This window comes from Mercenaria mercenaria, chromosome 12 (genome assembly GCF_021730395.1).
Source record: "Mercenaria mercenaria strain notata chromosome 12, MADL_Memer_1, whole genome shotgun sequence".
Lineage (NCBI taxonomy): Eukaryota > Metazoa > Mollusca > Bivalvia > Venerida > Veneridae > Mercenaria > Mercenaria mercenaria.
This window is the reverse complement of record NC_069372.1, coordinates 57177232-57321410: the sequence shown is the minus strand read 5'-3', so window position 1 is coordinate 57321410 and position 144179 is coordinate 57177232. Positions and strand designations below refer to the sequence as shown.

Below are 144179 nucleotides of genomic sequence, written 5' to 3'. Positions count from 1 at the left end.
CTAACTTGCTTCGTTTTGCCCTTAATGGTTTTTCTCTCGATACTCTAGCTTTACAATGTGTAACTGATAATGGATTCACCTGGCAGGGAGTACTTTTATTTGCACTGCTTCATTTGGGCTTAAAGTGTGAGCTTAAACTCGCTGGTTGTGGTTTTGCCAATGAACATTTCAAGGCGATTATCCTCCTGTGTTCCTTTATGTGTGTTTGTTACATCTGTTTTTATTATTGCATTCATTTGACGTGTTTATGTATTCATTATGCTCAATCGATGAACATGAGCATACATTTAAACGTACTCCTATTTCGCTGTGACATGATGTGTGGATGTCTACGTTCTTCGAATGTGTTATATGTAACACATGTAAAAGTAGAACACGTTTTCTATAGTCTACAAGTTTAATTCTTTTTTGTCCTTAACAATAGTCTTCCTAGCTAAATTCTTCTTTCCTGACTAAAATAAATCGTCACAATGTCTTTACCAGTTCCTTAAAGCTAATTATCAATACTTCTAATATTACAATTATAATGGCGAAAAAAATAAGAGTTCCAAATTTAAACGTTCTTATATAATAGCTTTTTAGCTTAATATGACAAAGGAGATAACCGAGTCAAAGCTAAAAGTTATTCCGTCTTATCTAGATTTAAGCAATCCAGCCCTCTTGTATTCCCTTTTTAACATGATTTATCCTAGAAAAGAAAATTGACAGGTCCTGAGGTAGCCTGTTCAACCATTAGTCTTTAAAAGAACAGAACAGAACAGTAATTTATTGAATTAACCTGAACATGTACATTTCGTCGTTATAAGAACAAAATATATACTTAAACATGCATAGCAATGTGAGAATGAACAAACCAAAAGAATTTTTAGTTGAAATTCAATCAACATTTGTTACAATGTGAAATGACGTGAGATTCAAAGACACATACGTAATGTTAAAGTTAGTTCACAAATGTGTACGTCTAATTATTGAGTAAAAATAGTCTAATAAACCTTACCTCAAGAAAATGCAAGATTATCTTAGATGCGCAATACTGGTTGACACGAACAATCCTATATCACTATAAACATTGCCGAAAAGAAACACAAGGTTGAGTTCTGCTCAACCCGGGGCTAGAGGGCGTGGACGGTAGCATGCACTTTAACTACCGTCCATGAACAGGCTCAATGAAACCGAGCCTGCAACATTTTTGTTTTTGTTGTGTTGAGCGACCTGTGGAGTTTATCTTAAGATTTGAACATGCCGAAAAGCGTTCACTAAAAAGAGCATTTTTGCGTATACCTTTTAAAGTTGAATTTATTAAAATACTCAAAAGTATACCGTAACTGGCACAACGTTCTTATTATATGTATATTTTGGACAATATTTAAATTCATTATGCTCAAATTCTCACGGCTGGTCACATATTATAGCATTTAACATAAAGTAGTTTCATTGTAATACAAGGTTAAGTTGCATTATTCAACAATTCAAGCCTGTGTTTAAAAGCATGTTTACAATAAATAATTCTTTTCCGCTTGTAGAATTTAATAGTTTTACAACTTTATACATGCTTGGTCGTAATAAATCGTAATAAAATTTAGATATATACTTACGCCTCATAGTATTATAGGTTTCACATATCAATACAAAGTGGTTTTCGTCTTCAATGTCATTTTTTGTGCATAAAGTACATTTTTCATCTATTCTTGTGATGTTTTGATATCTTCCTGTTTTAATGTTTAAGTTGTGTGACGATAATCTAACTTTGGCTATCATGCTTCTAAGTTTATAACATTTTATCTTTGTAAGGTACCCTGATATTTCAAAGTTGTCCGTAGTTTTTCATACTTCTTAGTGCTATATCATTTCTCTATTTACCATTATACCAACAAGTCTGTTTTTAAATATAGGAATAAACATATTAATATTTACAGATTCTGGAAATAACCATACATTATATCATATCATTTAATAGATCAGAAGACTTTTTTTACTGATCTTTCTATGGTAAAAGCGTAGTATTTCTCTCCGTGACCTTTATGTTGGATACGCCACAAACTTCAATTATTAAACAAAGTAATTATCCCAGTTACAAAATTCCATATGACTGTCCTTAAGGCAATTCTTCATATTAAAGATAATTGCAAATAGTTGTCAATTCTTGACAAACAATAAAGGTTAAAAAACAATAGTAGCCTAATGGCTGTCTTATCAATTAGCCCTTTGTTTAGAATCTCGTAACTGATGGAAGGGAGTGTCCAAATTTGAAAATGTCCATTAGTGAAATTACTCAGAACCACAAGGTATTGTCAATGTAATAAGAATAGTAATTTATAGCATAATTATATACATGTAGATCTTGTAACAAGTAAACGGAGTGGGCGTCTCCATGTATTAAGGTATTACCCACGAAATTATTTTATAAGATATAAATGCGTGCCAGAATGTGTCAAGACTTTTGTCCTTGTATTTTAAGTAAGTAGTTTATATTTTGGTAAGAAAAACATGGTAAAGTTCTTAAAGTATGCGTGGCCCGGCCTCCACATACTTCAAACAAGCTCATATATTTATACCCAAATATAAACTTCTAAATTTTGATTTAGTTCTTTATATACACTGGCAATACAAAACACTGATTTCCCGAAAAGAATTTGAAAAGCAGACAGGCTGTTAAATAAATTGTGGATAAAATACGACATACCAAAAAACCTGTTACAGAAGGTTTTTGGTTGTCGGCATTTTCAGATGATCGCATACTTATAAAGTGCTGGTATAACATAAAAGTGGTAAGAATCCTTGTGCTAGAAAAGTCTCAGAAGTATACTGCTGACATTTCTTAGCGATCCTGTGTTAAAACAGACAGCACTGCGAGAGCTTATGTTGCAAATATATAATTAGTTGTATGCTATTAATTTACACCGAGCGATTTGTTTTATTCCTGTTATTCTTGAAATCATTATATAAATCATAATGAGTACAATTTAAAACTCGTTATAACACAAAGAAGACAAATTCTGAGGATATGATATTTTTGAGATATTACACTCTCATACGTTGTTTAGTTAAACATAGAGAAAGTAAAAAAAAAGGGCATATTTACTATTAGAATAGCCACTTTAAAAGAAAGTTCCCCCACTCCCCTAAAACCAAGCAGTACAGCAGTGTATGTATGGATTTACAAATTACTGACAATTACGCAAAAATACATAGACAAGACCAACAAATGATATCACGAGAAAGACAGCCTTGGAACCCTTAAAGGTTAAAGCTCACTCTTAATACCCGTCATCTAGCAAAAGTTACTGGAGAGTGTAAACAAAAATGAATCCCTGACATATTGGTAACGAAAATTCTAGTTTAGATAATAAATAAATAAATAAATAAACAAATAAATGTAATCAAACAAACCTTATATGCATCTGCTGGTTGCCTTTGCAGATGGCAGAACTATCACCATTACAGGCCAAACAAAAAAGCCCCTAAGATACGTATCAAAGAAACTCCACTTATAAGTAGGATCCATGTTATTGCTTAAGACAGAAGGGCTTAGGCACATTCCTTCGTTCACATTTTCTTTAAATTTGTAAACAAATATGTCAACCAAACTTCACAAGACTGTTCTTTGGGTGGGTTGGTCCCTTTTCAAATCCAGGAAATCCATGCTGAATTCTGGCGGAGCAATGGCAACCGAAAGAATAAACTTAAAGACAAATTTCTTGACAAAAACTGCTGGCCTAACTTTGAATTAATTTCATAGAAATGTTTCATTGGTGACATTGTACCAAACAAAAAGAAACAACAATCATTGCCGCCAAAAGGTAGGCTAATTTTTCCTATATAGCTACACGGGAGACTTTCAAAGCATTTTTCTCTTTAACTGCTGGCTCCATTTGAAAATTGATTCATAGAAATGATTCTTGGGTGACTTGTACTAAATTTTTTAAAATCAGCCTGTTTTGTCAAAAGTAACCGTCAGCCTAGTGGAGTTAGTTTTCCTTATGTAGTTTTTCTGGAAAATTTTGAAAATTTTCTTTAAAACTGGTGGCCTAATTTCAAAATATTTTCACAGCAATGTACCTTAAGTGACCTCAAACAATTCTTTTTCAAATATTTCATTTTTCATTACAAACGTTATACATCTACGCTACATCCTTCTACATCTTCATTTACGTATTTAATTATTTTATATTTTGTACGGTAGATTATGGAAAATCATTTTAATATATCACATAAATAAATTTAGTGGGTTAAAAACTATATAAATTGTTTTTCGAAATTTGTCATATCTGATTAAATTTGCACGAATTAATATATAAAAATTTATGTTAATTCCACCCACTGTACAATTTAAGGCACACCATTAGAGCTTAAGGCCTTGCCTTTTTACAGTTGCACATTTACAGAGGGTACTTTCTCATGCCATAATCTGACACTGAAATACCATATCCTCATATATTCTTGAAAAATTTTATTGATCTCTTTATTTGAATATAATGTTAATGCAGACTACTAGGAAAATGTCACGTTTCAGTTAAAGTCCACAAACACAAGTATGCTAATATTTGATCCACCTTACACCAGATGAGAAAAAAAACGATGAACTTGAGACAGTAAGTACACGATGTTACAATAGTTAAAGTCGAGCACACAATGGGATAATTTGAAGCGTCAACTTTCAAAGTACATGTAAACATAAAAATAATATGCAACTGTCAATTTAATAAATGTTATGTCATCTACACGTGTAGTTCGTATCGATGAAGTGTCTATGAAAGAGAAAGATACGTTCACTGATTTATTCTCTTATAGATTCTAATACGATGGGTTCCTTGTACTTCTAGAAATTCCAAGGAATCGATCATCCTATCGAATTGCATTCTCGAATACCAGAGGTCTACCATGGTTCCCCGGATTTTGAAGAACCTCTGATTAATGAGAATGATCGAATTGCGGAAAGGATAACAACCTGCCACGGCAGTTTACAGAAAAGATTTCATTTTGTGTTCGGACAGAAATACTTGAGGTACGTGAATGTAAATGTTATTAAACAGACATTTGGATTCTGTACCAGTAATAACCTGTTCTCCACAAGTAACCGTCAAGTTTTCCAAATGAATCAGGTGTTGGAATCAAATGAGTTCAGAAACAATGTCTTTTATCAAATCATCACGGAGAACAAGTGCCTCGCCAGGGGTTGGCGACAGGTGTCAGAATTGTAACAAAGGGGCAAAATTATATCCGATATACAAATGGTATAAAGATATGAGTGGCAGATACTGGATTTTTGGTTGAGACAAGGAACAAATGTAAATTTTATCTCAAGTAATTGGTGGGTCTATATGTACAGACATCGTAAACCCGGTCAATGGAAACAACCGGTTTATAAAGTAAACACCGTTTGTCACCCGTAATATTACATATGTTATTTCTGTGCAGTTGAAAAATAATCTATGTTACCTGCTATACAGAATATCACGGTCATACATCTGACAGTCGTTACATTGTTTTCTTTAACTTCCTCATATTCATAAATAGTTGTTCCGTACTTTGGCAAATGTATGCAGGCAGCAGTGATTGTATTCTTTCCATTAGTAGCTTTATTAATATATTTCACTCTCTGAAATCATGTGCGTTTCAAGTTTTAAATCGTCTTTTTGTTGATACCTTCCCCATGGAATTTCTTGATTTGATCTGTATATATTTTTCTTTTGCTTTGCTCAAATTGATCTGTACCAATTATTCTGCCATGAGGTAAATATTTCAGTGTGCGGGCTGGTAACATAAGATTACAACAAATACATTAAAGAAGCGAGAAAAGAGAACAGTTATTGAAATTGAAAAAATGTTGTACTGAATTGAATTGAATACTATTGCTAGACCTTTCGTTATTACTTCAATAAAATTAGATCGATCATGCACCATCTTTTAAGTAAAAGAGGAATCGCCCAATACGTTTCCTTTGCTTTAATAATATTTTACAATATCTAGTAAGTTTATCACAGGATTGCCAATGCCTCAGAACTTTTAAATATTTGACTCATTTAATATTGGATTATCTGTTAGGAAGTTTGAGGCAATCATGGGGCTACTGATAACGACATGAACTGATACAAAATTCTTACGTTGATTAAGCTGCTATGTATAGAGACATGATACGTTTTCTCTTTGTGTATATCTTAAAATGTCTTTGTTATTTATTAATTTTTTTTCGTTGAACGTCGCACCGACACAATGAAACCTTCCGTAAAGACAGCTGGACAGCTTTTTCACACGAAGAATACCATGCCGCGAATCAGGCTTGAACCCATATCACTGAGGGGCAAGTGATTTGAAGATATTATAACTGGAGTCATCTTACTAAAATATTAATTTACTATTAAAATTGATGAAGATTCTTATAGAACTGATAATGAGAAAAAGGGAGGATTTTTATCCGACCATGAATTTTCATATGTCTGGATATATAAACAAAAATCATTGATACTCTACTCAAAACTACCACAGTCATACAGTATTTTAGAAAAATTAATTTGTTTAGCTTTAATTTTGAAAAAAATACATACGTACATCTGAGTTAACTTATTTATATACCTCTGTAATATTTCGAAATAAGTTTCATACCAAAACCATTTTCTAAGAGCGATAAGTTAACAAATAAACAAAGTAAATGCTTAAAATTATTCAGCTATAGCACAATATAGAAAAAAAATCAATTTCTGCTCATGAACCGCGAGATGGATCTTCATCAAACTTGGTTAGTAACATCACTGTAAGGTCTCCTCCTTGACTGATTCAAATACTTATAAACCGCGAGAAACTAACGTTCATTAAACTCTTTCTTAATTCATACTTTAAATCTTCTTTTTTGCGGCTTATATATTTCAAATACAGTGTGGGAATTTTCGATCAGGATCTTAAGTGTGAGCGATGTCATTTCCGAAAAGTACCCCTTTGCAAGATATGCTGTAAAAGTTAAATATAAAACATTGGTTCAGAACTATACTAGCCGCTGATAACAATAAAGAATTGAATGTTAATTTTTGTGCGTTATACGAATCAATGAAAACGAAACAACATTCCATATTTATATTTACGTTTTAACAGTAGCTTCATTGATACAAAACATGGAGTTTCTTTCCAGAAAATAAAAGAAAACCATTAGAAAATCTTTGACCATCGATCTTTACATTACATATAATTATAGAAAAATAAAAAAGACCCACCACGTAAAATTCTAATACGCATTCAAATGAAAATATGGTTCCTTATTTTAGATTAAAAAGTCCCTTAATCCTAGAAACCATCGCAAAGGTGTTTATTTGATTTACCGTAAAACGAAACCATTTTGCAAACAACGACGGACTCGCTAAAAAGGATCGCCAATTACATGTATATAAATACACCAATGCTGTATCGTATTTCTTTACAACATGAATAGTGAATGGTTTTATTTAGTAATGTTCACGAAAATAGCTCCGAAACATTTAATTTATCTTAAGTGTGGAGGTGTTATATTTCGAACTCGACATTTATGTTTTGCTAGAATAGTATACGGTTAATATTTTCAGTTCGAACATTTCGAGGTTCCAAAACTTCCGCTTTCATACCTTTAGGTATTGTTTAATCACCCCTTAAATATGATGCCTGCATTTTAATTTTATCTTTTGACAGGTTCTTTGATATGCGGGCTGGAGATCCCTTCTCTGAATTCCAGTTTATTTAGTTATGTTCATTTTTTCTCGTTTAGAACCAATTATTTGAACTGTTGACCATATGCCCCTTTTTATGGACTTGCAATCTGTGTATGATTCAAGGTTTCACTTGCATCACAGAATGAATACATCTGCAGGTGTTTCTGAATTATATTCTGATACTTATAGCATGGTAAATGTTGAGTTCTGCCTAGCCCGAGGCCTCAAGGCGTGCATAGTAGCTTGCATTTTCACTACCGTCAATGAAAATGCTCAATCAATCCGAGCCTGCAACAATTTCGTTGATATCGTGTTGAGCGGTATGTAGTTTTCAACTTTTTCTGTTTCACGTTATTTTTTGTCAACTGATTACGAGAAAAAACTAATCTATAATAATGTATCACAAAAAAGCACAATCACTAATTTTTTAGTATGATACTGTTCTTTTTCTTCTCTGTGGATATCTGTAATGTTACAATTTTCAAGACTTTTCTTACCTGGCTCGCTGTTATATAGTTTGGTGCCGATGGCTTATTTTTGTACGTTTTAATGACGTTGATTCCTTTCTATTCCTAAAGCGAGAGCGCCAATGGACAAACTCGAACAATGGCTCGAATAACTTTCTTACCCAAGGGAAAGTTTGTACAAACTTATTCTACATTATAAACGAAAAAAAATGCCTAAAATGGTATTAAAAATGTGTCATATGACCGTTTCATTTGCTTCATTTGATTTGATTTATATGAAAATGAAAACAATTTTACTAAATTGTTTTAGAGCTTTCAACTTTAAACATCAAATATTACACCATACTTCTCAAAGGATTTTGTTGGTAAAAGTCAGTCCTGTGGGATTAAGTGTGGCTGCTTTGAATTGAGCATTATTTTGATTAAGTTCACTACTACAAATATATAACTTTTTGTTGTCTTTACTTTGTTAAAGGTTTGCTTAAGGGCTAATTCGATTTCTACAAAGATTTTGATGTTTTCTGTTCTTCTTGAAAGGTGATTTCAAGATAGTTAAAACAATTCTGTTGAAGTCTGGCTATAATATTAAACAGTAGCTTGAAGACAAATTTTAAATTATATAAAAATGAAGTCGTTATAAAAGAAATAATAGTTTGTTAACGCAGAGCACACTAAATATATCGAAAGGTTATTTTTTCTTTGCGATAAATACTGAAGAACGTAGAGGTAACTGACCTACTAAAACTAATATTTCAGAGCATTTTCAGGAACAAGGTGCACATTTATTGATGAGCTTATGTATAGCTTTTAGGACTTTTGGTGTTTACGTCAAAATGGAATTGATGTGTTCAGCCAGCACAAATTGTTAATATTATTAATTGTAATCGGGACATTCACTGAACAAACATGGGCGGAATTGTACAATATAGCCGAAATATTATCACCAGACATATACATACAGGATTCTGTTTAGGACTTTGGTGTTTACGTCAAAATGGAATTGATGTGTTCCTTTCTATTCCTAAAGCGAGAGCGCCAATGGACAAACTCGAACAATGGCCCGAATAACTTTCTTACCGAAGGGAAAGTTTGTACAAAGACATAGTTTTTGTGTCGACCAAAGATGGTGTCTTAATTTTCAAGAATAGCGAAGGCGAAAGATGTCACAATGTAACAGATATTATCTGGTAAATCTGTCTTTTATTTTTTCATTTAGATATTCAAGAGATACCAAAATATTACAAAATGTAAATAAATATAGACTACAACTGCAGAATTCATCAAGAAATTTTAGATTTGGAAATTAGGTTTGGAAATTATTAAGAAATTAATTCAAAAGTGACCAACTTCAAAAAGTAATATCCATGTAGACTGTGGATTTTGTATGGAATTTACTACACCATGAGCTCCGCGTGCACAGAGGCAATGATCGCGCTTCATTTGTCACAAAAACAACACAAATGACTTTTATTTGAAGACTGACAATTAATTAGAAAGTCGGAAAGCTTACCTGCAAGATACAGTCATTTTAAAGCGTACGTGTGTCATATGTTTCAACATGTCTTTAAAAACCTATTGTTAATTTCAGGTGGACATTGTCTGTTACAACTTGTAGACATGATTTGTTTAAATTGGGACTTTCTGGTAGTAAAATGATGGCGTATGTCATGGAAAGCTGCAATCTTTATTCCGAACCCCCAGCTGGCGTTAACATGTCACTTTGTACGCCTAAGACAGATGTTATTTCAGAGTGTTCTTTGGAATGGGACATAAGTGATCTTGGTATTGTGGAATTATGTGAAATATTTCCTGGTAAGTACTTTCATGTTTACATAAAGTTTGTTAAGGGGTCTTGCATTAAAGCAGTTGTATCTGATTGCTGAAGTGCTGGCTATATGAGCATAATCTTATTTATGCAGGTAGAACATACCTTGTGTAGTTCCGGTTACTGTCTCTTTTATACAATTATTGCTCATACATCTTAATATGGATGGAGACAACTAATGTTGTGTTTTGAGAGTTGGCATATTCACTGTTAGTATATGATGTTGGAATAGTTATATCAAATCGATCGTTAATTCATTTTGTAGGAAATCAATATTTCTAAAACATTCAGTACCTATTTTTCACCATTCTATCGTTTTTCCTTAGAACAACAGAAGTCACAAAACGGGAACCTTTTATACCGAATAGTGAAACAAAGTTCAAAGATACTGGATACACCGTAGTTTTCATATATTTGCATATGAAGCTGAAATTGAACAACACTGATTCATAAAAGCATGTGTTATTTCTTACTGATTGAACTTCTGAAATTAATGTTACTGTGGATTTAGATTTAAGATGATTATAATAATGAAATTTTTAAATTCCTTTAAATATGCAAACAATGTATATATTATTTATTATGGGCGTATGCGATCCTTACACATGATATCCACAAATATTTTTTCTCCTCGTTTACAGTGACATATACATTATATCAAACATGGCAAAAGACATATTGAAATTTATGTATGTACATAATGTACACGAGGAAAACACATTTGTTTTCAAAATAGACATGAAACTTTAAATAAATGAATAACTTGCAGATAAAAAATCTGACTAGCATTATGTAATTAATGCAATAACAACATTCAGTCATAATTCGACCAATCTTACAATGCTGTTACAGTCTTTTTCTTCAAAAGCCTGTCTGAAATCGACTTGAAAACAGCAGGAAACAATTGATTTCATAGATTTTTCAAGTCATATTCAAAGCTTTACTTGTTTGCAAGATATGTACATTTAAGGGTAATTTAGTTACGTTTAGAAGTGTGTATTGAAAGCAAATCTTACCTGTACGAAAGGTTTGTTTAGCATCTGCATTAAATGGACTTTTAATATAAAGTTTCATGAGATAAATTATATGAGCTAAAACGATCGGATATGATAGATGACAACACTGGGCGAGGTGAAGTGTGACTTCCATATGATACCTATTCGAACTGTTTTAGGTCATACAGTGTCGCAGAGGTTGACAAGTTTGACAAAGAATGTGGTCTACTTCAATGTATTTTATCTACTTTGCAATAGCCCAAGAAATCACACGTTCCAAGACAGAAGTCGTTCTTTTTCTGGTGGACCAATTACTACAGACTTCAGTTACATCTTGAATCTGAATCTGTTTCACAAAGATCAGGAAACATATGTTTCAAACCTTGGAGGTATTGATACTAGGTGCCTAGAAAGTGAAGTTATGGATCCGTACTTAGTAAGTAGATACACAAATAGATATGCTAGTATACCAGGTGCCGAGAAAGTGACGTTATGGGTCCGTACTTAGTAAGCATATATACAGATAGATACGCTATAATACCAGATACACAGAAAGTGAAATTATGCATGAGAATATAATAGCTTTACGTGCAGATAAATATGTTAATCTGCATCTCTGCTTGAAAATAACAAATTCTCAGTTACGTAATTTTCTATTCGGTGCTGGTGTAGCACCAATCTTAAATAATTTCAACAGAAAATATACTAACTGTTCTACCTACCGTTTGCCTACATTTAATGCGTAGTATATACGGAAGTTTGGCTTTGATCCAATACCAGGTTATACCAAAGGCATGATTAAACCACTATGCCGGATGGTATGGATTAAGAGATTGAAAAGCCCATGAAACTAGCAGGCCAATTATGCTGTCCTTTGATGGAATATTCCAATGTTCATGTGGCGGGATATTCTAATGAGGCCGCAACTAACATTGAGCATTGTCCTCACTGCTACAAGTAGTAATATAAGTATAAAATTGGTTTAAAGGAAGCTTATTGTTAATACATTCATCTTTGGTTTCGTATTTATAAACAGTGCAAGATCCTAAAACTATCTAATTATCTGAGATTGCATGAACAGCAGCGTGCAAGTAGTTATATATTTTTCATGATTTATAAAGTTTACCATAAGTACAGTTACCATGAGTACACTCATATTTGTTTATAAACAGTGAAGAATTTTTAATTTAGATTGCATGAATAGCAGCGGGTAAGTTGTTATATAAATGTAAGATTGGTTTATAAGACGCTAGCCATTTTGCTTAGTGTTTATAAACAATGCATAAGTATCAAACTGTCTGGTTAACTTATAGTGCGATCAATTCGTAACAGAAAATGCCAAATACTTCAGAAAATGGGAAAAGCACCAAAATTGGCACAGCTATTTATTAAAGCATTAAAAACATTTTTTTCATGGGACCCATTTGATATCTGTCAAGATGGCCGATATGGCGGCCATTTTCCAAAATGGCCACCAAAACTCAATATTTACCTTAGGAGATTCTAATGAAAGGTCATTATATTTACATTCATCCCCAAAATGCACTAAATATAAATGTATATAATAAAATAAATCCTAAATTTGCATCAAATGCAAAAATAACAATTCAAATGATGTTAGTTTCTTTCTGTTTCCATGGTAACGGCTAAAATCTAACCTTTAAAACTTACTTTAATATTATCATTGTGTAGTTTTCATATTTTAAAGGATATTTTGTTTTACTATATGTAATTTATATTATTTCACTTGCATTCCCTCCACAGCAGCATTTTGAAATATTGATGTTATTCCCTTACCAGTATTTAGCCAGAGGGGCTTATGGGTTGCCCCTGTATGCATGTCAATACGTCAGCCATGCAGAGTGGGATACTGCAATAACTTTAAAACTACAGCAGATTTTTTCATGATATGTGGTACATGGATAGATGGCAATATAGAAAATGCCAATGTCATTTAAATTTGTTCCTTGGCAACAAATGTTGTTGCTATGGCAACAAATAGTGCACGAATATGACAAAAAGTGTCATCCTGCATTTCTTCAAAGCAAGGAGAGATTGTTTCTTGAGAAATTTTACATAGACAGAGGGACAAATTGAAAACATGCTTGTTATCTTATTTTCTCCTTTTGTATATCATTTTGTCCGTCTGTATGTCGGTCCATCATTTGCAAATGGCGGATTCTTCAATAACTTCAAAATTGCAAATTCTAAAGACTTCTTTATGAAACCTTGTTTATAGATGGTATGTAATATGGAAAATGTGAAGGTCAATTAACTTAGTTTCTATATAAAATTGTAGTTCCTATGACACCAAGTACGACAACTACCCCTTTCAGTTTGGGACTTCGAAATGCAAGAATAGATTATAGCGACGGGCTAGTAGGATCAAATGAAACAATGTTCCTTATTATGCACCCGCAGTCACAATGTCTGCGTAATAAATTGCTAACTGTGTAACAAAGAAGAGTAAGGCTGAAAATATAAAAGTTGCTTTCATGGACAACACTTAGTAACTATTCTGTGAAATATATTACTCTGAATAGTGAGCTGAAATCTGAAATAAGGTACATGTCAGATACTCTTGTCAGTACACACAAGCACGAGATTGTCGACAACTTTAGTTAACTTGCATAAGGCAGTTCAGAGCATTTCAGCACGTTTGACAAATTACGTCTTCCTCGACAGACTTTATCGAGGTTGCAAATGCACTTGAGGAGCTATTGGTACGAGACTCGGGTACTTGAGACAAAAACTATTGGAAAGGTTCCAATATATCAAAGATCTCTCTGGTCAGCCTTATTTATCTTGACTTGGAATTTTAGGAAAGTGATGGAACACCTGACCCCCATATGTGCCCGACCTAATGGGCAGCCTTTTTTAGTATGTTCAAGAGGTGTAGCAGACGATGCAGGAATGCACATTATAGCCCTAATCTATATGTGAACAGATGGTTGATCAGCTACTTGACATGTTTTGCTGTAAAGAAGAGTATCGAAAGCCTCCATTTATACCACAGAAATATAGTACGAACAGTTTGTTTGTAGGAAGGTGTAGAAAATGCATTTAAAAGCTTGATTCACCGGTAAGCGCGAGCTGTACTGGTTAGTTTTGTTTGACAAGACAGTGTTATTCTTACATTGTACTGCTCAACTGGTAGTGGCATAGCCTTACAAATGGTAAATAGATATTATTTGTTGTCTTAAAACTAGTAATTTAAATTGGTATTAAAATTGTGTTTCGAATGTACATGTGCTCATTCGAAAAATCCTCAAGTACTCACATTTAATTTAATTTTAATTTCAGTAAAATGTCCAGAAATAGATATTAGAGCACATTTTTTTTGTAGAAATGATAGATTCTGCTCTTAATTTATACCCCCGTTACACTCAGCCACGTTCCCGCTACGTCGTAAAAACTAGCAGGACGCAGTAAGAACTTGTACAATGTAGAAGAAATACAGTAGACACCGATAAGAACATGATAATTATGGTCTCCGTGAGTGTAGATAACGCGGTGGAACTTTGGACATGTTCAAAACAAATGTAGTGAGGACGCGGTCTAATCAGGAAGCAGGAAGAACTGAATAAGGACGTAGTAATGATGTTACTAAAACCTAGTAGGACATAGTACAAGCGTGGTGCGGACGGGAAAGACTGCATGGCGTGCTCACTGCGCTGTCATTGGGTTATCATTGCGTTCTTGCTACATCAATGGAGTTCTCACTACAACTTATATACGCTTGTGTGCTATGACCATGCTACGTGCATGCCACGTTGTAGAATACCGCATAAGGTTATCAATACGTTCTTTCGGTGCTTAACACATCTATGTCACGTTTGCAGCAGGTTCTCACCATGATTGGTTCAGATTCTGAAAATTGAGTATGAATACTGGATCCAGTTCCCAACCACTTCGTTTTCAATCGGCAATGTGTATCAAACATCATCAGGAATTGCCACATAATCATGGACCCAGCAGCACTGGTATCTTGTAGTGGACTTTTGGACCTTTGTATATCCTTCACGCTGCTTTTGCTTATTCCACCGAGGTCTCTCTATAATACTGCTCTTTTTTCTTCGTTGGGGTGGGTGGGGGGGGGGGGGGGCTCGTCGTTTATTGTAATTTATGATTGTTGAGTGTAGATGCGGACACAGTATAACTTGCAGAAGGAATGAAAAAGAGGCGCATGGCGTAGTATTTATAAGTAGCCGACGAATGCAGTGAGAAGGTAATAAGCGCATGGTTAAAGCATGGTAAGCGAGAGGTGCAATCTGACTGATCGTTCTAAGAATGTAGTAAGAACACACTGGACGTGAAGATGCGCGTGGTAAGAAAATTAGAGTGAACGTGTTAGACGCAGTGAGAACCTGGCAAGGATGTTGAAAGCGCGCAGTATGAACTTTAGAACTGCACATTTGCAAAAGTTTGATCCCCGTCCCCACCGCGTCAAAATTTTCAGGACGCAGTGTGGTCTGCATGGTCTTTGTCTGAGAGTGATCAGGGCATTAGTGACTGTACATTATATGCTTATGACATTAAACTATAAAACCATTGTTATGGCACATTGTGCTACAATTTGACAAAAACAGAATATTACAGGAACATGCAAATGTAAATTTGATTACGCTGATCAACCGGCAATGACTTTTTCCCAAAGAAATCATGATGATCTGACAGGCCAGGGATGTTCACATGGTCTATCACACTAACATAGTTAATGAATTATATAGTTTTATTAAGTGTCATTAGTTCTCTTAGTGTAAATAAATTGAAATGAATACAGCAACACTTACAAATTCTGAGTCATGAAAACTAATGACAAAGTGAAACACATGTCCTTTATTCACTAATACACATTACAGACAAACTTCGTTTGCTCAAACTCTGATAATTCGAACACCATTCTTCAATTGAACCTATCGTCAGGTCCAAACCAAATTCCTTTATAATATATTTTTCGATCACTCAAACTACCGATAATTCGAATAAATTTTGTCGGTCCTGATGGGTTCCAGTTACTGAAGTTCGAATGTATTTATAATAATTTACAATTGTTGTAAAGTTCTGCACAGGACTGTTGCCATTTTAAACATTCTTGATATGCCAGTTACCATTATAAACTTAATTTTGATTCATATAAATGCATTATGACTTTTCTTCTGCTTAATAGCACATTTTATCCAAGGGAGACAACTTTTTTCATTTTTGTTGGAAGAGCGGTATTTTTGTTAATATAATATGTTTGAATTTATTCGGACAGGGATTTAAGCTTATTATACTGATGACTGTAAGTGTCTATAGAAGTTTTATATATAATATTAGTACGTATTTTTGAAAATACATACATACATGGCGGCCATCTTGGATTTTTCGGCCATATTGGATTTTTCGGAGTGGGTCTCATGCTCATTTTTAGTATTTTGCCCTAAAGTAGTTATGTATCAAGTTTTATGCTTTTCCCATTTTCTGAAGTATTTTTACACCATTGTACTGGACTATTAGATTACATGAACAGATTGCATACAAATGTTTATATAACGATGAAATTGGTTTATAAGACGCTTACTGCAAGCGCACTTATAATTCTTATATTTCGCTTTGTGTTTATATACAGTGCAAACTGTCTAGTCTAGTTATCTAAGATTACATGTATTGCAACGGGCAAATTAAGTTCAAGGTTGTTCAAGGGTGTTTTCTAAGAAGTTGACAAAAGATTGACGTTCAGCATAAATGTATCAGAGAGTTTGCAGTATGTTGCCAGAAAATGATCTTACATTGGCGGTCAATTCTGATAAACATGGAATTATGATCAAAGTCCTACAAACATATAGTCTACTTTCAGACTAAGGGCAGTGGCTAATGTTTATTATCCCTTTTTTATTAGAAGTACAGTCATACATATCTTACAAACAAACATGGTTTGTAATCTTTACTCAGACGAAGGGCAGTAAATTATGTTTTATGAAACTATCTTAATTTATTTTCAGACGAAGTGCAGACCACTGACGTGCCCATTTCCAACAACTCCAAAGTATGGTACTTGTATGCAACCGCCTTTTATTGTCAAAGATCCCATTTTGTTTCTGTCATTTATTATAGCTATACATGAAGATGTCATTACATTTGTAAGCTGGAGGAACACAATGAATAATGAAGACATAAAAGTATTTTTACGTTTATCAAACATCACATCATGCGTTTATGCTAAGTATTATATGTTACCAATAATTATATCCAAAAGTTGACTGGTTTCTTAAAATATATTCACCTTAAAATGCACTTGCCTCAGACTCCCCTTTGTGGCAAAAGCATATTGGAATACATTTTCTATGACCATGTATACGCTGCAAAGGAAATTTGTATTTGTCCATTAATGGACAAAGAATACACAATTATACAGTGGAACCCTTTATTCCATTTACTTATGGCAATGATTCCACTTATAACTTTGCACCAAAGATCAAATCATATGATATTAAAATGTTCACCACCAATTCATCAACCGCTTATATGTACCATTATGGGCCTGTAGAAGGACTGTGAAGTTTCCACTTTTCTCTATTCCTCGTCCGTAATTATTTTTGAATGCAGGTGACTTCCTTTCTCTTTCCTCAACACCTAAACACTATTTTAGGCATTTCGACTGGTCAAAAATAGTCGATCGTTTTGTTTCTAGAAAGTATTATTCAAGTAGAGAGAGAAAGTATATGTATTTTATTTGTCTTCAGTGTTACATGCCTTCAAACATATTGCTTTCGAGGAAAGAAAGTGATATAAATAAAGGAATAGTAACGCTAGTTTTTGCAATTTCCTCCATGGTGTGTATAATCGTTTGCATTGTTGTATTTTCCATAAAGGGAAACAAGCGATCTTTTCCTAGTAAGGTATTTCAGATGGCATTATATAATCTCTTTCTTGCACAAGGTTTCTTTCAGTTTGGTGTTGAAAGAATTAACCTTCCATATCCGTGCTGTCTTGTCATAGGAATGTTTGTACATTATTTCTGGCTATCCGCCGTAATGTCGTTGAACGCATTCTGTGTTTTAGTTGCAACAAAACTCTCAGCTTTCAATGACGAAAGACGAGTTAAGATATATGCTATGATAAAAGTATTGTTCTACATTTATCTATTACCTGGTTTGTTTGTAGGAGTAAATATTACATACTCCATGTTAGTTAATGGTAAAATAGGATATGGAGAGAAGCTATGCTACATTGATGAAGCTGTCATGCGGGGACTAATGTTTGCTCTGCCTATATTTATCATTGTATGTTTTGTTTAATTCTATATCGTCTACAAAGCAAGGGCAATTTCTATAATGGCGGGTAGGAGATCACGGGATATGAAATACGCCACGGTGTATTTTAGATTATAATTGCTAACTGGAGTTTCAAGGGCATTTGGATTTCTTAATGAAATATTTTCGTATGATGTTTTGCAATATTGTTTCATCGTAACAATTGCAGGCCAAGCTATTTTTTTTTTGTTGCATTCTACATTGGTCAGATATGGTCCGCATTTGAAAAACGCACGGCGCAAGTGACTGGGAGAACTGAAACAGTAGGGGAGATCAACTGACACAAGATTAACTGATTGTAATGTATGTAAGAAACTCACAAACAATTTAACCTATTTAAAAGATAGAATTGCTTATATAAAAGTCTAATGTATGACGTTTAGATTAATTTGCGTTATACGATAATTATAAACGTAACATATATATACTTTTCGTTTGAAGCTAAGATAGAAGATGAAGATTTAGACGTAGAATTAACAGAACAAGAGATGAGCGACGCGGTATATTGTCAAAATAATAATAAATCTCCAGTGAAATATTTTATTCAACTTATGATACTATTTTATTATAATTTTACTAAAAATAATATGAAAGATTGTTTAATAACGGCGAATAGCCGCTCACCTGGTGAAAGGTATAATATACTTATGCTTATCAATATTCTTGCACAGATTTATCCGTAAATTTCTGTTAAATAAACATAAAAAATGGTCAGTAAAGAATGCAAAGTAATGAAAAAATCAGTTTGGTTTCGAGAAAGTTATTTGTATATTCATTTTTTTACAAAGTTGTATCAAAACTACTTGATTCGGGGAAGAAACTCACCACTTTTTCTCGACGGATACATATATATATTCAGAAAAAGTTGTCTCCCTTTGAAAATGAATGCCATTTGTACTTAAAATATTTGGAAAATGTTGACTCCCTTTGAAAATGAATGCCATTTGTAAAGAAATAAAGATAAACAATTACTGAAAACTGTGTTCCACCTTCTTATGTGAAATTTCACCACTCGCACGCTATTGCAAATGCATCAAAACGACCAGTTCTTTGAAAATGGTGAGTTTTTAAAGGCGTTCGACTGTCCGGAAGTGGGGCCCGTTTAGGCAGCCCTTTTCCGGAATTGAATGTTTATATCAGTACACTGAAACTTGTTTCGTAAAGCAATATACATGTTTTACATGCTGTTCAATTTTCGTGTTTAACAACTCTTTCTTTCTATGATTTGGTGTTGTTTGATGTTTGTTTCTCAAAACGTAATTCTATTAAAGCCTTAATATCAGAAACGTAAATTGTAAGATTTTTAGTACGGTCCATTTTAAATTTTACCTCGGAAATATGGGGGATACACGAGGCCACAGATATAGAATTAATACACACCAAGTTTCTACAAAGAATTTAAGAGTAATAAAATCCAAAAACCTAGCAGCACTTTTTTAATATGGCGAATTAGATTATGTTCCCCCTTCGTATTTTCCGCAAAGCCAATATGCTTAGATATTGGACAAATACACTTATCACAATTTTAACTTATTTGTTAAACAGTCTTACTCACTTCTCAAATCTTACGTAGATACTGATCGCACTTACTGTAACAAAAATTGGGCATTTTCTATAAAGGACATTTTGTCAAGTCATAGTTTTATGTACATCTGGGATAAGTTAAGAATTGAAATATCTCTTGATATTACAAAAAAAAAATAACAGACTTTTATACTCAGGTTAATAACTCGGCGGCTTGATTACAGACTTATTGTATATTTTAATATAATTAATATAATTATGATAATTAATAATGGTTTAGATTTAGTACAAGATAAAAAATATAATTGAGCCGCGCCATGAGAAAACCAACACAGCATCCGTGCAGTCTGGTCAGGATCCCTGCTGTTCGTTTTCAAAGTCTATTGCAATTAGAGAAACTGTTAGTGAACAGCATGGATCCTGACCACACTGCGCGGATGCGCAGGCTGGTCTGGATCCATGCTGGTCGCAAACCCACTATGTTGGTTTTCTCATGGCACAGCTCGTATAATTCTTTTAGCTAGATTTAGAACATCTCAGCATAGTTTTTATATTGAAACAGGGAGGAACAACAGTATACCTTGCAAACAGAGTTTATGAAAATCATGTAATATTAAACAAATCGAAACTGAATACCACTTTCTTCTTGCTTGTCCGCATTTCAGAGATCTGAGAATGAAATATTTCAATTCGTATTTCATGTATGTCATTGACCGAATGTGTCTAGACCGGACTCTTTTTGTTTCGCCGAAGTTCCAGAGAACTGTTTGCAAACTTTGTAAATTTTTGTATCTTGCAAATAAGAAACGTATGACTTGAGAAAAGATATTAAATTTTGTTGAAAATGATCTCTAACTGTAATGTTCCAGTTGACTAATGTACTCTTCAGAAAATGTTAAATAGTATGTCATTTCCCCATTGTATTGTGTAGTTATATTGGCTATAATCATTGTAATATGCGTAATAAAATTCGTATTTGTATTCGTATTCGTATTTGAATATAGTTTTTGTTTTCATAAATGATGGCCGTCTTTACTAAACCATTATATGAAAATTACAACACTTGAATTAAGTAATCAAATTGACAATACTAACCTTTTCAGGTTGAATACGTAGAATCTATAACACATCATGTTTGCTTGTGAAAAATATCTCTAACTAATGTCTTTCAAATCATTATGAACATTTCTAACTAATGCCATCCAATTAGCATGAAAGTTGCGAAAATTTCTTTCATCAGTTGCGAATAATGCACAGAAAACCTAATAAACCCAGTTTAGCTCTCCGAGATGTGAAATATGTACATTTACATTTGTGCGCCAATATTTGCCTGATATAACAAGGATTTTATAAAGCTCTCAACGCTCTAATTTTATTGGAGCCAGAACATCTTTTACGCAAAATTGACGCGACGTCATAAGTTGGAGTTAAAAAGCGTAACGTTTTCTTACATTTGACGCTTGGAAATAACTCAAGCATTTACTTGTTCTAAAAATCATATAACGTTTTTATTACATACTCGTTTCTATTCCCCGTTAAGTTACACTGCTACCGGAAACGTCAATATTTTCCATATACTGACGCCTGGCTTTCATATCGGGTGCGTGACGTAATTTAGTGTGTGTTGTTGCACTATTGTTTTTTTTACTTATTTCAGTATTGCCAATCATTTTCAGGCTATTGAATTAATTAATGATAGGAACACTATATTTATACTTGTAGATGCGTATGTAATAAAAAGGTTATTATCTTTGCATCGGAAAATATGCACTCGTTCTTTAGCGGAAGAATATTGCGCTCCTAAAGTCGCGCAATATTTCCGCTAAAGAACTCGTGCATATTTCCCGATACAAAGCTAATAACCTATAAATATTACATGTATTCTGTTTTCCATGAAAGTTTTTATATAAACGACAAAAAAACATAAATCTTTCTTATTTCATTTCTAATTTTTCATATTTTTACACTAAAATATTTTCCGAGCTTATAAGTTTATAAATTGTTCCTAAATACATATCATAACATCATGTATGTATGTCAACGAGTACAAATATTTCTAAAACAAAATATACATGTACAGTATTTTTGTAGATCTAATGACATGATCAATATAATTCTGAAAATATCTTTACAATTCAAGTTTCTTAAGTATTTCTAAAATTTTATGATGCATCTTCGGAAATATTTAACAATACGTGCGTTTTTTGAAGAAGTTTCAATTGTAAAGCCTACGTACGACGAAGGCATGAGCGCAAAATGTTCTTTGATTAATTTGTATTTTAGCTGAAGTGCTGGAGTTCTCATAGTATTTGCTCTTGATAACATTTGTTCTGGACTTCCAGTTTGCTCTCCAAGCGTCTGTTTCGTTATTTTCTAGCACGTAGGATCCGGTCTTCTTGGAATTCTGGCATTTCATGAACTTAATATATTCATTAACATGTATCTGGAATACATTTTATAAGTTGTATTTATGTGATTTCTTATTAAAGTAAAGTGATTTCGACAGAATTCTGCCCTTTCGCAAAATAAAAGAGACGGTTTGTCAACAGCGCCTTTAGAGAAACTATCTTAACGTCAGCGTAAACAAACGTAAGCTATGGGACATTTTACTTGGACACGGAAAAGACGTAATAACTTTGGGAAACATTGGATGAATTTTTTAAAACATACAGCTTTCAATAGCTGGAAAAATAATGTTTTAATTCTGTTTACAAAAACAACAACTGTCTGTAAATTAAACCAAGTTGGAACTTTAAGTTTGTTTCAATTACACTCTTTACAAGTAACGTGGGACATTTGTACTAGAAATGAAAAAAAAATATATGTACATTTCTGACATTGAAATAAAATGTCAGATATATACATATTCCGAATAAGTACAAAAATAATATTTTCTGTGTGAAATAATTTTGATTTTTTTTTAAAAAAAACGAGTTAAGTAAGAATTAAAAACTTTTCTTAAATCCACAAGTCCTATTTTTCTGAACTTCTACACATCCATGTCTGAACTTTTTAAGTGTATCTGACGTGTTTCTGATTACGTTGTTTTGTTTTACGTGTATGACGTCAGTAGCTTACGGCAGACGATCATTTCACGGAAACTTTATGAGCGTCAGACATCTTTTTTTTTCATCTATCTGTTTTATCGTAGATGCATGGAATTTCCCGTTACATCTCTACAGCAGAATTTCTTTGTGTTAGGTCTTTTTAGGCCCACAAAAATCGCGGTAAGAGCTTATTTAGATTAACTAAAAGCTATAAAATGAAATAGAGCTTGGTTTCTAGTTTCAGAACATATATTACATAATATATATATTGTATCATAAATAGCGATAGTGAAACTTCTTTAATAGAAAATATAGCCAAAAATGACTTAGCTCCAACTTATAACATTTCAATAGTTATATAATAATAAACTTTCGTTCTAAGGTAAAATATACTAACAAAACAAAAATGAAATGACAAGATGTATGTCTTCCGAACACTTGTCCACCACTTGCTGCCCCTGTACAGTCATTATGATACTTATTAATGATACAGGGTTTAATAAATTTTCATAATAAAGTTGGTGTGGCGGTCAAAGGAGTAATGACGACTGGGGATACGAGAACTACAAAATGTCATCAAAGCATTTAGTTATTTCTGTTTATTTATAAAGTCCTGTTTGTTTATTTATATTTTCAAGGAGAGAGAAAAGGGGCTGGATAGGGAGGAGTAGGGTTAAGGAAATGGGGTAGTGAATCCCATTAGATACCTCAAGTGCATAACTTCGCATATTGATAAATACATTCAGTTGAACAACATAACTATAAAGTTTCACTTTTTCGAATTCGAGCTATATGTGACGAAACCATTTAGGTTTTTGGCTATGTCAGAGGCAAAACTCTGGTATTGTGGAATGAAACAAAGTAAAAAAAATAACTTTAGTTTCACAAATTCCTACGCTGAATAATATACCTCTACGAATTCATGACTCTACGACAAGTTTTACAAAAACTTTTTGGCACTTTATGGATGGATACGTTTTACTAAGTAAAGAAATATAACTCTTGTTTTTCTGATCGGAATTCCAATCAAACCCAAGGCATCCAACTTCACAAGCAAAATAACAAACCTGTGATGTGTGATGACTCTAGATCAAGTAAAGCTTTAGAACGTGTATGATACATTTTTGGACGCACGGACTGAGAAGCTAGTTTAGCACAGCAAATATAACAAAAGCAACACACCACAATATAGGCCACTGTGTGTTGAAAGGTATAACAGACGTCTTTCTTTACTCACCATCAAGAACATTTTTATTATATAAAATATATCAGGATAAAGAGAGAGCAGAGAAGTGGAATGAAAATTATGGATATAAAACAGAATTAGGATGAAAGGAAGTAGCACCGTCATTAAAAATGTCATTACATAAAGAAAAACATGTGTTTATGCAGATAATAGGGCACCGTCTTCGTAAAACGGTCAGTAACCTATAGAAAACAAGTGACCGAGTATTGAAGTAGCAATACAGAAGTCCCCTACCGGTGGAAAACTTTGTTATTGATTGTTCCTTTAGGTAGTTGGCAATAGACACTGTCTCAGTAATTGAAAGATCAAGACTTGCAGACGGACATGTGGACGGACGAAAAGACAGATGGCATTTCTACAGTCCCCTCCGGTGTTCCATCGGTGGGGGACTAAATGCTTCAAGGCATTTAGGAGCTTAGAAACAAAACCTATTTGTACTTAAATATCAATAATGACCTTGACCTACAAACATATACATATACTTGACAAATTGTCTCATCATGGAGAACATGTGTGTGCAGTACATGTACTAAAATAATCAACCAACGCACATAAAAGTTAATGAGAGGAAACAAACTTTATTTGATCTCCGAAATTAATCTTGACATCTGACCGACAACCATATGTCTTATGTGCGACACATAGTCAAATCACGGGGAACAGTTCTGTGTAGTAATAAATAATCCTTAAATGCAGTTAAACGTTATAGAGCTAAAAGCTTCATACTGTACGTTTATCTCTGATTGATAGGCATTGGTCATGCAAGCTACAAAAGCAACACATCATCAGGTTAATATGTGGAACATGTGTGTAAGTGTATATTAAAGTGCTCAGAGGAAACTAAGGAACAGTTTTTTTTTTTCATGTCAATACTGACATTAACCTTTGATCACTAAGCTTGGATCATTTAAGTGACACATTCTCTGACCACAAGGAACGATTTAGTCTAGCACTAAGATAATTCATCTGTGCATATAAAAATTATGGAAAGGAAACAATGTTGCTTAACCTTCAAGTCTGACCTTGACATATGATCTACAAACATAAGTTGTGTAGTGTATTTGCATAATTTATGAACCCAGCTTAAACAATTCATGAGTATTTGCAGGATCCAGATTTGTGGAGGGACAGATGGACATATAGACAGTCGGATAGAGAGCATTTGTATAGTTCGCTCCGGTGTTTCACCAGTAGGGGACTAATTGAATTTGGCGTTGGGATGTAAACGCGTTTGAGAATCACATAAGAAGAGCCAATCATAGAAGTACACCAAAATACTCAATAAAATGTCTGAAGCAAGACCACCAAGAGTTTCTAGATATCATTAACTAAGACAAGCTTACGATATATTATAATTCGGCGCATATGCAGTGTATGGTGCAGGTTTGTTGCTATACTACTGGGCAACTGTGTAAAAATGGTCAACTTGTTTAGTTAAAGTTTAATGTGGTAATTGATAGCTTTATTTCACAATCACTTACAAAACTATGAGATAAATATTTTGTTGCTGTAAATCACTTTATATTCGCAGGATTTTTAATTCGCGAATTCCCCCACTTTGAATTATTCCGCGGATTTAATATCATTTCACAATCATTTAAAACAGTTTGGGATGATTTTATTTTACTAGTCTGTTACTGCATATTTTTGCTTTTAATTTGCTTAGTTGCATTTTAGCCTTTTCAAAGATCTTCTTACACATTGTATCACCTATCGTAACAATAATATCAAAGGTCGTATAATCTCCTCGTGCATTGATTCTGTGTTGTAATATTTGCTAATTCTTTAGGAACTTGGAGGCCATACAATACTTGTGTAATACAGTTCCGCTTAAGCAAGGGAGCATAATGGGTGTAGCACGTTCCATAACCTCTTAGCAACGGACTCGGTCAAACGCAGTCTGCTATCATTTATCATTGCTGAACTCTATGCTTGTGTCGGTGCGACGTTAAATCCCCCCAAAAAAATAATTATGATATTTGTTTTTTCTAGTTCATACATTTCTGGACATTGAGTCTTGAGTAAATGATCAGCTGTCATTTTAGTGATGATACCAAAAGTATGAATAGACTTTCCACTTAGAACACGAGGGAAATACATATATTAAAGACTTACAATAAACTCTTTATACACATGAATCGCTTAGCTCAGTAGGAAGAGCTTTGGTCTACGGATCGCTTGATCGTAAGTTAAATCCGAGGGAGGCACATATTTTCTTCGTGACAACGTGTCTGAACTCATTTGTCCTCCACTTCTGATCATGAGGAGAAGTTGGCAGTCACTTGCGGAAAACAGGTTTGTACTGTTACAGAATCCAAGAACACTGGTTAGGTTGACTGCCCGCCGTTACATGACTGAAATACTGTTGAAGAACGGCGTTACACCAAAAACAGACAAAAACTGATCAGAACAGAAAGAAATCAGTTCGTTTATTGACTGAATACGGTATATTGAATGAACACCGTTTTCAATCCTATCCATGTTATATCGGTACAGTGTAAAGGTAATCTCTCTATGTTACCTGCTATACAGGATAACAAAGTCATGTTACTAACAGTCATGAACTTTTTTTCGACAATTTTCTCATATTTCTTAATATTTCCCCTTACTTTCAAGCATATATATATTTAGCAGGGATTCACTTTCCAGCTTCTTTCTCAACAAAATATACCTTGTGATATTTTTTTTCACAGTCAACATGTCAAACATTCCCAAGGTCATTTCTTGTCTTAATCTTTTCATATTTTACTTTTCATTACACTGACCACTTTAGTAATTATGCATGCTTTGTTCATGCCTACAGGTAAATTGTGGCTGGTTTTCAGGAGATAATAGACGGTTCACTTTAATCATGGTCAAATATCTCAGAAATAAGCTTACGGACCTATTAATTTTATTTCACTTAATTATAGGCCATATGTTTATTTACAACTGTAAGAAGTTTTATCAAAACCTACATTGTAGGAAAATTTCTATTCTCTAAAATGTTTTAAAAGTTATGATTTTCCCATAGACTTCCATTATGAAAAGATGCGTGAGATCCAATTGTTTCAAATCAATCTAGCGAAAATTCAAGCATACGACCCTATCCTTTTTATTTGCTGAAGTTTCTATGTATCATCTGAATTTTTGAAAAATCAGAGTTTTATCAAATTCTACATTACAGAAAAAAGTTCAATCCAGACGTGCAGAACTACATTAATTCGTAAGTATAATGAAAACATAAATTGACACACACTTGCCGGCGACTTCATACTATTGTGACTAGGCTAGACGATCCGTAGACATGTACTAGGGGGTAGTGTGAATAATTAAATTGCGTTTTAAACATTAATTGTCGAAAATCCATAAAAGAAACACGCAATATGCCGTTTTTTGTTTATTTTTCAAACATGATATCATTTATGTTTACATTTTCTGGTCAGTACATTAACGCCTTTTATTTACTAGATTTTGCAGTGGTTGTCATAAGGTTTACTATATAAACACTTTCCATCGAAGTCACTTCTTTAAGGCTAGACCAGTTTTGATAGCCTGAAATGTTATCGAGATGTTATGCAATGTGATGTTTTTTATATATCTTGTTTTCAATTTTACATCTTGAACAGATTTAAAAATTAGCTGTTTGTGGCCTTGAATTGTTTAGAGATATGAAATTCACATGAAGCTATCTTTAAAACACAAACAGTTTATTGTTTTCAAACAAAAATTAACAATAATAGAAGTCATGCAATTTTAACTTACAAATTTAACGAACTATGCTGAATGGTCAGTTTAGTTTCAAGGTGACAGGAATTTACCTTTAGCTTGAAAATTTCTTGAGGACCAATTTTGACACCTAACGGATCAAAAGCAGACACTCTCAGTGCAAGTGTTAACACTAAGTCTTGCCAGGTGGACCCACATTCCAAAACCCCATCGCCATCTTCGTCCGGAAGAGAAGGTGCTCTATTTACCATGCACTGGACCCATTGCGAGACTTTCCTGAGAATACAGTAAAAGATGATACATAACTGCCATAGAATAATATGTCAGAGTGAATACGCTCTGAAATTAATTAATTGAAACCAGTGAGAGATTTTACTGAGAATATAGTGAAGTTCATTCTTGTACAATTGTTTAATAGACATCATAATTCAATAAATATTTCAAAATAACAGAAAAGAATATTGTTCAACTATATAATTTAATTAAATCACTCTGAATTTTACATTAAATAGATTAAAACAATTAATTTATTGAGTCTTTGAATTGTAAATTATTGTATCCGTGACCTCTGTATAATACGATGATTGTATCGTAATTGTAAGTAATAAGATTTTTATTTTAACTATTTTCTACACTTGAAATCATATTCATTTTCTTTGAAGTAGCTAGACTAGTAAAGGCGAGACTAATTTAAGGGTCAGCAATTTTAGATAAAGTATGAGAAATGCCACAGTATTCGGTATGCGGACATTTATCACAGTGTCTATTATAAGATGTTACTGTATAGTTTTCCTTAAATATACCTTGTTAAAATATATTATATACTCTTTCCACTAAAATGGTATGAGAAATTGTCAGCAGCTGACACATCATACTTTACGGAATTGCTATATAATAACCCTGGTCTCTGTGACAAAGCTTAGTAGGTAGGATGGGAGAGCACCTTAGCTAGGCAGCACTTTTGCTGCAGAGCGCCTCAGCTTTCGGATAGAGCTGTAAGATGATGGGTGTCTCTCAGTTTTGGCATATTAAGATTCTGAATTATTGTTAATAAATTTCATTTTTCTTTGAAAGACTATTTCTGACCTATGGATAAATTAACTTAAGGTAGAATTATTAATTTTAAATGTCCATCTAGAGAGATATTTTATGTATTAATTATTTCATGATAATTTCGGGCTTTGGAATGAATAAATCATATTTAAAGAACTTTGTACCTTATGTTTTTATGTACTAAATAAAATCCACTATACGATCAACTAATGAACTCATAAAGCGGCTGATAGGGGTCCATCTGTATCACAGAGTTAATAGTAAATACAGCACATTCTAACACGATCCATAGCAGTTATTATATAAACATCTAACGAAAACGCCTACACAAGAACCTACGATAAAGTCAAGTTCACTCAAAATGACCTCTTTTTTGAAAGACCCTGATAAAATATAGATGTTCCATTCCACCCTACGATTGTAACATGACTGTGAGATTCTACACTGATTTCGTTACTGTATATGCAGACTAAATACTTTACTTTTTCAGTGCTAAGTAGGTAAGTGGTAATAAAAAGTACATCAAATTTTCTGATAAAAACAATTTCTAAATGATGAATTTATATGTTTATATTTTACCGTAAGAAAATATTTCAACCCGGTAAGTTTTCAACTTAAATATCGGTGCATCTAGATCAATATCTGGTCGTGTGCGTAGTTTACAAATTCTGCTTTGTAGGCACCACAAATGTCAACTAGATTTTACCGTAAGTTGACAGTAAATAAATTAAAATTCATGTTCCAATCTTCCAGTCTCAAGTGTTTACGTGTTTATATGCCACAATGTTCTGGCGTGTATATTTCAGTGTCATCATGTAGACGACGTGTACTATTCTTAGAAACTGCATATATAAATTTTGAATGAAGTATTTTCTTCTGATTTCTATATCCGACCTTAAATGTTACTTATTACTGTTATTAAGAATTTACTGAATATCGAAACATTCCGTATTATGCAACGTTTTCCATTCGTGGCGAGGTTTTTATAATAGCGTATAGCCAGCCGAATGACATACCCAGCTTAAAGTTGTGCTGTAAAATGCGAAGAATTTGCGCGGTTAGAATCGAAATAATAAATATGTTCCAATAATTTTATCTGTTAATAAAATATGGGCAGTTTTTTGGATGCGAATATTATATCACTTGTGTTACGCGCTCGTTATTTAACCATTACGCATCCGAACTCCTGTCCATATTTTATTAACTGATAAAATATAGGGGCATATTTATTATTTCTTATATATGACACTGAAATAAGCCCATTGATCACAAAGGGAAAGATATAAGAAATAACACATGGGGATTTCCAACAATCATCTTTTCAATACTACAATGATTCATAATTATTTTTGACAAAATTATATTCAATATTGTAATATATCTAAAAAAATCGAGCAATATGATTCTTATATGTTCATCGTATTTTTTTACCTACCCCACCTTCTGTATGGATCTGTTTGAATAAATTACTATTTTTATTATTTCTCACGTATACATGGGAATCCCACTGCGTGTGGTTCAATATTACTGATTTTGAATCACTTGCCCCTCAGTGATATGGGTTTGATACCTCACAGGGGGTGTAGATTTCTTCATTTGAAGAAGCCATTAACAGGCTTTTGAAAAGCACTTGAGTGGCACATAGGATCTTCCTCCACCAACAAAAGATAAAAATTTCGCCATACATTTAAATTATGTCGATTTGACCTTTACCCCGACAAACCCAACTCCCCGTAAAAACTCAATTATGCGCTGTAGTATCATTTCAGGCGACAAAAATTAAAACGACCAAAACTTGAAACAGAGAAATACATCCACTGGCGGAAACAAGGAGTTAAAAACAAACGTGCGTAAAACAGAAGATATATGAATATTATACGATTTCACAGAAGTGACATGCACTACTCTGTTTTTGTAATTGCCTTTTTGTGTTTATGTCGTTCCCGCCAGATGCTAACTCCAGGGAACGACTTAGTATGTCGTGGTAACGAGTTACTGAGTCTTCGGGAAAAAAACAAACACATTATTGCATTGAAATAAAAATAATAGAGCAATAAAAAGATTAGTGAAATAAAAAAAGAATAGTACAATAAAAAAAGAGTAGTGCATGCTAGCTATGTCGAGGGAATGACTTATAATTTCCTTCCCAATTGAAAAAAAGAGTAATTTCCTCTGTGTCATCGTAATATTATAATCCTCTTGGTATAGTTTTAAAATCACAAATTGCAGAAATTAAAATGGTACAATAAAACTGTATTTAAATATTATGAAAAACATATGTGCGTTGTCGTTTGTATGCCCAACATCACACAAAAGCTGTAAGATAGCACGACATACACGAACAACAAAACATGTCGTCTCTCAGTGATATTTTTCGGAGATGTTCCGTGTAACAGATAATTCCCAAGCTTTAAATACCAAGTCTATTTGTATGTATTTGTTTATTATTGTCAAAAAGTTGAAGCAAACAAATAAAATAAACTTTCGTCATTTTTTCTATAACGTAAATAGCAATAAAATCTAAAAGATCCTTATGGCAGCATAAAACGCAACCAAGCAAAACTAATAGCAGATTTGGTTCGATTGAGTCTGTTCAGGAGAGGTAAAAAAAGTGTGATATCCCTCACATCCCTTAGCACCGGCTTAAGTGAAAATCTAATATCCAGTTACGTTGAAATGACTCCACGGACCAGATAATATAGCAACACTGAGTCAAAGTAAGAGGAGACTTTATAGTACAGCCGCCACACAGCTCTTAAAGACAAGCCATACCTCTGGATAGCTAAAAAGGCGGAGATGACTGTCATGTTTGAAAAGTTGTACGGAAAGTCGGCGTCATCCAAACACTGTCGTGCCACTCCGATCATACCAATTCCATCTCCATAACGGATGCATTGGTTAGTATACTTGTATTCATTCTGCAAAACTAACGACAATGGTAAATTACATTTAACAGTTTACATCTGCACTTAATGGCATGTTTACCGTGAATCCTCCGAAATATGATATTTCTTGCAGGTTAATTATCTTATCAGTATGTATTATTTGACACGCTTAACTATTGTATCATAAGATCCATTTCTTAAGGTTATTTTATGGGGTTTCAAACAACGGTGATTGTCATATATGAATAATTGTACATGTTAAACTGAAAATGAAAAATGAGACCTATATCAACAACTGAAATGATGAATTAATAAAGCAAAGTAATTATGTTATGAAAATTTCCAGTAAATGTCTGTTCACAATAACACTTACATTAATCATCTGTCAATAGTAGTGGCCTTGCATCTTTTGAAAACAAAAATTTACTGACAATATAGGATAGAATATCTATCCTTAACGCGGCATTGATTTTGAAAACTATAATATTAATTTGTGATAAAGAAGAAACATATTCATGTGAGATGCGATCTAAATATTTCAATATTCTAAATGAAATAAAACTTATATTAGAAAAAATGGTTTACACTCGACATTATGAGGACAATAAAATAGTAACCAGAAACTACACTCAATTTTGACACTTTTGCGATTTTCTTATGGAGTCTCATATACAAATATGATAAGGCTGCTTACATGCAAACTTGCCACTAACCATTGTGACTTCATACACGCCCAAGGAGTGATTAGTACTTTACAGAGAGATTGTTATTCAGCTTGCCTGAATTATCAATGGTATTGAGAGATTTTCAAAGGAACAAATTATTGAGTATCTATTTCTATTGGTTCTGCAAAATCGACGTACGATCTACAATTGCATCCACATGTTAAATAGAAATAATTACCAGTGCTGAGCCATTCAGATGGAGCTCCGTTTTCACAAAAGACTGCTACGTCTTCGTTTACAGTGTTGGCTACAACAAAGGCAAGCTGGGGACAGTCAGCGGTGCTTCTGTCAGCACACATTGTATAACTGTCAATGACGGATTCATTGCTGCAAGAAATTAGATGCACGGTGCCTTTAAGTCTTAATAATATAATCTAAGAACATCATCATTAAATATAGAGCAAGAGCTGTCACAGGAGACTGTGCGCTCGACTATTCTGACGATGGATAGTGAAAAAGAGCACATCTAAGGAAGCTGGAGCTATGGCTGGAGTGTTTAACGACTCCAATGTGGATAGTGACATTGGTCAACAGTTTTGTTGAAATGTTGAAATATTTCTTCAAGAGTAATGCATCATCTGTTATATCATGTGGCCAATAGTATGCTAAGATTGAATAAATTCCATCTAATGATAACTGAGACAGATAAGAAGCGCATCACAACTTTAACCTGAAATTCTAAATAAATATTGGTCCAAGTAAGGAATTCATTGATGAATAGAATGGAATAGAATAGAATAGAATAGTTTTATTATGCAATAAACCTGACAAGATTCATGAGCATAGCATCATATACAATTCATAATCTAAAACATGGTATGGCAAGATGTCACCTGATATTGTCATACAAAAGAACAATGCATGACGGAAACATGTAGTGCACATACTGCGAGTATGGTGTATTTGTTTCTGTTGTATAGGCTCAGAGATAGGTATGGATCTCACAGCAATATTTTTCTTATATGAGATTTAAAAGTGTTTATGCAATTACATGGAAAATCGGAATACCCATATTGCACTGTAATAGTGAGTTTTAAGATATGTATGTGAGACACATTGTTTCGGTGTGCTCTTGTGCTCGCCTTATAATTTGTAATCTCAGGATTTATATTTCCGAAGATTTTGCTACGTAGCTAAGAAAATATGCTGTTTATATGCGGTGAGTTTATTATATAATAGTTTAATTATGATCCTGTATTTTAGTAAACCATAAATAAACTGTATTGTTTATATATACACTTACCTGCAAAGTGATGTAAGTTTGTTCAAAAATTGTTCTTCATTAACCTCTGCGCTATTCAATATCTCTTGCAAAAGCTCGTCTAAATTGTTACCATCCGTTTGGTTCCGTAGGCAGTCCGAAAACATGGTTGTAATATCAAAATACAGACAACCAGTGTTTGCTGCAACAGAGGACTGAGCTTCTGTAGTAAAGAGTATAGCAAGGGATGCAACGGCCACTGAAACACATACGTATAATTACGACATCTTTTGTTCGAATATATATCTTAAAAACATGTTTAAAGACATTCAATCTCATATCCACTTTTTCAATACGATACCGCTTGCTCTCGGAACCATAGATTTCTTTTTCAGAAAATAAAACGTAGAATATATGTTTTAGACGGAAATTTTTATGACCACCCGGAAAAAATGCCAATTTAGGCACTTTTCTGCTAATTCCGTTGCTGTTAAAACAATTTAAAACTAGTACAGATTTAGTTGGGGAAAACGTCTTCTTTCATTGATCAACATGATCAGGAGTTTTTCCTAAACTAAAGCAAATAACTATCACTACAAACTTTTCCAAATTGAAACTTGGTACAAATTGTCAAACATGCATGTTTATACGTATATCAAACATATGAGCACCGGTTAAAGTAAAAGAGAAAAAAAACACGTATTTAACGTACCGGAGAACATTGTCATCACTACTGAATTCTTGAGTACCTGTCACAAAATCCCTGAAAAGTTACTTGTACAACAGAATGAGGTTTTAAAATGAGACGGGGTTTATATTTGCATTTATTTATCTGAGAAAATGGCGTTTGTGTCATTGCAAATAATTATATTTTTCAAACGATCATATTTTTCATTGAAACAAAACAACATAATGGTAGATATATAATCGTAGTATATAAATGTCATAACTATTTTACTAAAACACTTGATAATGATAAGACTCGAATTTGTCTATAAAGAGCGTCATTTTAAATTGTTTGATAAACAGTGACAGCAAAATATTAGGCCTATACCGTGGACGGGATTTATTATTCAAACTTACGGACATATTTTGTTCACTATTTGTAGAAAAATATTTTTGAAGTGAATTTGGCATAAAGTCATTGATACCTTATTCAAAGTAAATGTTCATAGTACGAGCCAAATTTAAGGTCAAAACAAATAGAGAGACAAAATAGACGAAAGAATATAGTTGTCTTTCCACTTAATAATTTAACTTAATTGCAAGTACAATTTTTAGTGTTCGGGACATTTGAATGTATTATTGAAAAGTTTACATCACTTCTACGGGCCGTGTGCAATAAATTCCTAGACTGTCTCTGCAACTTTGTTCCAGTAATGTGCAATTTAGAATAACTGGTACTGTAATAAGCAGTGATATATCCGCTAGAAACTTTACTTACTAAAATAGAATGAAACTGTACAAAATTAGAAGTTATTTAATGACCACATTAACGCACTAGGGGCCCAGTCAATATCTTGACATCTTTTAAAATATTATCAATAACTTCAAATAAAATAGAATCTGTTTCCGCAATAGAAAATCATTTCAATGTGCATTTAAGTTAAGCCAATAAAATTTAGAGTCAATTAGTCATGCGAGTCTGAAATAAATAAGGTTTTGTCTAGGGCAGTCATACGAGGCTTGACATAGAAATGACGCCACTAGAACATCTTCGAAAAAAAATGTCAGTATACCATTAAATATTGCAAGCACTCGAGGAAAACACAGGCAGAAACTTCTGCATCACTGTAGAAAACAAGAGTTCTAGCTGACCTATCTCGAAAGATAGCCCAATCATCAATAAGTAAATAATTTTAATTACTTGATAAAGCATAATACACCTTTAAATGAATTGTTTTATTTATGATGTCCAGACAAAAATATCTAATATCTACACAACTCAGTTAAATGTACTTTTTACGTTAATAAATATTGATTGATATCTTCTTGAAAATATTTATTCTTATTCTTCAAGTAATACACTGATTTTAAATAAGAAAAATTGTGCGATACACTTTTATAGATTAAAATTAATCATCAAATTGGTTGTAAAAAATATCGTAAACAAAGTTGACGTTATAAAGACGTCGCTGACGTGGACTGGTTTACGTACGTCTTTCTTTGTAGGCTAGAAGTTATGACGTCAATCTACGCATTTCGCGATCAATCCTTGGTCAATGGACTTGTTGAAACTAGTAAAATCCAAATACTGCGCTAAAGTCAATTATATTTTTGCACTTATTTAATTAAACGGGAAATGCACTGTGTAAAAGACCCTCGACAAAGCTTCTATATCATTTAAAGCAATGCGTTTTATAAGAATTATTGCTAAAATACAGAAACTATTGTTTTTCCAAATTTCGAAAATATGCATTCTAACGGTATAAAGAGAAGTAAATGACATTTTACTTTCCTGTAACGTTGATGCAAATGTCAATATATAACATTTAAAAATATCAAATTTACCAGATTTTCATTTCAGAAGAGCGAACACCGAAGTTAGCTGAAAAGGCGAGCAATTTATTTCAATTATCTTCTTTCGTGATTGAGGCTATTAATAAAAATATTGCATTTAGGATGTTACATTTCTACCGACTTTCTACCAAAATTTAAAAAATAATAGTTATATGACAGGAAAAGCGAAGTGCCTAATTTATATAAGTGCTTTGGAATTGCGGGAAAATACAAAATAAAACTCCATTTAACGAAATGAAAAATTTGAAGATGTTATATGATAAAATATCAGATAACGACTGCCACAAGAATAAAGATCATATCATAGCTGTGATCTATAAGCACATTCCTAAAACGGTCATAATACAGTTTGATCGAGAACAATATTACATTTAAAAGAGCAGAATAAAAAACAATGCTGTAATTCCTGCATTTAATAGGCATTTCTAATAACTGAAACTGACCAAAAGATGTTCGTGCTTCGCGGCTAAGGTGGAATAGCATTTAAGACTGTAATAAATTTTAAGGTCTCAGGTTCGAGTGCTATCCGGAAACATCTTGTATATACATTTTAATATTTAATTGTCTTCTATTTTTGCTTTGAAAACTGTAAATTGGTTGAATCATTAACTTCAATGTGCTACGTTTCGTTTGAGAGTGACACCAACATAACATAGTTCATACAAGTTTTCACATTTTAATGGTGGTGGAGGACATCAGGTGTCATTTTGGGCATTGTGAAAGGGATAGTCTGGCACCTGGCTAGAATTACCGACCGTCAGTAAGTCAGCTGGATGCTTTCCTCATATGACGGTTGAGGCTGTGTTGAAAATAAGATACTTGATCTTATATGGTGTTATTCCTTGTCAGATTCCATGTCGGCTTTATTTTCTATGTCATTTACTATTCCATACAGCTTGGTTATTCCCATTAAATTTTATTTTTTTGTACCCTGGTTTGTTTATTTATTTATTTTGTTGGGCTTAACGTCGCACCGACACAATCATTGGCCATATGGCGACTACCAGCTTTGATGGTGGAGGAAGACCAGTACCCTAGCTTGGTACTTGGGCTATGAGATTAGTTTACAGTATGCAGACTGTGAAACAAACTGGTGTTCCGGATCTCTGATGTCAGCAGGATGTTTGCTGAGAAAGGTTTTGTAGAGAATGACTTGATCCTTTTCACTGACAGGACTGGTACAGACTTGAGCTTTAGCTTACCTAAAACGAAATATATGTTGTTTTAAATGTATATAGTTTTAGATCAATTCCAGAGGAATTTATTTGTGGCTAATAGACATTTGGGAAAATATTTATAAATGTTTAGACAACAAAGAACGATGAATCAAAACTTTTGCAAATATACCTGTATCACATTCGTTAATACCAATTCATGAAAATAATGTGATGCATAAACAAGTAAAGCATAGAACTTAACACATACTTTTTATCAGAAATTAAAGAAGAAATAATAGGGGAGAAATATCCTAAAATAACTTGTTGAAACTGTCTTAACTCCTATACACCCTATCTATACGAGTACATCTTTCATAAATAATAAAATATAACCCGAGGACGTAAAATCGTTTGACACGGTTCTAAGCTCCCTGGTGACCGTGACTTTACCATTTCTGGAGTGATTTATTCAACTGTTGATACGTACACGAATACCAACATAATTATGTTGCACAATTTATGTTGGGGTTGACATGAATATAGAATTGATCCGTCGTTTATCATTCCAAATCTAAAATGGTCAACACTTTGAAGAATTTACCTGCCCTATGTTATACACACTGCTCGCGGAACGAGATAACGGGAGAACCATGAAGGAACCTTTCTTTTGCAAGCATTTAAGTATATCAGAATTTCAAACTTTTAACAACCTTGGAAGCCTAGAGATAAAGCATCCATTTCATTAGTTTAAATTGTCAGTCTTTTGATTTAAAGTCCAATTTTAATATTTAAATCATATCTAAAATATAGCGATTTCGGCGTGGGTTTTAAAACTATGTGCACGTAATATTTTCAACCAGATTCTATCATTATTTTGATTATCTGCATCATGGTATTATTTTAGGTTGAATTTACTTCCAGGATCGAGTACAATCTGTTATGGTATCTGGTTTAAAGAAAATCCTTGTCCTGTCAAGAAATAATTCTATAAGAACAAATGAGTATCTAGTGAATGCGCCAGCTTAGAACATAAATTCCTAATTAAATGGCATGATTTAAAACACATTTTCTGTATGAATTGACGAACACGATCCAAACTTTGTAAACAATATGTGTGACTGATGTGGGAAAAGCAGTACTTAACATTTACTTTTATCTAAGTGAATTGTCTGATAAAAACCTTTGAAAATAGTTCTGATAGAAACATATGTTCTTATAATTATAAATAATCCTCAAATAAGCTTGTATTACGATATCATTTGGAAATATATTTCACGTGCAATTGTTTCTAGTACAAATGCACTACATTTGATATTGAAGAAGAAAATAACTTTGCTAATTTATCAGTAAACACTTATTTAACAGTTTCTATTTATACGTGGTATGTTTTACGCTCAATTAATTTTGTTCTTGAGAGTACGCCTAAATGACGTAGTCATTTTCATAACAACATGAACTGAATAAAAAAAATAACAAAAGAAACAAAAGAAACGAACATGCAAATTTTGTACTTCCATATAAGACATTAATGCATGGGCAAGCCGAAATAAATTTATAATAATGATTACTTTTTAACAACAGAACAAAAACATATAATTAAAAACTAAAGAGAAAATTACTTTTTCTTGCATATGCCAGGAATTTTGTTCGAAACTATCAATCCAGTTCAAATGGTCACACGAAGACTTAGTCATAGTGTTAAACTATCGCTTGCAAAAAATGCTAAGCATAATATTATAAAGGTTGTGTGGATTATATATACATTATATGTATATAAGACATTTTCAACTATATGTCTGAGAGACTTAACAGTGGCATATATATAATATACTGAATAAAAAACAGCTTAACCGCCATGTTTTAATTTGCCAATATCATATTTTTTAATTTAGCGTGCGCTCAGAGCAATGCAGTTTTGACAAAATGTTATTTTTATAAATTTTCTCATTTTATGACTACGCTCATTTGACAACATTGTCTTCATGGATTCGCTGTTACTATAATATCTGGTCCTTGTGGATTATTGAGTATATTCATTTGACTAGAATAGAGCCAGCCAGGTGCTACGGGATGTAAAAGTCCTTGCACATTTTATTACATCTCTTGATTAAACGCAACCAGACCGAGTCTAATACTATTTTGCTTGGTTGCGATTCATGCTTCCAATGGATATTCTTCTTATTGGAACATTATATATACCAATATATACCAATATGTATGAAGCTATACTATTACATTGTAACCAGTATAAAAGGGGGCATCTTAATTTAATTTTATACGTAAGGTATTTATTGAACAAGAGGACTATAATGGCCGTGCCGTGGATCGCTCATCTGAGTTTCACTGCTTGCTCAAGCAGGTCTGGTAAATGGTCGCGCAAGAAAGGTATAGGTAAATACTTTTGAAAGAGTGTCAGTGTTTTCTGACAGGAAGATTTTTAAAGTTTCCACTAAATAAATATGGGTGAGTAATGACATTTTGTGGTTGTGTGGGGGAAGAGAGGGCGGGAGCAGCGGGCGTGGGGCGAGATAATGATGGCACGGGTTATTAAGGCACAATATCAAGAAACACAATAAAACTAAATTCTAAAACAAACAGGAGAGCCTACGTCGCTTCCCTGACCGTAACTAAAACGGATCACACGACGCCATTGGAGGACCTTGCCAGGATGCTATAGATCACGTTTGGTGTAATTCTGACCAGCAGTTTCAGATTAGAATAGGGACGACGGACGATGGACTCCCTGCCATCCATCCACCTGTTTTAATAGCTAACCCTTAACCTTTGCGGAGGCTTAATGGAGGTAAGGGTTGGTGTTAATTTGGTTGGAGCTCAATCGAATTTAGAATGAATTTGTTAGACGGTCACCCAAGGAACATGTTTGAGAAGTTATTTTGACTTTGGGACAGCAGTTTCAGACAAGATTTTTTTTCATAACGATACATAATGATTTTAATGACTTTTCACCCAAGAAACATTGCTTATCAAATTATTTCAGCATCGGACTAGCGGTTTCAGAGGAGAATATTTTTAAAGTTTACCATATAGCCATATAGGAAACTCTAGCCCCGCCCCTTGGCTGACATGCTTTTTAACTAAACAGATTAATTTGAGGGAATTAGGTAGAGGGTCACCCAAGAAAAAAAAAGCCATCAATTAGATTAGAAGACTTTCAATTATTTCAGAAATCACAAACGTCATGATTTGGAGGAAATTGGTAGAGTGTCCTTTAAGGAACATTTCTATGAAATCATTTTGGGTCAGTAGTTGTAGAGGAGAAACTTTTCCAAGATTTTCCATATAGCCATACAGGGAAAACTAGTCCAGCCCTCTGGCGGTCATGTTTTTATACAAAACAGAAATATTTGAAGAAATATGGTAGAGGCATACACGAGAAATGTTTGTGTGAAAATACTAAATCGAACCAGCGGTTTCTGAGACAAAGACTTATAACGTTTTACTTTTCAGTTGCCGTGTAAACCAAGATTTTGCATGGATGGCCAAGATTTGAAGGACTATAAAATGGAATAATCCAAGGAACATCCCTTAGAAGCTGACCTGGTGGTTGCGTTCTATGCTTCCAAAGGATCTTCTTATAGCTTGAGGTAGTTCTGCACGTTTGATAAACCGGAAGTGATGGCGCAACATCATTTATCTGTATTACGTAGAATAAAACCTGGATTCGGCGTACGAAAATGAAAATCATTTTATGAATAAATGACAACCGATGAGTAAATGTGTTACAACGGCAGGGTTACTATCTTTCTAAGGTTAAAATATGATATTAAAACATCTAACATGTTAAATAATTCAAACACAATCTTAAAATCAGCTTGAAATGCGCGGATCACTTTAATCATAGGCAAATAACTCAAAAACAGGCACACGAACCTATACATTTCATTTAACCATTTTATAGGCCATATGTTTATTTACGACTGTAAAATGTTTCATTAAAATCTACATTGTAGAAAAACTTTTATTCGCGAAAATGTTATCAAAATTGTGATTTTCCCGCAGACTCCCATTATGAAAACTTATGCGAGGTCCAACTTTTTCAAATCAATCTAGCAAAATATCGAGCAGACGACCCTATCTCTTTTATTTGCCTAATTTTCTAAGTATATTTTTAAGTTTTGAAAAATCAAAGTTTAATCAAATTCTACATTATAGATTTTTTTATCCAAACGTGCAGAACTACCTTAAGATGAAATTTTTTTAAGGAAATTGCAGACAACGAACGCATAGACGGATGACGAATATTTAATGATCCTAAAAGCTCACCATAAGCACTTCTTGCTGAGTTTGAGCTAAAACTTATGAAATAGCTATCACTATTTGCTATACCTTTGGTACAAGGTACAAAGTTCTAATGTTTATGAATATAAATATGCCATAGAAGGAATTGCGGGTAAGTTTTTTAAAAAAATGTCATGAAATAACCAAAACTGATTTCATGCAAGGTATCATTTCATATTATTTAGCACGCATGCGCTATTATAGTTAGTGCATTACTTTCGAAACATTTTATACATAAATAAAACTCTTGGAGATACGGAGACTCGCTCGTCGGTAACGAATTCCAAGTATTCTTAAAAGTCAGCACGACGTTAAAGGATGACTAAATAGTTCAGAATTATAAAACAAATAGTTGATTTCAACGTTGCAAAACGCTTATGTAAGTGAGGTCGGTGTAATAAAAATGTAAGCTTACAATACTGGGGCCCTAAAACATGTCCACATAATTTTGGCGACTCTCACGTACATTAACACTGAATTGGTAATCTTGTTGCGTTATTACAGTGTTCTGATAGGACCATCACACTGTCGCAATGTCGACCCCTGTTCGGCGTTATTACGATAATACAATACAACATCGCGATGACCCGATTCGACAGCACGACAACATGATACGGCAGCACGATATTAATATCGCGTTATCGACTCGTATTGACGTGCTGTCGCGTCGTAGTCTTGCGGTCAAAGTACAACATTAATATTGAACAACAGCATCATGTTGTCCTGGTGACACTGGCATCAGTATGGTACAACATTAATATCGTGTTATCGCGTACCAGTCAAACATGCGAAAAAAATGTACAATGGAGGACGAGCTAGGTATTTCACCCAATTCTATACCCTTGACAAAACTGACTTTTTCTGAACCATTGTATTAATAAGTATGTAACCTTAATCTACTATGTTATTGTTATTGTATATGTCTAACGTCTAACCATAACGCGATATCGTACCGTCGTCTGATCGGACCATGACAACAAGATGCTGTGGCGCCATATTAATGTCGTACTAAGGATCGCGACACATCGATACCATGACAATATGATGCGACAGCACAAAATACGATACGATTATTTGATATAAATGTATCACTGTCTCTGTTGTATAGAGTTATCGTAGTTTAGCTCTTATCTCTGCAGGTAGGGTTCGACAGTAAGACAGTACAATGACCCTATCGGGACACCGTACAATATAGCGCTTCAACAAAAGATTCTCGGAAATAAAAACGCTTATTTTTGCAAAGAATAAAACTTGGTAATGATTGTTTCATTAATAAAGGGACGCTTAAAGTCTGGAAAGTTGGCCAGTTTTAAATAAAATGATTGTTGGTAAATTAGTATCGAATTCGACATGTAGAAGTTTGTAAATGCTCGCTATGAGTTGCGTATGAAATGAGCTACAACACGTGTTCCAAGTTCACAGGTTTCCGCTGACTGAAGACATTTTATATGTAATTAAGGTAATAAAACTCATATATTTTTGTCATATTTAAAGCGAGAAGGACACGAGACACTGATGTTTTTCTGTTTACCAAACTTAATACATCTGGCTTTTTGATTTATTAAAAATGGAGCGCTGATAATTTATTTAAATGATATAACCCTGTGCATAACGCTTAACTGTCATTGCAGTTGCAGTTATCCTCGTGATTAGCCTAAGTACAAAGAACATGTAAATTTAAGCAGAAATATTAAAAACGACTAGTTTGCCAGAAGAAGCACATGTTACAATTAAACAATTCCTTTTGTCGTCATATTTCAATGCAACTGGATTGGTCAGACCAGCGTCTTTGGCTACCAACTCCCCGAGGCATTGCCCATTCTTATCAAACATCACAATATTTTGTGAACTGTATCCAGCCAGGAACACGGTTCCATCACTAGATACACACACGCCTTCTGTGTTGACAAGTCTTCCGTCCCTCAATTCTTTTTGTACCGTGTTATCTCTTCCCAGACAGACGGCGCCATCACTGTAGTCTGTTACGATAACAGTTTCCCCGCTTACTGCCATATGTTGAGTATACGATTTAAATATTTTCCGACCATTGATATCTTTGCTAATAGTTTTCAGTAGAGTACCGGATGTACTGTAGACATTGACACCAGTCAGTCCGGTAGATATCCACAGCTCTCCAGCACAGTAGGCCATTCCAAAATAGCCTCCACCTTCTATAGATATATCTTTTAACTTAGACAATGAACTGCCGACTGATACAAACTGAACCTTGTTGTTATCCATTTTCACAGCGATTTCATTCTGACCAGTGCAACAGATACCCCTGGGACAGCCACCTAGGTCACAGTGATCCTTGATGTTGTAATTTATATCAAGCCTCTTAATCTTCGTATTATCGCAGTCAGCCAGTATGATCGTACCGTCCTGTAGCTGACATACATCAGATATATAACACGTGTACATGTCGTTTTGCATCTTGATATTTATCTCCTGCTTTGATTTCACCTTATATACTCTTTGGGCAGTTTCACATTCATTTTCCGTAACAGTATTCGCATGTCCAAAAGATGTTGCTGTCATAATTGAAGTCTTTAAATCTGTATTTTCTGTAAAACATAAAGCTTTACTACCTTTTGCCTCGCTGTCTTCAACCAATTTTACTGCATCATTTACAGTCTGTTGTATCAGTTTCATCTGAACAAATTGCTGTCCCACATCCATACTGGTAAATGTTTGAAACTGGCTACTTGCATTCTCTATTTCCTTTTTCATATTTGCAATCAGGGTGATATTAGACTTCAGTTCTTCTTTGACCGAAGTATAGTCCTTGTTCACAGTATCCATGGCTTCACGTTTTAATTTCCGGATATGTTCTATCAAGCTCTTCTCGACTTCCTCGACTTTGGTAAGTATGCCATCTCTTTGCTCTTCAATGCAATCGATGTTTTTCTTTGTCTTCTTATCAGTATCTGCTAAACGCTCTTGAATGTTTCTCGTGTCATTCTGTAACCGTTCTACCTCCTGTTGTTGAACGGAAGTTGTCTTCATTTCTTCTATACCAGACACTCCACTGCAGGCCCTAGGTAACAAATGAAAAACATAATCTTAATACAAAAGAGAAGTAAGTAAAACATTATGGTAAATATATTGAAACATATTTATTTTCTTAAAAGCGCCATTAGACACACGAATGAGCTATATTGGCATATGAGGCTTGGAAGGAAAATTGTCATAATGAAGCTGGCGACTTAAAAATCCCAAATCAAGAAAAAAAGATGCCCGAGTCGGGAATCGAATCCAGGCCGCCGCGGCTATAAAAACTTTACCGCTCTCTTTACCAATACACCACGAAGGAATATGTATTTCACGTTCGTTAAATATAGATAGGCAGTTTACCTCGTGTAAGACGTTACGAACGCTTTTTAATTTTCAGTGTGAAAATTAGTAAAAAATAACCAATTCACGTGTGTTTCTATGTATGAGCCGCACCATGAGATAACCAACATAGTACATTTGCGACCAGCATGGATCCAGACCAGCCTGCGCATTCGCGCAGTCTGGTCAGGATCCATGCTGTTTGCTAACGCTTTCTCTAATTGCAATAGGCTTTGAAAGCGAACAGCATGGATCCTGACCAGACTGTGCGGATGCGCAGGCTGGTCTAGATCCATGCTGGTCGCAAATGCACTATGTTGGATTTCTCATGGTGCGGCTCATATAGTCTGTCAGTAATTAGAAATATAGCATTAACTTCCTGATACCCCCAAAAATTTCTTTTCTGTCGTACGATCTGCTACAGTGCCTTAATTATTCACTTGTAAACATATATATCAAAGCAAACTTGTTATGAGATTGCTGCTATGTAATATTATTAGCTAACTATATTCAACAATTATATTCAGATCTGTTTCATAAGAAAGTAGTACTTATACAAAACAAACCTATGTTCTGTGGCAATACACTTTGTGCAGTAGACCATGTCATGAGTTCCACAATACATCTCGATGTCCCGATCTGGATGGTAATGGCATTTTGTTGTCATGGAAACAACAGACGCTTGCTTGGCAGCATTTCTGTCTAGCAGCTTATGCGAACGTGTAATCTTTTGCCGTCCATGGTGTCTTGTACATGTTATGCAAAGATATTCCTGACATTCCGGACAATATTTGACAGCTTCCTCTCTGATGTTGTCTTCCCCACATGGAGTACAGACGATGTCAAAGTCAGCATCTGAACCGTCTTTGACCGATGTAAGGTCGCCTCTCTCACTCTCGGCCATTGTACAAGGTAATTCCTGCATAAAAGATTAGAAAACTTTTAACATGTATACAAGTAATCTTAAATAGCCATAATGCCTTTGCTTAAAATGTGACTGCCACCTTTTTTGGTATGAATATAAAATATATTAACTTCTTGTTAAATCTTATTTTCGATACTTCATTTTCTATTTATTTGTAAAAGGTTTGTCTATTAATCAACACAGCAGGAAGTATAACTGAACCCAATGTTTTCCATTACCTCCCTTTATGACTCTAACTGTGGAAGTTCATGTACAATATTGAGTGTAGTACTTTTCTAACCAAGTAATCATACATATTCTCCTTTTTGATAGCTGTTCTACATATTTCTGATATAAAATTAAAAGCATTATTGAACTTTAAACTGTATTGTGGTAAATTCTAATATGCTTTTCTCTGTTAAAACACTCTAACGCTAGAATGACGTCATGTTAACGTGCGGTGACGTCAGTGTTTTTGTTGCGACCAAGAAAGAGCGCTACTATATTGTATCTACTGTTTTAGAATAAGAGCATATTAGAATCGAAATAATTTATAGCAAAACCGTGTTTTAATACTATTTATACACTCGGGCGGTATTACGTCGTACAAATAATTTCACTCGGGCTGCGCCCTCGTGAAATTATTGAGCCCGACGTATAACCGCCCATCGTATAAATAGTGATAAAACACTCTTTTGCTATAAATCAATTCTTAAGTAGAGATATCTTTTTATTACATGTTTTAGTGACTTTTGAAATATTAGAGTGAAATGTGTTTTGTATTTTCTCAGTGAAAATATTTTTCACTGGTAAGAAACTATATAATGGGTAAATAGTCAAAATATGAAATAAAAAGAAAATTTGTTTGTTTTACATGTAAGATCAAAATACCTTTCACTCATGAATATCATTACATTTTACTCGTGGAAATATTGCATCCGGTGTTCACTCGTGGAAGATATTTCAGTCTAACACTGAAACAAACAATTATCCTCTATGCCTTCTACCTATAAATGTATGTGTGTCAACTTAAAACTTCATTCATTTAAAAACAGTACAATGTAGCAAAATTTTTATTGAACATCATTTTAGATTTTAATACACAAGACAAAGAAGTGCCTAAAAATGAAAAATAGAGAAGTTCAGCATTGCGTCAGATTAGGTAAGTATTGCTTTTTGTACGGGTACTTGTAGGAGTGGGATTTTCATTTACACCATTCAGTATTTTTCAGAGGTGTAGACATTTTATCCATTCATTTGATGATGTTAACGGTTTTAAGAACTTGTATATCCAGTATATGCAGATCAAACCGTGCACATTCACGTGCAGCGAGCGACCCGGTTTGTATTTAAGTATAGGATAGACAAAGAGTGCCGTTGTCTACGGGATATATACAACGAGCAAAGCGAGTTGTATATATCCCGTAGACAACGGCACGAGTTGTCTATCCGACTCAGACCACGTGACATAAAAACTGCAATTATTGAAAACTGTCCCACGCGTTCTATAGAAATTAGGATTAACGTGTTTTTATAAGAGTGATATTATCTTTGTACCGTTAGCGCTTATTTGTCAGTAGGACATGTGAAAGAATGCAGGTTACTTTATATAGATTCAGTTTTACTCAAATATCGGATTTACTAAAATTTGACGTTCATTAACACTTTAAGTCATTTGCAATCGCAGATGCTAAACAGTTAAATATGGATTTCTCAAAAATACTCAAAATTGAACTTCTGAATAATTAGTTTTTGTGAGGAGTTTGCATGTTGGCAAAACACGATGACAGATACGTTCGATTCAAGAAAATAGCCAAGTTCCGAAACTATACAAAAAAGGCTGACAGCAAATCGGAGGTAAACATGTTGGATAAAAAACAATACTGTTGTTTGAAGTAATCTGGTATTTTAAGTATTGACTAGTGGTTACTGGTAATATACATAATCACTTATTTATTTATTTATCAGGATATAGTTAGTTCGTAGATGCTCGTAGGACTACGAACACTTTTAACTATATCGTGCCTTTCTTGTAAGAATGATGTAGTTGTTCTACTTTCTAACAGGGCCCAGTTGTTCGAAACTTTAACGGGCTGTAAGTTTAGTTTAGTTTAGTTTATAGTAATTTATTTTAGCTCGATTGTGATGAAAACTTCAAGCTTATTGTGACCACTCTCGAGTCCGTTGCCTGGGAAAACCAGTACTGGTGCCATATGAGAAGTCATGGTCGTGACCCCAATGATGCTTGAACCCACGACCCCTGCATTAAGCTGTTACACTAACCGCCTGTTAAATTTCTGTTCAAGATACTAGATACTTCTTGGTGGGTGGGAAACACTAGTATGATGTTTTAATTTTACTGTAAAGATGATTTAGTGTTTGTAATACTTAACAAGTACATTTGTTTTTCTAAGTTTTCTAAACTGTCGAAATATACTGATAAAGTTAATCGACCGTTAGCTCAATCGCCTGATAAAGTTTCGAACAACTGGATCCAGTTGATTGCAAATGTAAGGATCGTGCTGACATGTCTGTTTTGTATATTTTATAACAAGTGAATATAAAAAGTTACAACTGGTGGAAACGTTTCAGTGAATATGTAAATTACGTATTTACCCAGTTGGTTCTACACTGCAAGTATGGAGTTTCTTGTAATTCAATTTGATTTTTATATAGATCTAATTATAACTATTACTCAATTCAAAAATTTGCGCGTTTCTGGATATGTTTATGTTCGGTCTCGGTCACAAACAATCCCGCGGACTTCTGCAGACGTTAATACACACAAAAAAGAATATTGCAAGGCGATTTAACTCCGGCGTTAGCCTGTATTGTTAGATAGTAAATTAACACGAAATTCACGCGTTTTTTGCCCAAGTTTCCCCCGATATATATACAACGCTACTGTTGTATATGAAATATAGACGGGTACAAGCCTGCTTTCCGATTGGCTATTTACGGATTATCGTGGTCTAACAGACGTTTATTTGTATATGTATAGGTGTCACTTTGAAAATCAAATCTCATATCATTATTTTATATAAGAGTCATAACATGTATGCGTATTGAAAATATAACTCATGTTATAAGTATATATAGGGGTCACTACATGTACGCCCACTGAAAACTTAACCGACGCTTAGTATAAATAGTAGTTACTATAAGTATACGCATTGAAAACATAACCTAATGTTATTAGTATATATAGGAATCACAGTGATTATCACTACATGACATTGTACGCGTGTTGGATTATTAGTACATATTGGAGTCACTACAAAAACTTAATCTCATGTTATTAGTATTATATAAGAGTCACTTCATTCACGTAACGTGTATTAAAAACTTAACCTCATTTTAATAGTATGTATATGAATCCCTACGTATACGCGTGTTGAATTATTAGTACATATTGGAGTCACTACATGCACGCGTGTGGGGAAACTTCACCTCATGTTATTAACTTATTAGTATATATAGGAGCTGCTACATGTACGCGTGGTAAAAACTTTACTTCATGTTATTAGTATGTACAGGAGTCACTACATATACGCGTATTTACCGATGCTTATCAGTATATATATAGGTTTCGCTACATATGAATCCTAAAAGCTTGTTCAAACAGGAACGAGTTTCGAACTGTCACCTAGGGGTCCAGTAGAAAAAGTTTCAAACTGTTTGTTATATGTAGGATTCTATTTACTAAATTAGCAGAAAATCACTAAAGGCAACGGCTGAAAAATGGCGTCCAATCCTTACATTATACACATTCGAACCAGCCGTTATATTATAAATCTTCGGACCTGTCATTACATTATAAACCTTCAGAGAAGTATAAACCTTTATACCAGTCCTTACAGTATAAACATTCGGATCAGTCATTATAGTACATGTATAACCCTTTTGACCAGTCATTATATTATAAACATTCGGACCAGTCCTTACATTATAAACATTCGGACAACTCCTTACATTATAAACATTTGGACTAGTCCTTACATTATAAACATTCGGACCAGTCATTAAGGTATAAATCTTCGGACCAGTCATTACATTATAAACATTCAGAGAAGTTTAAAGAGTATAAACTTTTGGACCAGTCCTTACAGTATAAACATTCGAACCAGTCATTATATTATAAACATTTGGACCAGTCCTTACATTATAAAAATTCGGACCAGTCATTAAAGTATAAATCTTCGGACCAGTCATTACAGTATAAACCTTTGGACCAGCTATCATTACAGTATACACGTTCGAACCAGTCATTACAGTATAAACCTTTGGACAAGTAATTATAATTTTTTATAATAAACCTTCAGACTTTGGACCAGTCATTACAGTATAAACCGTTTAAACGGTCCTTACATTATAAACCTTCAGACAAGTCCTTATATTATATACAAACATTCGTACAAGTCATTACAGTAAAAACCTTTGGACCAGTCCTTACATTATAAGCATTCAGACCAGTCCAAACAGTATAAACTTTTGGAGCAGTCCAAACATTATAAACCTTTGGACGAGTCTTTATATGATAAACCTTTGGACCAGTCTTTACATTATAAACCTTCAGATCAGTCCAAACAGTATAAAGTTTTGGACCAGTCCGAACAATATAAGCATATGGACAAGTACTTACAGTATAAACATTATAAACATTTGGACCAGTCATTACATTATAAAGCTTCGGACCAGTTATTACGCTGTATCTTCAGGTCAGTCTCAACAGCATAAACATTCGGACCAGTCCAAACAGTATAATAATAAACCTTTGGACCAGTCCAAACGTTATAAACTTTTACATTATAAACCTTTTGACCAGTACGTACAGCATCAACCTTTGGACAAGTCATGACAGTATAAACCTTCGCATCAGTCCTTACAGTATCAACTTTCGGACCAGTCCTTTAATACCGTATAAACCTTTGGACCAGTCATTACAATATAAACTTATATGGACCAGTCATTATATTATAATCTTCGGACCAATCTAAACAGTAGATCTATAAACCTTCGGTCCCAGGCCCGGATTCAGGGCCGGGCCGAGGGGGCCGTGCCCCCCAGTTGGCTGAAGAATATTTTTCTCTCAAAATTTAGACCCAGAAACGCACCAGAGGCCACCATTTCATACCTGCATTTCAAAATTGTCCAGGGGGAGAGCCCCCTGACCACCAAATCAAGAGGGGAGTAAGGTAGCTCTACAATACCTCAAAATTTAGACATAAAAATGCACCAGAAGCCACCATTTCATGCCTGTATTTCAAAAATTTCCAGGGTAAGAGCCCCCCCCCCCCCCCCCCCCCCCCCCCCCCACACACACAATAAATGCACCTGGGGATACCATTTCATACCTGTATTCTGTTTTTCAAAAAAATATTCCAGGGGAAGTCTGTTTTTCAAAAAAATATTCCAGGGGAAGACCCCTGAATCCCCTAACATTGGCAAAGGCACCCCTCCAATACCTTGCTATGCGCCTCTGCGGTGACGTTTTAATTCGTTCAAGACTGGTGCCCCCAAGTCAAAAATTTCTGGTTCCGGCGCTGGGTCCAATCCAAACAGTAAACCTTACTTATTTGTAGGATTAGTCCAATATTTGACAAATGTGATATATTTTAATGTACGTAAACATGTGATAAAGTATGGTAACCTAAACAGTTCTCTAACCGGATACCCGAGTGACTTTTTTTTCTGACACATTTTTTGTGTATATTTTAAATAATAAATAAAGCAATTGCCTTTCAATCCATCCCCGTTTAACATTATAAGAGTGGCGTACGCAGTACTAAATGATAATCAGTTGTAGATTCTATATATGATATAACTAACTTTAAAATTAACCACCTGACTGATATTTGTAATTTACTTGTCTATTCATGTTCAATTTTTCAACTTGTGCTGATCAGAGATTTGTTGATTTATCATTTGATAGGCTAATAAACACCTTAAAATATTAAACAAACGTTCACCCTCTACAATATATACTAGTACATAATAATAAAATAAAAGCACTACCTCTCAACTGGACCTTCCACAAATATCAAGTTTCTCTTTCGATATAAGTATTTACCTCACTTTTATTTCATCAGCAGCGTAGAATGTGGATTAAATGTTGGCCGAGTATAACGATGATTGGATGATAATAAAACTTTGTAATAATCTAGATTAAATAAACTGTGTTTATCACCTGGCTACTATTTATACTATTACCTACTATCTTATTACATATTATCATCAAATACTGCCTTTACCTGTTTATTTTTTTCTACGTCACATTTGCAAATTTTCTAAGTCAAGCTAATACAAAAATGCCAAATATAGATTAAGGATAGGCCCTATTTCAATAAGCAGCATGCACTCGACCAAGCTCTTTCATTGTCACCCGACAGCAGATTTTGTATTTTCTGCTTTATTACTATGGGCTAACACTACATGCCTTAATTGCTTGTATCTAACAATTATATTTATTATGTTGCATGGATGTTTAGTATATACTTAATGAGTGGCTTAAACCGGTCAGTAGTCAAAACTAGTGACCGTTGGTTCGGACCCCAGGCAATAGTTATGACCATTGACCAGCATGCCATTCAGTAAATGTTTTATTACCTAACACCAGAAATTTTACTTTCACCGTTTTATGTTAAAATGTTGGCTTATTAGCCCAGTAATTATCTGTTGACAGACCGGTTATATATCTCAAACTATGGACCGGCGATTTAAAAAAGGAGTAAGGGACTGTCCTTTGTGTGAAGCTTCATAACATTATATCGCTGCTTTATCTGTGATTTGTAATTTGATTCCGATTTTCTTTAATAAACCGTTCACTTGTCAGACACGTGTGTGGTTAAAATCCTGAGCACGTGTTATCCGAACCGCATTTTAAATAATTATGATTATGTCGCAAAAGTAAATGGTATACACTGATAAAATTTGTCATTTTCGCATAGTTATAATAACAAAAATATGTGTTTTTTCACCGACTACTTTGCATTATATACCAAATCAAAGCTTTTATCTGCCAGACAAAAAATATACTATTTAAATACTAAATATGATGTATTTTGCGTACTGTTTACCGTGTGTATATCATAGGTTGCTTTCAGTTTACTATCTGTTGTTTTAATACAGAATTAGACGATCACTAAGTCAAAATTATACCTCTTGTGAACTTATGCAAATGCATATTAAAATCCCTTTAACAGAATTACTCTAATAGAGAGAAACAGAGAAATAAATAGTAAAAGCGCAATGAATGAATCGATGAGCCATAGGCAACAGTATCGGACCTGGGATGGAAAAATATGACTGCGAGCAATGGGTTCACTTTCCAAACCGTTGTGAAATAAATTCTCCAGAAAATTACAAAAACTATCTATCAGTATTTCACGTATATATTTAGTTACAAAATGAGACCAACTAAAACTCTTCATGAAATATATCTATCGGGAAACGAGTGCCTTAATTCCTGCTGTAAGTCCCATCTAGGTAGATAAAAATGCGACACAACGAAACGGTACCACGGGTGGTAAACGCGCAATCCAATTCCCACTGGGAATACGCTAAAAATGGGTTGCGCGACTTCCGGTGCTGGTGTTGCGCACCGATATATACAAAATCAAGGTAGGTGGGTTTTGGTTTTTGTAAATAATGACACATTTATGAGTGCTTTCGAAAAAAGCAAAATGCTATTCGACACAAAAATGAATAAAGATCATATGTGTGAAATACCAACTTATTAAATTAAGAATAGGCCCTGTTATCACGAAAACTCTGCTGGCTTGAGCTGTCAAAAAAGCATGGAATCATGAAAAATGCAAATTTTCTAACTCTTGTGCCTTCTTTCTGGAAATGTGACGCTTCTAATGATCAAACGCGTGTAAAACAGTCATGAATATTACATATACTTGAATGAAATGTTACTGTTGGGGGAAAGATTGGCAAAAAATAATCGGGAATGGGGTTGCGCCCCGGAATGGAGTTGCGCGTATACATTATATACATTATGATGTATACGAGCAGCTCCATTCCCGGTGCGCAACCCATTCCCGATTATTTTTTGTCAATTATGTCCCCGTAAGCAGGATTTGAAGCAAATAATTTTGATATTCGTTACTTTATAACAGTTGAGTTATCAAAAAAGCATCAGATGTCCTCAGATTAGGCATATGAGGTCAGAAACTCCCATTTTTGTTGATTTCATACTTTTTTCACGCTTCGTGTCGCCTGAGTTTTTGTGATAATAGAGCCGAATCATAAATTACAAACCAGATATTTTACACATATGATGTATTTTCATATTTGTGTCGAATAGCATTTTGCTTTTTTCGAGAAAATTTATTCTTGTCTCATACTAAGCAAAATCATAACTTCACATACCTCAATTTCGTCTTTTTTTACGCGCAACACCAGCACCGGACGTTGCGCAACCCATTTCAAGCGTATTCCCGGCGGGAATTGGATTGCGCGTTTACCACCCGTGGGTACGAAAACATAGCCTAAAATAATGACTGTCAGGCCAGATCGGATCAAATTCACAAGTATAACTATATACGTATAATAGGGCCACTTACAACCGCCAGTAGCATCTGCTAAACGCGATATTTTTGTTTTTATTTTCCCCTCGAAAGATTACGTTATCCGCCGTTGAAAGCGATATGATGATATCCGAGAAATCCTGTGCGAAAACGTTGCGGTTCGGGCGGAGGTGTGTCGCTATTGGCCTATCAGAAATCACGTTCCAAAATACCAAAAGGAATTCTGTTCAATGGCGGTGACCATGGGGAAAATAAAAACGTAAATATTGTGTGTAGCAGATGCTAGGAACTTACAGCATGAAGGCACTCGTTTCGTGAACGGGAATTAAAGGCTAGAGACTTGTGGTTGGTCTCATTTTTCAACTAAGTGCATACATTGAAAGAGTGATAAATAGTTTTTTGTAATTGTCCGGATAATTAATTTCACAACTGCCCATTACTCGCAGGTTCGATTCTCTGGATTCCGGCCTTGTGTATATCGTATATTTCATTTGAAAAGGACTCATATTTCACCACATATTTTTGATTAAGATGAAAACTGGGGTTTCTATCTGTCTGGTTATACTTTTTTCATCCCAGGTCCGATACTCGTGCCTGTTCACGATTACGAGTACAGATAGATCTAGCTTCTACCAAATTAAGGCTATTTTATTCAAAGCGCCTTAATTTATTTATTACAGTGTATGTATAGGCCTACATAACGATAGTAATTCAAATATCAGTCATGTGAAAAATAAATAAAATTAGCGATTCACTGACATGTCCTGTACAAGTTGATCAAACCAGTTAATTTTATGTCAGTCACCACGAGCCTACGTGTGCAATGTCAGGATACGCTCTAGCATTTGATCGACATGCAACGCTGAATCAAGCCAATGTCAAGGAACTTAAAACAAAAAATGTAAACAACTAGGTCGATAATACATTTTTGTATGCTCATTTTTATTTATCAGTGTACAATACAATTACGGCGTATCATAGTGAACATATCGAGTTTCTTTCCATTTCCCATAAGTTCAAACAAGAGCCGTAATCGGATAGATCGGGATTTAGACAAGTGAAATGTTTCGACAAGGAATACATAGATGTATGCGATTATATTCCCCATCATTAGAATTATCAAAAGGGATATTGAATAGAAATGGTGCGGCTTACATCAGAACGTGTTACAGTTCACAGAAAAGACTTGCAGCAACGTCGGTTTCTAATGCCGACACGCTTAAAAAACCAGGTAAATACCACCATTATCATTATCATCATCTTTATTGATCGCCTCACTCAAGTCTAGAAGAGTATAATCGCGACTTAACATGTACCATGTCTTGTTTAATACATATACATTCTCAAATGATAAACTTATAAGAAGCAACTGTCTTTCATTCTGCGACCTCTCCAACCAACATCATCATTAGCTGACTCATCGATTGGCTTATTGATATGAAATCGGGACGGCTTATTAAAGATCTGATGTTCCCAGTCCTGTACTTGGACTAATCCACCAGTTTAAGGAGAACCACAGGTGCTAAACACATCAAATATTTTACTAGGGCCTATATATTAGGCTAGATCTATATAAAATATTTTTATATAGGCCTAGGGCCTACATATATAGGCTTATTAAGACAGGCCTAAATCTAGCAAGAAACAACCACCGCTAGAGTACAGTGGGTGAGTGAGTTGGGTTTTACGGCGAATCGACACAAAATGGTCATATATCGCCGAGTCGCTAGATGACAATTTGATTAGTTAAATGATATGCAGTGCTTATTTAAATAAGAGAGAAAACCTTTTCGGTATGAAATTCATGGTTTTACGTTCAGCGTCCATAGGCATCCGGCACATTTGTTTTGTAAATAAAGCTATACCTGCCAAAGCACTCTTATTGAATGCAAAGAATAAATCCAGTAGGCTTACATATTTAAGCCGTTAATAGTTCAGAAGCTGGATTTTATATTTTGCCCTGGACTTTCTCACGTTTTTTATTTTATTTAGCATTTTTCAACTATTGACAAAAAAGAGGAACCGAATGCGCCCATGTATCCACGGCCAGTAAACATGGTAAAAGTAAAATCTGATGTGTTGGCAACAGTTGCGATGCCAATAATCTAATACATGTTGTTTTTCTTCAGTCTAAAAGAGCTCTAATCGTGTGGACCTTACTTTGTCTTACCTTTCCATAAATTTTAATCACCTAATACTAATAAGTTGAAATTTGGCTTCTTCGTAGATGCAGTTGAATATGGGATCGCTATGATTACTGAAAGAGACGGTGCCTTTGCATGTACTCGCAATGTACCTGGTATTTATATATCAATGACTTGTATGATCCGTTCACATGTTAGGAGTCAGTCGTACGTTTAAAGGCGGTTAATCAGATTTTTGATCTAGTAATGAATTTAAAGTGTCACGTAGGCCTAGTACACTTTGTGACACCAGGTATCAGATCATTGCCTACAATATATATATATACTTATTAGGATACGACTTTCCACCATCTTATACATATGTATAAAGAAAGGATCAAAATTGTTAACATAATTTGATAAGTAGTAGGCTATATATTCAAAATGCACTTGAAACTTATTTTTTTGTTTGACAAATACCCACAAAGATCGATTTGAGATAACGAATAAATCACCTGAGTTTATTAGATTGTAGAGCGTGTCTATCAGTGGAGAAAGTACAATATACATGTATAGGCCTACCGAAGTTCATTTAAGAAATAATTTATAGCAAAAGTGTGTTTTAACACTATTTATGCACGATGGGCGGTTATACATCGGGCGTAATAATTTCACGAGGGCGCAGTCCGCGTGAAAATATTTGTACGACGTAGGCCTATTACCGACCGAGTGTATAATGTTTAAACCACGGTTTTGCTATGAATTATTTGGATTCTAATATGCCCTTAATCTAAAACAGTAGATAAAGTATAGTAACGCTCTTTCTTGGTCGCAACAAAAACATTGACGTCACCGCACGTTAACGTGACGTCATTCTAGTGTAAGCGTGTTTTATAACAGAGACAAGCATTGAAATTTAAGGTCCATGGGAGCATCTGACATACAGGACAATAAAAACATAGGGCATGCAATTAAGAGTTGAACCATTTAAGGGAAACCTGTTTCATTCGAGGGATTTCTATAAAAGTACCACATACAACAAAATAAGAGCAAAATGCACGATCCGCATGCTAGTAGGCCTACACTTCTGGCATAAATTAGTTACAGATTTTTTTTTTCGTTTATCGTTTAAAAAAAACTATAAATAAAGAAAAACAATTTTCGTAGAGCAATTATATTCTTTGCTGTAAAAATGATATAATGACAGTTTGTGCAGTTGTGTTTGAATTCAGTGTTGTTATATTTTCTGGTCCTTTGGGATCATGGAGTCCATTCAACATATGTGTAATAAAGTTCCCCTTCATGGGGGCGTGAGAGGTGTCGCACATCCTATTACTTATCATGAACAGACTCAAACCGAGTCTGCTATTATTCTTTTTGATTGCAAGCTTTGCTTTCAAAGGATCTTTTTTACAGATTTTATTGAGAAAAGAAATAGGCCTAAATGAAATAATTCTATTTTAATATTACTATTTTATCAACAAGGGTGAAATGCCTTATGCCATCCTTTTGCGGGTTAAAGCCGAGCTCAGGTCGCCATATCGAGTGAGAAAGCAATTAATCTACCTTGTAGAAGATCGGCTGTTCTACAAAGGTGCCCACACGTGACTGAAATAATGACCAGAAGGGCACCGTTTTTCTTCCGTTACCAATAAAAATGAAAACCAAAACAAAAATCTGGCGTATAACAGCAGCGGTAGTACAAAACTCTCAATTCGTTAATCGTTACTGATTTAACATACGTGGATTGTTTTTGTTTCAGATATGTTTTGCTACCAGTGTGAACAGACCAAATCTAGGCGTGGGTGTGTGACAGTAGGGGTATGTGGCAAATCCGCGCAGGTAGCCGCTCTCCAGGATCTGCTCATGTATGTGATAAAGGGTCTTGCTGTGCACGCGAACCGGGCCATCAACATGGGGATATATTCCTCCGAAGCGTGCGATACCTTCGTGAAGAAGGCCATGTTTAGGTAACAAATAATCTGTTAATCATAATATTTATTATAAGTAATATGTTTAACATAATGTATACCAGTTCCAGACGTAATTCATCTTAATACATTTTCTGAGTAAGCCTGTTTTTGAACCTGTCAAACTTAAGGTCAAACTGTGATAAGTAGCCCTGTGAAAAGACATATATCTGTTTATCGCAAAACACACAGAAAAGACGTTTTGTCGTGCATTTAGCTGCAAAGGTCAAGGTACCACTTACATCATTTAAGTAATTTTTCTCGGCCGGTCTATAACAGTTTTTTTCAGGGATGAATGTTCGAATAGCTTAAGACCTAAACTCTAGCTTAAAGATCAAGATTACATTGGTCAAAGATTTTACGTCATTGTTCATTTCTGATCTGTAACCTTTTTATGCATTGGTGTATATTCCAGTAACCTGTCAAGAACGTTATCATACCTAAGACAATATATATGAGCCGCGCCATGAGAAAACCAACATAGTGGGTTTGCGACCAGCATGGATCCAGACCATCCTGCGCATCCGCGCAGTCTGGTCAGGATCCATGCTGTTCGCTTTCAAAGCCTCTTGCAATTAGGGAAACTGTTAGCGAACAGCATGGGTCCTGACCAGACTGCGCGGATGCGCAGGCTGGTCCGGATCCATGCTGGTCGCAAACCCACTATGTTGGTTTTCTCATGGCGCGGCTCATATATTCTTTAGACTCATATGTCAGTGTCACTGAAATCAGACATTTTTTATACATGGATTGATATTCAAATTATTATGCAGAAACTTTAACCATAACTAGACGGCTTGTCTTAATCAAAGCTCAAAGTCAAGGTCACACTCAGAGGTGAAAGAGTTTAATGTTCATTTCTTTATGGATGGATATTCAATTAACTAGATATAACAGCCATCAGAGTCAGACATTGCAACGTTTGTTACAAACAACAACGTGATAGACAGCGTTAGTAGCAGCTTCATAATATCTATTTCCTTTTACATTTCAGTGACCCTTAACTAGAATGGGTTTTGTATTGGCAAGTGATCTTTCCTTTACTTGTTTTATTTTGTATATTTCAGCACCCTGACAAACGTTAACTTTGACCAAGACCGGTTCCCCGAATACATCAGACAAGCCGTAGAATACAGGGACGAATTTCGAGCGCCTCTCATTGCAGCTTATACAAAAAGGGGGGAACCATTGTGCGAGGCTTTGACACAGGGACCAGCTGTCTGGAAACCCGAGAAAGGATACGATGATATGGAATATCTCGAAAATGAAGGTGCGTTTACGTTTTGGGGCATGCGATCATTTTGATCGCTTTCAGTCTATTGTGACTGGCTGTCGTGTGTGAAATAATCCGAACTTCTCCAAAACGTATGTTCCTGTTTCTGCTGTTATAACTTGATTGAAAAGGTCAGTAACCTGTCAATTTCTGTTGTTTTGTAGCTCACATGTCACAAAGTGACAATGTGAGCTTTTGTGATCGCGCAGCGTCCTTCGTCCGTCGTCCGTCCGTGCGTGCGTAAACTTTTGCTTGTGACCACTCTAGAGGTCACATTTTTCATGGGATCTTTATGAAAGTTGGTCAGGATGTTCATCTTGATGATATCTAGGTCAAATTCGAAACTGGGTCAACTGCGGTCAAAAACTAGGTCAGTAGGTCTAAAAATAGAAAAACCTTGTGACCTCTCTCTTTTCAATGGATCTTCATGAAAGTTATTCAGAATGTTCACTTTGATGATATCTAGGTCAAGTTCGAAATCGGGCCACGTGCCGTCAAAAACTAGGTCAGTAGGTCAAATAATAAAAAAACCTTGTGACCTCTCTAGAGGCCATATTTTTCATGGGATCTGTATGACAGTTGGTCAGAATGTTCATCTTGATGATATCTAGGTCAAGTTCGAAACTGGGTCAACTGTGGTCAAAAACTAGGTCAGTAGGACTAAAAATAGAAAAACCTTGTGACCTCTCTGGAGGCCATACTTGTGAATGAATCTTCATGAAAATTGGTCAGAATGCTCACCTTGATGATATCTAGGTCAAGTTCGAAACTGAGTCACATGCCTTCAATAACTAGGTCAGTAGGTCAAATAACAAAAAAACCTTGTGACCTCTCTAGAGGCCCCATTTTTTAAGGGATATGTATGAAATTTGGTCTGAATGTTCATCTTGATGATATCTAGATCAAGTTTGAAACTGGATTAACTGCGGTCAAAAACTAGGTCAGTAGGTCTAAAAATAGAAAAACCTTGTGACCTCTCTAGAGGCCATACTTTTCAATGGATCTTCATAAAAATAAATCAGAATGTTCACCTTGATGATATCTAGGTCAAGTTCGAAACTTGGTCACATGTTATCAATAACTAGGTCAGTAGGTCAAATAATAAAAAAGCCTTGTGACCTCTCTAGAGGCCATATTTTTCATGGGATCTGTATGAAAGTTGGTCTGAATGTTCATCTTGATGATATCTAGATCAAGTTCGAAACTGGGTCAACTGTGGTCAAAAACTAGGTCAGTAGGTCTAAAAATAGAAAAACCTTGTGACCTCTCTAGAGGCCATACTTTTCAATGGATCTACATGAAAATTGGTCAAGATGTTCATCTTGATGATATCTAGGTCAAGTTCGAAACTGGGCCACGTGCCATCAATAACTAGGTCAGTAGGTCAAATAATAAAAAACCTTGTGACCTCTCTAGAGGCCATATATTTCAATGGATCTTCATGAAAATTGGTTAGAATTTTTATCTTGATGATATCTAGGTCAGATTCAACACTGGGTCACATGAACTCAAAAACAAGGTCACAATGTCAAATAATAGTTTTAAATACTCGGTTTAAAACTGGGTCATGTGGGGACAGGTGATCGATTCAAGACCATCATGGTCCTCTTGTTTTCTGTTGATTTAGTGAACAAGTTATTAACGTGGTCCAAACTACTTTACCTCTAATGTTGGTTTGGTTTCGACCAATTTTGGTAGAAAACGGAAGTAGTCGTATGAGTGATGGTCTTTGACTATTGAATATAAAACCTGTTTTACTATTGAATATAAAACATGTTTTTTTTCGAAGTATTCTGTATTAATTAACGCTGGTTAAACATAAAATGAGGCAATGCGGAAAGATATGCATGCTAGTCTGAAAGAATCTTAATTAACTTCCTTTTCACAAGTTATTTTGGTTAAGACTCCCTCAAAGGAAAATTTATCACCAATATTTTTAATCTTTTTGAACTGATTTACGAGTTAAGAGTTCAACTTAACACAAAGAAATGTACAAAACTGGGAAAATTATATAATTTTCTTCGTTTAAAAAACAGATTAGAAGGAAAATATTTTCCCTTAAGTGTAATATAGTCACCGGTAGGTGACATCGTGAAGCGTGAAAAGGTTTGCACGATATTGCTACATTTACAAATTGAATTTGAAATGTAAGTTGTGTTGTGTTTTAATTTGATAGTTAGGTGAAGAATTGGAAACACTGCCTTACCCTTGCATGATCGTAAGAGGCGACTAATAGGGTTTTAACACATGGTTTTGCTGTAACTCTGCGATTCCGGCAGGTATGCAAATTTTGATTCCATACCTCATGTTTTTATTTCGATGTAAATGAGACGTGAAACCAAAATTTATAGACCTGTTTGGCGCCATATAACCTATACTGTGTTGGTGCGCCGTAAAACCCAAATAAATAAAGGTGACGAAGTTGAATTAATGGATATACTGTTATGTAGAGCACCGCCTCGGTAGCGGGAGGTCGTGGGTTCGATCCCCGGCCGCGTCATACCAAAGACGTAAAAAATGGTACTAGTAGCTTCCTCGCTTGGCGCTCAGCATTAAGAGGGTAGTGCTAGGACTGGTCAGCCCGGTGTCAGTATAATGTGACTGGGTTGGGTATCATGTCACGTGTCTACGGCGTGATATTCCAGTGAGGCAGCACTATAAAGTTGGGCATTGTGCTCACTGCTACAAGTAGACACCGTCGTTTATATGACTGAAAAACTGTTGAAAAAGACGTTAAACCCGAACACACACACACACTGTCTCCGGCAGTTGATCTGTCTCCGGCATTTACTGAAGGTCTACGTCCGGCATATATACGGAGATTCGTCCGATAGTTACAATGTATCTTTAGAACTGCGTCCGACATCCTTTAAAAGGATATCCGCGTTCGACATTAATTTTGAATTCCCACTGGCATTTATATGGCAATCCGCGTCCGCCATTTACACGGAGGTCCACATTCGGCATTTACACTGACACGGGTCAGTTATTTGATCTAGCCAATTTTTCCCCCATTTGTTTACTATGTTTTCATACTTGAAAAATTGTTTCAAAAGGAATAGTTTACGAACCTTAGCCTAAATTTCTGAACAGTGATGTACAATGTATTCCCTATCGTGTGAATAGTAGTGTTGCAACAGAATTCGAACTGTTCGAACAGTGCATGTCATATCTCCTTCATACAACTAAGTGATACTTTATTATAAAACTTCCGTTTTTATTTGCACACATGTGCAGGATTATGTTTACCAAAGATTGTCCAGTCAGATATTTGTCAATGTCATTTTTATCAATGCACTAATATCAACACCTCCGTAGATTTTTGTATGGATGAGCTTCACAGTTTTAAGCATGTTGGAACAACAGACCATCACTGTGTACTTCCTGCTTAGCTAAATAGACCGAGCTATGAACTGCTAATCCGATCGAGTATTTAGCTTGGTACGCCGACGGGACAGAATATTTGGTTTTTTAATGATTTCACTCTGTACGGAGTCCTGTTTTGGTGCATTTGCCAAACCTAATCCTCGGTCCTTTGTGGAATTCGTGACGTACTTTTTAAGGACAAATTAACTCCAAATATAATTATAGTATTTTAAAGGGAAGACTTGTATACGATATGTGGTCTGTTAAAATTGTTTGAAAAGCAAAACAAATAGAAAAATGTTATAATAAGCAAATATTTATCCAAGTCTGATCGGCGCTGTTTGTTTCAGGTCATAAAGTAGGCGTGTTGGAAGATCAGCAGATATATGGCCCGGATATAAACGGTGTACGGTACATGACCTTGTATGGCATAAAGGGGCTGTCAGCGTACGCCTGCCACGCGGAGGCGTTAGGAGAGAATGATCCGTGGGTGTCCAAGTTTATATACAGGGTAGCTCTTTCCTACTATATGATTTTGAAAATGTCCAGGAATATCGTGAGGTTTCAAGTTCAAGATATTTATACGAGTACGTTTTGTCAGTTCCTTTATCCTGTTTCTCGTTTCACGTGAAACTTGAGATTTGGTTTTACACGTGCATCTTGCGACGTATAACGCGCTGTACCAGCACAGCCTCCCAAGAAATGTTGCCATCTACCCGTATGATTTATTTCCCATGCACATTTGTTTAATATTTTGTTTTAAACTTTGTATTTTAAATGTATATTAACTTACCAGCAGGGGAATTTTCCCGTTCGGGAAACAATCTACGGGTTTTCCCTACTTCCCCGAACGGGAAACGTGATACTAGATATAGAAACTTGCTTTACCATTTTTACTTGTGTCTTTCTAAATGCTAGTCTGTTACACTGATCTGTCTTAGCGAGTTAATATGTAGTATGAACGCGTGGAAGAACCTGTCTAAATGCACGGTGCATAACAATGTGGTATCATTAAAATTTCGACATTGTGAACCTGAGAGAATTTTATGACTTTATTCTGTTCAGTTGTTTTCAAATACCCTAATCATGCTAATAAAATGTTTACTCAACTTCTGAATTTACAAAACGGAAAGCTTCCCGAATTGGAATCTTAACTTCGCAATCAGAAAACTGAGATATATAATTTTCAATAAATTACATGAAAATTTGTGGGAAAGTCAGATTACTGAAGTTGTCTCATATTATGCAAAAAGAGAAAGAAATGTACAATATATATTTTAACTGTCGCAGAAAAGCTTGTTTGTGGAGCTGTATTGTTGTTTTATTCAGTTCACATGCATGTAAATGCTTTTATTTTTAAGAGCTTCGTGCATTGATCAAGTGTAAATGAAGAAGTGAGGCTTTGTTTTATATCATACTTATATGTAGTTTTAACGTAGATAAATATTGATTTATGAGCGGGTTTTTTTTTTTTTTGTATTTTATAAACGTTGCTGTTGTAAGTGGGCTGACCTTTAAAGGCAAATTACACTTACATGGCTGATTATACATTTGGATATTTTTGTCACAAGTTTTATAATGGAGGAAAGCTTTTGTAGTTAACTCTTTATAGTTTATCGCCACTTAATTTTATAAAAATATGTACTAATTTACTTTCATATTTTCTATAGGCCCTAGACTTCCTTGTTAGTGCCAAGAAGGCCGAGCGGTTTGACCTAGGTTTGAATCTTCAGATGGCCCTTGATGTTGGCGCCACCAATCTGAGAGTGATGGAACTACTGGATAAAGGGCACAGGAGAATATTGGGCACCCCTACACCAACAGACGTGTGTACAACTCCGAAGGAAGGAAAGGTAAGTGAAAATAATATAAATTAAATTAATATTTTAGGTGTCTTAGGGTGTCTTGGTGTGTTTGGGGGTTACTTGGGGTGAAAAGACTTTCCGGCACAGTTTGTGTTGAATAAGCATACCTTAGTGGGTCAGACAAGACTAACAAGTTATTTTATTTCCATGATACACCTAAAATCAGTCAAGTGATGAGGTTAATTTAAGGAAGTGTCAGACCACTTGTCTGCTGAACACACTGGAACATTTGAACAAAAGGTAGAAAATACTTAACTTCTTATTTTTGACTTCATTTAACAGAAGGGAAAAAATAGTTCCTGTTACTATTTCCTGTCTTTAGACGAATACATGCCATATTGTAGTTGGCCTAAGTCGCTCACCCAAAAAGGACCTTGGCCTTTTGGTGAACAGCTATCAGGCAGATCATTAAATGCTATTTAACCAAAACGGGTAACCACTATAGGAAACTTGAGAGAGTCTGGTCCAGTTCATGAGAAGTTATTAAAAAACTATATAGCTCTAGCAGCCCCTACCACAGAATCATTTAAAGAAAATTCAGGAATCATGATTCCATCCAGAAATTAGTTCAGCGAAGATCTTTCAGGCATTTCATGAGAAGTTGTTTGCAGATTTTTTCTGCTTTTAGTTCATATAAGTGGCACCATCTGAACAAAATAGAGAGAGGTACAAGCGAGAATACATTTGTATACTAAAGAACAAGTTTGGTAACCAAAGATCCATCAAGTGGTTCTTGAGAACAAACCGTTTATAAGCTTTTATATCCATTAGAATTGGTGGTCCCTAAAAGGGGTCAAGCAGGACCCTTTGCAGACAAATGAAAGAAAGGTGACTATTTAAGGAAGCTTTTTACCAAATGGAAAAGATCCATTAAATGAAAAGTTGTTAAAAGTTTTTTTTCTATTTTAGCTCTGATGGATAATACAGTTTTGTTGTATAAAATCATTGCTTGGTTATTATTAGTTTTTAAGTTTGAAAGCAGTGTCATTCATCAATCATGTGAAGCAAGATGAATTTGGACTTTAATATGATGAGTCAAGATCCATTAAATGTTAGTGCTTTGTCATAATTGAAATATGCGGGTATGTGAAGGTCAACATAATTTCATGTTCACATGCACCCACGCACATTTTTCCTGGTCTACAATCTTAATACGAAACATTTATAAATTACAGTGTATACTGGTGTCTGGACACGACTTGGTAGATCTACATACACTACTAAAGAGCACAGAAGGCACGGGTATTAATGTATACACGCACGGGGAAATGATGCCTGCCCATATGTATCCGAAACTGAATGCGTTCAAGGTATTACTAATTACACCTGTTAAAATCATCAATTTAATGTTACGTTATGCATCAAAACTACCACAAAATGAAGAATGATAAGCAGAAATAAAGTTAAATGTAAAATTAAGTTAAAACTTAATAAACTTTATAAAAAATACAAGGTAAAGTTATAGGCAAGTTTCGGCAACAAATAAATTGGTCACCTATTTTATTAAACATTGGTAATTTTTTCAGAACAAATCGACAGGATTGTCTAACATATTTTTCTTTGAACGGTTGTGCTACTTATGAAATACCTCCTAAAAAGTTATATTTGAAACATGTACTAATATTAACAATGCTTAAAGGCGACAACAATTTACATCTGTGTTACATTTCAAAGAGCTTAGCAGGACATTTTGGTGGAGCCTGGCAGAATCAGAAAATAGATTTTGCCACATTTCCTGGTCCAGTGTTGGCCTCTACAAACTGTGTCATTGAACCTCTACGGTCATACAGGGACAGACTTTATACACTGAATGATACTGGAATACATGGAGTACGGCATTTAGACCTTCACAATCCCACACAGATGAAACAACTTCTTGAAGTAAATATACATGTAGTAATCACACGTGCACAAGTTAACACGTGCAAATTGTAGTTATCATAATTATGGCTTATACATAAAAGCAGCATACTTTAGTATTGGAAGTTGGTTCTGAAGAAAACCTTTTGAAAATTAAAAGATAATCGCCGAATTAACCATTTCCAGTCCACTACCAGTTGAAAACCTGGGGTTTGGGACAAAAGGTTTGCCTTCCATCTGTCATATAATTTGAAAAGTGTTTTAAGGTATTTTACGGTGGCACTTTTCCATTAAAAGGCAGCTAGGTAGCTATTGCGATACTTAAAGATATGATCTTGGTATTATTTAAAGCAAACTTTTCTGGAAAGATAATCTCAATAGTCAAAAGTTTCCCAGAAATGTTATTGGGATAATTTATATTATTATCTCGATATATTTTGCTTTAAGTGTCAACAGTTGTAGCTTCATAGCTATATACAATGTATATCTCTATACTTTCAAAAATTATCTTGATATTTCTAACTTTCCTGAAAAGTTTATCTTGATAGCTTTAAGTTTCCTGGAAATAAAAAGAATATCTAGAAAAATAATTTATTGTGCAGTGGTTTCAGAAACATGCACAACTTTGCTGGAAACTTTAGTGTACCAAGCATATTGTGGCACTTTCAAGCATTATAGGGAAATAGATAAAATATCTATAAAATATATTTATTGCTGTACTGTTTACATTACCTGAAAAGTTTACAATATTATTTTGGTAGCTGCTTAGCTATCTTGTGGCAGAAATATGCCACCATAGTATTTTATTGGAACTATGTATAAAGATAAAGGACCATACAGAGGTTTTGCACGCCTTTTAATTAATGTTTAACTGTGATTTTTTCATGAAACACGTACATTAGTAGAAAAATACTAGTACCAATATATTACAATATTTTTACAGCATGCAAACAGTCTGAGTGGTTTTGACAGCAAAACAGCAAAGAAATACGATGACCGACATCTTGTTGTGGGGTTTGGACGAGAAGTTATCGCTCAACATGCAGATACGGTATATATCTTGATAAATATCTTATATTCCTAGATTATGTTCAATGTTCCCATATCAACCTATTCATACAGTAAAGTCTAATCAGTCTATATAAGGACCATGCTAGGGAGATTAGACAAAAGGGCCATGAAGGCCATGTATCGCTCACCTAACCTATTGACCTAAAGATCATCAAGATAGTTTCATTAAGATATGGTCATAAATGTGGCCACTAAACTGTTAACTAACTTTTCCTTTGATTTGACCCAGTGACCTAGTTTTTAACCCCACATGACCCTGATTTGAACTTGACCTAAAGATCATCAAGATTAACATTCTGACTAAGTTTCATGAAGATACAGTCATAAATGTGGCCTCTAGTGTTAACAAGCTTATCCTTTGATTTGACCCGGTGACCTAGTTTTTGAATCTACCTGACCCAGATTTAAACCTGACCTATAGATCATCAAGATTAACATTCTGACCAAGTTCCATTAAGATATGGTCATAAATGTGGCCTCTAGAATGTTAATTAGCTTTTCCTTTGATTTGACCTGGTGACCTAGTTTTTGACCCTACATGACCCAGATTCAAACTGGACTTTGAGATCATCATGATTAACATTCTGACCAAGTTTCATAAGATACAGTAATAAATATGGCCTCAACAGTGTTAACATGCTTTTCCTTTGATTTGACCTGGTGACCTAGTTTTTGACCCTAGATAAACCAATATCGAACTGTGCAAGATTTTATTAAGGGTAACATTCTGACCAAGTTTCATTAAGATTGGGCCAAAGTTGTGACCTCTAGAGTGTTAACAAGCTTTTCCTTTGATTTGACCTGGGGACCTAGTTTTTAACCCCAGATGACCCAATATCGTTCTCGTCCAAGATTTTATTGAGGGTAACATTCTGACCAAGTTTCATTAAGATTGGGTCAAAATTGTGACCTCTAGAGTGTTAACAAGCTTTTCCTTTAATTTGACCTGGTGACCTAGTTTTTGACCCCAGATGACCCAATATCGAACTCATCCAAGATTTTATTGAGGGTAACATTCTGACCAAGTTTCATTAAGATTGGGCCAAAATTGTGACCTCTAGTATGTTAACAAGCTTTTCTTTTGATTTAACCTGGTGAACTAGTTTTTGACCCCAGATGACCCAATATCGAACTCGTCCAAGATTTTATTGAGGGTAACATTCTGACCAAGTTTCAATAAGATTAGGCAAAAATTGTGACCTCTAGAGTGTTAACAGTCAAATTGTTGACGACGACAGACGACTGACGACGGACATTATAAGGGCGATCACAAAAGCTCACCTTGAGCACTTTGTGCTCAGGTGAGCTAAAAAGTGGTCTTTGTAGGTGGTTAATACAAAAGCACACATCATGTGTTTCACAAAGACATGAACATCGTGCAGGCGGAAGCATTGTGGATACATGGTGGGTGTGGAAAGGGGTGTTCTTTCCCATTTCCGAGAACTTTTTTGAAAATAGGGACATAAATTTCCAGGCCTTTGCAGGTTTTATTTTGTGGGATAAATATTTCAGGATATAACATGTTTATCATTCTCCCATCTTAATAGTAAAGAGAAGTTATTGACAAAAATGTGTTAAAATATTTAATTTAAAAAAAAAAATAATAATTTTACCACTTTATGGTTTATTTACTCATAATTGACGAAAAGCTTTTTACTTGTCAAAGTGAAGCTTCTAGGGTCTAAAAACACTATACTTTAAATGACTAGCTAATGTTACTTCTTTTTCACCAAACAGTTTAATTTTTGTTGTTCATGGTTTCTGGAGTACAAGCAATTATTACAATTTATCTTTTAAATTGGATGTTTACAACGCATCCCTACAAGTTTTTGTATAAACCACATTTTATTATATGCCCGTTTTGAGAAGAAATGGACATATTATGTGATGGTGCGTCTGTCTGTCCATCTGTCATGTTTAAGAACCAGAGAAGTCTCTTGAATTGTGAGCGTGTTCTGTATCTTGCACTGTCCTCTAACTTTAAACACTTATATTAAAATGAAAGAAATATAAAACCCCAGCTGATTGTCCCAGTTGTGGTCTGTATAAACAAGTTTCACTGAACTGTATTAAGGTATTGAAATCACTAGTGAAAATTAATTAGAATGCATATATATTAAGTCAAACGAGATGCAGTCAAACTTTGTTTGCTCCAACTCGGATAATTTGCACATGGTCCTTCGCTCGAACTCATCATCAGTTCCGGGCGAAATCCCAGTAAAATTTTATTTAATGTATGTTGTCAGATGGCACAATCTACTGATAACTCGAACAAATTGTGTCGGTCTCATCGTGTTCTGGCGAACAAAGTTTGACTGTAATAAGAAACTAGGTAGTAACAATATTGTGTTCAATTTCAGGTAATAAATGCAGTGAAGAGTGGTGACCTTCAGAGAATCTGTGTTATCGGAGGATGTGATGGATCAGAACACAAACGTAATTATTTCACCAACCTTGCCAAATCCTTACCTTCCCAGACCCTCATCCTCACAATGGGATGTGCTAAATATAGACTAAACACCATCAACTTTGGAACACTGGGAAACACCGGAATCCCCAGACTTCTAGATATGGGTCAGTGTAATGACAGCTATGGTGCCATCATGGTCGCGAAAACGCTTGCCGATATATTAGACACGGACATAAACAGTCTACCTCTGTCAATTTCCTTATCTTGGTTTGAACAAAAGGCAGTCGCAGTTTTGCTGTCACTGTTAAGCCTTGGAGTAAAGAATATCAAACTTGGACCAATCATGCCGGCTTTCCTCACCCCAGGAGTTAGGGAGGCACTAGATGAGAAATTTGGCATCGTGCCTGTTGACATCAGACACCCAGATGAAGATATGGATGACATGTTCCACAATTAGATCTGTAGCAAGCACTGAATTTTTTTTAAGTTTAATGCTCATAGTAAAACATCCTTCGTGAAACAAAATTCATACACTATAATACCTCTTTGATAAAAGCACTATATATTTTGCATTCATTGATTAGAAAGGATGTTAAGATGAATGCATGCCATTGCAAATACTTGTGTTACGATACACTCAAGGACTTTAAACAGGCACCTGGGTAGAACCACTGACCTTCTGTAAGCCAGCTGGATGACTTCCTCACATGAAAAATTCAATGCCCCAAGTGAGACTAAAACCCACATCAGTGCGGGGCAAGTTATCTGAAGCCAGCGACCTTAACCACTCAGCCACAGAGGCCTCTACACCTACTTTTGACAAGAATAAAAATTAATACTGATTTTAATGACTAGACCTTTAATTAAACAAAAGTTAGGAAATTTGGAAAAAAAGGTTGTTCAGGAGTTTAAATGTAAAATATTTTTTTTTGTAAATATGCACAATGAATTTTGTATGACATGAATTATAGCATGTGATACACATGCACAGGTGAAAATGGTCACGTTTGAAGTATCGCAAAAGAAACCACCATATTGAATCATTTAATGAATAATCATATTTTAAAATAAATATCAAAATATTTGAATACAAGTTAAAAGGATGAAATCATTTCTATACACGGATGTGGTGTTTTAAAGTCCTTTAGTGTATGTATTTGCAATGTACATGAAAAACAACATTGTCAGTTAAACCACAGTTTATTTATAGCTTATATGATTGTAGGCATGTACAAGCACTGTTTTTTTTATATCATTATGATGCTTGTATAATGCTGCGACCATTTTTACATTCATCAACTCAAAAATATTGCACATTGTAACATAAAAGAATGCATTTAGGTCATAACAATTAAATGACCAGAAGTTTCATTTTCTTAAAAACGTTTCATATTGATTGTTGTTTTTATAAAATTAGATAAATGTGTTTGAATATTGTCATTATAAGGCAGGAAGGGGGTGCCCTTCGACCCCTACATTGCCTATGACAGGGCAAATAAACGGGGTCACCCTTTAATGGGTGCCTCAAAAAAAAATGACCAGACATTCAAAATTTTCTACCTCGAGTTTTCAGTCATATCTAGACAGGGATATTTTGTAACATACATTATTATAGGACCCTATATATAAACCTCCAGTCCGTAGTGTCTTTCATATGACCGGTCTTGTATATTAAACACATGTCTGCTTAACAAGAGTCAAAAGTTGAAGAAAAAAAATGTGATTTTTTTTTTCAAATGTCCTGTAATGGATTGCAGGTCAGTAGTCAAAACTATTTACCCCCAGTATTTTGAACTAAGGGCTTTTAGTATACACTTATTGAATGACTTGCCTGTCAAAAGTTCTGACCAGCAATCCATTTAATAAGTGTTCTATTAAATGACATCAGAAATAATTTTTTATAATTGTTTTCTGAAGTGTTTTGACTACAGCCTAGCAAAGTTTAGCATTGAACAGTAGACTGGTCAATACCACAAACTATGGACCATAGACATATATTTAGAAGACATGTAATAATTTTGAATAATTTGATCTGCAAGCCATTTTAGTGTTGCACAGTTGTGATTCATACGGACGTATCTTTTGCCAATATTTGTACATTATATATTATTATATATTCTGACGTTCCAGGGGTCAACAATGCTTCATCTTAGAACCATGTTAAACCTCTGATGGAGATGGCTATAAAATTTATACATATATGTTTACAATTCCATTTACAGATACTGTGAACTTTGTTTTGTACATGTTATACTCAGGGGTAGAGTTGGGTCCAGATTTGATTTAGGAAGCAGTGGGCAGATTTGTAACATTTTTTTTTATTTGCAAGGCTAATAAAAAAAATTAAATTGCAGTGCTGTCAATTTTACCAAAGTTATGTTAGATTATGGTGTTAATGAGTGGTTTTGGTGAGCTTCACCTTGTCTCAAAGAGAGATGGTACTCTGGTGAGTGAATTAGTGCCACGATGGCCAACTTGTTTATTTGCACCATAAACTAAATTTAGACCAAATTAATGTCTACCTCTGAAGGTTGTATTTTATTTCATAATCTGTAGCTAAATGTTACATGTGCATGTTTAGGAGTTGTGCAATATTTCTATACTAATATTCACCATCCTGAAGTTTGAATATGTATTCCAGAATATAGAAAAATAAGGAATAAGATCTTGCTTATAATGTATGACAATCGACAATTTGTACATAATGTCCATCACCAGGAAAAAAAATTGTTTATATTATTACATAAACATGCATCTTTAACATCATTGGTAATATTCATACATTTTGTTCTCGGTCTGCCAAATCAGATACTGGGATGTCTCAATTCATGACGACATTTCTGTTGCTATCTTGACATAAATGTACCTAATGATTTACCAAAATACTTAAAAACAACATTATATGTTATTTCCTTACTGATCAGATGAAAATTTACTGTTATTTGCAGTGTTAAAATCAAATATTTTATTTTGAGTATGAAAATTTATGTAAAGTAATTTAAATATTTTTTTCAGATCCTTTAAGCATAAAATTGTATTTGGCATGCCTTCACTGGCTTGCCCTTTTCATTAGAAATATCAGCTTCAGTCTACATGTAGACTAGCCACTAGACTGATAAATAATATATTTCTACATTTTTCTCCCTTTTTTTTTGTCTAATTCCATTTCATAGAGACAATAGTCAGTCTATTTTAGAAATTTTCACAGAGGAATGATGTTACAATTATCATAGGATATAGACTGGCTAAGTTCACTACATTCACTCATAAAAATGTAAAAAGATATATGAGCCGTGCCATGAGAAAACCAACATAGTGGGTTTGCGACCAGCATGGATCCAGACCAGCCTGCGCATCCGCGCAGTCTGGTCAGGCTCCATGCTGTTCGCTAACAGTTTCTCCAATTCCAATAGGCTTTAAAAGCGAACAGCATGGAGCCTGACCAGACTGTGCGGATGCACAGGCTGGTCTGGATCCATGCTGGTCGCAAACCCACTATGTTGGTTTTCTCATGGCACGGCTCATATCATAGTTTAGGAGCTAGTCTAGTCTAAATGGTATATGGAAAATAAAGTTTCTGATTTATTTCATTTGAAGTGTGCATATACATTATCCCCCTTTAATATACTATAAAATGACTCCACAGATTAAATTACTGAATCTAATGAGTCTTGTTCAATTACTCAAGGTAATTATTAAATACAGATCAACTGAAATTATTACATTTTATTTCATGATTGAAATATGTGTAGATTATTACTGACAATGTCTTAGTATGTTTTCATGGGTACAGAATTATATTTGAATGTGCAAGAATATGATTATGAATTATAAATAATGGGAAATTTTGATCAAAACTATTCTTCACTAAAGACAATAAAGATGTACATATTTTCTTACAAGAACATAGAACATACATTCATTTACATTAACCCTTAGCCTGTTGGCGGCGATTGGTTTTGCCTTTGCGACCAGTGCAGACCAAGATCAGCCTGCACATCCTTGCAGTCTGATCATGGTCTGCACTGTTCGCTATTCAGTCAGTAAATTTTCAGTGACACCCCTTTGAATAATAAATGGTATTGCCCAAACTGAATGATGGAACAGTCCATTTTAGAAATTTAGCAGGTAAGGGTTAATGAACAGGTTTTTTTTTCCTTTTACAGGTAAAATTAACCCTTACCCAGCTTAATTTCTATAATGAACTTGTCCATCTTTCAGTTTGGACAGTACCATTGACTGTTTAAAGGGGTGCTTACTAAAAAGATACTGACAGAATGGCAAACGATGCAGATCTTGATCAGACTTCATGGATGTGCAGGCTGATAATGATCTACATTGGTTGCAAAGACAGAATCAGAATCAATCAGGTCCAGCATGATAGGGAAAAAATATCTCTCACTTGTGAATACCAGATTTTACCTTGTTACACATTCAGTTGAACCTGTATTATGCAGCCAGCAAAGGAAGCTATACAATCTGGGCCCAGTTGTTCGAAACCTTAAACGGCCGTTAAACTAACTGCTGGTTAAATTTTATTTCAAAATATTAGTCTTGATGGTAAGCATTTGTATAACGTTTTGGTTCCATTGTAGTCATTTTAGTGTTAATAATCTTTAACTCATAAATTTGTTTTACTACGTCCTCTAAAATGTTGGAAGATGACCTTTAAAGTTAACCGACAGTTAGCTTTATATCAACTGTTAAAATTTCGAACAACTGGGTCCTGGCTGCTTAAGACAAACTGAAGTTTGAACAAAATGTCACTTTGGGAAGTTAGCTGACTGACTGCTGAAGACAAGTAGTTTCTTAACCTTTAGCCTGATTCTGCCTTTGTGACCAGTGCACTGCACTGCAGACAAAGATCAGCCTGCACATCCAGTTCGCTATTCAAGTCAGTAAATTTTCAATGAACACCCCTTCAGATGATAAGTCGAACTGCCCAAACTGAATGGTGGGCCAGTCCATTTTATAAATTTAGCAGGGTAAAAGTTACCGTAATACAGGATCAGCTGTACTTGCATTTTGATGTTCACATCTCAACAATGGGAAAGATATTACATTGAACAGAAAATTCATCCTGCTAATCATTTTTTAATATTTTTCAATTAACAAAAAAAACTATTTCGCTGGATAAAATTGGTTATTTTTTATTGCTTTGCAATTTCTGTTGCACCAGTTAGGTGTTTGATATTAAATATGTTTGATCTTTTTATATACTAGAACATTCTGTATTGACTGGTTTATTTTTTACTTGCAGATTTGGTTGTTTTATTTTATTTTCATTTTGTGCATTATAGATAGAAATTTATTAGAATAAATGTATTTTACATTATTGTTAGTCTATAATCTAGCATATTACTCAGTAAGGCTTGGTTTAAATTAATGTCGTGTTTTAGATCTGTGAAATTGTATATTTTTAACACTTTGTGAACAAGCTATTATATTGACCTATTGTGTGACAGCATTGATAATAAAATGACATATCCATTAAGTAAGTTTTATAATTAATATTTTGTTGGCAATGGTTACTCCAAACAGTTCGAATTTCACAAAGAAAGGTGGGAAGTAGTCAGTGTGTTCGGTTGGGGGGTTGTAGGTGAGGTACTACGTTTTTTGGGGGGTTTTGGTTGAAATGATGCAGCTAACTGTGAAATCAAAATATTCATGGTTGAATAATTTTCATGGTTTTCATGGTTGCATCAGTCCACAAAATTAAATCCAAATGAACAAACAAAATTCTCATTCATTTTATCTCTGAATATTGAAAACTACAAATTCATATCCCCTAGAAACAGCCATATAGACCAAAAGCACAAAATTTCATGCCCACAAAATCAAATGATTTAACAGTATTTTTACATTACCTGATTTTCTTGTCAAGTTATTACTGTGCTTCTAGATATATATTGGTGCTGTTATCTACTACAATATATTAGCAAGAGCCATCAGTAAAACTGATATATGCTCCCCAAATATGTATTGGACATGGCTCATTCTCAACTACTGTAGTATCTTCTAATTTCGTCAACATAAAAATCCCATGGGGACATGAATTCGTAAATTTTAAAGATGAAATGTACACAAACTTTGCTTATTTTACTGTTTTTTTTAATTGATGCAACAACAAAATTCACAAAAAAAAAACAGTCATAAACAAATATTACTGCTTTTTAAAAGCAGATATTGCCAACTTTCAGGAACAAATTAACAAAAATTGTTTTACAAGACAGTTTTATTTATTTCAATACAATACAATACAATTATACTGTTTCATTTTACATTTGATACTTGCAAAATTAGGGAAGCAGTCGTGAAAAACTAAATTCACTGCAGTAACTGAGAATAATGGCAGAAAACACTACCTCAGCATATGTTCAGGCATTTCTTGCCAACCTAGCAGGGATATTATAATATAGTTTGATCACATGCCAGGAATAGTATTCCTGTCTTTCCCTTGGGAATGAACTTTGTCTAAACTAGTGTGAATTTAAGTACCCTGATAATAGCCATATTATAACATCATAAACTACATGTATAAGCATAATGCCCATGCAGTCCTAATCCACTCGCTATCGCAATCTATATTTAACACAATATTGGCAAGAAAAAGGATTGTTTTCCAAATCCTTTGGACCGCATGGATTATAAACTTCTTTTACGTAAGCTCTGTTTCTCATTCCACCATGTACCTTGGTAGGGATAACCCTGTGTTACACAAGCAAGCATGTAAGATCCTTACAGCCTCAGATTTATTCATATAAGTAGTATTATCTGTCGGAAGTCTCAGCAGGGTATTAAAAACTTAGTGGATTTAAAAGAAGCTTGTATTTTTGTTTTACAACCCATCTTTTTCCTTGTAGGCAGTAAGGCTAAAATATGCTGTAAATATATGCATGTAATGTAAGTATCTCTATTTGTGTCTCAAAAAAGAAACTTTAATAAAGTTACTGAATTAACTCGAGTTTCATCAAGGCTTTTTGATCTTATTGCTTATTCAAACTATTCTTATGCAATTTGTATGCTATATATACATGTATAACAAGATTTTTTATTAAAGGTTTGCACAAGTCTTGAATTTATTATTTTGTGTTATTCACCAATACACAATTTTGTTATACTAAATGAGCTTCATGCAGCCAATAATAATAAATAACAAAAAAAACACCAAAAAAAAATTGTTACATGTAAAAACCATGTACAATGTATAAATATGAGACTGAATCAACAGTTATAGATCATATGGCCACTTTTCACCATGAAGGTCGGAGGAAGATGCCAGGTGCCCTCTGGGCATTATTTCATCACAGGTGGGTGGTTAGAAACACAGACTTTCTGTTAGCCAGATACTGTGAGATCATTTAAATTCGCTGGCATGAAATTTCGCGCAAACGTGAAGAAGGACTGTTTCGCGCAGGCTTAAATTCGCGCATTTTCAATTTTAGAAAGGGAAAATATAATCAAAAAATAATAATAGCAAGGTCTTAAATTCGCGCATCAGTCCTAGCGCGAAATACGCGAAAAATTCGTCCTACGCGAATAAAAATGATTTCACAGTAGATGGCTTTCTCTTATGGAAAAATTCTACACCCTAAGCAAAGCTTTGAACCCACAGTGGTTAGGGACAAGTGATTCGATATCAGCAAACTTAACTTCTCCGCAAGGACTGCCACAGAAGCCCATAAAGCCCTGAAGTACTTCCCAGTCTTCTGGTTTAGGCTTCTATTCTACAGCAACAAAAACGAACAGTTTGACTTTCATATTGACACGGTCTATCATTATATGATTAATACTGTATTGTACAGCACTGGTCTCAACCTGGCTTGTCTGTATTCTACAGCTACAATACATAAACATTTTGTCTGCTTCAGATGTTTGAATTATCTGTCTGTTTGGCAATTCTGCATTCAGCATGAACTGAGGTAAACTCTGAGTATGATGCTGTTCTTTCTGAAGACATTACTTTGACTTTTGACTGACCATCATTTTGCCTTCCACTGTCTAGGCTCTAATGTGATATTAGCAGTTTCTACTTCGATTCATCATAATGTTATGAAGAAGTACCCCTGAAATAGAAAAGTACCTATAGTTTTAATATAATGCTATATATACATACTTATATTATACAACTGAAACTCGGAATCTCAATCTTTTTTAAGTCCACTCCATTTATGGTGAATCCGACAAACACTTGGCTTAAACGTCCTTAAAAACATTTCCTTGAGACAATCTGCACACTGAGCAATTTTTGAAATTTCTACAAAACAAGTCACACTGAAGCTGTTTGTTAACTTCCCAATGATGTTAGGGCAGACATAGATCTTTAACATTTACATAACTGCTGTAAAATAATCTCATAGATGAACAATACCATAATGTTAAAAACATAGCGGATATTTGGTTGTTTTGAGTGAATATGGAATATATCTCACTGAGAAGTGAGAAAATTTCAAATATTTTCATGTGCACGTACTGCAAGTGAAAATGTGAAAGTTTTCTCACTTTGAAGTGAGATATTCTATATAACGGGTCACTACAATTTTCATTCTGTTTTAAGCAAATAATCTAAACTTTATACACAATGTACAAGTAGATCGGTAAAGCCATATCATTTACAGTGAGTGATATGCAGTGAGTGATATGGATTATATCTCACTGATAAAACACAGTTTTTCATCAGTTAGCATAAAATAAATGTGTTTTCACAATGGCCATGCAATAGATCTAAGGTCTGTCCTACTGATCTACTGCTGTAGGCCTACGAAAGAAGGACATGCATACAAGGATATTTTTAATATTGAGCTATTGTGGAAATGCACAGTTCTTGACATCTTTTTACAAGATCTCATTTTAAATGTTTGAAACTGAATGCATCTTGATGAAACAAGTAAATGAAGTATTGGCATGCAATACAAAGTCCCCTACAGGAAGACAACTGATTTTCTCTACTGCAGTATAACATAATGATCTGATATCTGTCAATGATGTACTGTAGTATATATACAATATGTTATAACACAACATTTGGATTAAACTTTGCATATATAAAAATCCCCAGCTGTTGACTGCTTATAACATCTATAAATATAAAAAGTATCTAATTTCAATTTCGATAACATTTCATTTTGAAATTGGTGGGGAAAATATGAGAAACAAGAACTGTCACAGGAGACAGCACGCTTGACTATTTCGATGCTGGATAGTGAAACTGGGCACATCTGAGGAAACTAGAGCTGTCACTGGAGTGTTTGATGACTCCAATTGTGGATGAAGATATTGCACAATAGCCTGAGTCTATATCAAAAATATCAACTTAAAGTAATAAGAGAGGTAAAGATAAAATGTATCAAAACACTATATAAGTATATCCTAAGCAAAAAGGGGCATAATTCATTAAATATTGGTGCCAGAGTTTTGCAGCTTGTGTCATATAGTGTGGGTGATGATGTTGAACAACTGTTTTAAGTTTGAATCAAATCCATTCAGTAATAATAGAGACAGAGTGAAAGTGCATCAAAACTTTAGCCTAAAATTCTAAGTAAAAAGGGGGAATAATAAATGAAAAATTGGTGCCAGAGTTATGCACCTTGTGTCATATGGTGTGGGTAATGATGTTGAACAACCATTTTAAGTTTGAATCAAATCTATTCAGTAATAACAGAGACAGAGTGAAAGTGCATCAAAACTTTAACCTAAAATTCTAAGTAAAAAGGGGAAATAATTCATGAAAAATTGGTCCCAGAGTTATGCACCTTGTGTCATATGATAAGGGTAATGATGTTGAACAATTGTTTAAGTTTGAATCAGATCCATTCAGAAATAACAGAGATAGAGTGAAAGTGCATAAAACTTTAACCTGAAATTCTAAGTAAAAAGGGGAATAATTCATGAAAAATTGTGCCAGAATTATGCATCTTGTGTCATATGATGTGGGTGATGATGCTGAACAACTATTTTAAGTTTGAATCAAATCCATTCAGTAATAACTGAGGTAGATTGAAAGTGCACCAAAACTTTAACCTGAAATTCTAAGTAAAATGGGGGTGTAATTCATGAAAAAATGGTGCCAGAGTTATGCACCTTGTGTCATATGATGTGGGTGATGATGTTGAACAACTATTTTAAGTTTAAATTAAATCCATTCAGTAATAACAGAGATAGAGTGAAAGTGCATCAAAACTTTAACCTGAAAATCTAAGTGAAAAGGGGGGATAATTCTTGAAATATTGGTGCCAGAGTTATGGCCCTTGTGTCAGATGATGTGGATGAGGATGACGAATAAATATTTCAAGTTTGAATCAAATCCATCAAGTAATTACAGAGATAAGTTGAAAAAAGAGAAAGTGCTACAAAACTTTAACCAAGTTGGGGACGCGGAAAGACGCCGATGCCGGCGCCGGGGCAAGTAAGATAGCTCTCCTTATACTTCGTATAGTCAAGCTAAAAATGTAAGAAATCATCATATGAAAAGGGAAGTAATGTTGAAAAAAAAAATACACCAACACTTTTTTTTAATTAGGTCCATATAACACATGAGCTTTTATAAAAATACTTAACAGACTAGACTGGAAAAGATCAATGTTGACTTTTGACCTTCAGGTGTGACCTTGACCTTTGAGATAGGGTTAAGAGTGTTGCATGTCACATCTCATTATGGGAAACGTGTGCCAAGTAATATTAAAATCCCTTAATGGATGACAGAGTTATTGACCATACAGGAAAAAAAACATTTACATTTGACCTCCAAGAGTCTGACCAAGAGACTTTGACCTTTCAGCTATGTGTCTGGGTGTTGCGCATGACATGTCATCTTATTATGGGGTACATTTGTTCCAAGTTCTATTAAAATCCCTTTAAGGATTGTTGAGTTAGAGACAGTACAGGAAAAAAGCCCTGTTGGCCTTTGACCTAAAGTGTGACCTCGACCTTTGACCTATGGATCTGGATTTATACATGACACATTGTCTTATTATGGGGTACATTTATGCCAAGTAATATCTTAATCTCTTTAAAGATTGTTGAGTTACAGACCAGAGAGGAAAAAAGCTCCGTTGCCCTTTGACCTCCAAGTGTGACCTTGACCTTTGAGCTTAGAGTCCAGGTTTTGTGCATGACATGTTGTTTCATCCAGGAGAATATTTTTATCAACTAATATTTAAATCCTGTTTTGTATGACAAAGTTATGGGCTGGACAGGAAAAAAAAACTATTTATATCTTATACATTTAAGTGGTGCTATAAAATTGATCTGTCAGGCTTTAAAGAGAATTCCTATAGTTTGTTTCCTTTCATAGATTTTTTCAAATTCACATATATGATAGGAAATTTGTGCTGAAAACAATGAACAAATAAAAACAATGGATCACCAGGCTTGTGTTTGTGAAAAATTGTTTTGAACACACCCACTGTTGCTGTAACTGCTAGCTGTTTTTCAACATTGTCATTATTTTCTGCACATTGTCATTATTTTCTGCTCTTTTTATTTTTATAAATACCAACAAAAATATGCATCAAGACAGCACAATAAGGTTTATTCTTTTTACATATTTTATTATAGACTTATTTGATATCATAGACATATTTGTAATACTACAGCATTACAATAATGGGTACAAATGAAAAAAAAATCTTGTTTCATATTCACTTTTGTGAGCTTTTTACAATGAAACATACTCATAGTAAAGAGGTTTTTTTTTTTTAATTTTGAACAAGAGCTGTCACTAATGGTGACAAATGCCCCCCGCAGCACCTTATCCTTTGACCTTGTGACCCCGAAGTCAGTAGGGGTGGTGTACTCAATAAATACTATCAGCATATGAAGTTTGAAGGTCCTGGAAGAAGTAGCTCGCATGAAAAGTGCCTTCATGCAGAAAGTTAACGTTGGCCCCTGTGACCTTGACCTTTGACCTGGACCCCAGTCAGTAGGATTGGTGAACTCATAAAATACTATCAGCATGTGAAGTTTGAAGGTCTTGGGTGAAGTGGTTCGCGAGTAAAGTGCCTTCATGCAAAAAGTTAATGTTAGCCCCTGTGACTTTGACCTTTGACCTGGTGACCCCAAAGTCAGTAGGGATGGTGTACTCAATAAGTACTATCAGCATGTGAAGTTTGAAGGTCCTGGGTGCAGTGGTTCGCGAGTAAAGTGCCTTCATGCAAAAAGTTAACGTTGGCCCCTGAGACCTTGACCTTTGACCTGGTAACCCCAAAATCAGTAGGGGTAGTATACTCAATAAGAACTATCAGCAGGTGAAGTTTGAAGGGCCTGGGTGCAGTGGTTCGCGAGTAAAGTGCCTTCATGCAAAAAGTTAACGTTGGCCCCTGAGACCTTGACCTTTGACCTGGTAACCCCAAAATCAGTAGGGGTGGTGTTCTCAATAAGTACTATCAGCACGTGAAGTCTGAAGGTCCTGGGTGCAGTGGTTCGCGAGTAAAGTGCCTTCATGCAAAAAGTTAACGTTGGCCCCTGTGACCTTGACCTTTGACCTGGTGACCCCAATGTCAGTAGGGATGGTGTACTCAATAAGTACTATCAGCATGTGAAGTTTGACGGTCCTGGGTGCAGTGGTCCGCAAGTAAAAGGCCTTCATGCAAAAAGTTAACGTTGGCCCCTGTGACCTTGACCTTTGACCTGGTGACCCCAAAGTCAGCAGGGGTGGTATACTCAATAAGTACTATCAGCATGTGAAGTTTGACGGTCCTGGGTGCAGTGGTCCGCAAGTAAAAGGCCTTCATGCAAAAAGTTAACGTTGGCCCCTGTGACCTTGACCTTTGACCTGGTGATCCCAAAGTCAGTAGGGGTGGTATACTCAATAAGTACTATCAGCATGTGAAGTTTGAAGGTCCTGGATACAGTGGTTCGCGAGTAAAGTGCCTTCATGCAAAAAGTTAACGTTGTGACGAACAAACTAACTAACTAACTAACGAACGGACGGATGGACAGTTGAAAACTAATATGCCTCCCTTCCGGGGCATAAAAAACTGTTTCATAGAATTTTTTCCTGTTTTCCTTGTGTACAGATAATTGTATTGTGAACACAGAAATGGCCAAAAATGTATGAGTCACCAGGCTAAATTGTATGTTAAGACTGCTTGAATACAACATCTGTTCGGACGAAAAATGGCGCGAAGCTGACCAAATTGATTATATCTCATGCAAGTTAAAACAAGAAGCTGCGTTCAATAAACGCTTGATGCCCCCGGTGGCATCCTTGTCGATACAAAGCAACCTAAGTCCAAAACGATTTCAAGTTCAAGGTCAAGGTCAAACTGAGGTCAGGTGATGTCTGAAGATGAGGAATGGTCACAGTTTACATCTGCATTAGTATAAAGTCATTCTAGTAAGGGGTATTGATGCTAGACGAAACAGTCCAATTTGTTTAACCTCGTACGGACGGAAGAATGGACAGACAGGACAATCACTATATGCCTCCCGCATCAGTAGATGCCGGGGGCATAAAAAGTTTAAAAAATCTTAATTTTTTCTATAACTGAATACTAAATGATATGAAAAGTGATATTGTCTTATCAAAACAAAGTTAACTGTCTAACATTATATGAACAATACTGTCTTTGTACTAAAATGTGCTGTCAAAACACAGCCACAAACAGTAAGTTGCATGATGATGTCAGGCATGATACATGTCAGTACAACAGAAATCAGTATCAACATTTGATTACTGATAAAACTTATTGCAAATTGTTATTTTATTCAAGATTCCTCATATTTAAGATTGTCCGTCACATGTTTCAACAAATGTTGACTTCACTTCAATTTTCCATAGTGTCAGCTGCACAAAAAGCTATAGGAATTCCCTTTAATATACTGGGCATAATGAGAAAAAGTCCTGTATTGCCTGGTCCCTGTCATTACAGACCAGTCAAAATAATAATGCATCAGCTAGAACGACATACTGGTATATTATAATCATGTGATCAATAACAATACCTGTTGCTACAGAGACGTTCAATGAGTCAACACAAAAACTGTCTGATTCCTGGTATGTCTGATAATTTTGAACACAAAGTAAAACATCACAATAGCCTGTTATCTTCTCATCGATTCCTACAGCTTCACTACCTGAAAATATGAATAGTATAGTTACTGTTTACTTAGATCCCCACAATAAGAATCTAAAAACTGCCAACCCTGAAAACCGAACCAGAAATACTGAACTGAATGCCTGAAACCCTGAAAGCTTAACAACTGAGAATAAGAAGGCCCTCCAACCTGAAAACAATTGTGGTAAAAACAAGAGCTGTCTCCGTAGGATGACACATGCCCCCGATGGCACTTTGAATGAATAGTTATGGCCAATGTTAGAGTTTAGGACCTTTGACCTACGGAGCTGGGTCTTGCGCGTGACACATCGTCTTACTGTGTCACACATTCATGTATAGTTATTTTAAAATCCATGCATGAATGACAAAGATATGGACCGGACACGCCCATCAATGCACTATCATGAAAAATGATATCTAACGTCTAAGTGTGACCTTGACCTTTGAGCTACGGACCTGGGTCTTGCGTGTGACATGTCGTCTTACTGTGGCACACATTCATGCCAAGTTATTTGAAAATCCATCCATCAATGACAAAGATATGGACCGGACACGCCCATCAATGCACTATCCTTTAACATCTACATGTGACCTTGACCTTTGAGCTACGAACCTGGGTCTTGCACATGACAGGTCGTCTTACTGTGGTACACATTTATGCCAAGTTATTTGAAAATCCATCCATCGATGACAAAGATATGGACCGGACACGCCCATCAATGCACTATCCTTTAACGTCTAAGTGTGACCTTGACCTTTGAGCTACGGACCTGGGTCTTGCGCACTGCACATCGTCTTACTGTGGTACACATTCATGCCAAGTTATTTGAAAATCCATCCATCGATGACAAAGATTTGGACCGGACACGCCCATCAATGCACTATCCTTTAACGTCTAAGTGTGACCTTGACCTTTGAGCTACGGACCTTGGTCTTGCGCACTGCACGTCGTCTTACTGTGGTACACATTCATGCCAAGTTATTTGAAAATCCATCCATCGATGACAAAGATATGGACCGGACACGAAAATTGCGGACAGACCGACAGACCGACAGACTGACAGACCGACAGACTGACAGACCGACAGACGGACGGTTCAAAAACTATATGCCTCCATTCGGGTGCATAAAAAGTTCATCCTTATTTCATTTAAGTTTACAAGGGTTCCTCTGTTTAAAGAAATTCTTCATTCCTAATAATAACACAATTCATTTGTAAAGGCTTAACTAACTGCACTCTTTGATCAAGCACATATGCTAATGTCAGTCAAACCAGGACGTTGTTGATAAAAAATCTACATCGTATATAACCTGTGCTAGGTTTTCCTAGTAACACAACAGGATTCCCTAATCTTGATGATTTACCTTACAAATATACTATGCACATCTTTCAATAAAATATTTCATCATTAGATATTAACTTTAAAATAAAATGTTGAAAATCCTCATCAAACTTATTTTTCTTGACTAAATATATAAAAACTTTGAATTTAGATCTGCTTTTACAATTATATACGATGTAGAAATTGTCATTTGCTAAAGAGAAAAAAGAGCCAAGCAACTGCAGTCTTTTCAGCTGAGTAAAGTTCCAAGGAACTGCAGTCTTTACAGCTGAATGACAAGCAACTGCAGTCTTTACAGTTGAATAGAGACGAGCAACTTCAGTCTTAACAATTGAATAGAGACAAGCAACTGCAGTCTTTACAGTTGAATAGAGATGAGCAACTTCAGTCTTCACAGCTGAAAAGAGATGAGCAACTGCACTCCTTACAGCTGAATGACAAGCAACTGCAGTCTTTACAGCTGAATAGAGACGAGCAACTTCAGTCTTAACAGCTGAATATAGACGAGCAACTTTAGTCTTTACAGCTGAATAGAGACGAGCAACTTCAGTCTTAACAGTTGAATAGAGACGAGCAACTTCAGTCTTAACAACTGAATAGAGACAAGCAACTGCAGTCTTTACAGCTGAATGACAAGCAACTGCAGTCTTAACAGCTAAATGACAAGCAATTACAGTCTTTACAGCTGAATAGAGACAAGGAACTGCTGTCTTTACAGCTGAATAGAGATGAGCAGCTGCAGTCTTTACAGCTGAATAGAGACAAGCATTTGCAGACTTTACAGCTGAACAGAGACAAGCAACTTCAGTCTTAACAGGTGAGTAAAGTTCCAAGGAACTACAGTCTTTACAGCTGAATAGAGACGAGCAACTGCAGTCCTTACAGCTGAATAGAAAGAGCAATTGCAGTCTTTACGGCTGAATTCAGACAAGCAACTGCAGTCTTAACAGCTGAATAAAGAGCCGAGCAACTTCAGTTTTAACAGTTGAATGGTCAAGCAACTGTAGTCTAACCTATGATAAGCAAGGTAGGTCTATCTGCAGTGTATTTCTGTAAATGTAACGCTTTTTCATGACTTTCATCACTGGTTGACCCCACTACTGTTCCCCCTTCATCTTTCCATCTCTGAAATAAGTAACATGTTACTGTAGGCTAGGGTTCAATTAGCTATAGCTTTATTTGCATATAAAATGATTTGCTAATTCAAAACATCATTTGAATGTTTCTGATTTAAAGTGTGAAATCTGCGGAAGCCCCCACTTGGAAAAAAAATTAAACGATTTATTTCCAGCCCTGCACAAGGCAATCTTCATATTTAACTCCCCAGCATCCAGGCTGCTTAAAATGTTACCTCCCCAGCATCCAGGCTGCTTAAAATTTTACCTCCGCAGCATCCAGGCTGCTTAAAATGCTACCTCCCCAGCATCCAGGCTGCTTAAAATGTTACCTCCCCAGCATCCAGGCTAGGCTGAAACTGCTTGAAACAGTTCCTTGCTAAGATGAAATTTCTTGCAACGGTACAAGTTAAAGTAATCAACAAGCACTGAACGCTAGTCTAGATATCAGTTACTACTGGGAATATCATCCGGTCTCCTAGAACTTTAACCTGCTTTCCTATAACAGAGTTCTGCACATTTGATTACCTCTCGTGAACAGACTCAACCAAAACCAGACTGCTATGATCTTTGCTTGGTTGTGTTCTATGATTTCTTCTTACAGATCTATTAGCAAACACAAAAACACAACAGCAGTCTTCAAGTGCTTTGTGGCTGCTGTAGATTTGTTTTTTATTTGGACCAAGTGTTTTTATACTGTGTGGTCCTCTGGGATCAAGGAGTTAATTCAATGTTTAAATGGGTAAATGAATTCTTCTTCAGTGGGTGCTCAAGGGGTGTTGCATTTTTTAGTAACTCTCATGAACTTAATCAAATGGATCTGCTATCACTTTTGCTTGGCTGAGCTCTATACTTCCAAAAGGTCTTCCTACAGGTTTTATTATCAAAGAAAATATGGCTACTTTCTATCATTAGTGGCAAAGTAAAAAAGTCGTGAATTCAATTTACCCAATTTAAAGTTACTAAATGTGTCCCTTATCCTTATCATGCTGAACATGACTGATTCTGCCTTAGCGACCAGTGTAGATCATGATCAGCCTGCACATCCGTGCAGTCTGATCATGATCTGCACTGTTCGCCATTCAGTCAGTACTATTTCGGAAAGCACCCCTTTCAACGGATAATGGTACTGTCCATATTGAAAGGTGGACAAGTTCATTCTAGAAATTTAGCAGGGTAAGGGTTAAATTCAGCATGAATTCATTTAAGCAAAGGAATAGCATATGTCTTTTGCTCATTTATACACACTTCAAAGTTCAGTTAAAATATTGAATTTGTTTTAGTACTGATACCTACCAGAAGACACTTCTTCAATGTAGATTCATACTTCAGTGATTGTATATCCATTACCTCTAGTGCACCTGCACTTGCCTTACTCACTACAGGGTTCAATGCTGAACTGAAATAAAAATGTACCGTATATAAAATTGTAAAAAATCACACAAGTTAAACATAGCACAGTCTCTTAACACGGATTCTAACACGGCCTGATTTATTTCCAACTGTGTGTCATTATGCAACACATACACTCTTTGTACCTAAAAATTGTTAAGTCACAGCACCAAAATGATAGTGGCGCACTGGAAAAAAAATACAAATCAGGCAAATACTTGATAATTATCTTAAAGATATAGATATTAATTTTTGCTAATGTGTTGATATGGGAAGAATATGTCTGAGCCCTCATGATATAATTCCTTCACATGTGAACTACAAACAGTGATTTAATTCAACTAAAAAGCACCGGTATACATTATTTTTTAATTAGATTCCATATTAACATATGAAAGGTTATATGAATGGGTATGTGTAGAATTTCTTTGTTTGTATCGTTGAATGCCCTAGATGTCACAACTTAAAACATTGCAATTTTAACACAACTTAGCCACACAAAGTCAAAATATACTTGCAAAACCTATGTCTTAAGCTCACTATGTATTTTTTTTTAGTGACCACTAGAAAGCAATTTGAGATTTTCAACAACTTTTAACCTTTAGCCTGCTGTCTGCAAGTGAGTCTGCCTTTGCGACCAGTAAAAACCATGATTTGCCTGCATGTCCATGCAGGCTGATCATGGTCTGCAGTGTTTGCTATTCAGTCGGTCAGTTTTCAGTGAACTCCCCTTCAAACAATAAATGGTACTGCTGAAATTGAATAATGGACCAATCCATTTTAGAAATTTAGCAAGGCATAGGTTAAACATTTAGGTGGATTAAACAGGAAGTTTTTTAATACTAATCTATCATACTGTTGTGTCCCTGGAATTCTTACAAGTTGGCAGAGGACAAATTATTTTAGGTCAGGTACTTCGAAAGAGCAGGTACTAGCACCCTGTGAACAGCGAAAACCAAAAATACCAAGATATCTAAAAATAGCCTCACCTGTAATGAGCAGGTACAAGCACCTTGTTAACACCAAAATATAATGATGATCTAAGAACAGCACCCATATTCATTGTGTCCTTGACACGATATGGTAGCACCCACACCTGTGGTTCTCCATTACTGTTAAATAGTCTTTCACTGAAACAAAGAACAAGACTTAGAGCTGTTTGAAAAATAATATCCAACTAATGAAAGCCTTAGTATCTGAGGGTTTTAATCTTTGGTCTCGTGTACCTTGAAATCAATTAATTTCACTGGCACAAGTTTTTATGGATTAGATTAAAATGGCTATTTTTGTGGGAGTATAAATTTGTGAATTTTTACTTCTTAACATAAAATGAATGGAAATTTTAATGGTACATTGTAAAATGCACAATAGGTACTAGGACAGGCCACATGTATAGAGGTGACTATTGTGTAAATGTAGTTCTTTACCTTACTATATCACTGTCTATAGATATACTGCTATGCTCATATGGTGATACATCTAAACAAACACCCTGAAAAATAAACCAAAGAATGCATCTATATGCTTGTTGCATTTTGCTCTACTAATAATACTGTAATTCTAAAAGATTTCTATAAAGATATATTTTTTGGTTTCAAAATGGACCATTCTACATATTAAGTTATACTGATACAAATTTTAACCATTTGCCATTACAGAAAAACCAAAGGCAGACACTGCTGCTAGAACTTAAGCATAGCTAAATATGTAATAACATACAATTTCAGTTAGGTCATTTTTATGCATTTCAAAGGCTGTAGACCTTGGAATTCTTGTAAATATTCTAATTATGTTCCTGTAAATAGTAACTTATTTTTCCATCAGTTTCTGTTCAATAACAAGTGTCAAATTAACCAATAACAAGAGTTATCAGCAGACAACAAACCTCACCACCAAAGTTTTCACAACAGCACATTCTGAATGGGTAGTTATTTTTGAGTTTGCAATGTTTGATGGTGGATGGAAGAAGGTATGGGGCCGGAGAAACAAAACAAAGAGAAAACAAGAGCACCGCAATGCTGAGCAATATACGCCAGAAAAAAAAGTTACCTGGTGAGGGTGATTTCCTGATAAACTATCTATTACCGGTCCAGTTACATCAAGTATATCCAAATTTTGCTGTACACATTGTTCTCGTAATCTGTCCAATCTATCATTATGCACACCTGTCTGTAAACAGAACAAGAGTCCATAAGAGTCTGAGCTTGGCTGTCCGTAAGACAGCCAAGCTCGACTATTTGAAATATTGTCCCAGAAGCAGGAAAATATTACCCTAAAAGGTTAAATATCAAGAGTTTTAAGTTCAAAAGGGGACATAATTTGACCAAAATGCATATCAGAGTTATGGGACTTGCTGCTATCAACTAGTTATATAAACCCTAAGAAACATGTGAAGTTTCAATTCAATATCTGCATTAGTTTTGGAGATAGTAACTTGCATGTAAAACTTTAACCAGAATTTTCTAAGTCCAAAAGGGGACATAATTTGCCCAAAATACATGTCAGAGTTATGGGACTTGACCCAGTGAGGTTGGTAATTGATCTAGAAAAAGAAAAAATAAGTTTCAAATCTATATGCCTTTTAGCAATAGCTGTATGTACTTGCACGCAAAACTTTAACCAGGATTTTCTAAGTCCAAAAGGGGACATAATTTGCTCAAAATACATGTCAGAGTTATGGGACTTTACCCAGTTAGGTTGGTAATTGATCTAGAAAAAGAAAAAGTAAGTTTCAAATCTATATGCCTTTTAGTAATAGCTGTATGTACTTGCACGCAAAACTTTAACCAGAATTTTCTAAGTCCAAAAGGAGGCATAATTTGGCCAAAATGAAGGTCAGAGTTATGGGACTTGGTGCTATCAACTAGTTTTATAACCCTGAAGACACATGTGAAGTTTCAATTCAATATCTGCATTAGTTTTGGAGATAGTAACTTGCATGTAAAACTTTAACCAGAATTTTCTAAGTCCAAAAGGGCACATAATTTGCTCAAAATACATGTCAGAGGTTGGTAATTGACCTAGAAAAAGAAAAAATAAGTTTCAAAGCTATATGCCTTTAATTGATGGCTGTATGTACTTGCATGAAAAAACTTAACCAAGGTGTGACCCCGACGCAGACCCCGACGCCAGGGTGAGTAGAATAGTCCAGCTAAAAATGCCGGCATTTTAAAGTGTTCCAACATTCAGTGATATTTACTAGTTTCAAGAAAGATGGTAAAAACTATCCAAATGGCTCAATCTATAAACATTAAGCCTTTCAATGCATAAAAATTTAGGAAAAAAGTAGATTTTGTACGGGTTGGGTAAGGATGGTCTTACTTACACGTACCCTACAAGCCTGTTGTTGTTCTCTATTTAATATGAACAAGAGCAGTCACTAATGGTGACAAATGCCCCTGCAGCACCTTGACCTTTGACCTTGTGACCCTAAAGTCAGTAGGGGTGGTGTACTCAGTAAGTACTATCAGCATGTGAAGTTTGAAGGTCCTGGGTGCAGTGGTTCGCGAGTAAAATGCCTTCATGCAAAAAGTTAACGTTGGCTCCTGTGACCTTGACCTTTGACCTGGTGACCCCAAAGTCAGTAGGGGTGGTGTACTCATTAAGTACTATCAGCACGTGAAGGTTGAAGGTCCTGAGTGAAGTGGTTCGCGGGTAAAGTGCCTTCATGCAAAAAGTTAACGTTGGCCCCTGTGACCTTGACCTTTGACCTGGTGACCCCAAATTCAGTAGGGGTGGTGTACTCAATAAGTACTATCAGCATGTGAAGTTTGAAGGTCCTTGGTGCAGTGGTTTGCGAGTAAAGTGCCTTCATGCAAAAAGTTAACGTTGGCCCCTGTGACCTTGACCTTTGACCTGGTGACACCAAAGTCGGTAGGGGTGATGTACTTAATAAGTACTATCAGCAGGTGAAGGTTGAAGGTCCTGGGTGCAGTGGTTCGCGAGTAAAAAGCCTTCATGCAAAAAGTTAACGTTAGCCCCTGTGACCTTGACCTTTGACCTGGTGACCCCAAAGTCAGTAGGGGTGGTGTACTCAATAAGTACTATCAGCACGTGAAGTTTGAAGGTCCTGGGTGCCGTGGTTTGCGAGTAAAGTGCCTTCATGCAAAAAGTTAACGTTGTGACGAACAAATGAACTAACTAAGGAACGGACGGACAGTTGAAAACTAATATGCCTACCTTTGGGGGCATAAAAATACTATTTACTTATATAAATACTAAACTATAGCCAAGATATCATACTGACCTACTTACTGGAGCTGCTGACCTACTTACAGGGACCAAACAATAACAAAATAGTTATTAATAACATAATCTGTGGTGAAATGACTTATGTTCAGAGTTATGAGCAAGCATATACAGTTAACAATTTTTGTGTACCTTGAAGAAAGCTGTATAAGCCTGTCTTTTCCCAGCATACAGTGCTGCCTGTACTGGATGAATGCCAAACAACACCTCTCCATTCACGTCAGGTAGTGGATATTGTCTGCCTACATCTTTCTTTCGACTGCTGAAATAAATCTTACTATTTCATTTTGACAGGTTTTATGAATATCTAGCTGCCTTTTCTATACCTGTTTACTGACTGTAGTTTGAAAGATTTTGGCACATACAAACTCTCAGTCTCAAAAAAGTAAAATTTATTTGTAAAAATACTGCACATTTGTAGCACAGGTAGAAGGCAAAATATCTTATTATAAACTGAATGATAGATTTTTATTTATATTTGTAATTTTAACAATCGTAGATTTTCATAACTGCCCTGTAACAGATCCTACACTTGTCAAACCTTTGATCTATAATATAGTCTAAAAATTACAAAGGCACAGTGCATTATATCTTACCAGAACATAATAAAAAAACTTCTTTGATTTAAACACAGTTTTTGAAGCCTTTTCTTAATCTGTTTAAAACATCCAAGTTTCTGGAATACAGCTATTAGCTAGGACTTATATAAGGGGATGCCATTTTCTATTTGGAAGTGTCTAGGATTGCAGACCTGGGTCTAGGATTACAGAAGTTGCAATATTTTTGAAAAACCATGTGCCTTTTACTAGGATTACAGACTAATGTATATAAAAAAGTTTATTCCCATTTGAAAGCTTTCTGTTGGATTTAACTTCGCAATCATAGCTCATACCGCAACTTTCAAGCTTTTCTTGGTTGTAACTTGTAAGTTCAAATTTCATTATTAGCACTCAATGTAAATAAATATTTTAATTCATTTTTTTATACAGGGCATGCTTTGATTGAATACTTCCTTGTGGTTGCCTGGATGCTGATAGATATTTTTACAATGTACACTTACATTTTTGTACTAAATATGTCCAACTACAACTAAATGGTCATTGCCATGTATTTGTACCACTGGATGACAAGATATTTTTGAACCTTGTTCATTATCAACCAAGTCTTTAAGATCTTGAAGATGGTGACTCAAGTACATTTTGTTTTTGTTATATTTAACTTCACATCATGACAATTATAGTTCATATGGCAACTTTCAAGCTTTTCTTGGTTGAGGAAGAGGTGCCCCTCAAGGCGTTACATCAGGAGCAGATGGGCACCTAGGTTAGAACAACCAACCTTCCATCAACCTGCTGGATGGCTTACTCACCTGTAAGAATTCTAAACCCGAAACAAGGTTTAAAATCCACAGCCATGGAGGCCCCTAGCTCAGGTATAACATTCTGTCATGACTGAACAATAATCAAATTTCACTTCAAAAGTATTGATAAATGGCAACTTTGGAAGTGAATGAATAAGTAGTCGATTCTCTTTTGATTTTTATAATCCTAGGGAAACCCCTAGGCTTTGTCCAGAAATATGGAAGTCCATATTCATACACCTGTGAATCCATAATTGTAGACAGCCAGACTTTGTACTTCTATGACAGTGATATCTTAGATTAGGATTTGGAAAAGCCGATATCTTTAGGTGTAAAAGTACTAAAAAGGTAATCAAGCAGCACTTCCATGCTAGGATGGAAGAAAAAGTCCTCAGTTTTTTCCAGTTAAAGTGGCATTTTCATGTTTTATGTAAGCCAGCTGCTGCTTTCAGTTTCATTGCGGACCTATACTTGAAATTTTGGTGACATTTTCAAGAAGATTTTTCGCATTTATACAAATGTAAACAAGCCGTATTAGGTGTCCATATTCATATTTTAGCTGTCAGTTTGGAAGATATTCCATAGCGTTGACCTGTCTGCGCACAACCACCTAATTTTTTGATATTCTAAAATTGAGATATCAGTCATTTTAGTATCTGCCTACTTTAGACCTAAAACTTTATTTCAATGGAAGTGTCTAGCTGTATGGTAACCAGACACCTAGCCTGTCCTCTAAAGATTTTCTAGTAATCAGGTAATCAATTAGTGAATTAGGTGTTTTTAAATGAAAGAATTATATTGCTAGGACTTTTATATAATAAGTTAAGTTGCTAAACTACATCTGATCAATATTTGTTAAAAATGCTGCTGATTATAGATGAAGTTACTGTCGCTGTTTAAACATGTTAAAGGTGTTACGATGCTGTTGTTGTTGTGCAGTAGATATGCTAAGGCTATACACTGACAAGCAGAACTTTTGGCAATTTATCTATTTATTCATTTATTTGGGTTTTACGGTGCACCAACACAGTATAGGTTATATGGCGCCAAACTGGACTACAAATTTTGGTTTCATATCTCATTTACATCAAAATAAAAACATTAGGTATGGAATCAAAATTTGCACACCTGCTGGAATCACAGAGTTACTGCAAAACCCACGTGTTAAGACCCTATTAGTTGCCTCTTACGATCATGCAAGGGTAAGGCAGTGGTTCCAATTCTTTTCATACACAGATCATCCCAGAACCACATGGGGCAAACTTTTGGCAAAGATGAAATGTTTCATTTGAGGATGTGATGCACAGAAAGTAATAAGAAGTGTTAGAAATTCCTATTTTATCATGCTTAAGTGACATGTCTACTATATTTCATTAAACATGATTATTGACATAAGTTGTTTTTTTTAAATATTAAAATGTTTTAACCATATTCAACAATCCCTTCAATAAAATACAGAATTAAAATTCATTTAAAAATCTTGTGCTGTATCTATTAATATTTATTAAAGTTGTTCAAATGAAGTGTCAATTCAATTGATCAGGTTGGTGTATCATTATGTAGATAATGTAGTATACTCACAGCGCATGCGTATATTTTATACACACCCAGTTTGGGATGTTGTTTCAGCAGTTGTTAAGGCGCACTCATATAATAAACATATACTTATAGTAAGAATACTGTGTTGGTCATTCTTTACAATAAGACATGGTGTCAGAAAATTAACGATTTTAATACATCCGCATTTGTCAGGATTATTAACAATCATTGTGCATATAGTGCATATAGTGCATATAGTGTATCGGATTTAAATAATGGATTTAACCGGTGTACCGACGCCTACAATGGACTGGGACAGTCCGAATTTGTTGGAAACATTCAAAACCTTTGAGAGGTCACGCGGAATTGATATTCCAGGGTCCGTTAAAGGGGAAAGATGAACCAGTACAAATCACATACTTGCTCCTAGGATGGGACAAAAAGGAAGAGAAATTATAAAACTTTAGTGTTGACAGCTGATCAGAAAAATCAGTAAAAGCTACCGCCGACGCATTTGAAAACACGTTCAGCCGAAATCAAACCCAGTATTTGCGCGGTTCAAATTTAATAATGAAGTGCAAGGTGAAAATACCATGGAACAATTCATCACACGACTTAAGATACTTGCAAATGACTGTTCTTATGGCGAAGCCTACAAGGAAGATTTGATTAGAGATCGAATCGTGTTCGGTGTAAAGTCGTCCAAAATTAGAGAGAAGCTTTTGACAGTAGGTGAGAAACTAACATTGGCGAAAGCTGTTGACATATGTCAAACTGTAGAATATGCACAAGAGCAAATGAATAACTAATTAGGCTTCCAATGGGTATTTCGTCTGCCATGGATCTGTTTCAAAAGAAAATAGACGAAATATTTGAGGGTCTCCCAGGGGTAGCTGCCATAGTAGACGATATTTTAGTATATGGCAAAACAAGGGAGGAGCATGATGCGAATTTGAGAGCAGTGCTCCAAAGGTCACTAGAACAAGGTATCCGCCTTAATCCAGATAAGCTGGAGGTTGGGCAGTCCCAGATTAGTTATTTCGGTCATGTGATATCTAAACAAGGTCTTAGCCCAGATCCAGACAAGGTGTCTGCAATTCGAGAAATGCCTATCCCGGAAAATAGGTCACAACTCGAAACGGTACTTGGCATGAGTCAGTATCTCGCTAGATATGCACCTAGGCCATCTGAGGTCACTTTGCCCTTACGAGAATTATTGGCGAAAGATGTAGAATTTCTCTGGGGTGAATCACAGCAGCAAGCTTATGATCAGATGATTGATATCATAACGCAAGCTCCTGTCCTTGCTTTCTATGACTTGGCCAAACCCTTACAGTTGCAAACCGATGCAAGTAGGTCAGGACTTGGGGCCACACTCCTTCAAGAGGTAGACCTATAGGTTATGCCAGTAAAAGTCTTACCCCAAGCCAAATGAACTATGCTATGATTGAGTTAGAGTGTCTTGGACTGGTATTTGGCTTGAAGAAATTCCCCCAGGGGGTGTATGGGAAAAAAGTTAAAGTAGTTACAGACCACTTACCATTGATAGCTATATGAAAGAAACCCTTATTTGCTGCACCTGTTAGGTTACAGCGGCTGCTCTTAAACATTTACAGTATGATATAGATGTAAACTTATTAGGCAGGGAACTCAGATTCCTTTCCAGATACTTTGTCTAGATTCCGTCAAGGATACAGAATCCCTCCTGACGGAAACTGTAGAAGTCCAGGGTTAATATGGTCAAAAGAAGCTTACCGGTAAGTGACCGGAAAATTGCAAGAAATCAAGGTCAATACTGACAGGGACGAACAACTTTTGTCCTGAAGCAAGTCATTATTGAAGGTTGGCCTGATGAAAAGAAATCACTGCAAGTCAAACTGCTAGATTTCTGGAAAATTATAGGGATGAGCTTACCGTCGAGGGGGTGGGGTATCATGAAGGGTCACAAAATTGTTTTCCCTAAATCCCTTGGGACAGACTTGTTGTCAAAACTACATTCTTCAAGTCATATGGGAATAGAAAAACAATAAGAAGAGCAAGTGATATTGTTTTCTGGCCTAGAATCACCCAGAAAATTAAAGATCTCGTTCTGAAATGTCCTGTATGTTTGCAACACAGAGACTCAAACCAGAAAAAACCCGTTTGCCTACACCCCAGTTCCAAAATTTACCCATTGCAGGTAGTTGGCACAGCCCTTTTTGAGTTCAATTGCAAAGACTTTTTGATAGTCGCTGACCATTATTCACATTACTTGAGGTCAAAGAGCTGCCTAACTGTAGAAGTTCGACAGTTATAAGTGGGCTAAAGGGGCATATTTGCTAGATTTGGCATACCAGAAATGTAGTATCTGATAAGGGGCCATGCTATGCATCTCATGATTTTGGCAAACTTTGCAAAGCTCTGGGTTTTTTTACACACCAGACCACAAGTCCTTACCACAGCTCGGGTTTAATGGTTTTGCGGAAGCGTACGTGAAAATTTGCAAGCGCTTTTCACAAAGGGCCCAGAGCATCAGGCACCGACCCAATGATAGGAATACAAGAATATAGTGTTAAAAAACTTAAAATAGGTTTTTCACCCAGGGAAATCATGTTCCACGTCAAATTAGGCCCAGTGTTGCCATTTGCTAAGTCAAATTACTTCCCGGCAAATCCACACAAGGTCATTCGTGAGAAATTGTCAGCAAAAAAGGGAAAGGGAGAAAGTGTATTTGGATATGACAGCCAAGCATTTACCCCCATTAGAAATAGGAGATTCGGCACGAATTACGCAAGCAAATAAAAATTGGAGTCCTGCAGTAGTAGTGCAAAAACATCATGATAGGTCATACTCTGTTAAAACACCCGACGGTAAACCATATCGTCGCCCAAAAGGAGGCATTTGTTACAACCAATGAATCAAAAGAGTGCATACCTGAAGTTGACATGCAAAATGTGGAAAATAACAACCTTCGGCGCCTCAAGAAAATTTGACTGTATTTCACAATTCTCTGATAAAAGCAATTAAAAGGTCAGATAATGAAGCAAGTGAAAAAACATATATGAGTAGATCTGGTAGGGCAGTTAAACCTCCGACAAGATTAATTGAAACAATGTAATATGATAACATTACCCGTCCCTAGATTTGCCACCTAATGCCACTCTTTGCCACTTATTTCCATGAAAAAAGGGTGGCAGTTGGTGGAAATAGGTGGCATTAGCTGGCATTTGGTGTAATTTAACTCTTTTACCACATAAGTGGTAAATATGCCACAAAGCCACTTTATTTTGGTGGCATTTAGGGTGCATTAGGTTTTAAATTTGAAATAGTTTTCTTTATTGGGGCAAAAAGGTGGGAAAATTGTGGAAAGTAGAAATAGTTTTTTTTCATGGTGGAAATTGAGTGGCATTTAGTGAAATAGGGACTTAGAAAATTTTCTTGGTGGCGAATAGGTGGAAAAAAAACTTAGAAATTTTTGTGATGTTTGATTTAAAAGCAAACTGTAAGACATTTGGGTTACCTGTACAAAATCTTCACAAGGTGTAAAGAACACTAAACTTCAAACTTATGCCTAAACTGGCACGGAACCCGACTTTGCTAAAACTGCACACTGGGCAAAAGCTCGTAGAACACAAAATGCCACCCCCTTGATGAGTCAGTAACCCGTACAAGAAACAGAAACATTTGGTCACTGTGCACTGGACGTTTGATGTCCTTGTCTCAAAACAATTAATTAGGGTCATTTACCAGTCATAAGGACTTCTGTATGCAAATGTGATCTTTTGACCAAAACCTTCTCTAGTTATTGGGGCCAAAAAAAGTTCTATTGTTCTGGGTCAATGTGGGCCTAGAACCTTTGACCAATTGACCTCAAAATCAATAGGGGTCGTCTGCCGTCATGATCAACCCCTATTTAGTTTCATTTATCCTAGGTCAAAGAGTTCTCAAATAACATCTGGAAACAGTTAACTGTTCCAGATCACTGTGACTTTGACCTACTGAACTAAAAATCTATAGGAGTTATCTGCTAGCTATGATCAACCTTCCCATTCACTTTCATGATCCTAGGCCCAAGAGTACTAGAGTTATCATCTGGAAACTGTTTAAATGTTCCAGGTCACTGTGCTCTTGACCTTTGACATACTGGCCTCCAAGTCAAAAGGGGTCACTGCTGGTCATGACCAACCTCCATATAAAGTTTCATGATCTTAGGCCCAAGCATTCTGACCAACATCTGCAAAACAGTATACCCAGGCTCCTTCTTCAAAGGGTTTTGTTAAAATGAAAATAAGTCTATGCTGACTGTAGCTGGACAAAAGTAATATTTAGAGTGGTATACAGAAAATTTGAATTTTGGTTATTTTGTGAGACAGAATATTTATTATTTATTATATCTTTGTATTATATTCAATGTAAATATTAATAAATCACTTTTTCAATCAACAATTCTGACAGACAGAAAAAGGTGGAAAATAGGTGGCAACTAGTGGAAACTGGCTGAAAAGGTCATTTTTTGAATGTGTCTGCAGTGTATTATTTCTACATGAGTGAATGTTGGTTAAAGATAAGATTAATGATAGATCAAGTTACAAACTCCCACACTAATGTATAGAAACAACCCCAGGTGGAATTTGGGTCAGTTAAGATTTATATATGCAGGCAAACATGAGGTCAGAAGCAAAGAAATAGTTCTTGCCTTTTCTCTTCATTAATTGATAAAAAAACAAGTGTATATAAAAAGGATGTTTTTACAATAGCTTTTCAACTTTAGTATTTGACACCATCTTTAGCTGTCCAAAAAAGTGTATGTGTGGAATCAATTTATCTGTGTAGTAATACCAAAATTTGAAATCTGGCATATGATGAGTCAGTCTGTGCAGGGAGAAAATGGGAACACATTGTGAGAGGTAACAATATTATACTGTTTATTTTTTTAAAATTATTACTGTCTTTGACATTGTCTTAATTACTTACTCTTACCAAATTTATACTTGAATTTAAAACAACATTTACAAAACTGCTTTAAATTAAAATCAACAAAATTTAATCTCCTTTTATGTCTTAGGAAGTTTGGCAGATGGAAAAATCCCAGATATATTTTCTGGAATATAGCTCAGTCATGTTTATAACACTGCTTGTAAAATTGTATCATTTTGTAATTATTTACATTATTGATTAGTACTAAAGATACAATATATACTTTAAACTGTTCATACCAGGGACCTTTTGTGAAAAAAGTGCAACTTTGTGACATGATCTGCCTGCCTGACTGTATATACCTGAGCAGGCCATACAGCTTATTACTGCATAAAAGAAACATATCAAGATAATTCTGAATCAGGTAAATATTATATGTTTTTATAAAAGCTAATGTTTAAATAACCCTTAATTTTTAAAGAAATGCACCAATTAATAGAATTTCCTGGCATATTATATGATAAATAGTACTTATAAATGTGATGAAAAACACAAGTGCTATTATTAACTTTTGCCAAAGGTGGAGGGATATTATTTTTGGCGTTGTCCTTTCTTTTTTATCTGTCCATCAGATTAATTGAAAATGCTTGTAACTGGAAAAATATTTTTATAACTTTGTCTATAGAATCACTATTTCGATGTAAATGAGATGTGAAACCAAAATTTGTAGTCCTGTTTGGCGCCATATAACCTATACTGTGTTGGTGCGCTGTAAAACTCAAATAAATAAATTACCTAGTAAAAGAAGTATTTCCCCTTGATTTGCTAAAAAAATAGGATTTTTTCCTGTATCAATGGATACTCATGAAACTTTACATAAATTTAGATCACTACAGGACAGCATTCCATTTGCAATTTCCTCCAGGATCACTTCAGTAACCAGAGTTATTGCCCTTTAATTGTTTTTCAATTTATGAATTTCTACATAAGTAATCCATTGATAGATATTCATGAAATTTGACACAAGGTGTAAATCACCTTAAAGCAATGGTGCTTCCACATCATTCATCAATTTTCAAGTTCTTGCAGTGTTATTGCTTTTTATTGATTCAAGATGCATATATTCCCACAAAACAATGTCACCTTTTGAGTGAATAGAAATTTTTCTACAATGTAGATTTTGATGAAACTTCTCGCAGTTTTAATAAAGATGTTGCATATAATTTGACACAGATTAAGTTTGTAGAGTTTGTTGTTATGTCAGTGAGTTAGTTTAGTCTTTTGGTTTGCTGTTACAGATTGTGTGCTGGAAAAATGGCCTTACATCCAAAGGAGTGAAATTTGGAGTCATTTGCCATCTACTTAAGCCATCCTGGAATATGAAAAAATAAGACTGCATTGACAACATCCTGATCCTCGTGTTCAGATCTTTTGTGATTTCTTGTGAAGGGTCTTTGATTTTTGCATAAAAATAAAAAATATATTAATATAATTTGATTTTTGCTTACTACTGATTTTTTTTCAGATTCAGCAGGTGCAGCCGATTTCCACTAGTTGCCAAGTATTTTCCACCTATTGCCAGCTATTTGGTGGCATTAAGTGGAAAATAGGACTGCCACCATAGTGGCGTTTTGGTGAAATTTTGTCCACTTACTGCCACCTGTTAGGTGGCGACTGGTGGAGATAAGTGGCATTTAGTGGAAAATCGATTTTAAACCATAATGGTGGCATTTTAGTGGTAATTTGTCTAAATACTCCACTTACTGCCACCATGAAGGTGGCTATTGGTGGAATTAAGTGGCAAACAAATGTTCTACCATAATGGTGGCATAATGGTGTAAAACTGTCTAAATACTCCACTTATTGCCACCTAAAGGTGTACACAAGTGGAAAAAGGTGGAATTTAGTGGAAAACAGGTTTGCCACTGTCCTGTTCATTTTTTCACCATTTTGGTGGCATTTTAGGTGGCATTTTGGTGGAAAATTGTCTAAATACTCCACCATTGGAAAGGGTGGCATTATAGTGGCAAATCTAGGGACGGGTAGATAGCGGAACACGCCTGCTATGTAAACAGTGAACAGAGATAATTAAGTGCTGATAGCAAAAATATGCCATTCATGGAGAAACAGACTTTATGAAAGAAATTTTAAGTTATAGTAAATTTGGAGTATTTTGATTTATTTTATTTTAGCTTTCAGAAATTGTGTTCCTTGTTCTTTGCCAAAAGGGGAGATGTATCATTATGTAGATAATGTAGTATACTCACAGCGCATGCGTATATTTTATACACACCCAGTTTGGGATGTTGTTTCAGCAGTTGTTAAGGCGCACTCATATAATAAACATATACTTATAGTAAGAATACTGTGTTGGTCATTCTTTACAATAAGACAGTCGGCATGACGTCACATCCGGAGCAGTCGATTATGCAAATTACCTTGGAGGTGAAAGCAGGACCTCGCAATTCGTAGCGAATTAACTAGCGGTGTGGGTTGTAATGTTTTTATTTTCAAATAAAACAAATCAAGAGTCATCTTTTTTATTATATGCTTACCCAATGGTACAATCTATATATTTTTCAAAAAAAAAAAGTAGGTATTTTTTGTGATTATTGATTTTGTGGCATTTTAAAACGGTCTGGAAAAAGTGACAGATTATGCATTGTCAGCTCTTTGGCGCTGCGGATCAGTTATGATTAGCTTATTCAACATTTTCTCTGTTTGCATTATATTACATATTAAAATAAACTAAATATCTGAGAACATAACATTTTTTTTTATTCAACTTCTTTGCTTAAAATCCTAGCAGTTGTTTATTTCATCTTTCAGAGAATCTTTCAAGTGTCTTGAAAAAGAGTTTTTGTTTGTTTGTTTTCTCAAGAAAGAACAGATAAAATAAATAAGTAAATCAATTTTCTGATTTTTTATGTCTTTAAAATAAGCTGATTTTCTAAATGTTTTAATGCTCTGAAATAAAATATTTTATATTGTTGCCATTTCCTGAAATATACTTTGTGCGATATATTTCATTTAGTTTATGTAAAATGCTATAATTAAGTATGAAAGTCATTTAAATAAAGTTAAAAACTTATTATATATGTAATCTTATTGCAGGCATTTTTTTATTTTATATTTATCTATTTTATTTATTTATTCTTTTTTTTTGAAGAAATGTCCTTCCAGCCAAAAATTAGTTTGGTGAATTGATTTTAAAATTTCAAATGAACTATAATTATGTGTATTGATTAAGGTTTTTTTTCTATGTAGGAGCTCTATTAATTCCTTAGTCAGTTAACACTCAAATAACAATAATGTACATCTTCCAAATATCATAAGACCCTGAAGGCATACATCAAACGGATAAAACAGGAAATTACCATAAGGCCCCGAAAGGATACATGAGAGGGATGAAACGATTGTAGGACATTTGCCCCCCAGGACATTTGCCCCCCAATGAAAAAATGTATTACCGGACATTTGCCCCCCAGTTGAAATGGCAGATAGGACATTTGCACCCCACTTCTTATTTTTAGAATGATATTTTATTTTTAAAAATTTGATGAATATGTTACTTACATTCAGGTGTTAAGGTAAATAATAGCCTATTATTGAGTTATAAAAGTGCTCATAACAGTGTAATTTTTTAATTTGTGCAATGTTTATAACGCTCAAACTTGTTAATTTGGCAATTATCTACTACAAATATGTAAGAAACAAACACAGTGTTATCTACAATATGATAATTATCTTCTACCAAGTTCCTAAAAAATCACTAGGGGACAAAAATATTGGGGGGCAAATGTCCATTTCAGAAATAACACTGGGGGGCAAATGTCCTATCTACCATTTCAACTGGGGGGCAAATGTCCAGCAGTCCACTTTCTCATTGGGGGGGCAAATGTCCTGGGGGGCAAATGTCCAGATCCCGGATGAAACAAACAGGAAATCAATCTATTAATTAGTGATAGTCATTAAGAACTGGTCAAAACTGATTATCATTAATATACCACATACTGATTGGTTTCCATAGTGATCTATAACTTATGACTTGAATGAATGCTTTAATTTTATTATATGTGGAAGCAGTCAATTTGACAGTCTAACAATTAACAAAAAAATATGGATTTTGAAAACTACAAGGTATGGCTAAAATTATTTTAGACAAAGCGTGCAAATTATCATTCACAGTTTTAAATAACTGACAATTTAATACAAAACAGAGATCAGCATTTTTCAGTATTTTCGTATTTAAGGAAGTCATCAGTTTATTGATACGTCCTGGCTTTTCGTAGAAAAGAAACTAGCATGCAGTTATTACATTGTATTATAATTATCATTTTATCTCCACGTGTAACACAGTAGCTCTAGCTGTCATATTACATTTAAAACAATTGTTTATATATAAAAAACCTGTGTGTTATAAATGCAGTTAAAGATCTTCTATTTTGATCCTGATACGCTTCGAGGGAGAAAAAAATCCCTTATCCAGTATTTACGCATTATGTACTATTATGCTTTAAATTATGACACCTTTTATTAAATCTCATACCAATCAGAATTTAGGTAAGAGGTGTTGCTTTAATTAAATTTGGCGTTACTGAATCACTTTTGACACCACAGTATAAGCTATCTGGCTTTCAGAACTGTTTTAATGGTAGGCTACAAAATAGAACGAGAAAAGTGAAACGAATGGAGAAACCTAATTAGATGAGCTAGATTTTCTGTTTTATTTATTTGTAAAGACCTCCGACTTTTTAAATTATAATTTTCATTCAGTCCGTCATAAATATGAGACCTTGTAGCTTACACGGATTAATGATGAATATCACGTCTGAAACCTAAAAAAGAAAGATTTCTTTCTCGGGAGTGATTTCTCGAACATCATGCTACATTATAAATTCACTGACTTCTTAATATTGCCCAAAATTTTACTTTAAATAAAGAAAAATAACCAGCACAAAGGAAACATTAAACGCTTTTCAATTACAATTTAGCGTTTGCTGTCACCTCCGCTTGTTGCTACGCAATGCGATACGCTGAAGTGCCCGGATATCCGACCTGATCAATAAATCTACCTTAAACATGTTAAAACATTAATTAATTCACCTTGCAGAATTTGGCAACTTACATTTCACCATGATATAATTTGTCACACTTCCATATTTTTACCCTTTGAAAAAGTTATCAAACTACTAGTAGATCTAGCAAGATTAATCAAGAGAGGACATGCCAACGTACCCACCAAGAGAAACACTGTGCCCCCTAAATTAAAATCCTGGATCCGCCCCTGGCCCTGGGCACCAGTTTTTCTTTACCTTTGTTTTTTCGAATGACTTTGCTTTGACTTCGAAATCGCACTCGAACTTCTTACAAAATGAAGATTACACAATAGTTCTGCTATTTTCAGCAGTTTCTTCGTACTCCCTCCAACTGTTCTGCCATGTTTTCCTATATTCATGCTGTCCCGATTGGACTTGCAAATGGCGTTTCCTTTATAAAGGGACGTAACTAATAGTCAAACCTTATTTGTAGATTTGGCTCAAATAAAAGGTTCGTGAATAAAAGATAAATTAGATTTAATGATATCTTTAATTCATTTTGTGATATCAAATGTTCATTTATAGATGTCATAAAATAGAATTAAAGTTATTAAATTGAACTAGATCGAAATATAAATATCTAGATATGATACGTAGATAGACCTTCCTGATATGGCTCAAATGACAGAAAAATAGAATGTTATACCTGAAAACTCCCACACTTCGTTGGAAGACGAAAATCATAAACTCATTCATGTTCTAAAAGATGCTACGGACAGTCTGTTACCGTACCGTAAACAAAGAAAGGCACATCTTCGCCTACGAGTATGGAACGCCGAAATCTCCAAAAACTTGAAACATCTCATAGTTGCAGTACGTCTTTGGGCTAGCGAAGGCAAACCAAACGAAGCATCCCACCCATCATGTATACAGAGAAAGCAATGTAAGTCAGCATTTCGAAGTTCTGGAAGACGTGAGCATGTCAGACTGAAACACTTCATTGAACGTGATCGCATGAGAAAAACAAAAACCAGCGACTCCAGATTATTTTATTCTTTGGTAAATAAACAAAGGAAAAGTTCATTGAAAAATTTCATTGATGATTTGAATGTCGATGGAGAAACTTTTAAGGCTAACGAAATTACGAATGGGTTTACGAACATTTTGAAAAACTTGCTCAAGACAGTAACTGTGAAATGTTTGACTCAGATTACAATAATCAGGTAAAACTTGAAGTTCGTGCCATACAAGAAATTGTAAGACTATCCCGTATCTCCTGTCAGTGAAAGAGAACTTAGTGTTGCAATAAAGCAGATAAATAAAGGTAAATCAGCTGATTATTACGGTTTGACAATTGAACATGTTATGTATGCTGGTTCTGATTTTAAATTAGCATTCCCTTACTGAAATATTATAGTTTGCCGCAAACACTTGCTGCGATCATGCCGTGAATATCCGGCGAACATGCCGCGAACACTTTTGATACAATTGGTATAACTGTTTGCGGGATGTTCGTTTGGTGTTCACTTTTCACATGCAAATTAGTTTTGCCGCGAACAAGTTGCCGCAAACTTCCCGCGAACAAGTAGCTGTAAACTTCCCGCGAACAAGTTGCTGCGATCATCCCGTGAACTAGTTGCTGCGAAGATCCCGCGAACTAGTTGCTGCAAACATCCCGCGAACTAGTTGCTGCGAACATGCCGCGAACTAGCTGAAAACCATCGCTACAGAAATTGTGTACAAAAAAGCATGTAAAAAATCAGAGGAGCTAAAAAGTGCAAAAACAAATAAATTAGTAGGAATCAGGGATATAAATTTATTGAATAAACTTGAACACTGAGGTTGTAACAAATTCAAATTGTCAATGTCTGAACTTTTTCTTATCATATTTGGAACATTTTAAGCAAAGTTTTAATGATAAAATATGTTTGACTTTTAACTGTTACTTGTCATTTCAATAACAGTGTCTGAGTGCATGCCATTGTTTTTCTTCACACTGCTTATAAGTTATATGTACATGTATCACTACAAATCTGTCATAGTTTTACATATAATTATCAGACTTATGAAGCTTAGAAATTGTCAAAATAAGTTAGTTTTATATTTCTTTTTAGATAATCTGATACAGCTCTACAAAAGGTTAAGCATATCTATTTCATTTTCATAATACCTTATGTTTACTGAGATATATGAGTATAGAAATTAAACATAAATTTTCTGACTTACCACAAAAAAGTATATATTCCTATCAGCCTGTAAGAATCACTTATGAAAACTGTCTGTAATGCACACAGATATCCTTCTAAACATGTCCAGAATATCTGGTTGTAATTAACTTATCAGACTCATACTGTGACCTTACAGATAATGTTACAAATTAATAGATCTGCAATTACCTGCTCTTATAAATTTAAAGCTCTTCAGTAACAGTTTAGCAAAAGATTATAATCTTTTAAGTCCTTCTCGCGAACATGCCGCGACCACTGGTCTTCCTGCGAATATCCCGCGAACTACCCGTACGAAAACTTACGCCCAGAAAAATCTGAGAAAACCGCCTAAGTTGTAGGCGGATTCCGCTTAAATTGCAATTCAGGTTAATATAGCACAGATTCCGCCTATAAGCAGGAATATGCAGCGAAATATGCAAATTTTCTAAGGCGGAAACCAGTTAAAAAATACGCCTAGCCAATATTTAGCAGGAAAAAAATGCGCCTTAAAATTCCACCTAGAGAATTCACTAGCAGGAAAAAAATTCGCCTTAAGAAATTCTTAACAAGAAAAAAGTCTGCCATTTGGTTAAATTGTAAGAATCTAAAAAATACAAAGTACAATGCTACATGTATATCAGAATTTCAGTGTTGTAACAATTTATAGCTTTAACTGTAATTTTGAATTTCATTTTTATAATTATTTAATAAAAATACATATTTTTGACAAAATAAAAAGCATGGGGATCAAGTACTGATCAAAACAGTTACATGTACAAGAATTAAAAGTCATGAAAACTGATGACAAAAATAAGTCTGCATCTGTTTAGTCTAAACTTTAGAATTATATGAATCAAATAAATGGAAAAAAAAATCACATTTTACTTTTGATTTCATGCCTTGTGTATTTTATATATATAAAGGCACTTACTGTAGCTGATGTACCATTATGCTATTCACATAAATCTACTGTGCTCCACATGGTCCAGAATTTCAAACTATACAAACTATCATTTTTCCGCCAATACTGGTGCTATTTTATTCAAAAATCATGAAATTCATTAAGTCAGCCTAACTTTTCCGCCTAAGCCCTATGGCGGAATACTGGTAAACTTAGCAGGATTCCATGTCCGTCTTATTTTAGCAGGAAAATCTTTGTTAGACAGATTTTTTAGGCGGTTTCCTGCTTATTTAAGACAGAATTTGGTTAATATTTTCGTACAGGTAGTATCAAACCAATCGCGGCATGATCGCGGTAGCAGCGAATATCCCGCGAATACTTCCTGCGAATAGGTATGTTTGCAGCATGTTCGCGGCATGTTCACAGCTTTTTGACCATTTCGTAAGGGTTATCGAGTCTGATTGATGGAGTGTTCCAAAGTGGTCAAATTCCAGAATCAATGAAGATTGGCCTTCTTACACCTGTATTTAAGAATAAAGGTAGTGCTAAAGATTCAACAAACTATAGAGGCATAACAGTACTTCCTGTCTTTGAAAAAAATATTGAAGTTATCTTGAAAAACCGTATTGTTGAAACACTTGAATCTTCGCAAAGTCTATTCCAACCGGGATTTACGAAAAATACATCACCGCTTCACTCATCACTCATACTAGAAGAGGCCACCAGAGATTGCATGGACAATAAGGTTCCTTGTGACTGAATCTTTATGGATGCTAAAGCGGCATTTGACGTCGTCGACCATGAACATCTACTCCGTAGGCTTTTTCATGCTGGTGTCGTAGACAAACATCGGATGTTAATACAGTCTTCATACAGATTCAACTAGTGTTATTAAATGGATGAACAAACTGTCCGAACCCTTTATGGTGAACAAAGGTGTTAAGCAAGGCGGATTTGCAAGCACTGATTTTTACAAAATTTACATAAATCCCTTGTTGATAAGACTAGAAGAAGTATCAATTGGTAAATATGTTGGTAACATTAACTGTTGTTCTAGTGCATGTGCTGATGACGTGGCAATTATTTCAACAGATCACACAGAAACTCAAATACTTGTAAACATAGCAGAAACGTTTGCCCGGTCAGAAAGATATTTACTACAACCGACAAAAACAGAATCGCTTTTATTCAGTGGAAAGCGTCAAAAATCAAAATGTGAAGTTGTACCAACATTTGAACTATATGGTAAGCATATTACAAGCGTAGACTGTGCAACGCATTTAGGGATAAAAAGGTCCAACAGTATTGCAGCAACTGGAGAGGCTCAAGTGGATCAAAATATAGAGAAGTCCCGGAAAACATTGTATAGCCTACTTGCTTCAGGTTTACATGGAACAAACGGATTGGACTCTTATACATCTCTTCATTTACTGAACTCTTACGTTATTCCAAGGCCTTCATATGGACTTGAAGTTATTATCCCAAACAAAACTCAAATGTTACGTGTTTAGCGTTACCAAAAGAAGATCATTAAACAAATATTGTCTGTTCCTAACAATACAAGTGAAGCTGGTATCTACATCCTCTCAGGCCTGTTACCTGTTGAAGGAGCTGATAACAAAAAGACACTGAATTTATTCTACAGTATCTGCTTGATGGCGGAAGACTCAGCAGAAAAGAAACTTGCACGTCGACAACTTAGTGTCAAAACTGCAAAGCAACAGCTGGTTTGTCGCCGTTAAGAAGATTCTGTGGAAATACTCCTTACCAGAGGCTACTGAACTTTTGGATACTCCATACACCATGCAAGCATGGAAACGTCTTGTTCACTCGAAAGTAAGTGAATTTTGGTCTACAAGCATTTTATCAGATGCAACACTGCATAAGTCACTGAAGTTACTCAACAGGATCTATACACCTGGGAAACCACACCCACTGCTGCAAATTCCATTTAAGTCATTAAGAAGTACGGTAAGACTTCCGGTAAAGATGAAATTAAATTTATCAACACACAAGGTTTCACGGGCTCTCCAGCCTCTAGGTAATATCGTATTCGGCTTGATCTTAATCCTCATTTGACGATTATATTTACATCGTCATGTATATATATCAATGTGAATCGAGCTTTGGCAGGCAAATTACGAAGAGATGACCATTCCACCAAATCATTACTACAATTAAAGCTCTGTTATCGTACTGTATTATTACAGCATAAACATCTTCTTGAACGTATAATCAATCAGTATATATTTGTCTTCCCATTTCAAGTAATCGGCCAAACTGTCAAAGACATAATATTTTTCAGGGCATATTTTAAAGTGTTTGCTTCAGTGGCCATTTTGACATTGACCTTTATCTTGGCTATTCAAAAACAGAAAGGGTTCATCTAATATTGTCAGGATGGCTCGTCCACAAAAGTATAAGGATCACAAGTGCCGGCATTCTCAAGATACTGAACAGGACGGGTTTCCATTCAGAAGTCACTGTGACCTTGACCTTTGTCTCGGTGACCCTAGGACGAGTGCTCACACAAAGCTCAAGGATCGCTAGCACAATCATTCGTAAACCATTGACTGGACATACTTTTCTATTTCAGATGTCACCATGACCTTTTAAATTTGTCAATGACCCCAAAATCAGTTAGGTACATCTATTATTCAGATCCAAAATCAACACTGTTTGCAGATCACAAGTACAGACATGCTGACGTTTCTATTTCTTTTATTTCAAACACTCATTTCTTTTCTCTCAGTGAATCTAAAAGGGAATAGGATCTTATCTCTATCCAGTAAAAATCTCCACACATGTCTGAGGACCCTACGTGTATTTATATATTTTGTAAGGTTTTACATCCACTAGATGGCTTCTCACATAAAGAATACTGCACCCAAAGCGGGATTTAGAACCCACAACAGCGAATGGTACAGGATCCGGAGTCAGTGACCTCACTTGGCCACAGAGGCACCTTGAGAATCGCACTGGTACAAGACATGTATTCTAAAAGATACTGAAAGGACAAGCTTTTGCATTCAACGGTCACTGTGGTCATTCCTTTTCGTCTGCTACCCCAAAAAGAACAGGGTTTATCTACTGTCCAACGATGTTTGAGAATAGGTCGAGGAAATGAAAGAATTCTCGAGATAATAAGTGTACAAGCTTTTCCTTTTGAAGGTCACTACGACTTCGGACTTTGCTTTTCGTAAATAAATATAGGTTTCAGGTACTGTCCAGTAACAATGCCCACAAAAATAGGATAGCAAGTATACTTTCTCAAGTAATTGAACGAGTAAGCTTTTCTGGACTATAATGACATTGAAATAGGAGGGTCTTGCTCCTGACTTATTTTTTGACGTCGTAAGACCCAAGTTCCGAACAAGCATTTTGATATGGTTTCATGTGACTTCTGGAGTATCTGGAGTTTTCTATGATTTGTTCTCCTGACCTAGTTTTTTTTACTTTAAATGACTCAATTTAAACAATTCTTACCATGTTTCATGAATGTGGCCAATGAAGTGGTGACAAATTGACCTAGATACCCATTTTTTGACCATAGATGACACAGTTTCACACTCTGAATTTCACAATTGACAAATATTTTTAACAGTTATCATGAAGACATGGTATAAAATATTGCCTTGAAAGGTATTCAAAAGGTTTTCTTAAACCCAGACAACCAAATGTAAAATGGTCTGAGATTTTATAGAGGCAATTATTCTGGCCGTTTCATTCATTAAAATTGTCCCATTTTAATGAATTTCGTGATTCGTTCAAGTAATACAGTAAAACTATTGGCGCTCAACACAAAACAGCTGATCATAATAGCTAAACTTAAGCACTTTATGCTCAGTTAAGCCAAATGTATCCAGTAACACGGGTGACTCAAAAAGCATGACTTTAGAACAACAAGAGGCGAAAGTATTCATGTTTTTTATTTCCCACAAAATATAAAAAACACGTTTCCACATAAATTTCAAGAAAGAATTTCCCTGAAGTCTTATACAAATCAATACATATAGCAACATCTTTATGGTTCTAAAATATTAACATTGTCTGAAATACGCATTAGAAGATAATCCTGGCTTTCACTTTACCTCCCCTGATACAGATTTGGCACTATTCAAGACATGTTCAGTACTACTATGAAATCGTTGATATTCATGGTGGGGTGGGGGGATTTTTGTGGTAACATCAAAAAAAAATCAAATCCCAATAAAAATTAAATTTCCATTCATTTTAAAGGTTAGAAGATACTAAATTTCCTCCGCTATCATTTTCTTCATAAAAATAACGGTGTATAAGATGTTTTATCTGCACTTCAAGCCTTTCACTTCTTGCGAGACTACACTTGTCCTGAAGGCCTGTCTTTAAGCAATCAGAAAACCAACACAATATGGGATTGACTGCAGAATATGACAACTTTTCATCAAATTATGTATCATACGACCTTAGTTTTCTTATTTCTATTACTCATATGCAAGAAACAGTCACAAGTACTCAAAAAGCCATCACATCAATTTCTGTCATTCATATCTAAAATGATATCCCTGATGTGAAACCAAGTTGTAGAGAACTACTTCAAATACTCAGAATTTAACCTACTTTCCAGAAAAGTATCAACTTTGCCCAAAATATGAAAATAATATAATAAGTTTTGTTTCTTAAATTGGTGTTTATTATTCAACTCTGATCAGAAAATACCAGTTTTGATGAACCCGGATAGCTCACCTGAGTAATATGAAATACATGTTTCAAATGTCAAACTGATGCTAAAATATTAAGACAGTAGGTCAGTAGGTCACATTCAAGGTCACTGAAAGTCAGTTTTAAGATCGGTGTGCAAAACTGTATATGTCATCCAAATTTCAAGGCTGTATCTTAAAAAACAAAAAAGTAGGTCAGTAGGTCAAGTGACCCCTAATTACTTGGGGTCATCAGGTAATTATAATTAAACAGTCTAGGAAATATGATCAGATAATTTTTAAAGTATTTCTTCCTATATAACAAGTGAACCCCAGGGCGGGGCCCCTTTTCAACCCAGGGGCATAATTTGAACAATCTTGTTAGGGACCCACTAGGCAATAATACATACCAATATCAAAGGCCTTGGCCTTGAACTTTCAGGCAAGAAGATTTTTAAAGTTTTTTCCTATATTAAGTCTATGTAAAACTTGGGACCCCCGGGCAGGGCCTATTTTCATCACAGGGTAATAATTTGAATAATCTTGGTAGAGAGCCACATGCTACATACCAAATACCAAAGGCTTAGGTCTTGTGAGTACAGACAACAAGATTTTTAAAGTTTTTTCCTATATAAGTCTATGTAAAACATGGGACCCCCCGGGGTTCTTTTCAACCCAGGGGCGTAATTTGAACAATCTTCATAGATGACCTTTAGATGTCACATGCCACATATCAAGGCTCTATGCCTTGCGATTTTTGACAAGAAGACTTTTTAAGTTTTTCCTTTCGGTTGCCAGGGCAACCAGAGTTCTGTGTGGAATTCAAATCTTTGAACAATTTTGAAAGTGGGACCACCCAAGGATCATTCCTGTGAAGTTTGGTGTAAATCTGCCCAGTGGTTTTGAAGAACAAGACTTCTTTTAGAAATTGTTGACGGACGCACGATGGACAACAGATATCAAGCGGTCATAAAAGCTCACTATGAGCCTTTGGCTCAAGTGAGTTAATAACAATACATAACATGTTTTATCAGCATTTTCCACCTTTCACATCTTATAAGACTACCCTTGTCCGGAAGGTCCTGTCATAAAAATATAGAGTACCTTGGCCATAATGCAATGAAACCATGGTCACATAACTGAGACACATGATGAAAACACTAATATTGCATAGGTAGACAACAGGAAATACCTACTTTCACCTTTCATTTTACCCAGCAGCTCGGACACAAACTTGGAAGTATATAACAAAGAAATAGCGAACTCGGATGAAGCAAACATTCAAATACGAAGAGCATCCTATCATCTCAATAGTTTTTGCCTTATTTCATATACATGCAATCTTTCGATAAAATTTACTTAGTTATAACAAGAACTCAGTTAGAAGGAACACAGTCCTAAAGCAGGAACTCATGCAGAAAAATACATGTTTATACCAGTAACTTACAGTTTCAGATGTGTTATTTTGATCTCTTTTTTTTTCAGTATATGAAAATGAACTAATTTTAACAGGCATGTAGCAACAATTACCGGTATACTTGTTTTATTTCAAGAACCGAACTAGTGAACAATGTGTGTACTAAAATACCCAAGACAATACATAAAATACAACAGTGTATTGCCCGTAACACTAATAATATGGATTTGTTCAAAACATTTAAAACAGAATTTTCTGTATTGAAAATAGCTGTTTGCTCCAGCGGAGGAACATCACAGGCACTGGGAGAAGTTATGTTTGGGTAACTGCACTTTTGTCTGGACTGATGAAGTAAGATCATTACAGCTGAAGCCTTGCCATCTTTTGTTCTCAACTGAATTTGCAGTTTTAATCGCATAGTATCACATTTTTTTTCCAACTTCAAAGCATCCATTTCAGAATTTCACAGGGCAAAAATCTCATACTTCAAATATCCTCGAGTAAATGACTTGAGGGTCAATTAGCAATTATTTTCAACTGTCACTTTTCAGAATACCATTTTAGGCAGGTCTAATGTGTCCTCAGGAATCTGAAAATAGATGTATATATATTGAAGATGTGAAAAAACTGTCTACGTTTACAAGATGGCTATGGAAATACAAAAGTAGGTCCTGAAGTGAATCTGTATGTAAATTTCCCCAATGAAAGGTGGTTTTCTCAGATCATTTTTGTTGGGTACAGCTCACAAAAAAAGGTACATATGGCCTCAACCCTCTGCTTTACCATAATTAAGCCAAGCTCCTTGTTTTTAATATGTATGTTACATTAATCCAATGTTTTTTAATACAAATCGCTTTAAAACATACTAATATCACATTCACTACGAAGAAGTAAAGTTGTTTCATAATGGTAGGAGAGAAACAACAAGCAGACAACATTTTTTCTCCAATTTTTTTTCCATAAAATTCCCTGTCAATTCCCACATTATTTTTCAATTTTTCAAACTCCCAGCTTTATCCCTGTAGCGAAGTTTTATTGAGCTTTTTCTCTGATCAGAGTCCATGACCATCTTGTTTCAAGTCTGCTTTAAACACAATTTACTTTTTTAGGAAATGAAAAAAATTAATATACCAGGTGCCTGTTTTCATCTGCCTGAACATTTATTCTATCACAGACTTTTGCACATAGAGTCATTCCCAGAAAGACAATGTGGTTAAATTGTGTAACATTGCATTTCATCTGACCCACTTAGCTTAATTGGATCAAGGGGTCATGTGTTTGATCCCCCAGTGAGGTCAATGTTCTTCATGACAATTTGATAAAAAAACATTTTGTCTGAAAGCATTCGTCCTCCACTTCTAAATCATGTGGAGAAGTTAGCAGTTACTTGCTAAGAATAGGTCAGGAACCGGAATCAAGGAACACTGGTTAGATTAACTGTCAGCAATTACATAACTGAACAAGAGCACCGCCTACAGATGCCACCGCTCGTCTGCAAGTGCTGGACAGTATGTAAGGAAAGAGTTACAGTTCATAATTTCTATTAAGTAGAAAAAGGGCCATAATTCTGACAAAATGCAAATCAGAGTTATGTTTCTTGGCCTACATAGTCAACTAATGATGATAAAAAAGTGTGCAAAGTTTCAAAGCTGTAGCTCTTACAGGTTTTGAGAAAAGGTGGACCTAAACAAAAATTTTAACCAATGCCGATGATCAAGTGACAACAATATCTCATAGATTTTTTTCAAAATCAGATGAGCTAAAAATGTTTTGGAACCCTGATAACCTAAAAACAAACCATATTCCATTCCATATTTGCCCAGGATGCTCAGTAGACAGAGTACAAAACTTAGTATCAAAAGTCTGCAAGATCAATGCAGTGTGTCTAAAGTCACTTGCACTCTACCTCTGAGACATATATTATTATTATTATTATACCAGATTTATTTGACATATAGTGGAGAAGATGCGAGTCACTTGCAGAGAACAAGTCTGCACTGTAAAAGAATAGAGGACGACAATATAGGTAAACTGCCCACCTTGCATACCTTACTCTGTACAACTGAAGTCTTACAAAGTAAAATCCAAAACAAACAAGAGCTGTCGGAAGACAGCAGCGCTTGACTATTCAACAGTCTTGTCAATTGAATGAATATTAAAGTTGAATATGGGGCATAATTTTGCAAATTTGCAAAAGAGGGTTATGAAACCTGTACATGGCATGTCAGATCATGACAGTGAACTAGTGTATGAAGTTTCAATCCATTCCCATTAGTGGGTACTGAGATACAAGCTTACATACAAAAACTTAACCAAAAACAGCTAAGTCAAAAAAGGGGCATAATTTTGTAAAAGTGCAATGTAGAGTTATGGAATCTGTGCACTGCAAGTCAGATCATCACAGTGAACAAGTGAGTGAAGTTTCGATCCATTCCCTTCAGTGGGTACTGAGATACGAGCTTACATATAAAACATTAACCAAAAATTTCCAAGTTAAAAAAGGGGCATAATTTTGTAAAAAAGCAAACTAGTGTCATAACACCTGTGCAGTGTAAGTCAGTTTATCACAGTGAATAAGTGTCTGAAGTTTCAATCCATTCCAACGAGTGGTTACTGAGATACCAGCTTACATACAAAAAATTTACCAAATAGGGACATGGCCGCGAAGGCCGAGTCATGGGCGAGTCCAATAGCTCTACCTATTCTTTGAACAGTCAAGCTAAAAATCAGGTGCACAACTTCACCTGCTGAATAATAATCCTATACTTTTTGAGATATGTACAACAAAAATTTGGACAGATATATATATAGATGGACAAAGGCAAACCTACAGTGCCACCCTGCTAAAATATTTTTAAGGGGTAGGTGGCAAAAAGGTTATAAACTCCAAGTAATTAAATCAGTACTTCCATTATTTATGAAATTATTACCTGAATTTTAAGCTGTACTGGGTGACTTGTATTCTCAAGGTCTTCAAGACTCTCTATTGCCCTGGAATAACAGATACAAAATTTAGTCAAATCATTATTTTTCACCGTTTTTGATTTTAGACAAATTAACTACCTGGGAGGTTGTTCACACATTTACACTGAAACAAATATCACCTGGTCATTTTACCACATAGTAGAATAAGTGACTGCTACAGAACATTTTGCTGACTTTTCAACAGGTTGCTAACTGCATTTGATGACAGGGTCACACTATCACCAAACAGGAAATTCCCACAACTGGACCAGGTGACCATTCTAAGGAGGGTCATGCTACGTACAGGGGACCATTCTAAGAAGGGTCACGCTACGTACAGGTGACCATTCTAAGGAGGGTCACGCTACGTACAGGTGACCATTCTAAGGAGGGTCACGCTACGTACAGGTGACCATTCTAAGGAGGGTCACGCTACGTACAGGTGACCATTCTAAGGAGGGTCACGCTACGTACAGGTGACCATTCTAAGGAGGGTCACGCTACGTACAGGTGACCATTCTAAGTAGGGTCAGGCTACGTACAGGTGACCATTCTAATGAGGGTCACCCGACGTACAGGTGACCATTCTAAGGAGGGTCACGCTATGTACAGTGTTTCAATTAAAGACTATCTCAAAACTGACCTGATTTGCTACCTTAAAACTGTCCTGTTTTGCTAAGTAAAAACTGCCTTGTTTCACTATCTCAAAATTGTCATGTTTTGCTTATTTCAAAACCTTTTGCACTATCTCAAAACTGTCATGTTTTGCTATTTTCAAAACTACCCTTTTGCACTATCTCAAAATTGTCATTAAAACTACCCTTTTGCACTATCTCAAAATTGTCATGTTTTGCTATTTTCAAAACTACCCTTTTGCACTATCTCAAAACTGTCATGTTTTGCTATTTTCAAAACTAGCCTTTTGAACTATCTCAAAACTGTCATTTTTTGCTATTTTCAAAACTACCCTTTTGAATCATCACAAAACTGTCATGTTCTGCTATTTTCAAAATTACCCTTTTGAACAATCTTAATCTGTCCTGTTTCACTATCTCAAATGGTCATGCTTTGCTATCTCAAAACTACCCTTTTGCACTATCTCAAAACTGTCATGTTTTGCTATTTTCAAAACTACCATTTTGTGCTATCTCACAACTGTCATGCTTTGCTATTTTTAAAATTACCCCTTTGGACTATCTCAAACTTGTCCTATTTCACCTGTTATTACAGACCATCAGCTTACATTGACTACTTTTCCATTTACAAATGGCTGACTTTATATTTATTTTATTTATTTTGTTGGGTTTAACGTCGCACCGACACAATTTTAGGTCATATGGCGACTTTCCAGCTTTAATGGTGGAGGAAGACCCCAGGTGCCCCTCCGTGCACTATTTCATCACGAGCGGGCACCTGGGTAGAACCACCGACCTGGCTGACTTTATAAGCAGTACGACTATTATGCAAACTAGATGCCACGGGCGCCAGCTGTCAAAAGGCCTAACATTTATGATACTATTTGGCGGTGACAGAACTGATTGTGGCAAACATTTCTGCCAAGTTATTTAAGAGCATCTCCATCCATGGCTAAGTTACAGCCCAGACAAGAGAAACTGCATCAACTTTTGACCTTGACCTTTCAACTACTTAAGCCTGACAGACTGTCTCATTGAGGCAAAGTTATCTATGAAAGCACGAACAAGGAAAACTGCACCAAGTTTTGACATTTGACCTCCATGTATGACCTTGACCTTAAAGTTATCAATCTGGTTGTTGCACACGACACATCATCTTATCAAGGCAAACATTTGTGCCAAAGTATTTAAGAATCTCTAAATGCATGGCTGAGTTACAGCCCAGACAAGCAAAACAGCACCAAGTTTTGACCGAGTTGACCTCAAGTATGAACTTGACCTTTAAGCTACCAATCTGGTTCTTGCACCCGACACACCGTATCATTTAGGCAAACATATTTGCCAAGTTATTTAAGAATCCCTTGATCCATGGATAAGTTGCAGCCCGGACAAACTCTGACGGCCGCATGCACGGACGGACACATGCACCCACATACACCAAACCGCCATTGTGACAACTATGTCGAGCTCACTGCCAGCGGACTCAACAAAAAGCAGTCCTAGATTATTCTATTCAAAAAGTTGCAGAAAAAACTTTTACCTTTCTTCCTCTCTGATTGCCTTTTCAAGCTGAAGTTGTTGTTGGGTTAGTGCATCAAATTCAGCCTTTAGTTCCTCTGTCTGTGCTTTGAGTTTGTTATAAATTCCATGCCTTTTGTTGGGTACCCTTATCGTGTGCATCTTTGCTTTCAATCTAAAATTTCAAATTACTGCAATTAATGTAGTATTAATGAGACACGTGATAGTATACCCCTCAGTCAAACCCTGTCACATCACTTTGGAATCATTTGATTTCATGGGTATAAAATTTCGTGGTTTAAACCAAAATGTCTCTTGTTGGGACAAGAATTTATGTATATCACTTACCAAGTTAAATTTATCATTGGAATTTGTTTGTTTGTTGGTACTTGATTTTGTGGATTGTCGTAACCATGAAATCTAAAAAGAGGGCTAAAATGGCACTAGTTCCTCACCATAACTGTGTAAACATGTCTGACCTAGTGATCAAATTTTTGACACCACAAGACCAGTTTCAAACTCCTCAGAGATTTCAAGGAGATAAACATTCTGACCAAGTTTCATGAAGATTGGAGCAAAAATGTGGCCTCTAGCTGTAAACAAGATTTTTCTTCGATTTGGCCTAGTGATTTAGTTTTTGACCCAACCTGACTCATTTCTAATCTGTCTGACATTTCACAGAAACAAATATTCTGACCATTTTTTATAAAGATTAGAGCAAAAAAGTGGCCTCTAGAGTGTAAACAAGCTTTTCCTTTGATTCAACCTAGTGACCTAGTTTTTGATCTCACGTGACCCAGACTTTGTAATAAACATTCTAAGTTTTATAAAGCAGGGTTCAAATTTAGACAAGCATACAAGCTTACTGCTAGTGGAATTTGAGAAAAGCTAGTGGGCTTGGAATGAACCAGCTAATTTCAGCTAGTCAATAATATACCAAGCAAATGTCTTCAAAATTTGAATAAAGTTTGTTCTGCAGGTATACATTTTTCTGCATGAAAGGAATGTTATCATTGTTCAAAAAAAACTCATATATAATGCATGATTGCAGCTTGCATCAAGTTAACATGGAAGGATTTGACTTTAGCTTGTAAGTGGATAAAAATGGCACTAGCTGTTTTAAGCTAATAGAATTTTTTTTGTGACTGGCTACAGAGATTAATCAGTAGGGTTTGGCCAGTAAAATATTAATAAAGTAATTAAATATTATTGTTAAATATTAGCCGGTATCTTTTCATTTTAGCTGGTGAACAAAAAGGGCACTAGCTACTTTTAGCTAGTAGAAATGTTGCTAAATTTGACCCCTGTGAAGACTGAATCACAAATGTGGCCCCTAGAGTGTAAACAAGCTTTTTTTTATTTGACCTGGTGACCTTTTAACAAAAAGTTGCAAAACTGCACTTCTTATGCTTTAAACTTGGTCAGTGATGTTAGAAATCAAGTTACTGATGCTCTAAAGGCATAACCCCCTTATTTGTATTCATTTTTTGACACAAAAAAAAAAATTCTGAAAAGTCTCACTTTAGAACCTAACCAGGCAACGCCAACACCAATCAAGTGATGACAATAACTCATTTGTTTTCAAAAAATTAGACGAGCTAAAAAGAATTGTCTAATGACATGACAGCAAGCATTATTTGAAACTTCCACATAAAACTGGCTTACACACACAATCTTTATTTAAAAGAAATTAAAAACTGAAAGAACAGGTCATAATTTTGTAAACTTCAGCAGGAGATATTAAATAAAACTCAGAATTGTCATTTCAGCCGCACCATGTTTGCCAACGGTTTCTCTAATTGCAATAGGCTTTGAAAGAGAACAGCATGGATCCTGACCAGACTGTGGGGATGCGCTGCTGAGGCTGGTCTGGATCCATGCTGGTCGCAAATGCACTATGTTGGTTTTCTCATGGTGTTACTCATTTCATGATGACAAAGACATGAAAAGTTTTAAAGGATTCAGCTTATGTGCGAAACTTTCACCAAAATATTCTAACTTAAGAAGGGGGATAATCCTGTTTACTTACTGTAACTTTAATTCATTTAACAGCTGCTGAACATCTTCATTGTTAGAAAACTGTGGTTTACTTCCCACCGTTCTGGAAGAAACAAGTGAATGAAGTAATGCCATGCAATACAAAGTCCCCTACTGGAAGGCACCTAATTTTCTCTACTGCAGTATAACATAATGAACTGATATCTGTCAATGATGTATAAACAATATTGTACTATATATACAATATGTTATAACAAAACACTTGGATTAAAATTTATTGGCTAATTATAAAAATGTTATCATGTAAGTTATTTATAGTAACAACAAAGGGAAATTAATCTTTTAAAAAAAAAAAAAAAAAAAATCTATATAATACAAGTCCACAAGAAACTCTTTACCAGGTAGAGATAGGTCAAAATACACCTAAAAATTGGATGTAACATGCATGCTGTACCACAGAAAAGTGGTCTCGATTTTTCTCTACCGCCAGTAATAAAAAAGTTACAATAAAATCTATTTATAGTAACAACAAAGGGACGTAATTCTAAAAACAAGGGTGCCTCATGGTGGTGAACATTTGGTCCAAGTTACATCAAAATCCCTCCATGCATGAAGAAGAAATGTCCCGTACAAAGTCATTCGTGAATTTGACCTTTGACCTCTAAATATGACCTTGACCTTAGACCTAGGGACCTGGTTCTTGCGCATGACATGTTGTCTCATCCAGGGGAATATTTGTGCCAACTGATATCTAAATCCTGCTTTGCATGACAAAGTTATAGACCGGACAGGAAAAAAATCCTCTTGACCTTTGATCTCAAAGTGTGACCTTGACATTTAAGCTAGGGTATTGGGTGTTGCGCATGACACGTCGTCTCATCATGGGAAACATTTATGCCAAGTAATACTGTAATCCCTTGATGGATGACAGAGTTCTGGATCGGACAGGGCAAAAACCTTATTGACCTTTGACCTCCAATTGTGACCTTGACCTTTGAGCTAAGGGTCTGGGCTTTGCGCATGACATGTTGTCTCATCATGGGAACATTTGTGCCAAGTAATATTAAAATCCCTTCATGGATGGCAGAGTTATGGACGGGACAGGAAAAAAATTCTGTTGACCTTTGACCCCCAATTGTGACCTTGACCTTTGAGCTAGGGTCTGGGATTTGCGCATGACACGTCGTCTCATCATGGGGAACACTTGTGCTAAGTGATATTAAAATTCCTTAATGAATGTCAGAGTTATGGACCGACACGAAACAGACCCTGTTCATGCTATGTTAACATTTGACTGCTAAGTGTGACCTTGACCTTTGAGCTAGGGGTCTGAAAGTTGTGCATGACACATCGTCTTATTATGAGGTACATTTGTGCCAAGTAATATTAAAATCCCTTCATAGATGGGAAAGTTATGGACCGGACAGGAAAAAAGCCTTGTTGACCTTTGACCTCCAATTGTGACCTTGACCTTTAAGCTAGGGGTCCAGGTTTTGCGCACGACACGTCGTCTCCTCATGGGGAACATTTGTGCCAAGTAATATTAAAATCTCTTCATGGATGGGCGAGTTATGGACCGGACAGGAAAAAAGCCCTGTTGACCGTTGACCTCCAATTGTGACCTTGACCTTTGAGCTAGGGGTCCGGGATTTGCGCATGACACATCATCTCATCATGGGGAACATTTGTGCCAAGTAATACTAAAATCCCTTCAAGGATGGGAGAGTTGTGGACCGGACAGGAAAAAAGCCCTGTTGACCTTTGACCTCCAATTGTGACCTTGACCTTTGAGCTAGAGGTCCGGGTTTTGCGCATGACACGTCGTCTCATCATGGGGAACATTTGTGCCAAGTAATATTAAAATCCCTTCATGGATGGCAGAGTTATGGACCGGACACGAAATTGCGGACGGACGGACGGACGGACGGACAGACGGACGGACGGACAGACGGACGGACGGACAGACGGAATGACGGAAAAGTGCATTCCTATAGTCCCCGAAACTGGTTTTCAACCAGTAGGGGACTAATAAGGTAATGGTATCAAAGAACCTTTTGTAAGAATCCTGTCCACTAAACTATGGAAAATAGTTACAGAATTAAAATTTTTCATTTTTTTTAGATATATGAATACTTCAGTGCAGCAACATTTTATCACTTTAAGGACATATTATTTCTTTTTAAAAAGGAGTTTATTTTATGCAATTTTAACAGACCAAAATGCTTATATACAAAATATTATTGCATCAATCAAATGTTCTAAGTACGCATCTAGTAACTTGCTGTTAAATGTAAATTTCAAAGCTGAGCCATGTTTTGCTCCCAATAATAAAACAGAAATGCCCTGAGCAAATTACTAATTCATGAACATGAAATGATTTTTAAGTAATAAAATGGTTCTAATACGAAATCCTATATAGCTCATGTTGTATGTCATCTACGTGATTTCGGTTGACGCACAATACAGTATGACATGAGCCAAGACAGAACAGGCAACAACATGAAGAGCGACAATACTAAATGACACACAACAATGTGTTCACTTGGGACATTTTGCAAAGGTAGTAGGCCCTAATTTAAAATCACTGCATAAATCAGAGAAAATTATGAAATGTAAGGTGCACCATTCAGATATATAGTTATCAATCAATAGTAAAAACTTAGTCAGTTAGTAACACCATGTCAAAGTGATCATTACCAACCTTCCTTTCCATGTGGTAGTTTCGTACCAAATCTCAAGTAGTGTTTTCTGTGGAAATCTGGTTAAAGATTTGTACCACTGTCTAATAAAATTAATCAATGTCCTGTCTAATATCATTGCCTCACTCGATATAACTAGCTTACCTAACAAGAGCTGTCGGAGGACAGCAACGCTTGACTATTCAACAGCCTTGTCGATTGAATGAATACGGAAGTCGAAAAAGGGACATAATTTAGTAAAAAAGCAAAATAGGATTATGGAACCTACATAGTGCTTATCAGCTCATGACAGTGGACAAGTGTGTGAAGTTTCAATCCATTCCCATTAGTGGGTACTGAGATACCAGCTTACATAGGAATTTAACCAAAAACTCCTAAGTTGAAAAAGGGGCATAATTTTGTATAATGCGAAGTTGAATTATTGACCCTTTGCATTGCATGTCATATCATGAAAGTGAACAAGTGTGTGAAATTTCAATCCTTTCCCATTAGTGGATACTGAGATACCAGCTTACATACAAAAAACTTAACCAAAAATTTCTATGTTGAAAAAGGGGCATAACTTTGAAAAAAAGCAAAATAAAGTTATGGGACCTGCTTTGTGCATGTCAGATCATGACAGTGAATAAGTGTGTGAAGTTTCAATTCATTCCAATTAGTGAGTACTGAGATACCAGCTTACATACAAAACCTTAACCAAAAAATTCTAAGTCAAAAAAGGGGCATAATTTTGTAAAAATGCAAAATAGAGTTATGGAACCTGTGCAATGTAAGTCAGTTTATCACAGTAAATAAGTGTCTGAAGTTTCAATCCATTCCCACTAGTGGTTACTGAGATACCAGCTTACATACAAAACCTTAACCAAAAATTTCTAAGTCGAAAAAGGGGCATAATTTTGTAAAAAAGCAAAATAGAGTTATGGAACCTGTGCAATATAGGTCAGTTTATCACAGTGAATAAGTGTGTGAAGTTTCAATCCATTCCCACAAGTGGTTACTGAGATACCAGCTTACATACAAAAACTTAACCAAATCGGGACGCGGACGCGAACGCATGGGTGAGTCCAATAGCTCTACTATTCTATGAATAGTCGAGCTAAAAACCATGATCTTTTCCAACATCACTGCTTTATCAAACATCAACATTTAATTGCACACATATGTCCTGCCTGACACAACTGTCTTAACGATGTCATTGTATTGCCCAACACCACTGTTTTGGCTGAAACCACTGTACAGCCTGACACCACTTTTTTACTTACACCACTGCCTTAACTGACACCACTGTATTACCAGACATCCCAACTCTCCCGATTCGATCGGGTTTCTCCCGATTCTGGTTGAAAAACCCGATCACCCCGATCAGAAGTCCCAATCTCCCGATTGAAAAAAACAACAAAAAAACAACATAAACACACAAAAATTATGAAGTAATCCACTTCTTTGCGCCTATCTGATACTGTATCACTACTGACGAGTCTGTAAACAACAGCTTTCGGATATTTTCGCACCTTATTCTACCCGTGCTGATTATTTTTTATTACACGATTTAACAAAGCCAGGTGTTGATTAATGTGTCACAACTGAAATTAAAATCCAGACATTAGATATCTAATTAAATTCAATCAAATTTAGATTATCAATTATACTGGCTTTAACTTTTTCTGTAACTTTTTGAAATCGAAAGTAGATGGTCGCCGAGTCAACCTGCTAGGTTTTAAAAAACATTTCTCTTAAAATCATTTTGATAAGAGGAAATGTCATGGTAAATTTTAATATCACTTACAATCAAATGCTGTTAAACTGTCTTTGCATCATAACAATTTGTCAAACACATTCTTTTAACTGGAGATTTAGGCAAATCTACGAAAGTGTAACAATACCCGGACATTCAATTTTGGATAACAGGATTTTGATCAATAAAAGTATTTGAGCCAGGGGTTTTAAATACTGGTTGACAGGGATGAGAATGAAATAGTAAATTTTCTATTGCTTGAACTTTTATTCTTTTAGCTATATACATTTTGTTTTTACAGTTCTAAAAGCTGTACTGTTTGTCATGTAAAATTCACCTGGGGAGTCTTCTTTCCAACAAAAGAAATAAAAGTGCAGGTTTAATTCTCAGTGTTGTTTTGAATTTAGACATAGTGCCTAAAGTGCCATAACTATTTAATTTTGCACAGAAGGCTTCATGTATTATTGTTCCAAAACATTAAAAATGCATGAATAATAGATATAGACAAAGAGCTATAAAAATAAATAGATCGGCAACTTGAAAGGCATATAGAGCAAATCTCGCTAACATCCCGTGACAACTGAATGGGATCTCGTTTACCGGAAGCGATGCGTTCTCCACGCGCCATTTTGTATGCACAGTCAATTATTCATTGGTAAATTAATTATCACCGTATGACTACGCATTTTTTATGGTAATAAAACGTTTATTTTGTGTCTGAAGATTATTTCACATTAAACTAAGGTTGTTTTAGAAGTTAACATGTATTTTAAATATAGTTTTAAAGGTACAAAGTGTAACTCCATGCTCGCCGATGTTTGTTGTGACTAAGATAACGCCGATTCACACTCTGACACGATATCATGCGAGATTACAGCCAGTTGCCATTCTGTGTATTTTATACTTCTTTGATATAGACAAGTGATTTTTTTTAAGACTAGTGATTGTATTTGGGCAAATAAGTTTATATTACCATTAGATTTGTTAAAAGCTTCGTTATCATGAACATTATTACTGCGGTATAAAATCTCCCACTTGAACACCTCAATCTCCCACTTTGGAAAGCAAAAACTCCCACTTGGCATTCAGAAAAAGTTGGGATGTCTGTATTACCTGACATCAATGTCTTACCTGATCCAACTGTCTCACTGACACCAGTCTTATGACACAATGGCCCTATCTAACACCACTGTCTTGCCGTATACCACTGTCTTACTAATACCATCGTCTTACCTAACATACAATCTTACCTGATACCTACCCAGACACCAAAATCTTACCCTGTACCACTGTCTTATGTAATACCACCACCTTACCTAACACCAATGTCCTACCTAACACCAATGTCCTACCTGACACCACTGTCTTACCTGACACCACTGTCTATAAGATGATACAGGTAATCTCTAAGCTGTTTCCCCACTGGTTTCCAGTTTTTTGTCTGCTTTCCAGTAAACTTATAGTAATGCACATTAGAGTCAGGAGCTGCAATTTGATTTAAGATTTATATTTAGATGATATTTTGTGAGATTCAGTGTAAAACCAAAGTATTTTTCACAAAGTAAACACAAGTTGCAATATTTCATGAGTGGCATTGTTACGTATGAAAATGTATGATCTGGGTTCACTAGCCACAGATATTATATCCCAAATTTTCTTTTCATTTTGTATCATAATTCAATTTTCTATTTATCTATGCTATAGTTAATATTTTATTCACATATTTTACTTCAATATTGCAAATATTCACTAACAACATGTCAAAAATTGTAATAATAGAGCATTAACTCGTTCAGACAGTACATGTAACAAACTTTCAGTGATGCCTTTTAGAAGTTTGCTTAACAATCAACAATCTCTTTTTGTAACTTTTATGAAAAAAAAAAAACAAGAGGACCATGATGGTCCTGAATCGCTCACCTCTTCCCACATGACCCAGTTTTGAGTATGACGTCGTTTTTTCTATTATTTGACATAGTGACCTAGTTTTTGAGCTCATGTGACCCAGTTTTGAACTTGACCTAGATATTATCAAGATAAAAATTCTGACCAATTTTCATGAAGATCCATTGAAAAATATGGTCGTAAGGTTTTTCTATTATTTGACCTATTGACCTAGTTTTCGAAGGTACGTGACCCTGTTTTGAATTTTACCTAGATATCATCAAGGTGAACATTCTCACTAATTTTCATGAAGATCTCATGAAAAATATGGCCTCTAGAGAGGTCACAAGGTTTTTCTACTTTTATACCTACTGGCCTAGTTTTTGACCGCAGGTGACCCAGTTTCAAATTTGACCTAGATATCATCAAGGTGAACATTCAGATCAATTTTCATAAAGATCCATTGAAAAATATGGCCTCTAGAGAGGTCAAAAGATTTTAATAATTTTAGACCTACTGACCTAGTTTTTGAACGCAGTTGACCCAGTTTCAAACTTGACCTAGATATCATCAAGATGAACATTCAGGCCAACTTTCATACAGATCCCATGAAAAGTGTGGCCTATAGAGAGGTCACAAGGTTTTCTTTAATTATTTGACCTACTGACCTAGTTTTTGAAGGCACGTGACCCAGTTTCAAATTTGGCCTAGATATCATCAAGGTGAACATTCTGACCAATTTTTATGGAGATCCATTCACAAGTATGGCCTCTAGAGAGGTCACAAGGTTTTTCTATTTTTAGACCTACTGACCTAGTTTTTGACCGCACATGACCCTGTTTCGAACTTGACCTAGATATCATCAAGATGAACATTCAGACCAATTTTCATACAGATCCCATGAAAAATATGGCCTTTAGAGAGGTCACAAGGTTTTTTATATTATTTGACCTACTGACCTAGTTTTTGATGGCACGTGACCCACTTTCGAACTTGACCTAGATATCATCAAGATGAACATTCAGACCAACTTTCATACAGATCCCATAAAAAATATGGCCTCTAGAGAGGTCACAAGGTTTTTCTATTATTTGACCTACTGACCTAGTTTTTGACCACACGTGACCCACTTTCAAACTTGACCTAGATATTATCAAGATGAACATTCTGACCAATTTTCATGAAGATCTCATGAAATATATGGCCTCTAGAGAGGTCACAAGGTTTTTCTATTTTAGACCTACTGACCTAGTTTTTGACCGCACGTGACCCAGTTTCGAACTTGACCTAGATATCATCAAGATGAACATTCAGACCAACTTTCATACAGATCCCATGAAAAATATGGCCTTTAGAGAGGTCACAAGGTTTTTCTATTATTTGACCTACTGACCTAGTTTTAAATGGCACGTGACCCAGTTTCGAACTTGACCTAGATATCATCAAGGTGAACGTTCTGACCAATTTTCATGAAGATCTTGTGAAATATATGGCCTCTAGAGAGGTCACAATGTTTTTCTATTTTTAGACCTACTGACCTAGTTTTAGATGGCACGTGACCCAGTTTCGAACTTGACCTAGATATCATCAAGGTGAACATTCTGACTAATTTTCATGAAGATCTTGTGAAATATATGGCCTCTAGAGAGGTCACAAGGTTTTTCTATTTTTAGACCTACTGACCTAGTTTTCAATGGCACGTGACCCAGTTTCGAACTTGACCTAGATATCATCAAGATGAACATTCTGACCAACTTTCATAAAGATCCCATGAAAAATGTGACCTCTAGAGTGGTCACAAGCAAAAGTTTACGGACGCACGCACGGACGCACTGACGCACGGACGGACGACGGACGACGGACACCGCGCGATCACAAAAGCTCACCTTGTCACTTTGTGACAGGTGAGCTAAAAAACAAATAAAGTATCTCCAGTCAACTGACAATAAAATTATCTTGCATTCCTGAAAAATTACACCAGTGACAGCTTATACCATGCTGTGGGAAGTCTGCATTCTTCGCTAATCAGTCAAAAAATTTTAAGTGAACACCCCTTTGAATAATAAATGGTACTGCCCAAATTGAATGATAGACCAATCCATTTTAGAAATTCAGCAGGTCAATATAAGTGAACCAATTATTTACGAAACAAAAAAAATCTAACACTATTACTGACACATCATTAAAAGAATGATAGATGTGTTCATCAGTATCAATTATAAATGATAAACATGCTCGGCTGCTATGGTTTCCTATAAGTACTCAGCCCATTGGGCAAAACAACTGCCCATTTACCTTTTAGCTAGTTGTTTCAGATCGTAATTATGACAGCGTTCCAGTACCAAGGTGTGGAAGACCCTATGTGCCCCTATAAACTTTTTTTTTAGATATGGTGCCAAAATTTTAAAAAAAATTGACTTCATCTTGCAAACTGACCAAATGCTTGAACAACAGCTGAAAGGAGTTTCAAATTCAGCAACCTTACTAACTAGTCATAGCGAGTGCAGATGCTCTCCATGTACAGTATTCCCACATGACCTCACACTAGCAAGCCAGCTGGACAGCTTGCCTCACATGAAAGGAATCTACAGGACCCAATGTAGTGTTTCTAGCCCGAGGTGTCAAGCGGACAAGTTATTAAAACCAGCAACCAATCAACTTTTGAGGCCCTAACTAAGACTTTAAACTTACCAGCAGTTCCAATGGCATACTGCCTGCTCCTCAAGTCAGACAAAGGTTTCAGCCGTTTTCTGCCACTGCCAGCTTTCTTCACCTTTTTCAGCTTATTGGGAGCCAAATTTGAATTCCTGAAATATGCAAGAGATCAAGCGAGAGACTCACACACAATTGCTGCATTGCAAAAGACAAGGATCTGTTGCCGAGTGGCTGCGTTTTTATTTCTGTCAAATTCTGACATTTGCAGTCACCATTACATCTGACCTGTCACAATATAAAACAAACTGTAAAACAAGAGGGCCATGAAGGCCCTGTATCGCTCACCTGACCTATTGACCTAAAGATCATCAAGATTGACATTCTGACCAAGTTTCATTAAGATATTGTCATAAATGTGGTCTCTAAAGTGTTAACTAGCTTTTCCTCTGATTTGACTTGGTGACCCAGTTTCTGACCCCACATGACTAAGATTCGAACTTGACCAAAAGATCATCAAGATTAACATTCTGACTAAGTTTCATGAACATACAGTCATAAATGTGGCCTCTAGAGTGTTAACAAGCTTTTCCTTTGATTTGACCTAGTGACCTAGTTTTTGATCCCACCTGACCCAGATTTGAACTTGACCTATTGATCATCAAGATCAACATTCTGACCAAGTTTCATTAAGATATGATCATAAATGTGGCCTCTACAGTGTTAACTAGCTTTTCCTTTGATTTGACCTGGTGAGCTAGCTTTTGACCCAGATTCAAACTGGACGTTGAGACCATCAAGATTAACATTCTGACCAAGATTCATGAAGACAAAGTCATAAATGTGGCCTCTACAGTGTTAACAAACTTTTCCTTTACTTTGACCTGGTGACATAGTTTTTGACCCCAGATGACCCAATATGAAACTCGACCAAGATTTTATTGAGGGTAACATTATGACCAAGTTTCATTAAGATTGGGCCAAAATTGTGACCTCTAGAGTGTTAACAAGCTTTTCCTTTGATTTGACCTGGTGACCTAGTTTTTGACCCCAGATGACCCAATATCAAATTCGCCCAAGAATTTATCGAGAGAAATAGTCTGACCAAATTTCATTAAGATTGGGCCAAAATTGTGACCTCTAGAGTGTTAACAAGCTTTTCCTTTGATTTGACCTGGTGACCTAGTTTTTGACCCCTGATGACCCAATATCAAACTCGTCCAAGATTTTATTGAGGGTAACATTTTGACCAAGTTTCATTAAGATTGGGTCAAAATTGTGACCTCTAGAGTGTTAACAGTCAAATTGTTGATGACGGACGGACGGACGTCTGACGACGACAGACGACGAACACAGGGCGATCACAAAAGCTCACCTTTGAGCACTTTGTGCTCAGGTGAGCTAAAAAGTGTATGCGTTGGACTAGTCCCTTCCAAAAGCATAAAATCAAACCCTGACCGACTAGAAGATGGAAAACTCAACACTACCGGCCAAACAAATAGAATGGAAATCATTTACAGACTAACATTCAACATCGTTGTCGTGCAAAATTATAAAGCGCTTCAATGATCATCAACATTAAATTGCCCCTATTGGATGTATGCACATATTGAGTGTACTATATACTGACTAAAGGTTAGGGTTAGGTTTAACATAGGTTTAATAGTGTACATTCAACTTCAATGATACTGATTTATCAAGGGAAGTTACTCAAACCGGTGTCGATGTAAACAAAACACGAGATACCGCGGTGAACTGTTTTCTAGATGAAAATAAATAAAATGAACTAGTGAATTATGATTTAATTGATTGGCATTTTTTTGTATTTTCGTAGGGGAATATTACGCATCGGTCAGGGGAAAAAAACACTATTTTGAGGGTGGAATGAGGCTGAATTTCGCCGAATAATTTGGTGAAAAAAAAAAACGCTGCAGTGTATCTTGTAATTTGTGATTCTTCAAATGATTAAACAAATCTATTTTTATATTATTTATTCAATCTATTTTTATATTACTTATTTCATTCCTTCACTAGTTTCAATAATAATGATAATAATAATATGATGATGATGATGATTGACTTTAGACTGTATAAATGTCCTAATACTGATACATGATAAATGATGATGATGATGATAATGATGAGCTATTTACTCAAAAACTTAACGGAACCGATCAGATGATTTGTTTATTATGATAATGGTGTTTTTTTAATGTTATTATTTTTTTCTACACGGGGGAAGGAATGAATTTATCTATCTATCTATAAATACTGCATGACACCCTTGCGAGTATTTTATGCAGGTGCGCGTCAGTGCATAAGGGTTTAAAAGCAGGAATGTACAGGAGAAATAAAGTAATACATGAAGTATTTGTGAGAATTTGAGACAAAGCTGATAGTGCTAATAAAAAGGCGAAATGTACAGTAAAAGGATTAAAAACAACCTGGTCACTCAGAAGTCCTGGCCCAGTTTGGGTACCCCTTGCCTAAACTGACCGTTTTGACCTGAAGCCATGTTGAAGGTGATCAAGTATGTTGTTGACCTGGAAATGTTTAGTGATGTTTGATGCGACAATGTGCTCCATAACTTTGCAAAGAACACATGTCAGGGAAATGGGTCGATAGTTTACAGGGTTGCTTTTATCACCTTTCTTAAAGAGAGGAGTGACATTCGCCTTGGACCAGTTGGAAGGGATAGTGCCTGTTTCTAGAGATTTTTGGAAAAGTTTGGTGACTAGGGGGGCAATTTGTACACTTAAGTTTTTCAGGACTACCGGTTTTATGTTATCGGGACCGCAAACTTTGTCACACGGGAAGTCTGAGAAATGAACAGTTGTCGTTTGAAAATTGGACCAGATTCGGTTTATTACGTGCCAGCCGTATCTCCAGTGTAATACTTTAATATGCGCCTGTTGATGTGATACGATTGATCAAGTCGGCAAACGTTTCAATAAGATAACGCGCTGACACCAGCTTACTCGAGATCTCGATCATGTAGTCCAAATAATTGTACTCTACGAGTTGAATATCGTTATATTTTTTTGACTTGTCGATATCTGCCTCCGAGTACTCTAGGTAGACAACGTAAAATATCAAAATGTAAAATCGGTTTACCCGAGGTCTCATTATTTAGACTACTCGATCCTGTTGCCATAATTTCTGTGTATTTTATACTTCTTTGGTTTGTTCTGCAAACTTAAGTGCATTACAAAACAGGTTGAGTTAAGACAGAATCTAGTCACAGTGACTCAAAACATTAGTGAGTATATGTAGATCTTGTATGTAGGTTAAAGGTCAGTAATTCAAATCCTTCTTTGTTTCATATAAAAAACGACAACTTCATATCATCTTTACGTATCTTAAGAGAACATCACTTTTTCCTATAAAGTTCTATCACAAATTAACGCAAAAATGAAAAGAAAATAGGGGGTTGAATAGTTCCTAGTGAAATGCCAGTCAGTTGTGGTCTGCTACCCTAAAAATGGCACATATTTGCTCTCCTCCGCGCAATAAACACCTACTTCCAGTTCCGATCTGCAAAACTTGCCACGTGGGTTGTATGAACATGAAAACGGTCTCATTTCATGCAGAATTAGCGAAAAAGTGTGATTAAAGCACTTGTTCTACACGAATTTGCACAGAAAATGGGAAAATTAGGATCTATTTATTATGGACTTCTTTCGACTATACCACGGAATCACATTTTTCGACCGAATTACTGACCTTGTTCCTGTAGAGGTCTGTAACTTCTTTTCATATCACGAAAACTAATTATTTTTAATCACAAATGACAACATCGAAATCCAGAATAAAATATAATGACAAGGAATTTCTTTAAATGCTTACAAATTGAGCTTTGCATTTTTCTGTTTCGATAACAGTTCTTTCTGTATTTGCAGCTTACTTTTTGCCATTTTGGTTGAAAGTTTTCACCTGTCAAATTTTCCCGCGATATTTGCCTATTTCCGGGTTTTCCAATATATGAAATGGAAGTCGCGGAAAGAACATATTTTTCCCGGAAAAGATATGGGGGACAAAAAAAAACGTTGTGAAAATACATAACACCAAATGACGTAAGATGATAAAACTAATAAAATACGATTTATGTAGATCTACAGTGAACCTAATTAAAACACGTATGCTTATAAATAAGCTATATTTAGAGTGTAAAAACGACCAATGAGCGAAATAAATTTGAGTTATTTTTAGATCATATATTCGCTTCTATTTTTAGATTATAATACACTATAAATTAAATGCGTGTCAAAACTATTTTAAAAGCTGAATACAACAGAACAATGGCTGCTATACGTAAAAAGCTAGTGACAGTTGGGGATGGTTCCTGCGGTAAAACATGCCTTCTTCACGTGTTTAGCAAGGGCCAATTCCCAGAATTTTATATACCCACTGTGTTCGAAACCTATGTAGCAGATATTGAAGTGGATGGGAAAATGGTTGAAATGGCCTTATGGGATACTGCTGGTCAGGAAGATTATGATAGACTACGACCTCTGTCCTACCCAGACACTGTCAATGTCATTCTTATGTGCTTTTCCATTGATAGTCCAGACAGTTTGGAGAATATACCTGAGAAGTGGGCACCAGAAGTTAAACACTTCTGTCCTAATGTTCCTATCATTCTTGTAGGAAACAAGATAGATTTGAGAAACGACGAAGCTGTAAGATGTGAACTTGCTAACATGAATCAAAAACCAGTGGCATTAGAGGATGGGCGTGCAATGGCTGAGCGCATTGGAGCGCACTGCTATTTAGAGTGTTCTGCTAAGAAGATGGACGGCATAATAGAGGTGTTTGAGGCAGCAACTAGAGCTGCCCTACAAGTTAAAAAGAAGGAGACGATCAAATGTAGAATATTCTAACATCTTTGACATTTACAGCAACCAAATTAATTACTGTATTGCTTAGAACTTGGAGGGCGCTCGAGGGGTGTTTGAGCAAGTAACAAGAGTTGCGCGCTATTAGTAAAACAGAAGAAGCTAGAAGACAAAATGTAGAATTAATATTCTAGTATAACTGTACTGCTGAAAACACGGAGAGCATTCGAGAGGTGTTTGTGAAAGATATAGGCGCGTTACTATAAGTAAAACAGAAGAAGCTATAGAAGAGAAGATGTAGAAGATTCTAGCGATCACTCGATTGCTAAGAACATGGGAGGAGTTCGAGAGGTGTTTGAGAAGCAACAACGACTGCGCTACGAGTAAAAACGAAACAAAAGATAATGTACAGACAATTTTGACATTTAATACTTTTACAGTAGTGCAAAGCTGGTATAATATTTAGTGTGAAATAACCAGCAGTTGCTTATCGTGTAGATACAAGAAACTTAGTTATAATATATTTCTATAATCTTGATCCCTAGCTGATGTTTTTGTATGTTTAGAGCTTTTGTAAGATCAGAATGTGTTCACCTTTTCAGTTATGAAAGTGTATAATAATAAAAGATTATTAAAACGTTTCCAAATATGATTATTTTTAGAATTAAATTAAACAGTACAGAATTAGTGTTTATTTGGCGCAGCATATAATGCGGTATTAAATGAGATTTATACTTCTATTTTACCAAATGAGATACTTTAAGGCAAATGAGAAATAGCATAAAACTACTTTAACTGTAAGTATTTAATTAATGTTTTGTTATATACTAGTATTGCTGAGAGGTATCAGATTTATGTTGCATAGAAAATAATTTTATGTGGAAAGAACACAATTGGGTACTTCGTTATTACATCGTAGAAAAATATGTTGATTAGCACATTCACCAGTATTTCCAATTATGTCTGCTTTGTTTGTAACAAACATAAATTTACGGTCTTCTATAACTATAGAATTCCTATGGTTCCATGAATTATATCATGCAGAATTTGAATCACTCCCATTATTTTTATACAGAATTAATGTTAAATAATGGTGCTTATTTTGTTGTTATTTTCACATGATTTAATATTTTACTGCGTCATTGCTATACATGTGCGTGCGTGTTAGAACTTGTAATATGCTTTGTAAGTTGTGAAATACACTTGCTAAATTTGCTGAATCTTATAATGTTTAAAATAGAAATTACACTTAAGACCGTTTCCCGATTCAATAACCTACAGCTCATGGTATATTGGTAAATTTGAATCTGTAACGTGGTACCACGGGAATCAATAATCGATACGTACACATATAAATAAATGTGGTCGCATTGCTATTATCATTGCGCAGTCTAACTTAAACGTCGTGCAGTTCGGCGTTTTATGTAAGAGTGTGTCCGGTTAGCCGCTTACTTCGATACTGGCTAACCGCGAGATATAGAGTAAAGTGAAGGGTCTGGTCCTTTTCTTTGGACCAGGCCCAAACATTGGGGCAATGAGTTACGCCCTGTGGATTTGAATGTCTGAGTTCGAATCCCGGCTAGCTGGACTCAATACCGTCTCCTAAAGCGGCCGCGCAATCTTTCTCTATGGAGAAAGCGAAGCAGGGGAGTGGTTGAGGGTTCCAGCTAGTACCCAGAGGAACACTTTCATGTCTTTGGTGATATTAACACAGGCCATGATCGTGGAGTCCCCTGGGAATGAATTTTCGACGATGGATAAAACCAACATGGATATGGAGTCCTATGGAGATGACTTTTCGACGATGGATTAAACCAAAACGGACATGAATAAAATCTGGAAAGTAGATCCCTTGGAAGCACCGAGAACAAGGCAAACAGTGAAGGGCATGAAACAGTTATACGGAAATGGAGGAGACTGTTGTTTTTCCTAGACTGGAAGATGAACTTCCGACGTCATCAGTCAAGAACTTGACATTTTTGAATATCAGATGTCTCCTATGGCTACCTAGTGAAGGTCTTGGAAAATGAGTAGTAATCGATGGATAAAAATGAGAATTTAGAAGCCTGAGGTATATTTTACTTTTTACCTTTAAATATCTTTTTTCCAAGTTTACGCGGTATTTGGTGTTAACAGATCTGACTAGAATTAGTAAGAATTATATATATATTCTATTGAATTAATTCCCTTTCTCTTGTGGTTATATATTTAGACACACTGATGAGCCATTCACGGCGAAACTAGTTTGTGACTTTATATTAAAATTTAAGAAAAACTAAGCGAGCGTGTGAAGTCATTTTATAATTTTACGATATATATATACATGTATATATATGTAGTTTTTTTTAGTCTTTTGTGATGTAAATAATTATGGGGATGGTTTGGTGTAGTCGCTTCACATAGAAATACATGTAATGGTTGGACCGATTTTCTTGCACCTCTATATACATGTTAACTCTCAGTTCCATATTTATTTATAACGCATTTTGTCCACCTAGTTAACTCATTAGGTATAACATAATGTGGTTTCCAATCTAGAGGTTGATTATTTGGCAAGTCCACATCTGATTCATGTGTAAAATGCGAGTTTCATATACATGTATACTACAAATAACATCTTTAATAAAAACAATTTTGCTCAAAACAGTATTTTGTATGGGTGTCTCATAAGCCATATTTGGCTTCAGTGTATCACATGTGCGGTTTTTATTTTTAATCAACATATAAACTGTATGTTTAAACAATAGAATATTTGGTTATGAAAGAAGCATTGTTATCTCCCTTGACCTATTTCCTAGCTCCTTTCCGTAATGAGTTCGAACTGTGCTCACAGTTTGGGTCTTTCTCATATTCATTAAAAGCGAGAAGTTAGATTTATATACTTTTTACAATTTTATGTAGATACACTGGATACACTGGATACACATGACAGAAAGTAATTTTAGCTGACCGAACTGGTTTCGCTTTTTTTTTTTTTTTTTTTTTTTTTTGGCAGCATCTGATGTGTTAACATGAATATTGTTGGAAATGTTAGTAAATTGTATAAACATCTCCACTCTAACAACTGAATTCACTATTGTTTCATATCACCGATCACGAATACGTAACACTTGGCATCCGGCGATTTCAGCTGCCTTCTGCTGTATATCATACCCACATACATTGTTAATCTGTATGGTCACGAAGGAAGTAAGGGTCCCCATGCGTCCACAAATTATTTTAATATGCATTTATTTTTGTAATCCACGTGATGTCTAGAAGACGATTTGTGATGTTCGCAACGTGAGTGTTCCAAAGGGATGTGTGGCCGTTTTGACTGTCATCGTGAATTTTTAATTAGCACAGGGACATATATTAACCATTCCTTTTTGTAAAATTTTGGCACAAGAAAGCCATTTAAATAATTAGGAAGTTCTTAAACAAAATAATTTCAATATAACACGAAACTATTGAAAAATCATCATTAAAACATCTTAAAATATATGTCTTTCTTAATGATAGAGTTCCGCTTAAGCCGGTGCAATGGGACGTTAGGGTGTTTCGCATTTTATTACCTCCCATGAACAATATCAAATAAAGCGACTGTGATATTATTTAGTTTGATTGCGTTTTATATCTCCTAAAGATTTACTTACAAATCTTATTGCAAAAGATCCTGTCTTATTCCTCTATATTCTGATACCGATGTTGACATAATCTTTATTTAGAAAAAGAAGCCAGCTGAATTTCATTTCTTTTAATCTAAAAGGATTATGAAATATATTTATCAATGCTTGTGTAATTTACTATAATGCAACTGGCAGTATGAGCTTCTTTCCATGTTTACTTTTGCTATCTTCAGTTTTATAAAAAAAAAATTGTTAAGGGTAAATTAAATAAACTTTCACAGAAATTAAGAAAACAGAAAATACATCTTTTTAGGAAAAGCACAATTTCATTTGTTGCTGTAAAAATACAGATCTAATTCTTACTAATTACTTAATGTTATCTAAGTATTGTCATATCAAATGAAAGTATCCAAACTTCAAAACACAGACCCATTTTTAGTTTATCGCTTTTAAACAGACAATTGCAAAACTTGTGAATGGCATATTTTCTAGTTTTTTTCTTTTATTTTGTACTTTTTGCAAATATGCAATATAGACTTACTATGACGCCATTTATCTCAGCCTCTAAGAATGCTTTTATTCAGTTTGAATGTTCTTTTGTAAGCCTATTATTCTTTGTCATTATTGATTACGAAATTAAAGTTTTTGTAATTGGCATATTCAAAATTATATTCAAAATTACCCATATTAAGAAAATACATGATAAATTGATTATCACAACTGGCTCCCTACCCCCCCCCCCCCACACACACACACCCCGCCCGCACACACACACCCACCCCTACCTCCCGGGCAAACAAAATCAAAATAAGCAACATCTCTGATTAAACATCTTCGATATAGTCCTTTTTGTATTTGCCTTTTTTTCTGAACGTTTTCACCTGTCAAATTTTCCTTCGTTTTTTTTTTCTTTATTTTTAGCCTCGCCAAAATCCGCTTAATTTTTCCTACAAAAGATTATAAGGATCTTACATGCCTGCCTGTGTAAGACGGGGTTTTCCCTACCCGAGGGACAGTGTGAAATGGAAAACCGAGCGTTAGCGAGGTTTTTTATCCATGCTGTCCCGAGAGTAGTGAAAACAGCTGTCTTACACATGCAGACATGTTAGATCATTTTTCTTGCCTATCATGTTCAAAATACATCGTGGAGACAAATAGGTTTTTGGTATTTCCTGACATTATTTATAAAGTTTAAGACGTCACAACGGTACCAGTACTATGTTACGTCACCTTAGTGCACGTTATTTTAGACAAGGTTTTTCCCTAGGGAAAGACAGGAATATCTATCCCCGGCGCGTGCTTGGATAAATGTATACTTTCCCCGCTAGGTAGGCAAGAAATTAACAAACGTACCGCTGCTTGTGCAAAAACAAATAAAATGCGGGTTATCATTTTATATAGATCTAATTACAAACATGTTTATAAGCTACATTTAGTATGTAATAAAGATCAAGTAATAAAGACCAATGAATGCAATCATTTTGAGTTATTTTTATATCAGATAACCCGTATCTATTTGTGGCATGTTATACACTCTATAAAACATTCTTCATTTTTTATCGTGAAGTAAAATTGAATACATTAGAACAATGGCTGCTATACGCAAAAAGCTAGTGAAAGTTGGGGATAGTTCATGCGGCAAAACATCCTAATTCATGTGTTGAACAAAGGTCAATTTCCAAAATTTTATATACCCTTTTTTTTTTGGTTTTGTTTTGTTTTGGATTTAACGCCGTTTTTCAACAGTGTTTCAGTCATATAACGGCGGGCAGTTAACCTAACCAGTGTTCCTGGATTCTGTACCAGTACAAACCTGTCCTCCGCAAGTAACTGCCAACTTCCCCACATGAATCAGAGGTGGAGGACTTATGATTTCAGACACAATGTCGTTTATCAAATTGTCACGGAGAACATACGCCCCGCTTGAGGATCGAACTCACGACCCCGCGATCCGTAGACCGACGCTCTACCTACTGAGCTAAGCGGGCGGGCGCCAATTTTATATACCCTCTGTGTTCGAAACTTATGTAGCAGATATTGAAGTAGATGGAAAGCAGGTTGAGCTGGCCTTATGGGATACTGCTGATCAGGACGATTATGATAGACTACGACCTTCTCTCGTACCCAGACACAGATGCCATTCTCATGTGTTTCTTTATTGACACTCCGGAGAGTTTAGAGCATATAGCTTCTGTACTAATGTTCCCATCATTCTGGTCGGGAACAAGATAGATTTGAGACATGATGAAGCTGTAAGGTGTGAACTTGGGAAAACTGAAACAAGAACCAGTGGCATTAGAGGAGCATTCAGCTATTTAGAATGTTCTGCAAAGAACATGGACGGCGTTTAACATAGAGATGTTCGAGGAAGCAACAAGAGCTGCACTACAAATAAAGAAAAAGAAGAAGAATAAGAGAAAGTGTAGAATATCTTAACATTTTATTTTTCTACAGCAACCAAAGAACACGGACAGCGTAATAAAAGTGACTAAGCAAGCAAAAAGTGCTACGCTGTAAGTAAAAAAAAATGAAGTGTTAACTTCTCTTTTACAGCAACCAAATGGGTTACTTTATTGCTAAGAATGTAGTGTGCGTTCGATGGGAGTAAGCAAGCTACAAGGGCTACACTAGAAATGAAAAAGAAGAACAAAAATGTAGACACTTTTCAGTGATTGAAATGGAGAGCGTTCATGTGGTGTTTTACCAAGCAACAAGAGTTGCGCTACCAGTAAACATGAAAATAAGATCAAACGAAGAATATCCTACCATTTTGGACTTTTGCTGCAACAAATTTAATTGTTGTAGTGCAAATCTCATTGGATTTCAGTCAATATGTGTTTTGTTTAACACATTTATATCGTGAATACATGTGTTTACATGTGTTAAAGTAGAATTCTGTTTAAAGGAATTATTATCATTTACTTAATTTATGGTCAGTGCATGAGATGTTGTTTATTATTGTTTTTATAATCCTGACATTTTATTTGTGTTATCATGTTTACAGTTTTGTAAGATCAGAAATGTGTTCACTTCTGAAGTTGTTAAAATGTCTGAAAATGAAAGGTTCTGAATGTTGACCACTAGTACTGCCTTGTATAAATATGTATAGACTATTCAAAATTATATTATGTCATTAATATGGTAAACAAAAAAAAAACGATAAAAAGTGTTCATAACATGTAATTATTTTCAAATTTATTATTCATGTTCCCTAAAGACAGGAAACTTACAAATTCGGTACATTAACAAAATAAAAATGATAAGTTTATACTACGGGATTTTCGGACGCCTTATAAACACCGTGCATTTTGATTATGATCAGTCACGCAAAGTAATAGACTGAGTATTCGCACCCCAGGTATTTTTGTCAGTATTAGTAATTAAGTGCTACTTTTGGTTCAAATTTATTTATAACGCATTTTGTCTGCAGTGTTACCTTTCTGGATCCCCAGCCATGCGTAAGAAACACAACTCTGGTTATTCAAATGATCACCCAAAGCTCATGATAATCTCCCTTGAACCGTTTATGCACCGATCGAATTTTGCAAAAAGATGGCTGCCTGTAGCGGTTTGAATAATAATAATAATACATGGAGAAGCCTTATATTCAGTAAAGCTGAAAAGTCAAGTTTGCAATGCAGAAACACCGACGCATATGATGGCAAGTAATTTAGTTGACTGAACTTGTTTCGCCTGTTTTCTCAAGTAGCCTAGTAAGAAGACATGATTTTGTTTCTTCGCCCCCCCCCCCCCCCCCCCCCCCCGCAATTTTACCTTGATTGGTAGATGGACTGCCGACGAAACAAAGAATAAGCCGTTGTCAGTGAAGAACTTGGCATTTTCGCATATCAGAGGTCTATCATGGTTTAATGGTTGAACGTCTTGGAATAGTTGTATATTGAATAGAATGTAATGTACATTTTGCATGTTTTTTTTTTATATTTGTTGTTAATAGGTTTGTTTTGAACTCTTTTCGCGTTTTAATTAAAAGAAACTCTAATGTTTGAACACGTTTGTGTTTGTCTTTTTTAGTTTTTTGTGCTGTTTAAAATTTTAGTTTTCTACACATGTAATAGTGCATATCTCCCGTTTTGTGATATAATATTAAAGACTGCAACGATAAAATTTGGCTAGGCGCTGGCAGTTGTAGTAGTTAACTGCAACTGCTCACTTCTCATTGCTTGTACTTAGTGTTCGTTTACAAAACAAGAAAAAAAAAATGAAAAAAATGTCTTATGTATGATCTCTATCCCTTACTGGACAAGAGGTCTACATGTCTTTATTTAACTGCTGTTCATTGTTTTCGTTTTACTGGTTATTTTAGTGAAGTTTGTTCATATTATGAAAATTAGAATATATATTTATATAAGAGTTTTGTGTCTAAGCTATTCTAAAAACTTTTTTGCGGCCATATCAACGGGCATCTTGAATTTTGAACTAGACATGGCACAGAGACATATAATTCCACCATTTGTTATAACTTTGGAACATTAAAGTGATAAGAAAGTGCGATAAAAAAAAACACGAAGCTATTGAAAAATGTCCGTGTACTCTATCTGGACAATAGAGTTCTGCGTTTAAAGCCTGTGCGAGATGGCGTCAGAGGGTTGCAAATTTCATTACCTTTTATGAACATACTAGAATAAAGCGAGTCTTATAAATTTTATTACAAAGGGCCCTGTCTAATTCCTCTATCGTTATACTGATGTTGACATATCCGTAATTTTGAGTAAGAAGCCAGTTAAAATATATTAATTTTAATCGAAAAGGATTGTAAAATGTGTTTATGTATGTTCGGGCATTCAACTATATTTCAATCAAAACTATGAGCTTCTGTCCTTTTTTACAGTTTCATAAATTTGTTCAGTTACTTATTTTGCCTTAAAATTTCACAGATAACAGGAAAACAGAAAATACATCCTACAAGGAAAATTCATTTCTAGTTCAAAACGCATATATCCAGTTTTTAACAATTACTCAACGCTATCAAGGTAGTCTATTTTCATACAATTGATGGTATCCAAACATCAAAACACATACACATTATTTTGACCTTCGTCATTTTATACAGTAAATTTCTCACTTTTGTCTATACAGCTGTAAAACAATAACACATTTTCTAGTGA

At 35.3% G+C, this 144179-nt stretch overlaps 6 protein-coding genes, 1 long non-coding RNA gene and 1 pseudogene across 8 annotated transcripts; 4 read left to right on the top strand and 4 right to left on the bottom strand.

Annotated features, from left to right (window-relative positions):
* Positions 1 to 27441: 27441 nt before the first annotated feature.
* LOC123534292 (uncharacterized) lies at positions 27442 to 34516 on the bottom strand. Its single transcript, XM_053520157.1, has 6 exons — positions 34360 to 34516; positions 33690 to 33906; positions 32625 to 32773; positions 31609 to 31762; positions 27876 to 28059; positions 27442 to 27609 (listed from the first exon to the last, which is right to left on the bottom strand). Exons 1-6 carry the CDS (start codon positions 34373 to 34375, stop codon positions 27577 to 27579), a joined length of 753 nt encoding a protein of 250 aa, XP_053376132.1. The 5' UTR covers positions 34376 to 34516; the 3' UTR covers positions 27442 to 27576.
* Positions 34517 to 41579: 7063 nt separating this feature from the next.
* LOC123534284 (uncharacterized) lies at positions 41580 to 51974 on the bottom strand. Its single transcript, XM_053520155.1, has 3 exons — positions 51876 to 51974; positions 45523 to 45875; positions 41580 to 44660 (listed from the first exon to the last, which is right to left on the bottom strand). Exons 2-3 carry the CDS (start codon positions 45858 to 45860, stop codon positions 43301 to 43303), a joined length of 1698 nt encoding a protein of 565 aa, XP_053376130.1. The 5' UTR covers positions 45861 to 45875; positions 51876 to 51974; the 3' UTR covers positions 41580 to 43300.
* A 3246-nt stretch (positions 51975 to 55220) lies between these two features.
* On the top strand, positions 55221 to 71832 carry LOC123533820 (hydroxylamine reductase-like). Its single transcript, XM_045315720.2, has 9 exons — positions 55221 to 55625; positions 58280 to 58487; positions 59555 to 59757; positions 63477 to 63637; positions 64797 to 64979; positions 66167 to 66301; positions 66666 to 66872; positions 67795 to 67902; positions 70283 to 71832. The coding sequence occupies exons 1-9, from the start codon at positions 55457 to 55459 to the stop codon at positions 70787 to 70789; spliced, it is 1881 nt and encodes a 626-aa protein (XP_045171655.2). The 5' UTR covers positions 55221 to 55456; the 3' UTR covers positions 70790 to 71832.
* Positions 71833 to 76549: 4717 nt separating this feature from the next.
* On the bottom strand, positions 76550 to 105767 carry LOC123533925 (rRNA methyltransferase 1, mitochondrial-like). 2 transcript variants are annotated; one of them, XM_045315904.2, is made up of 9 exons: positions 105598 to 105767; positions 92620 to 92749; positions 90289 to 90408; positions 89667 to 89731; positions 89229 to 89369; positions 88144 to 88246; positions 86746 to 86857; positions 84277 to 84408; positions 76550 to 78398 (listed from the first exon to the last, which is right to left on the bottom strand). In XM_045315904.2, the coding sequence occupies exons 1-9, from the start codon at positions 105738 to 105740 to the stop codon at positions 78352 to 78354; spliced, it is 993 nt and encodes a 330-aa protein (XP_045171839.2). In that variant the 5' UTR covers positions 105741 to 105767; the 3' UTR covers positions 76550 to 78351. The 2 variants fall into 2 exon arrangements, with proteins under 2 accessions (XP_045171839.2, XP_045171840.2); XM_045315905.2 differs by having other exon boundaries at positions 92620 to 92746.
* Positions 99909 to 101779, top strand: LOC128547408 (uncharacterized). The gene is made up of 2 exons (XR_008366509.1): positions 99909 to 100706; positions 101581 to 101779. It is a non-coding gene; the product is annotated as an uncharacterized LOC128547408 (long non-coding RNA).
* Positions 105768 to 112341: 6574 nt separating the features above from the next.
* Positions 112342 to 134699, bottom strand: LOC123533387 (centromere protein Q-like). Its single transcript, XM_045315028.2, has 7 exons — positions 134457 to 134699; positions 130650 to 130765; positions 127445 to 127559; positions 121672 to 121743; positions 119665 to 119817; positions 117456 to 117516; positions 112342 to 115114 (listed from the first exon to the last, which is right to left on the bottom strand). Exons 1-7 carry the CDS (start codon positions 134522 to 134524, stop codon positions 115073 to 115075), a joined length of 627 nt encoding a protein of 208 aa, XP_045170963.2. The 5' UTR covers positions 134525 to 134699; the 3' UTR covers positions 112342 to 115072.
* Positions 134700 to 134880: 181 nt separating this feature from the next.
* On the top strand, positions 134881 to 136086 carry LOC123534152 (ras-like GTP-binding protein RHO). Its single transcript, XM_045316246.2, has one exon. The coding sequence runs from the start codon at positions 134909 to 134911 to the stop codon at positions 135488 to 135490; it is 582 nt and encodes a 193-aa protein (XP_045172181.2). The 5' UTR covers positions 134881 to 134908; the 3' UTR covers positions 135491 to 136086.
* A 4556-nt stretch (positions 136087 to 140642) lies between these two features.
* On the top strand, positions 140643 to 142405 carry LOC128547583 (transforming protein RhoA-like; annotated as a pseudogene).
* The last annotated feature ends 1774 nt before the right edge of the window (positions 142406 to 144179 follow it).

What these genes read in the sequence shown, in the direction of transcription:
- LOC123534292 (XM_053520157.1), bottom strand. An exon ending in AAACTTACATCACTTTGCAG is followed by an intron (nt 32,774 to 33,689) that starts GTAAGTGTATAT and finishes AATTTCTTGCAG; the next exon opens with CAATGAATCCGTCATTGACA. An exon ending in AAGAAATTTTCAAGCTAAAG is followed by an intron (nt 27,610 to 27,875) that starts GTAAATTCCTGT and finishes ATAACATTTCAG; the next exon opens with GCTATCAAAACTGGTCTAGC.
- LOC123534284 (XM_053520155.1), bottom strand. Translation starts at nt 45,860, where the DNA reads ATGGCCGAGAGTGAGAGAGGCGACCTTACATCGGTCAAAGACGGTTCA. An exon ending in TGTATTGCCACAGAACATAG is followed by an intron (nt 44,661 to 45,522) that starts GTTTGTTTTGTA and finishes TTTGTTACCTAG; the next exon opens with GGCCTGCAGTGGAGTGTCTG.
- LOC123533820 (XM_045315720.2), top strand. Translation starts at nt 55,457, where the DNA reads ATGTTTCGACAAGGAATACATAGATGTATGCGATTATATTCCCCATCA. An exon ending in GGAATATCTCGAAAATGAAG is followed by an intron (nt 59,758 to 63,476) that starts GTGCGTTTACGT and finishes TGTTTGTTTCAG; the next exon opens with GTCATAAAGTAGGCGTGTTG. An exon ending in TCGCTCAACATGCAGATACG is followed by an intron (nt 67,903 to 70,282) that starts GTATATATCTTG and finishes GTTCAATTTCAG; the next exon opens with GTAATAAATGCAGTGAAGAG.
- LOC123533925 (XM_045315904.2), bottom strand. Translation starts at nt 105,740, where the DNA reads ATGAATATAGGAAAACATGGCAGAACAGTTGGAGGGAGTACGAAGAAA. An exon ending in CTTGTACCTGCTCATTACAG is followed by an intron (nt 88,247 to 89,228) that starts GTGAGGCTATTT and finishes TTTTTATTTCAG; the next exon opens with TTCAGCATTGAACCCTGTAG. An exon ending in CATTGAAGAAGTGTCTTCTG is followed by an intron (nt 86,858 to 88,143) that starts GTAGGTATCAGT and finishes TACTTATTTCAG; the next exon opens with AGATGGAAAGATGAAGGGGG.
- LOC123533387 (XM_045315028.2), bottom strand. Translation starts at nt 134,524, where the DNA reads ATGGCAAAAAGTAAGCTGCAAATACAGAAAGAACTGTTATCGAAACAG. An exon ending in GTATGCCATTGGAACTGCTG is followed by an intron (nt 127,560 to 130,649) that starts GTAAGTTTAAAG and finishes ATCAAATTGCAG; the next exon opens with CTCCTGACTCTAATGTGCAT. An exon ending in CAGTACAGCTTAAAATTCAG is followed by an intron (nt 115,115 to 117,455) that starts GTAATAATTTCA and finishes ATCTATTTTCAG; the next exon opens with ATTCCTGAGGACACATTAGA.
- LOC123534152 (XM_045316246.2), top strand. Translation starts at nt 134,909, where the DNA reads ATGGCTGCTATACGTAAAAAGCTAGTGACAGTTGGGGATGGTTCCTGC.